The following is a 121,018-nucleotide window of genomic DNA, read 5'->3' as shown; positions in this document are numbered from 1 at the left end:
TCTGGGTTTTGATACCCCCATAAGCCAAGAGCTTAAATCATCTCTGCTTTGTCACCGTGTGTTAAGTGTGGACAGATTCAGGGTGAGACTTCAGGCATTGCTTAATCATTGTTGGTTTTAAATAGAACAGACTTTCCTGAGCCATGCATTTGGGTCCTGAAAATCCCATTCAGCATTTTTCTGCACATGGAGCATGGGAACAACCTCCAAGGATTTGGGTGCTGAAAATCCCATTCAGCATTTTGTGCACATGGATCATTGGGTACAAGCTCCAAAGGGTTTGGGTTCCTGAAAATCCCATTCAGCATTTTTGGCACATGGATCATGGGAACAACCTCCAAAGGGTTTGGGTGCTGAAAATCCCATTGGTTTTTCATAAAACAGACTTTTCTGAGCCATGCATTTGGGTCCTGAAAATCCCATTCAGCATTTTCCTGCACATGGATCATGGGAACAAACTCCAAAGGGTTTGGGTGCTGAAAATCCCATTGGTTTTTCATAAAACAGACTTTCCTGAGCCACGCAATTGGGTGCTGAAAATCCCACTCAGTGTTTTCTGCACATGGGAAAGTCTTGATATTCAGCAGCTTATTCTGAGTTCCTTTTCTCTATCACACTCCTCCTCCACACAGCCTTGGCCTTTAGGCACAGCCACCCCAGAATTCAGCCAGCTTTCCACCTGGCACTGCTGGGACACAGCAAAGGTCCAGAATTCTGACCCAGATTTCCTCATTTTTCAGTGATGCTGATCCAGTTTTCTTCATTTCTCAGTGATGCTGATCCAGATTTCCTCATTTTTCAGTGATGCTGATCCCGATTTCCTCATTTTTCAGTGATGCTGAGCACTGGAGGGATCCTGCCTTAAATATTGTGTGGAGCAGCCACAGGAGGAGGAGGAGAGGGCTCCAAATACCCCTCAAAAATCAGAATTCTTGCCACAGGTTCAGGGTCTGTCCCTGCCTGCTCCTGCTACCCTTAATTATTCTTTTTGTGCTTCATTTTCCAGTGCTAAAAATAGGGAGGGGATAAAGAGGAATCCCCCTTGGGCTTGGGTTCTATTAAGCTGTGTTTCTATTCAGAGGAGAAAATCAGAAGTGGAACTGAATTTCCTCAAAGTTAATTCCCAGAGCTGAGCACTGGAGGGATGTAGGTCACTTTGCTTTGTTCTGAGCTATAAATAAATTGGTTTTTCCCTGAAAAGTGGGAGCAGACTCATCCTGGCTGCTTTATCCAGGTCACTGCCTCTGAAGGTAACAGCAGAGGCTCCTGCTGCCACTTCCAGGCTCTGCTTTTAAGGACACATTCTCCAAAATAATTTTTTTTCATGTACTAAGTGTGCAAAACAGCACTGCAGGACATGCACTTGGATTAATTTATATTTTATTATTTTTTAAAATTTAAAATAGATACATTTATATATTTAATACATTTATATTTTCTAATGTACTATTAAATAATTTATTTATGTATACAATAATTTTTATAATATATATTTTATTATAGTCTGTATTATGTATTAGTCTATAGTATTATATATAATTATAACAATATAATAGTATATATATGATTATAATAGATAATTATATAAATATATTTTGTATAATATATATCAGTTACATATATATTATATTTCTATACAATATATATTATATAAATGTAATATATAACATGGTAATATGTAATATGTAATATGTAATAAAGGATATACAATATACTATATATTATATACTATACATTATACATTATACATTATACATTATACATTATATATTATATATTATATATTATATATTATATATTATATATACATTTATATATATATACATTAATATATTATTTTCTATTTTCTATTTTCTATTTTATAGAGATATTTTATACCTCTACAGACCCAGAAAACACATTTTGAGCAGCCTGTTTTCCCCTCAATCATCAATATATTTTTATCCCACCAACACATTTTTATCCCATGAAATATTCACCTTCAAAGAACATCACTAAGGGATCAAGTGGCTTGAGTTTTCCAGGTGTAAAATGCAAAATATTAAGGAGATTCGTTTTGGGGGGGAAAAAAAGCAATTTAAAACATTATTATTATTCTATTATTATTATTTTATTATTATTATATTTATTTTATATATTTGAATAATAACAATGACAATAAAAATAAAATAACAATAATAATAATAACAAATAAATAAATTCAATATTTTAAAATTTAAATTTTTAAAGAAATCCTCAAAGCCTGGCTGACCCTGGAGTTGCTCCCATGGCTGCCAGAAGGTGCTGAAGGAAAAATTAATGAATATTTCTGTGGAACAGCGGCATCCAGTGGGCAAAGAGCAATTCCTGCTGATTTTCTCAGAAAACCAGGACAGAGCCACAAAAAAAGAGAGGTTTCGCCCCAAAATTCAGTGCTTTGCAAACAGTCAATTTTAATTTTAATTTTAATTTTAAAAGAGAAATTAGCTTGATTTTTTTTATTTCAAACAATTAATTTTAATTTTTAATTTTGTTTTTTAAAGCGAGTTTAGCTTGAATTTTAATTATTTTCAATTTAAAAATATTTAGGTTTTCATTTTTTATTTTTTAAAGAAAGGAGGCTTGAATTTTTTGGGGTTTTTTTTAGTCATAAAACATTTTTCAGTTTTATTTTTTAAAGAGAAATTAGCTTGGAAAAAACCCCCCAACCTGACATAACTCAGAGCCTGGATGTGCGAGCTCCTGTTTAGAAAAAGTAAGTTCTAAACAAAAGTAAGTCCTGAATGATCTCAGTATCTATTAAGTGATCCTAAAACTCAAAAAATAAACCCTGAATTATCTCAGTATTTATTGAGTCCAAAACTCAAATTTAAGTCCTGAATTATCTCAATATTGAGCCCAAAACTTAAAAGTAAGTCCTGGATTATCTCAGTATTTATTGAGTGACCCCAAAACTCAAATTTAAGTCCTGAATGATCTCAGTATTTATTGAGAGACCCCAAAACTCAAAAGTAAGGCTTGAATTATCTCAGTGTTTATTATTTATTGTGCTCAGTATTTATTGAGCCCAGTATTTATAGAGCTGAAAACTCAAAAGTAAATCCTGAATTATCTCAGTGTTTATTGAGTGATCCCAAAGTCAAATTTAAGTCCTGAATTAACTCAGTATTTATTGAGTGAGCCCAAAACTCAAATTTAAGTCCTGAATGGTCTCAGTATCTATTGAATGAGCCCAAAACTCTAAGAATGGAATTTCACAATTGGTGCTGCCTGCACTCACCTGCCTCTAATTCATTTTTTAATTTAGATTAACACAAATCTGCCTGGCCAAAACCAAGTTGAGGGAGGGACCATCACTGACCACACTCCCGAATATCCCCCAGCCCTCCCTTTTCCCCCTCTGGCCAAAGGCTGAGCTGAAATGCAGCTGTGTCAGATCAATTCCCTCCCAAATTCCCATTTTTCCCCCCAGTTTGTGTGTTTATCTGGCCTGGCCAACATCATTTTTACGCAACACAGGGGACAGGGGACACCGAGTGCTGCTGCTTTTATCGAGTGCCGGTGACAAGTTTGGTTTTGGGCAGGTCCTTTGCAGCCTGCAGGCACAGAACTCGGGGTGTGACACTGCCTGAGGGATTTGCTCTCCCCAGTGTCACCCAGCCCCAGGCAGCGCTGCTGCCTCGTGTCCTCCTCCCATCAGGGCTGGGCTGGTGATGGGGTGGCACAGGGGACGGTGTGGGTGACCTTGGTGCCACGTTCCTGATGGGTGTTGGTGCTGGCAAGGTTTCACCTCATTTAATCAGGGTTTTCAAGGTGTCTCTGAGCTCATATGGGGCAAAATCAGCGGAGTTTGTGTGTCTTCACCTGACAGGAGAGCGCAAGGTATTAATGCTGGCAAGGTTTTATCTCATTTTAACAGAGTTTTTAGGCAAAATCAGTGGAGTTTGTGTGTTTTTACCTGACAGGAGAGTGCAGGGTATTAATGCTGGCAAGGTTTTGCCTCACTTTAGCAGAGTTTTCAAGGTGTTTCTGAGCTCATATGGGGCAAAGTCAGTGGAGTTTGTGTGTCTTCACCTGAGAGAAGAGTGCAGGGTATTAATGCTGGCAAAGTTTTACCTCATTTAACCAGGGTTTTCAAGGTGTCTCTGAGCTCAGAAGGGCAAAATCAGCAGAGTTTGTGTGTCTTTACCTGACAGGAGAGTGCAGGGTAATAAAGTTGGCAAGGTTTTACCTCATTTAATCAGGGTTTTCAAGGTGTTTCTGAGCTCATATGGGGCAAAATCAGCGGAGTTTGTGTGTCTTCACCTGACAGGAGAGCGCAAGGTATTAATGCTGGCAAGGTTTTATCTCATTTTAACAGAGTTTTTAGGCAAAATCAGTGGAGTTTGTGTGTCTTTACCTGACAGGAGAGTACAGGGTATTAATGCTGGTAGGGTATTAATGCTGGCAAGGTTTTACCTCATTTAATCAGAGTTTTTAGGCAAAGTCTGAGCTCAATCTGAGCTCAAAAGAGCAAAATCAGCAGAGTTTGTGTGTCTTCACCTGTCAGGAGAGTGCAGGATAATGCCGGCAAGGTTTTACCTCACTTTAGCAGAGTTTTCAAGGTGTTTCTGAGTTCATATGGGGCAAAGTCAGTGGAGTTTGTGTGTCTTTACCTGACAGGAGAGTGCAGGATAATGCTGGAAAGGTTTTACCTCACTTAACCAGAGGTTTTAGGCAAAATCAGTGTCTTCAACTGGCATGAGAGTGCAGGGTATTAATGCTGGCAAAGTTTTACCTCACTTAACCAGAGTTTTTAGGCAAAGTCAGCAGAGTCTGTGTGTCTTTACCTCACAGGAGAGTGCAGGATATTGCTGCCAAAGTTTTACCTCACTGAGGTGTCTCTGAGCTCAGCAAGGACAAAGTCAGCAGAGTTTGTGTGTCCTGCACCTGACAGGACAGAGTCACATGAACGCTGTCATCACTGTTGGCATCACAGACGTGACACAAACGCCTAAATTGCCTCTGAAGGTAATTACAAAAGGAGTAGTCCTGTGATTTAAGGTTCAAGGCCAGGCTGGATGGAGCAACCCGGCCTTGTGGAAGGTGTCCCTGTCCAAAAGGGGGCTGGAGCTGGGGGATCTTTAAGGTCGCCTCCAACCTGTCCATTCCACGATCCAGGTGTTTAAATTCACCTCTGGTGGCACTTCAGCCACCCACGATCTCGTTCCAGGCACAAGGCTGGGACAGGAGGAGTTCAAAAAGGCATGAATTCCCTTCATGGAATCACAGAACGGTTTGGGTTGGATGGGGACCTTGGAGATCACCTCTTTCCACTCCCTGCCACGGGCAGGGACACCTTCCACTGTCCGAGCTTGCTCCAAGACCTCCAACCTTCCATGATCCCAGCCTGCTCCAAGCCCTGGCATTGAACACTTCCAGGGATGGGTGATCTACACCTCCCCTGAGCGACCTCTCGCAGTGCCTCACCCCCTTCACAGGGCAGAATTCCCCCCTAATATCCAACCTAAACCCACTCTTTTAACATTTAATTCCGCTAAACCAAGCACTTGTTGGACTGAGCGATCCTAAAGACCCCAAACACGCAGCCCACGAGCATCCCTCCCTCATTCCCTCCAGCGGGCTGCGCGGCCGCTGCGCCCGGGCAAACCGGGCACTGCCCCGACCCTTCCCCTCACCCCCGAGCCGGGCCGGGCCTGGGGCTCCCCGTAGGCACCCCTTGGGCTCCCCGCGGGCTCCCGGGAGTTGTAGGCGGAGCGCCCGGAGCGGAACTACGGCTCCCGGCTGCCCGCGGGAGCGCAGGCGGGGCGGCCCCGGGGCCGAGCTGCGGCTGCGGCAGCAGCACCGCGGGGACGCGGCGGCCGCGGGGACACGGCCCGGCTCCGGTGACACGGCCCGGCTCAGGGCAGCGGGGGTTTGCTACAGCCACACCGGGAGGTACCGGGATAAGGGCGGACCCCAGCCCCGGTGCCCGGCTTCACCCGCGTTCTCCGCCCGCCCGGGCGCCGCTGTGGGCATGGAGGAGGGACGGCGGCGAGCGCAGCGCTGGGCTTGTGGCTCTGGGGATCCTCGGCTCTGCCTTGGCGCTGAGGTACGTGCCTGGCTTTCCCCGGGGTGGTCCCCTCGCGATGGGGCAGCTGGAAGGGACCGGGGTGGTTCTGGCTCCTTTACCGGGGTGGTTCTGGTCCCTTTAAACGGGATTGGGGCCGCTTTAGCCGGCGTGGTTCTGGCCCCTTTACCGGGGTGGTTCTGGCCCCTTTAAACCCGGGTGGTTCTGACAGCTGTAGCCGGGATTGAGCCCCCTTTACCGGGGTGGTTCTGGCAGCTGTAGCCGGAATTGAGCCCCCTTTACCGGGGTGGTTCTGGGAGCTTTAACCTGGGTGTTTCTGGCAGCTGTAGCCGGGATTAAGGCGCCTTTACCGGCATGGTTCTGGCCCCTTTAACCCGGGGGTTCTGGCAGCTGTAGCCAGGATTAAGGTCCATTTTCCAGGATGGTTCTGGCCCCGTCAACCGCGATTAAACCCTGCTTTAGCCGGGGTAGTTCTGGCCCCTTTAGCCGGGCTGGTTCCAGGACCTTTAGCCGGGATTGAGGCCGCTGTAGCCCGGGTGCTTCTGGCAGTTTTAGCCGGGCTGGTTCCGTCACCTTTAGCCGGGAATGAGGCCGCTTTAGCCCGGATGGTTCTGGCACCTTTAGCCGGGATTGGGGCCGGGCTGGTTCTGGCACCTTTAGCCGGGTTTGGGGCCACTTTAGCCGGGTGGTTCCGGCACCTTCAGCCGGGATTGGGGCCGCTGTAGCCCGGCTGGTTCTGGCTGCTTTAGCCCGGCTGGTTCTGACATCTTTAGCCGGGATTGAGGCCAGTTTATCGCGGGTGGTTCCGGCACCTTTAGCCGGGCTGGTTCCAGTACCTTTAGCCGGGATTTTAGCCGCTGTAGCCCGGGTGGTTCCGGCACCTTTAACCGGGATTGGGGCCCCTTTATCCCGGGTGGTTCCGGCACCTTCAGCCGGGATTTGGGCCACTTCAGCCCAGGTGGTTCTGGCCGCTGTAGCCGGGCCTGGGCCCACCCGGCCCCGCTGTGCTCCAGCCCTGTCGGTGTTTCCCTGAGCTCCGTCCTTTTCCCGGCCGGTCCCGCAGGTAAGGCCGGGCTCAGTGAGCCGGGAGCGCTCATTCCTGCCGGGAATTTCGTTTTCCCTGGAGCGTGTGGGGAAGGAAGCTCGGAGCTGAGGCACGTGTGGCTTTTTCTCTCCCGTGTTTCTGTATTTCCAGTCTGTGAATGGAGGCCACACTAAACCCAGAATAAACCCGGAGAAGTTGGTGCGGCTGCACTAAAGGCACTGGAGGTGTTTGCTCTCATTTCACTGCCCATGCTCAGCTGCAGAATTACTTTCTGAATGTCACAAATTCTGATTTCCACCTCGCTGGGAAGCAAGCGAGCCCTGGCTCACCTTCATGGAGGTCACTTGAGCTTGGCTTTACTGCTGAACCTTCTCTCTTTTTGGCTAAGAGCCTCATGACATCCTCTGCACTTCTCTGTTGCTATAGGAGGAGTGTATTTGGCTCAAATGAGATCCCATTTTCATTTCTCCTCTGTTTAGCAACTCCCTGCTTTCCTGAAACTGCTTGCTATGGAGAATGTTGCAGTTGTTCATCCTTCTAGGACCTTCCTCTGTGCTTGATTACCTGTTGAGTTTTTCATTCATGGTTTCAGGATTTGGAGGAGTGAATTGTCAAGGGATGCAGCTGCTGTAAATAACCCACATCCCCCATTTTTATGGTGGGAATGCTGCTGATAATGGAGATGTGAAAGGGGAAGCTTCCACAGCCTTGGCAGAGCTGGAGAGGTTCTTGCCCTGCTTTGAGCTTTGCTTTCTGCTCTTGAGTTGTAGGTGTCTGTGTTTGTGTCTGGAGCAGGTGATGTTTTTTTGTTCCTTTAAAAAGTTCTTTTTTGACTTACAGGGCAGTGAATGGGTGTCTCTGTGTAGTCTCAGCTCTGCCACTGGTGTATCCTCAGTACCTTGTGCCTGTTTTTCAAACTGATTTAATTCTGTGCTGGAAGGGCAGGAGTTCTTTAGGGTGCCCGCAGCGTTGTTAACAGACTGTCATTTAACAGCATCACCACAGGCTCTGTTTTATTGAAGAGTTATTTCCTTTTTAGGCTTCACAAAGGTGATTGTGTTTCCCATGCCTTCCTCTTTGCACAGCTCTGTGAGTCACTGCCATCAGAAGGAGCTTCATATCTGTGCGATACTTGGCTCAGCACAATTCTCTGCTTATTCTGATTTTGCTGTACAGCATCATATGTTTTGACATTTATTTTGAGTGCATGTTTGGAGCTCCGTGCCTGCGAAAATCCTGTGCCAGATTCGTGCATGAAGAATCTGTTATTCTCCTGCTTTGCTCTGCAATGGGCACTGCTGGGATTGTTTGGAAGAACTGGGATGCCTTTTCCACTGAAACTTTGTCAAACGTCTGGGAAACTGCAGAAAAAAACCCGTGGGAGTGCTGTGAGTGTGGTGGTTGCAGTTGTCTCCTTCCCTTTTTCTGGGGAAGAGGGATGTCCATGGCTTTTTCAGCTGCCTTGATGTGGAGTGGGTGGCTCCAGGAGCACAGGATGCTCAGAGCTGTGGCTGCTGCCTCAGAAAGGAGCTCATCCCCTGCCTGGTTTGGTTTTGCTGCTCACAGAGGCTGCTCCTGGTGGTTTCTGCGGAGTTCAGGCCTTTGAGGTCGTGTTGTCCCTGCCTGTTCCCATCAAATCTGTTTGCCCTGCTCCAGAAGTGCTCCTGGGCTCAGGCAGGATTCAGGGCTGGGCTGAATGGCAGCCCTGCTCCTGCCCTTTCCCTTCAGTTCCTGTTTTCCAGGGAGAGAATGGAGAGTCCTGTTTGAGTTCTGGCTGTTTGTCAGGGATTATAACTTGTGGCTTGTCAAGGGCGTTTTTGGAGGGGCCAGAATCGTAATGCAGTGTTCTCTCACCTTTCCATTGCTCTCCCTGGAAGCTCTGATGGGAGAGAGATCATTGAATTCTCCTTAAACAAAGAGAAAGTGCAGTCTGTTGTTTTGTGGGAGACTTGCAGAATTTAAATATTTCTTTTTCCCTCTGTACCAGTGTTTGAAATTTCCAAAAACACAGAAAAAATCCTCCAGAATTTAGTTTGGAAAATGGAATCAGTGAAGTTCCATTGATGTGCTGGCAGGATATTCAGCTGATTGATCCTGGACCTTGAGCCACGTTCCCTGATGGAATCCCAAGGGAATTTAGGGGTTGAAGCTTCCTTCCTTCCTTCCTTCAGCTGATTGATCCTAGACCTTGAGCCACGTTCCCTGATGGAATCCCAAGGGAATTTAGGGGTTGAAATTTCCTTCTTTTCCTGTGACCAGGCTGTGGACAGCAGAACTTGGAGTTGGGATGAGCTTTGTTCCTGGCTCTTCCACCAGTCCCACGTGTACCTCAGTTTCCATTTCCCATCTGCAGGGTGCTCTTGGATTCTCCAGAATCCCCAGAGCACAAAGAAAACATTTGAATCTGTGAAATGCACAGACCCGGGGGTGAACTGATGGACATTTTGCCCCTCAAACCTTACTGAGTAAGGAACCAAGAGCTCCTCCTCACTCTGTGCTGCTCCCACATGGCTGCCTGGCCAGAGGCATGTCAGCAGAGATTAGATTTGGAGCTCCTGATCTGCTTTCAGAGCACACAAAGGGCAAGTTGCAGGCTGACAGCAGGCAGGAGGGCAGTGCTGACCCTTCTGGGAGCCTCAAGGGGAATCTCAGGTTGGCAGGATGAGCTATCAAGGCTCATCAGGGATCCAGCAGGTTTTATGCTCCAGCTGCCTCGTGCCTTTGGAAAAATTGGAGGAGGAGGAGGAAGAATTGTGTTCCTAATAATCCCTTTGTGCCACCCTTTGTGCTGAGGGTCCCAGAGTTTAAACACCTGTGAGCCACACCTCTGTTTCCTCAGCCCCACTGTTCAACCCTCAGGACATCAGAGTTAATTCCTCTTGATTTTTAACTTTTTTAAACTCCTCAGAGTTTAAACACCTGTGAGCCACAGCTCTGTTTCCTCAGCCCCACTGTTCAACCCTCAGGACATCAGAGTTAATTCCTCTTGATTTTCTCACTCCTGCAGTAAATCAGGATTTTGATTTTTGAATGACTTTTGGGGGACACTGGCTGACTTTATGGACAGACAAGGCAATCATGTCATTAAACTTATGAACTTTTAAATGCTTGAACTGAGATTTTAGTGGTAAATAGGAATTGATGGCTGGTGTGAGGGAAATGCTGAGCTGAGCTTCACCAGGGCTCCACACCATCAGCTCTGGGCCAGATGGTCTCCTTGCCTCTGAGAAATATATTAGAGCAATGTCAAGGAAGAGCACAGCTGAAATCCTCTGCCAAGACAGATTTCTCACTGTTGGAATATGTTTCTGTCTGATCCTCTATTTCTAGATGATTGAAAATAGTTCTGGAAGGGATTTTGCTGAGGCCACCTAGTCCATCCTTCCCCACAAGGCATGATAAAGTGCACTGAAACCCTTCCTGATGGATCTCTGAGCTTGTTTGAGATTTTCCAGCTGCCCTGGGTGGTTGTATTTGACTTTATTAAACTGGGTTTTTTAATATTGTGGCTTTGTCACTGCTCTGGGCCCAGAAAAAAGGGATGCAGGTGGTTGATTGTTGACCTCTTAGTGCCAAGGGCCAGAAAAGTGATGGTGATTCCTGGTAGCAAATGCAGAAAAATCACTCAATCCAATAATTATTGTGGGTTTTGTTTCTTTTCCATAGAGATCTTCCATGGAAAAGTTTAAATACCATTCTCCCATTTTTTTCTATGCAAAGATCTTCATTCCAACTTAGGAAATAATTCGGGGTTTTTTTCCCTTAAACATTACCTAGTGGTTGTGTGTGTGGGCAGGGGAGTATTTGTTTTTATTGTGAAGCAATATAAATTTAACTCAAGAGATCTGCTGTTGAGGAAAAAGTGGTTTAAATGCTGAAGAATCACTCAGTGCAATAATATTGAGTTTTTGTTTCTTTCCCACAGAGATCTTCTATGGAAAAGTTGAAATACCATTCTCCCCTTTTTTTCTATGCAAATATTTTCATTCAAACTTAGCAAATAATTGTTTTTTTTTTTTTTTCTTTAAACAACATTACCTAGTGGTTGTGTGTGTGGGCAGGGAGTATTTGTTTTTATTGTAAAGCAATATAAATTTAACTCAAGAGATATGCTATTGAGGAAAAAGTGGATTCAATGCAGAAGAATTACTCAGTGCAATAATATTGAGTTTTTGTTTCTTTCCCACAGAGATCTTCTATGGAAAAGTTGAAATACCATTCTCCCCTTTTTTTCTATGCAAATATTTTCATTCAAACTTAGCAAATAATTGGGTTTTTTTTACTTAAACAACATTACCTAGTGGTTGTGTGTGTGGGCAGGGAGTATTTGTTTTTATTGTAAAGCAATATAAATTTAACTCAAGAGATCTGCTATTGAGGAAAGAGTGGATTCTCATCAGCTGCTGAGCTTTTTCAAGGCTCCAGGCTCGAATCTGCAAACTGTCAGCTCCAATTAAAGCAAATGGCTGGAGCTGTTTTTCCTCCCTCCTGGAAAGAACACAGTTCATCAAAAGCCAGAAGGAAATTTCATCATGAGCAATGAGCAATTATCCCATGGGATGGAATAAGAGAGATCCACGAGATGCCCAGTGTGAACTCTCACTTGGAATCACTTTGAGTTCTCCACTGGCCACACCAGCACTGATCTCAGCAATTTGGAGCCTGAAATTTCCCTCTCTGGTGGAGGGGATTTGTTCTTTTGTGGGGTTTGATTGATGATGTAGAAATGTGAATCTGGGAGCTGGCAGGAGTTATTCCACTTTTCTGTGTGTGGTAGGTTAACCCTGGCAGGGAGCAGGACAGGAAAGGTGAAATTAAGGAATTCCTCAGGTATAAGGATTATTTGGAGAGTCAAAGAGATTCCAAACATTCCCCTTTTCTATTTCTTCTCCCATTTTTTATTGCTGAGCACCCCAGGCTGCTCCCTCTGTGAACTTTCACTTGTAATCACTGTTAATTCTCCACTGGCCACACCAGCACTGACCTCAGCAATTTGGAGCCTGAAATTTCCCTCTCTGATAGAGGGGATTTGTGCTTTTATGGGGCTTGGTTGATGTTGCTGTGGAAATGTGAATTTTGAGCATCCCTGATCTTTCTGTGTGTGGTGGGTTAACCGTGGCAGGGAACGGGACCGGAAAGGTGAAATTAAGGAATTCCTCAGGTGGAAGGATTGCTTGGAGAGGCAAAGAGATTCCAAACATTCCCCTTTTCCATTTCTTCCCCCATTTTTTCTTGCTGAGCACCTTGGGGTGCTCCCTCTGTGAACTTTCACTTGGAATCACTTTGAATTCTCCACTGGCCACACCAGCACTGACCTCAGCAATTTGAAGCCTGAACTTGTGCTTTTGTGGGGTTTGGTTGATGCTGATGTAGAAATGCCAATTTTGAGCATCCCTGACCTTTCTGTTTCTGGCAGGCAGGGAACAGGACCGGAAAGGTGAAATTAAGGAATTCCTCAGGTGTAAGGATTGCTTGGAGAGTCAAAGAGATTGCAAACATTCCCCTTTTCCATTTCTTCCCCCAATTTTTATTTCTGAGCACTTCAGGGTGCTCCCTCCCAAATTCCTGTGCACCCTCAGCCTCAGTGGGAAAACCAGGGAAGTTTTGGATTGTTCAGCCCCAGTTTAACCCCTCTGTCAGCCCTGCTTTGGTCACAAACCCAGAGCAGGGAAGGAAATGAAGGAATCCCAGCCAAGCCCAGTGCCCTGTGCTGGTTTCTGCTGGCTTTTTAATTTTATTTGTGGTTTGTGCTGCTGTTTCCTAAAGGTGCTGTTTGCATTTCAGTGTTTGAAAGCAAATATTGACCATTGTGCAATCCAGATTCATCCCATGCTTCAGCCCTGCAGTTAGCAGGGAGCTGATTCATGAAAAACACTCTGTGTGTCTTTGCTGCTGGCTGATCCCTGTCACTTTCTGTTTAATTAATTCTCCACTCACTGCTGACAAAAAGCCCTTTTTGGTGCCCAGCTCTCAGTGACAAAGCCAGTTGGGGTTTGGTGCAGATCAGTGTTACATTTTTGGAGCAGGTTCAGATTTCTGTGCCTGTGGTCATCAAAGGGAGGTGAAATCTGAGTTAAATTGAAGGTTCAAGGCCAGCTCAGTGCAGCTTCTGTGTCCACTGCAGCTTTTGGCTCCTGCCATTCTCACACACAGTGAACCCAAAATTCAGGGTGTGCAACTTCTCTGTCACTTCTTCCACCTTTAGGTGGGAAATCATTTATTTAGATCACTTATTCTGAGGTTGATGTTCATTTTTTAGGAAACCAGAATGCTGGAATGAAGAGTTTGCACAAAGCTCCTGAATATTAATCAATTTACTGATGCTTCCTTTAGACCTACAATCTTTTAACAAGGTGAAATTAATAAATTTACAAGGTGAAATTAATGAATTTACTGGTTTTTGTCCATTTTTTAGGAAAGCAGAATGCTGGAATGAGGAGTTTGCACAAAGCTCCTGAATATTAATACATTTATTGGTGCTTCCTTTAGATCTACATCCTTTAACGAGGTGAAATTAATAAATTTATGAGGTGAAATTAATAAATTTACAAGGTGAAATTAATAAATTTACAAGGTGAGATTAGTAAATTTACTGGTTTATATCCATTTTTTAGGAAAACAGAATGCTGGAATGAGGAGTTTGCGTAAAGCTCCTAAATATTAATACACTTAATGGTGCTTCCTTTAGACCTACATCCTTTAACAAGGTGAAATTCATAAATTTACAAGGTGAAATTAGTCAATTTACTGGTTGATGTCCATTTCTTTGGATACCAGAATGCTGGAATGAAAAGTTTGCACAAAGCTCCTGAATATTAAATTTACTGGTGCTTCCTTTAGATCTACATCCTTTAACAAGGTGAAATTTATAAATTTACAAGGTGAAAGTAATAAATTTACTGGTGCTTCCTTTAGACCTACGTCCTTTAACAAGAAGAAATTAATAAATTTACAAGGTGAAATGAATAAATTTACTGGTTTATGTCGATTTTTTAGGAAAGCAGAATGCTGGAATGAGGAGTTTGCACAAAGCTCCTGAATATTAAATTTTCTTGTGCTTCCTTTAGACCTACATTCCTTTAACAAGGTGAAATGAATAAATTTACTGGTTTATGTCGATTTTTTAGGAAACCATGAAGAGTTTGCACAAAGCTCCTGAATATTAATAAATTTGTTGGTGCCTCCTTTAGACCTGCATCCTTTAACAAGTTGAAATGAATAAATTTACAAGGTGAAATTAATGAATGTACTGGTTTATGTCCATTTTTTTAGGAAACCAGAATGTGCAAACTCTTCATTCCAGCAAAGCTCCTGAATATTAAATTTACTGGTGCTTCCTTTAGACCTACATCCTTTAACAATTTGTAGAAACAGATGAAAAAACAGAGTGAGAACCACTCAAATATTACTGAAAGGCAAAGAAGCAACTCAGTGCCAGTGTAAAAATGAAATGGAAAATTCACTTTGGGCAAACCAGATCAATGGGCTGGCATTTGCAAAGGCCAAGTGTTGATTGCAGAGATAAATCCTTGCTGGGGACTGAGCCTGGCTGGTTATTTTTAGCTGTCCCTCCCTTGTGTTTCAGGATGTGCCTGTGCCTGCTCAGAGCTGGAATGACAAGATATTAAATCCCTGAGCAGAGCCTTATTAATCACCTGCTTTATTCTGTTTATGTAATACGGTTAAATATACTCTGGGAGCACGTGAGGTTTGGAAATTATTTCACCTCGCTCAGGATTTTATTTTTTATTTGATTGGTTGGTTTCATCAGTGGCAGCTGCCCCATATTTGATTTTTTAAAATTTCATCTCAGATTAATTTATCATTAAAATGGTTTCATTTATCTGCTGTTGGTATTTAAACTACAAAAGCAGCATCTGCTCCTCTCTGCCTCCCTCCCTCCCCTGTGCCAGTGATGCCATTTTGCACAATTTTAGACCAAACAAGATTCCTGATTGCACGAGAAGAAAGGAAGAAAAATGTCATTGAGGCTTTGCAGAGGAATCTCCTGGAATTCCAGGCTGGAAGGGACATTAAATCCCATCCTATTTTCCTGCTCCAACCTGGCCTTGGAAACTTCCAGGGATGGGGCAGCCCCAGCTTCTCTGCTGCAGGGTGTCAAAATCAAAAATATTGATTTTCTGTGTGTCTTGCTGCTTTTCTGCTCTGTTTTCCTCTAATATCAACTATTTTTGTGTGAATTTCAGGGTTTTGGCATGAATAATGAATATTACCAATTACCTTTCAGGTTTTTGGCATGAATAATGAATATTACCAATTACCTTGGTAATAAACTCAGCAGCTGAAAGGCTTGAGCAGAGGTATTTGATCCTGGTTGTGTTATTAAAGAACACAAAAGTGTTTATTTCTGCCTTGCAGGTAGGGAGCAATAATTGATGGTGCATTGAGCTGTGAAATTTGTGTCAGGAAAGGGGGACAACCCTACTGACCCTTATTTCTGTAGGGAAATACAGGAGTAGGGGAAAAAGTGCTAAAACCCAGCAGATTTTAATTCAATATGAGCTGGCTTAATTCAGCCAGGACACCAAAATTATGTTGATATTTTTGATGTGAGAATATGCAAAATTAAGTCATGAAATAGTGGAGAAAGTGCTAAAACCCAGCAGTTTTTAATTCAATATGAACTGGAGGACACCAAAATTGTGTTGATATTTTTGATGTGAGGATATCCAAAATTAAGTCTTGAAGTAGCAGGAAAGGTGTTAAAAGCAATCAGTTTTTAATTCAATATGAATTGGTTAATTCAGCCAGGACACCAAAATTGTGTTGATATTTTTGATGTGAGAATATGCAAAATTAAGTCCTGAAATAGTGGAGGAAGTGCTAAAACCCAGCAGTTTTTAATTCAATATGAGCTGGTTAATTCAGCCAGGACACCAAAATTATGTTGATATTTTTGATGTGAGGATATCCAAAATTAAGTCTTGAAGCTCTACAGTGGTGGTAGTTGATTAATTTACACTTTTAATGACTTGTTAAGACTTTATTTAATGGCACTGGAAGAGGTAAAGAGAATGAAAAGAGTAAGAAATGGACAATGGTGTTGTTTTCAAATTTCAGTGTAGTTATGGCTGATTTGGGGGCTGATCAGTTGGGGAAATTGGGAATTTTGGGGAAATGTGGGATTTGAAATTACCTGAGGAAGCAAATCCTGCATGGGCAAATCTCTCTGAAGTGGAGCAATTCACCTCAAGACAATTCAAACTGCAGAATATGTGTAAAGGGAAGAAAAAAAGCTCTTTTTTAATTTTTTTTTTCTTTTAAACATATCCTCTGTTTACCATGCTGTTCAAATAATGTGATCACCAGGCACTGATTTTTGTCAAAGCTGATTCCAGCACTGGCTTCTGTTTGCTGTGGGGCCGCACCAGCAGCAACCTTTGCCTCCCACCAGGTGGAAATTGGGCTGAAATATTGAAATATTGGCAGAAAGTTGCCACAATTATTGCAGCTTAAATTTTGTGGGCTGAAGGCTGAAATCCAACCAATTTCTCTTTTTTCCAATTAACTTTTAGTGGGATTTCCTAAAGCTGAGGTGCCGCTCTTTCCTGTGTCACAGCAGGCAAGGTCACAATGTTAGATGAGGATTCAGAAATCTGGATTATTCCTTCATGCTTACCTGAAATTCCCATGGGAAACTGATGTTTCCTTTCTGAATTATTTCTGGCAGCTCCACCTGGAATAATTACAGCCCAGGCAGCATCAGGGGAGGAGTATTTGCTTCAGTGAGTGAAACATTTCCACTTAGGGAAATCAATAATGCTGAGATTTGGAGCAGCTTTTCCCTCCTGTTGTGCATCTCCCCTGAGGAGGGGATGGGAGAAAATGTGTGGAAAATGGAATATTCAGGTTAGAAAGGCATCCTCAAGGGCTGCTGGTGCTTTTTGTAAAACTGACAGCTCCTTTGAAGGATTTCAGCATCACAGGGGTGCAGCTGAGCTCCAGCAGCATCCAAAATTTGTGGGAAAGTGCACAGGGAAATGTGGGTTTATTAAGGATATTCTTTGATAATTCCTGCCACAATGGGTATTCTTTGATAATTCCTGCTCTTTGTGGGGCACAAAGAATATTCTTTGATAATTCCTGCCACAGAGAATATTCTTTGATAATTCCTGCTCTCACAGAGACAGTGAGCACTGGTGCACCCCCAGCTCAGCAGTGTGACATCCACCCCCACAAAAACAAATGAAAGAGTCCCCAGGGTGACTTTTAGTGATGATGAGGAGGGAGGATGATGTGGAGTTCACCAGGACAGCTGGCTTTGATGCTGTCCTGCTGTGCCCGGTGTTTGGGTGTCACAGCACTGAGGCTGTGAGAGGCTGAGCACAGATCAGGCTCACGCTGCAAATGTGCATCTTTTTTTTTTATGGTTTTGCATCAAACCACTCCTCCACGCATTCAAAAGGGGATGTTTGGCTGGAGGATGGGTTTATTTTTAGGGTTTGGTGGTTTTCAGATGTTTTCATTGGTGGGTGGCAGCGTTGAAAGCACATCCCAGGGCTGAGCTGCTGCTGGGGCTGAGCACGTCCCCTCAGCTGGGGCAGCTCCCCACACTCTGTGTGCTGGCACTGGGGGAGCTCTGCTTGTGCCATCCCCATTTTTCATCCCTTGGCATCCTCTTGAGCCTTATTTTAAATTTTTGACAAAATCCGGGTGTTGTGGATAGCCCAGGAGGAAGATCCAGGGCCCAGAGCTGCTGCTGGGGCTGAGCACATCCCCTCAGCTGGAACAACTCCCCACACTCTGTGTGCTGGCACTGGGGGAGCTCTGCTTGTGCCATCCCCATTTTTCATCCCTTGGCATCCTCTTGAGCCTTATTTTAAAATTTTTACAAAATCTGGGTGTTGTGGATAGCTCAGGAGGAAGATCCAGGGATACCCAAGGATGCTACAGGAGATTTTTCCAGGCTCTGCACATTGAAAGCCACGTTCCTCTTCTCTGTCTTATGCTTATCCTTATCAAACAAGGATTTGAGAATCTGCTTGATTTAAGAATCTGCTTGAATTCAGGATTGAGGATGTGCTGCATCTCTGTGGTGTTCACCTCATTGTCATGGCAACAGTTGGGAGGGCTGGCCCTGTCTCACTGATCTCACTGATACTCTCCTGAATATTAATAAATTTCCTGGTGCTTCCTTCAGACCTACATCCTTTAACAAGCTGAAATTCGTAAATTTACAAGGTGAAATTAATAAATGTACTGGTTTATATCCATTTTTTAGGAAACCAGAATGCTGGAATGAAGAGTTTGCACAAAGCTCCTGAACATTAAATTTACTGGTGCTTCCTTTAGACCTACATCCTTTAACAAGGTGAAGAAATAGATGAAAAAACAGAGTGAGAACCACTCAAATATTACTGAAAGGGAAAGAAACAACTGAAATAAGTGAGAACCACTCAAATAAAGGCAGCCCTAAATCTGCTGGGTTTATTGCAGGTGGAGCAGCAGCCCTGCCCTGTTCCTGCTGTGGCTCGTGGATAAATAACAGGAAAGGACTGAAATTAATCTGACATTGACCATGTTTTTGTAAAACTACCCTTGCTTGGTGAAAACAGGCAAATGCTTCTTTCAAATTTTAAAACTTCCTGTATCCTCAAATCAAAACCAAAACTGACTTGAAGGGCAAGTGAAACTTGACAGTGCTGTAAAAAGATGAGATGCATGTGAGGAGACTTCCTGAAAAATTGACTGAAATTCACTTTTATTGCTAAAATCTTGCTGCTGGTGTTTTCTTGCTCATTTCTTTCAATTTTATTTACTGTGCTTGCTTGTTTCTGCTGCTGTTGTGTCTCTGTGTTCATTCTTGAGTTTGGAATCAAGGGCCGGTACTGGAATTTTGTAGATTCCTTGCCCGGTTCTCTTCCCTCAATATCCAAAAACTTCTTCCCTCTGGAAGAAGATTTTGGATTTTATTGCAGATATTGATGAACCTTGGAAGCTTGGTTGGTTTTTATATCACTCCCATCAGTGCTTAAACTGTGAGAATCCCATTTGTGAATGTGAAAAATGCCAATCACTTGTTTTTAAAATTTTCAAAGTTTAATAATAATGAAATGATTATAAAAATAGCAGTGTAGTTAGAGTAATAACAATTTGGACAATTTGGATTAGGACAATATGAGACAATAAAAACAAAGAGTTACAGATGTCGGGGTATCTCTTTCTGGGCAAAATAAGCCCAAAAAAGGACACAGGTTAACAGAGGATTAACCCTTAAAAACAACAGCCTGTTGCACATTCATACACCTCATTAGTGATGCATAAATTCCATTTAAATACAGGATTCTGTCTGGTCAGTGTCAACTTCTTTCTCTTAATTCTAACAGCATCTTCAGGGCTGAGTGAGGTGGGAAGAAGTATAAGAGAGCAATAAATTGTCTTTCTCTGAAAGATTTAGGTGTCCTGTGGCTGCTATCTCCCTGCAAATCCTTTCTTTCAAAAAGTATCTTACATAGCATAGTTTCTATTTTAACATTATGTTATAACATAAAAGAATAACCTGTTACATATTCATACACCTCATATATGATGCCCAAAGTCCATTTAAACACAAGATTCTCTCTGGTCAGTGTCAGCTTCTTCCTCTGAATCCTGACATTGTCTTCATGGCTGAGTGGGGCAGGAAGAAGTTTCTTCTGATAATGGAGCAATAAATTCTTTTTCTCTGAAAGATTTAGTATCTCACATAACATAGTTTCTATTTTAACATTATGTTATAACATAAAACCATATTTAATACACTACTGAAAAAATGAATACAGCATCACTGTCTGACATAACACATATAATACTCATTTGAATATTTGCCAAAAGCCAATCATAAAATACACATTTTTCACAGTGAATAAAACAGATTTATCTCAGCAAGTCAGGCTTTTTCTGCGGGCAGACCATTCTGGGTGGGAAATGTGATGTGAGGAGTGGCACTGGAGTGGCCCCCCCTGAATTTCTGCTGTTTTATTCGCAGGTGTGCTGACCATGCTGACCCCGCCCGAGACCCCTGTGCAGCAGGAGCACGTGTAGGGTTTGCTGTGCAGATCCATGGACCTGGACCCCCATGCCAGCATGCAGGTGGGGATGAGGGTTGTGCGTGGAGTGGACTGGAAGTGGGGCAGCCAGGACAGCGGCGAGGGCAACGTGGGCACCGTGGTGGAGATCGGCCGCACGGGCAGCCCCACCACGCCCGACAAGACCGTGGTGGTGCAGTGGGACCAGGGCAACAGGACCAACTACCGCACGGGCTTCCAGGGCGCCTACGACCTGCTGCTCTACGACAACGCCCAGATAGGTGAGCACAGCAGGGCACAGCCCCTGGCACTGCCGTTCCTGCCCACGGCACCCCTGTCCGTGTGCCAGCCTCTGCTCGCTGCCTGCACGGCGATGCGCTAACCCAGCAGTAATTTAGAACCTTATTTGTGCATGTCTGTGTGATTTGTAAAGAATTTAATGTAATGTTTCTCTCTGTGCAGAGGCTGTGCTGGAACAGAGCATGGGCAAGGGCACAGCCCCTGGCACTGCCATTCCTGCCCACGGCACCCCTGTCCCTGTGCCAGCCTCTGCTCGCTGCCTGCACGGCGATGCTGGGATTTGTTGGTGGCAGAATAACCCAGCAGTAATTTAGAGCCTTACTTGTACGTGTCTGTGTGATTTGTAAAGAATTTAATGTAATGTTTCTCTCTGTGCAAAGAGCACAGAGGGCAAGGGCACAGCCCCTGGGACTGCCATTCCTGCCCATGGTACCCCTGTCCGTGTGCCAGCCCTGCTCGCTGCCTGCGTGGCGATGCTGGGGTTTGTTGGTGGCTAAATAACCCTGTAATAATTTAGAACCTTATTTGTGCATGTCTGTGTGATTTGTAAAGAATTTAACGTAATGTTTCTCTCTGTGCAAAGGCTCTGCTGGAACAGGGCATGGGCAAGGGTACAGCCCCTGGCACAGTCACCTCCTGTCCCTGTCCTGTGTGATGGGACAGCGTTTAGCACCACCTGATTTCCCTCTTTGAAAAGGCTCTGCTGGAAGGGTTTGGCATTTTGAAGTGCTGGAAGGGTGATTCTAAAAACTTGATTTTCCCTGGAATTCCTGTGGACATCCAAGATCTTTTTGTAGAAGGGTTTGGCACTCTGCACTGCTGGAAGGGTGGTTATGAAAACTTGATTTTCCCTGGAATTCCCGTGGATCTCAAAGGTCTTTCTCTGGAAGGGTTTGGCACTCTGCAGTGCCGGAAGGGTGATTCTGAAATCCTGATTTTCCCTGGAATTCCTGTGGATATCAAAGGTCTTTTTCTGGAAGGCTTGGGTGCTCTGCAGTGCTGAAAGTGTGGTTGTGAAAACTTGATTTTCCCTGGAATTCCTGTGGACATCCAAGATCTTTTTCTAGAAGGGTTTGGCACTCTGCAATGCTGTAAGGGTGGTTATGAAAACTTGATTTTCCTTGGAATTCCTGTAGATCTCAAAGGTGTTTTGCTGGAAGAGTTTGGCACTCTGCAGTGAAGGGTGGTTCTAAAATCCTGATTTTCCCTGAAATTCCTGTGGATATCAAAGTTCTTTTCCTGGAAGACTTTGGCACTCTGCAGTGCTGGAAGGGTGGTTATGAAAACTTGATTTTCCCTGGAATTCCTGTGGATCTCAAAGATCCTTTTCTGCAGGGTTTGGCACTCTGCAGTGCCGGAAGGGTGATTCTAAAAACTGAATTTTCCTTGGAATTCCTGTGGACATCCAAGATCTTTTTCTGGAAGGCTTGGGCATTCTGCAGTACTGGAAGGGTGGTTATGAAATCCTGATTTTCCCTGGAATTCCTGTGGATCTCAAAGATCCTTTTCTAGAAGGGTTTGGAATTCTGCAGTGCCGGAAGGGAGGTTCTAAGATCGTGATTTTCCCCCGGAATTCCTGTGGATTTTCCCCGGAATTCCTGTGGATTTTCCCCGGAATTCCTGTGGATTTTCCCCAGAATTCCTGTGGATCTCAAAGATCCTTTTCTAGAAGGGTTTGGAATTCTGCAGTGCCGGAAGGGAGGTTCTAAGATCGTGATTTTCCCCGGAATTCCTTTGGATTTTCCCCGGAATTCCTGTGGATCTCAAAGATCCTTTTCTAGAAGGGTTTGGAATTCTGCAGTGCCGGAAGGGAGGTTCTAAGATAGTGATTTTCCCCGGAATTCCTGTGGATTTTCCCCGGAATTCCTATGGACATTAAAGGTCTTTCTCTGGAAGGCTTTGGCAATCTGCAGTACTGGAAGGGTGGTTATGAAATCCTGATATCCTGATTTTCCCCGGAATTCCTGTGGATTTTCCCCGGAATTCCTGTGGATTTTCCCCGGAATTCCTGTGCATCTCCCATTCCCTTTCCCCCCAGGTGTCCGTCACCCCAACATCATCTGTGACTGCTGCAAGAAGCACGGCATCCGCGGCATGAGGTGGAAGTGCAAGCTGTGCTTCGACTACGACCTGTGCACGCAGTGCTACATGAACAACAAGCACGACCTGGCGCACGCCTTCGAGCGCTACGAGACCGCGCACTCCCAGCCGTGAGTCATCCCTCCCTCCTTAAGAAGAATAAATAGAAATTTAATGTAATAAATATAAATTTAATATAAATATGATGTATAGTGTAGTATAGTGTAGTATAGTATAGTGTAGTATAATATGGTATGATATGATATGATATAATATGATATGATATAATATGATATGATATAATATGATATGATGTAATATAATATGGTATAATATAATATAGTATAATATAATATACTATATTATATTATATGTAATATTATATATATACACTATATAGTATAGTATAATATAATATGGTATAATATAATATGGTATAATATAATATAGTATAATATATTATAGTATACTATAATATAGTATAATATATTATAGTATAATATATTATACTATATTATATTATATATAATATTATATATATACACTATATAGTATAGTATGATATAATATGGTATAATATAATATAGTATAATATAATATAGTATAATATAATATAATATAGTATAATATAATATAATATAGTATAATATAATATAATATAATATGGTATAGTATAATATAATATAGTATGGTAGAGTATAATATAATATAGTATGGTAGAGTATAATATAGTATATATAATACTATATTATACTCTATATAATATATATAATATATATATTATATATAATATATATTATAATATAATATAGTATAATACAGTACAATACAATATAATATAATTGTTGTATATAATATAATTGTTGTATGTAATATAAACATGAGTTTATAATGAATATAGAATAATAAAATATAGAAATAAGAATAAAAAATCGAAATAAAATAAAAATATAAGAGAAAAGAAAGAGACATAAAGAGAAAAGAAAAATATAAATATTAAACAATGAATAAAATAAAAATATAAGAAAAAATAGAAATTAAATAAAACTAGAAAAATATAACAGAAAAGGAGACAAAGAGAAAAGAAAAATATAAATATTAAACAATAAATACAATAAAAATATAAGAAAAAATAGAAATAAAATAAAACTAGAAAAATATAAGAGAAAAGAAAAAGAGACATATAAAGAGAAAATAAGAGATAAGAAAAATATAAATATAAAATATAAATAAAATAAAAATCTAAGGGAAAAGGAAAATATAAAAATATAAATAAAATAAAAATCTAAGAGAAAAGGAAAGTATAAAAATAAAAATATAAAAATAGAAGAGAAATGACAAAGAGACATATAAAAAACTTTAAAACATCTACAACATAGTGGGCCAAAAAGCTAAGAAACCAAGAAACACTTAGAGTGTTTTATAATTAAAAAATAGTCAACTTCTAATTGTAATAAATTATAACATCTGTATACTCTCACCCTTCTCATAAAACTAAAAATAAAAGTTTTTAAAAATTTTAAAAGTTTTTAAAACTCTCAGTGACCCCATCCCTTAGTAAAAAATAAAAATAAAAAACCAAATTCAAAATTCCAATGTAAGTAAAAAAGATGGGTGCCCTGTGTGAGGCAAGGAGGCAGCTCTGGCTGTCAGCCCTGCCTCAGGCACTGCAGATCTTTTCAAGAACTGAAATTTCCTGCCTGTGACTCACTGGGGCCATTGCTCACATCACTCATCTCTCTTTCTTTTTTCTCTTTTTTTTTTTTTCCTTCTAAATAAAGTAGACAATAAAACCCTTGGCAGCTCCTTAGGGACAAAGGGAGAAAATCAAAGTATTTTCTTCTGGTTTTTTTTCATCTTCTAAGTAAAGTAGAGGAGAAAACCTGTGGCAGTTCCTTAAGGACAAAGGGAGGAAATCAGAGTATTTTCTTTTTTTGCCTTCTAAGTAGAAGATGGAACCTTTGGCAGTTCTCAAGGATAGGAAGAGAAAATCAGAGTATTTTCTTTTTTTTCCTTCTAACTAAAGTAGAAGATAAAACCTTTGGCAGTTCCTTCAGGACAAAGAGAGAAAATCAAAGTATTTTCTCTTTTTCCTTCTAAATAAAGTAGAAGGAAAAAAAGAAGAGAAAAAAAGAAGAGAAAATCAGAGTGTTTTCTTCTATTTCTTTTTTCTTTCTAAGTAAAGTAGACAATAAAACCTGTGGCAGTTTCTTAAGGACAAAGAGAGAAAATCAAAGTATTTTCTTTTTTTTCCTTCTAAATAAAGTAGAAGGAAAAAAAGAAGAGAAAAAAAGAAGAGAAAATCAGAGTATTTTCTTCTATTTTTTTTCTTTCTAAGTTAAGTAGAAGAGAAAACCTTTGGCAGTTCCTTAGGGACAAAGAGAGAAAATCAAAGTATTTTCTTTCTTTCTTTCCTTCTAAATAATGTAGACAATAAAACCTGTGGCAGTTCCTCAGGGACAAAGAGAGAAATTCAGAGTGTTTTCTTTTTTTCCTTCTAAATAAAGTAGAAGAGAAAAAAAGAAGAGAAAAAAAGAAAAAATAAGAGAAAATCAGAGTATTTTATTCTATTTTTTTTTCTTTCTAAGTAAAGTAGACAGTAAAACCTTTGGCAGTTCTTTAAGGATAGGAAGAGAAAATCAGAGTATTTTCTTGTTTTGCCTTCTAAGTTAAGTAGAAGAGAAAACCTTTGGCAGTTCCTTAGGGACAAAGAGAGAAAATCAGAGTATTTAAGGAGTCAGTGGTAAATGCTGGGTGGATTTTGGGTTTTGTTGAGCTCCTTTGGGTTCCTCCTTTCCCTGGCAGGATTTGGGGTCCTTTGGTCCCTCACAGATTCCTGCCGCTCTGCCAGAGCCCTGCTTGCAGCAGGTCAGTAATTCAGGATTTGGGGGATTTAATGCAGGATTTAGGGGATTTAACCCCAGGCAGGCCCTGCAGAGGTTCCAGTCAGTCTCTAAAGAGGCTTTGGTGACACCTTTACCTGCAGAGCTGTTTCAGCTCCTAAAATGACCTGAGGTTGAACTTTAGGGCATAGCAAGTGCTGATTTTTTTTTAAATTTTGCTATTTGGGGTAATCTCTTCCTGACCTCCTAATTTGTTATTTTTTATTGTTATTTTTATTTATTTTATTATTGCTTAGATCACTCATCTCTCTTTTTTCTTTTCTTTTGTTTTTCTTCTAAATAAAGTAGAAGATAAAACCTTTGGCAGTTCCTTAAGGACAAAAAGAGAAAAACAAAGTTTTTGTTATATTTATATCATCTTTATATTATATTATATATTTTTATTATATTTCTATAATAAATATAATGAATATATACTATATTATATATAATATTATATATACTATATAATATATACTATATTATACATAATATTATATATAATATACATTACATATGCTATACTATATATTATATACTATATATTATATATTAGATATTATAAATAGAATTATATATATTATACATAATACATTATATTTTATATTATATACCATTTTTATATTTATATAATAAATATAGCAAATATATACTCCATTATATATAATGCCATATATTTTATACATTATATACTATATATTATATACTATATATACTATATATGATATATTAGATATTATGTATGATATATATAATATTATATATTTTATATATTATATATATTATACATAAAATATTATACATATAATATTTCTATAATATTATTTTTATTTCTTGTTTCGTTTGGATTTTATGGCTCCTGTGGTAGAGCCTCTCATCCTTGGCTGAAAGGACGGAACTGAGTTTTACTGAAGAGCTTTTTTCAGGGCTGTTGTATCCATTTCCTGAATATTTGCTGAATAATTGGGAGATAAATCAGTGTCTGTGAGCAGAGCAGGGCAGCAAAGCAAAGCTCATCAGTTTTCTCTTAGGGCTGGAAAATTCAGGCACATTCTGGTGAGTTCTGCAAAAAAAAAAAAGGAAAAAAATCTGGATAAAGGAAAATATCTGGATAAAGACAGTTCCTGAAATATGTTTCTGTTATCAAACCTGAGATAATCTCATACAAAATGTTAATGTTGTTCTATTCCCATGCAACACCAACATTTTGCTTGGATCACCTGCTCAGGGCTGGGCTGAATTTCAGATGTGGAATAATTTACCCAGGTTATTTTCTGGCCTTTTCTCACCAATAAATCACAACCTCAGTGGTTTTTCACAAGCCTTGTTTTTTATTTTTTATTTTTTTCCTGGCAAACAATGGAGCTGGAGGAGCCAGCGAGCTGCGCAGGGAAATGTTTTGTGCAATCAAGCACAAGAAATACAAATATTTTCTCCCATTGTGCTTTATCCTGTAGTCAAAACAGAAATTGCAGTTATTTTCAGCTGTAATTCTTAAACCAGCTCTGGCTGGTGGAGTTGGAAATCAGATCCAGGAACAAGTGTGTGCTCTGATTTAGGTCTGGGCAGTTTCAATAACCCAAATTCCCATCTGTGGCTCTGGGAGCTGAGCTGATCCAGCAGCTGAGTGACAACTGCTGGGTGTTTGATTTCTGGGCAATAATATAAATAATGTAAATTATTTACACAGCAACCTCCTCAGCAGGTGGTATTTTTAACTATTTATTTTAAACTTTGTTTAAAAGAAATAGTTAATAAATAGTTTAATAATAGTTTTTTAACATTTGAGCTAAGGAATTTGGGTGAGGAATGTTTGGAATCAAATTAATTTTTTTAATATGGATTTATTTTTTTTAATCTATTAATGGATTGGTATTTTACTTTAGAGAAATTTTATTTTATGGAAAGAACCACCATAATTTGCCAGATATACTACCTTAAAAAACCCCAACCATGAGCACCAAGGTGTATTTTGATACTGGGCTTCCCTTGTGTAATTTGGATTATTCTGTTTCATTTCTAGAACAGGGATTGACATATTATATATAGACATATTCAATGACATATTTTATCTTTATCTTTGCTGGAATTACATGATCAAAACTTCAAGCAAGAGAAACTGACCCAGCTTTGGCTGGGTTTTGAGCTAATAATGAAATTTGGAAGATGATAAAATGACATTTTCACTCTGTGTGCTCAGTGGTGTTTCTGCATCCCCTCAGTGCAATATTCTGCTTTTTAATGCTCTGTGGGAACATCTCTGAGTGAAAATCTGTCTGCAGGAACCTTTTTAGTTCCCATTTTCTAGCCTTGGTCTGAAACCTTCCCTGCTGTGGCTTTTCAGAGCAGGAATTGATCCAAATTACTTTGGGGGTTACCAAAAAACCCACAGCTTTTATTGATAATGATGTGTTATAAGGCTGGTTTTGTCAATAAATATGTCCTGTCATGGAAGGAGAGGATTGAAAAGGAAAAAATCTGGGTAAAGGCAGCTCCTGAAATAGGTTTCTGTGATCCAAATTACTTTGGGGGTCACAAAAACCCACAGTTTTTACTGATAAAGATGTGTTATAAGAATATCCACATTTATGATATAAGGGTACAGCTGGTTTTGTCATGAACTTTGCCTTGTCAAGGATGGAGAGGATTGAAAAGGAAAAAATCTGAATAAAGGCAGCTCCTAAAATTGGTTTTGGGATCCAGATTACTTTGGGGTTACCAAAAAACCACTGGTAATTAATGTGTTTTAAGGATACAGCTGGTTTTGTCGTGAGCTGTGTCTTGTCAAGGAAGGAGAGGATTGCAAAGGAAAAAATCTGGGTGAAGGCAGTTCCTGAAATAGGTTTTGGGATCCAGATTACTTTGGGGGCTACAAAAACCCACAGTTTTTACTGATAAAGATGTGGATATAAGGATATCCACATGTATGGCATGTATGGTATAAGGATACAAATTATTTTGTCATGAACTGTGTCTTGTCAAGGAAGGGGAGGATTGAAAAGGGGAAAATCTGGTTAAAGGCAGTTCCTGAAATAGGTTTTGGGATCCAGATTACTTTGGGGTTACCAAACACTACTGTTAATTAATGTGTTTTAAGGTTACAGCCTGCTTTGTCAATAAATGTGCCTTGTCATGGATGGAGAGGATTGAAAAGGAAAAAATCTGGGTGAAGGCAGTTCCTGAAATAGGTTTTGGGATCCAGATTACTTTGGGGTTACCAAAAAACCACTGGTAATTAATGTGTTTTAAGGATACAGCTGGTTTTGTCATGAACAGTGCCTTGTCAAGGATGGAGAGGATTGAAAAGGGGAAAATCTGGGTGAAGGCAGTTCCTGAAATAGGTTTCTGTCATCCTGATCTCAGTCTGGTTCCTGCCTGAGCAGCCAGCAGCCATCTGTCAGAAGTGTCTCCTTTATCCTCTGCTGGAAGAGTTTCAGGAGAAGCTTTGCTGGGGGGATTAGAAAACCTGGAATTTCTTGCTTTGAGGTCACTTTTGTCTGTAGTTCTACAAGAAATTCATGATTTGGCTTTTCTGGAGGTGAATCTTTGTGTGTGCTGGCTGGGATGTGGGTTTGTGTCTCCCAGGAGCTGAAAATCTGGTTCAGGGCTATGCCTTTGTGAAGGGATGAATGTGATATTTATTTATTATCACAGGTTTATGGGCTGCCACCTTACAGGGTGACCATCCCTTCTACTTCTTGGTCCTCTTAATTGTGTTTATTTCTTCAGATAAGAACTTTGTGCATGAGAAAAATGTCACAAAACACATCGACCATGTTATGTAGAGTGGTGTGAGGGAGCTCTGGCTTGCTGCTGCAAATTTAAAAGAGTTTTTGTTTTAATTTCTCCAGATGAATCAATTTGGAGGGATTAATGTGATATTTATGGCCTGCCACCTTACAGGGTCCTCTTAATTGTGTTTCTTATGTTTATTTCTTCAGATAAGAACTTTCTGCAGCAGAAAAATCCCACTAAACACATCAGCCATGCCTGGTGTGAAGGAGCTCTGGCTTGCTGCTGCAAATTTAAACTTCTTTTTGTTTGAATTTCTCCAGATCAGTGGATTTGGATCTGCCATCCCTCTCTTTAAAGCAGGGCTCATGCTGCTGTCCCAGGTGCAGCTCAGGGATGTCAAAACCCAAATCAGCACCTCAGAGGAGCTTGAGCAGGCAGAGCATCCCCAGGGAGGGGTTCCCAGAGAGCCACAACTTCATTCTGGACAGTTCATGCTCCCGAGTGCTCTCTGGGCCCTGCAGTGATTTAATATCCTTGGAATTCGTAGGGCAGGAGTGGCTGCAGACTTGCGCTGTCATAATTAAATTTGTTATTAAAGGCAGCACCACGGTGATTAAATTTATCCCAGGGGTATTTTTGCATCACACTGGGTAACTTTGGTGGTTATGCAGTATTTGGAGCAAAACATTGAATTAGATTAAAACCTTGATAAGAATCTTTGGCTGAGGAGATTTGGTGCTTGCATCAGAATCAGGGTCAGAATTTTGGTGAGGCTGGGGAAGGAGGGCACTTCTGGCCCCAGAATTTCAGCAGGACAGGAGATGGAGTTTCTTACAATTTCCTTTTTTAAGGAAACTCAGCTTTCTAAATTGATCAGCTTTTTTTTTTTGGTCTCCATGCACAAATTTCAGAGGAGGTGGCAGGTTAATGTGAGAGGGTTGAGCTGGGGGATGACTGCTGTTACATGATAATCCAAAAAGGGAACTTCTGCTAAGAATAGAATGAGGGGTGGATATTTTGCTATTTAAACATCTTAAGCTCAGCTTGGTGCTTTATTTTACTATCACTAAGAATCTTTGCATTGAATCCCATCCCTTGTGAGAGGAGGCTTTGGAAGAGAGAATTATATTTTTATCACTTTGTCTCGGGGCTTGGCTCAGACATCTTTGATAAATTATTAGAAAAACATTGAACAAAATGCAGTGAAGACATCCAGGCTGCTTCAGAGGCTCTACCCAAATCCATGCTGGTTTTTGAAGCCAGTCTGTAGTGCCTGACAGTGCAATAAAATGAATGCTGAGCAGTGGCTCTTTATAGCTGAGCCTTTCCCTCCACTGTCATTATCTTCTTTCATAACAATATCCAGCCTTGATGGTGCTTAAAGCAGACAAAATCTCCTTCATTTTCCTCCTGCTGAGCTCCAGCCTGGCTAATTAATGAATATTAATTATTAGTGGTTATAACAGCAAGGCATAAATAGTCCCTCCCTCTTTTGAAACCCACAGGGTTGTAAACCACAGGTTAAGAAAAGTAAAAGACTTAAGCATTTGCTGGATAAGTAAACATTAAGTTCAAGCCTAAGCTTTTTATCCTCCTGAGTCCCCACCTTCCCTCTGGAGGTATTAGATGGAAAAGAAATGCTCTGAGGTCAGCCCTGCCCCAGGAAGCTTCCCCTCCCTCCCTCCCCTTGCCCTGTGCAGCAGCTGCTGAACTTGGGCTGCCCTGTCTGGGCTGGGGCTTGCCAGGAGCCTGTCTGGCTCCAGGGCATGGATTGGGGCACCTGGAAAAGGGATTGTGGCCTGAAAAGGGGTTGTGGCCTGAAAAGGGATTGTGCCTAGAAAAAGGATTGTGCCTAGAAAAAGGATTGTGCCCTGGCTGAGCAGACAAGCAGGACCCTGTGGATTTTGGTGGCTTGGAGACTGATGAGAAGGAATTTTGGATTGTACCCTGGATGAGCAGCCAGGCAGGTCCTCGTGGATTTTGGTGACTGATGAGAAGGCTTTGTGGATTGTACCTTGAAAAGGGATTGTGCCCTGGATGAGCAGCCAGACAGTCCCTGTGGATTTTGGTGGCTTTGTGGATTGTACCCTGAAAAGGGATTGTACTCTGGCTGAACAGCCAGGCAGTCCTCGTGGATTTTGGTGGCTTGGAGACTGATGAGAAGGAATTTTGGATTGTACCCTGGCTGAACAGCCAGGCAGGTTTCTGTGGATTTTGGTGGCTTTTTGGACTGTACCCTGAAAAGGGATTGTGCCCTGGGTGAGGAGCCAGGCAAGACCCATGGATTTTGGTGACAGATGAGAAGGCTCTGTGGATTGTACCTTGAAAAGGGATTGTGCCTTGTCTGATCAGCCAGACAGTCCCCATGGACTTTGGTGACTGATGAGAAGGCTTTGTGGATTTTATCCTGAAAAGGAATTTTGCCCTGGCTGATCAGCCAGACAGTCCCCGTGGATTTTGGTGGCTTTGTGGATTGTGCCCTGGATGAACAACAAGGCAGTCCCTGTGGATTTTGGTGGCTGTTTTGATTGTACCCTGAGGGAACAGCCAGACAATCCCTGTGGATTTTGGTGGCTGTTTTGATTGTACCCTGAGGGAACAGCCAGACAATCCCTGTGGATTTTGGTGGCTGTTTTGATTGTACCCTGAGGGAACAGCCAGACAATCCCTGTGGATTTTGGTGGCTGTTTTGATTGTACCCTGAGGGAACAGCCAGACAATCCCTGTGGATTTTGGTGGCTGTTTTGATTGTACCCTGAGGGAACAGCCAGACAATCCCTGTGGATTTTGGTGGCTGTTTTGATTGTACCCTGAGGGAACAGCCAGACAATCCCTGTGGATTTTGGTGCCTTGCTGGCTGATGAGAAGCCTTTGTGGCAGCCTGGGCACAGCAGAGGGGCTGCCTCTGTGACATTATGGGCATTGGGAGCTGCTTTAACAGGACATCAGACCCCCTGTTCACCATCACGTAGGTGCCTCTCTCCTTCTCCCTGCATTGGGGGGGTCTGTGCTGGGCTGGGGGTGCAGGGCAGGGCTGGGGGAGCCCGGAATGTTCCAGAATTCCACAGCCCTGCTGCTCTGAGTCTCTGCTTGCAGAATGTGCGGAGCTCCATCCCTGCCCCCTTGCAGGGCCACCCCAGAAATTCCATTACCCTGAAGTGAGGGGTGTCCTCAGCTGGAGCAGAGCTTTGGCACTTCTGTAACAACAATAAATTAATTTGTTCCTCTGGTTTTGTTTTTGCAGGGTCCTCGTGAGCCCTCGGCAGAACCTGACTCGCATCACCCTCAAAGGGACTTTCCAGGGGGCTAAAGTGGTCCGTGGGCCTGACTGGGAGTGGGGCAACCAGGATGGTAAGCTGCCTCAGGGATGGCCTGTAGAATTTGATTTTTTAAATATATTTAAAAATATATATATTGAAAATCTTTAATTTTTAGTATATTTTTATTTTATAGTTTATAGTTTAATTTATTTAATATTTAATGGCTTTATTTTCTTTTATATTTTGTATTTCCATTTTAATTTATATTTTATATTCATATTATTTTTTATTTTTACATTTTAATTTTAGTTTGTATTCTATATTTATGTTTTCTTTTTATAATTTATATTTTAAATTTTATTTTTATTTATATTTTATATTATCATATTTATTTTTTATATTTATTGTTCATATTTATATTTCTATATTTATAATTTATATTTCTATTTTATTCCTATTTATATATTTATTTTTTAAAATAGATAGCTCTTTATTTATATATGGTTTTTTAGTTGATTTTGGGGTGTAGTTCCTGTCCTGTTTCTGTAGGAATTGAAACCTGGCTGAGACTGCAGTGGGACAAAAATGGTTTTTTAAAGCTGCTTTTGGGGTGTAGTTCCTGTCCTGCTTTCTGTAGGAATTGAAACCTTCAGGCTGAGAATGTAGTGGGACAAAAATGTTTTTTTAAACTGTTTTTTGGGTGTAGTTCCTGTCCCCAGGTCAGTGACAGCAATTGCTCCAGGGCTGAGGGAGCTTTCCTGCCCCTTTGTCCCAGAGCCCTGCACACACCCTGTGATGTTTACAGCTCCTTTTCCCCCTCAGGAATTAAGTCAAAAGTTCAAAGGTTTCCAGAGTTGACTCTGCCATTTATTGCAGCTCTGGGTTCAGGGGAGGATGTGGATCCTTGCAGGGTCTGAGAGGAAATAATCAGCTTATTCTCAATACAGCTTATCCATCCTCTGGAGATCACAGCAGCATTTACATGTCTGAGACTGGTGCTGCTGACAGTGCTGCTGACCTGGGCAGGAGCAGAGAGAGGAACCCTAAATCCACCCCTCAGCTGCTCTCTGCTGGGAAAAAAGAAATTAGGAATTTAATTTCTTTAAATGGGATAACTGAATCTGAAATTAAACAGAGTTTAAATGGGATAACCCAGAATTTAACTGGATAGCTATAGCTCCAGCACTGGTTCTGGATAAATCTGGATAAATCATTTAAATATCTCCCTGGGAGTGAAAAATAAGCTGTTAAGATACACATTGCAAGAATTCTGGCTCTGGTTTTGGTGGAGCTGCCCCAGCCACAGCCATGGGCTTGTCATGAGTAGAACTGCCAGCAAAACCCAGAAACCTTTGCATTGTGCTGATAAATGAGTTCAGCTCCTTCAGATGTTGCATTTCAGGACTATGCAGATAATCAGAAGTTCCTCAGTGAGACAGATCTTGCTGTCCTTGTTTGGAGAAGTCCTGGGGAAGCGTTGGGACTTGCCCAAATTGGGAATCTGCAAACCCTGATTGCCTTCACTGTGTTGTCTCTTGGATCAGAGCACAGAGTCCCAGTGCCCAGCCAGATCCACCTCCCCACATCCATCCTCCTCTTCTGCATCCTTCAACCTCCTTGCTTGAAGAAATCCAAGTTTATTTGGTGTTCCTCCACCTGGATGGGTTTGGAGAGGTTTAAAGATCCTGGGTGGATCTTTAGCACTTGGATCTTGCACATGGGTGGGGTTGGAGAGATTTAAAGATACTGGGTGGATCTCTAACAGTTGGATCTTGGATCTTGCAGCACCTGGATGGTGCTGGGGAGAGATTTAAAGGTTCTGGGTGGATTTTTATTACTTGGATCTTGGATCTTGCAGCACATGGATGGGACTGGGGAGAGATTTAAATATTCTGGGTGGATTTTAGCACTTGGATCTGGATCTTGCAGCACTGCTGAGTATTTTTGTTGCCACAGTGTGGTGCCATGACACCACGTGTGCATTCCCCAACTAGGCCGTGCTCCTGCACACCAGGAATCCTCCACAGAATCATTCCAAAATCAACTTTAACACAGAGATTCCCTCCCAATCACCCAAAATGAGTTGTCCGTGATCCAATTTTCCTGATTTGCCCTTCTTTTCCCCTCAGGGGGTGAGGGTAAGACCGGCCGCGTGGTCGATATCCGGGGCTGGGACGTGGAGACCGGCCGCAGCGTCGCCAGCGTCACCTGGGCCGACGGAACCACCAACGTCTACAGGGTGGGCCACAAGGGAAAGGTGGACCTCAAATGCACTGTGGAGGCTTCTGGGGGCTTCTACTACAAGGAGCACCTCCCAAAATTAGGTGGGTTTGGAGACAAATCTTTGCTGGGCGAAGTCTTTGTTGAGGAGTTGTGATTCACGCGGCTGTTGGCGCTGAAGCCATTTTTAGTTTGGAAGACAAAACCACCTCCTTATTTTTCTAAATTTCCTACATAATGAGGTTTATTTGAGAGAATTTGGTTTGTGTGTGAACATCCTGCTTGATCTCAGAGTGATTCATGAAGTAGTTTGGACTTTCAGGGTTAAAACCACCAGTTGTATCCCAAGGAATGCAACCTCTGCTGGAAATGCAGGAAATTCCCTCTCTGCTGCAGAGAATCCAACTTTTCTCACTTCTGTTACATTTGTCAATCCAAAGCTTTTCATTCTTCAGGCAAGCTGGTGTTCACTGTGCTTTTAGAGAGCAAACACTCCCTTGATGGAGCCGAAAGGGGGAATGTGACCAAAGGGAGAATTTGGAGAATGGAACAGCCAAAAATTAGAAAAAAATTATGGGAAAATGGGATGTCTGAACTGGCAACTTGCTGCAATCCCCCTTTCCTCTGAAGTCCAAGAAAACTCCTTGTGTTTTTGGACTTGACGTTTTTTTTTTACCCATTTGGCTGTGGGGTTATTTTTTCTTTTAATGAGGTGCAGGAACCATCTTTGTCTCCCCTGAGGGAAAACAGGGGGGTCTGTTCTGGTGTTTGCAGCAGCACAATCAGGGTTTTTATCAGATAAAACTTATCAAGCAGACTTTTCCCAGCCCTTCTCAAACTTTTCTCTCCCTGAGCACCTTGGCAAGAGCATGAGGAGAGGGAAGGGTTGGATGAGGAGATGAATTCCAGGGGTATGGATGCATGGGATGGGTGGGAGGGTAAGGAACTCCTCAGAGAGGGGGGGAGAACTAATTTTGGGTGCTGTGTGGGCATGTCTGAACAGCACTTGTGGGTGAGTGGATTGCTAAGGACAGCTCCTGGTGTCTGCCACGGCCTGAGAGGCATTCACAGGGACAAAATAGCTCTTGTTAGAGCTGTTTTATTAATATAGTTTAATTCTATATTTTTATACATATAAAATGTAAGTTATACTAATATAATTTATATCAATAAATATAAATATATTTTTATTTTATTAATATAATAATTTATATTAATAAAATATATAGATGATATTTATGTGTATAAAATCTGCATAATTATAATTATGTAATTATACACTGTTTTGTTAATATGGTGTAATTACAATGGAATTGTAATTGTAAAATTGTAACTTGTAAAATAGAATTGTCATAGAATTTAATTATTAATTTAATTAGAGTTAAATCCTACAGATTTCTCTGCTGCCCTATAGAGTGTATAGGGCATAAAAAGGGGTTTTAATATAGTGTAATTACAATAGAATTGTAATTGTAAGATAGTAAATTGTAATATAATGTAATTATTAGTAGAATTGGAGTTAAATCCTACTGATTTCTCTGCTGCCCTATAGAATGTATAGGGCATGAAAAGGGGTTTTAATGTAGTGTAATTATAATAGAATTGTAATTGTAAATTGTAAAATAGAATTGTAATATAATGTAATTTTTAATATAATTAGAGGTAAATCCTACTGATTTCTCTGCTGCCCTATAGAGCGTATAGGGCATGGAAAGGGGTTTTAATATAGTGTTAATTACAATAGAATTGTAATTGTAAATTGTAAAATAGAATTGTAATAGAATGTAATTATTAATATAATAAGAGTTAAATCCTACTGATTTCTCTGCTGCCCTATAGAGTGTATAGGGCATGAATAGGGTTTTGCAGCATTCTGCCCCAATTAAAGTTAATTTTCAGTCATTTTAAGGCACCCAGGGTGTGTGAGTGCCCCCTTTATGCCTGTGGGTGCTGCCCTATGGAGTGTATAGGGCATGAAAACGGTTTTGCTCCATTCTGCCCAAATTAAAATTAATTTTCAGCACTTGTGAGGCACCCAGGGTGTGTGAGTGCCCCCTGCATGCCTGTGGGTGCTGTCCTTGTTCTCCCCAGGGAAACCAGCAGAGCTGCAGAGGAAGGAGAGCACAGACAGACATCCCTTCCAGCACGGGGACAAGGTGAAGTGCCTGCTGGACATCGACATCCTGCGGGAGATGCAGGAGGGCCACGGGGGCTGGAATCCCAAAATGGCTGAGGTGAGTGCCTGGCTGCAGTCCCAGCCTCTCCCTCCTTCTGCACTGCTCAGGAAATCACCAGAACATCTTTGGGTGACCTCAAGAGTTGAACTGAATCACAAATGCAGATTTTTTTAGTGATAGGACGCTGGAGTCAGAGTTATTTTTAGGTTTTGTTGGATGAAAATGGCCTCGTGGATCTTTGCAAAAGTCTTAGAAGCAAAAAAAAAAAAAATCAGTCTGGATTGTTTGTTTTTAAATGAGCCACGAGTTTTCTTTGCTGATCTGGATCCATTCCTTGTTTGGCTTCTTTTGTGCTGTGCATTACTGGTAATTAAAGTTTGTGTTTTGTCAACACTGGGCTCTGTCCTTGGCCAGGGATAAAATTTCTCAGCCCATATCAGATTTTTGGAGCTTAGTCTTGCCTTTAAATTAAAGAGCCATCAGTCTGCTGTCACCTGTTGTTTTAAAAAACCCCAGAGAGTGGAGGAATAAAGATAGAAATGGCATTTATTACTGTAAATAGCATGAATAAATACCATAAAATTTTAAGATATGTTAAATATCTATCTTGGCCTAACCTCCCCTATAGGTGAGGAGACTTTTTGAAACCAGGCTTTAAATTAATGTCAAGGCAAACTCTGTTATTTCAGTTTCAATGTGGAAAACTTTTAACTGAAATCTTTTAACTGAATTATTTTAACTTTTTTGGGTCTTTTTTTTCAGCCTGGCAGGCAGGAACTTGGCATCTTCTAATGAACTTTAACATAGCTGCCAGTGGAGCCATGAGCTTTTTTAATTCCAGCTCAGGAATTAGATTTTGGGTGTTGCTGTGTCTTTGCTGGTTATTAAATCTCTGTGCTCCTGAATTCCTGGTTTTGGGGAATGCAGGGGTAGAGAGGGATATCAAACAGAGGAACAGGAACCTCTGTCACCTCAGAAATTGGCATTTTTTTCCCTCTTTATAAACCATGAGCTGCTCAGAACCTGATCTAGAACCCTGCATCGCACAATGGGATTAATGGAAACATGCAGAATTTAGGACTCACAGGAATTTAGGGCTTGGAAATGCTGGGATAAATGGAAAAATGAAAATTTAGGTTTGGGAAATGATGGGATGAATGGGAAAAGAGAGAATTTAGGACTCACAGGAATTTAGGATTGGAAAATGTTGGGATTAACAGGAAAATGCAGAATTAGGATAGGGAAATGCTGTGATTAACAGGAAAACGCAGCATTTAGGATCGGGAAATTTGGGATTAACAGGAAAATATGGAATTTAAGACTGACAGAATTTAGGACTTGAAAATATTTGGATTAACAGGAAAATGCAGAATTTTGGACTGGGAAATGCTGGGATTATTGGGAAAATGCAGAATTTAGGACTCGCAGGAATTTAGGACTTGGAAATCCTGAGATTCACAGGAAAATCCAGAATTTAGGACTCACAGGAATTTAGGACTTGGAAATCTTGAGATTCACGGGAAAAATCCAGAATTTAGGTCTGGCAAATGCTGGGATTAATGGGAAAATGCAGAATTTAGGACTGGGAAATGCTGGGTTTGCATGAAAATCCAGAATAAAGATGTGGGAGCAGCGTGGATGGGAAATGCTGGGTGATTTAGCTTTAGACACCCTCTTTCCCCACTGGGAGAGAAGATGATTTATCAGAAGCTTTCCTCTGTTGTGTTTCTGTCCCCAGTTCATCGGGCAGACGGGGACGGTGCACAGGATCACGGACAGGGGGGACGTGAGGGTGCAGTTCAACAGTGACACCCGCTGGACCTTCCACCCCGGAGCCCTGACCAAGGTGAGTGCTGGCAATGCTGCAGCAGGTCACTGAACCTCAGAGTGTCCCCAGAGGTGCTGAAGGAACAGTCTTCTTAACACAATTGTTCTATTTTTTAACCTTTTCTATTTGCCACTCCTGAAGGTAAACTGCGTTTCTTAATTTCAGCTTCCAGTTCCTTCATCCTTCCGCAGCTGCCTTGTCCTTCTGATGAACCTTTTCTCCAATAATTTCCCTTTGATTTTTTTTTTGTTCTTCCTTGTTTTGTGTCTCCACGTTGTTCTTTTTTGCATCTTTGTCTCACTTCTCTTTGATTTCTTCCCAGTCTTTAATCCAGCCCTTCTAATTTTGTGGCTGCGTTTCTGAAGCTCACAGCTCTGGCTTTCCCCAGAGGTTTGAGGACTTTGAGAAGTGGATAATTAGAAATAGAGATAATTAGGTACAGAAGAAGCTGCTGGAAGACCACAAAATTCTGACCTGAGCAAGGTCAGAATGGTAAAAACTCCCAACACCAGTGGAAAATGCAGCGTCAGAGTGTTTTGCACAAAATCAGTCTGCTCTGAAAAGTCTCTTTTGACACTGCTCCCTTCCTAGCTCAGTGAGCAGAGGGAGCATCTGGCAAATTCCCAGCACAGATAAACCCTGCTTTGCCTTTTCTGTTTGAAACAACAAACATTGAACTTCCTTATTAGAGTGAATTAAAATCTCCAGGGCCAAGCCAGGTGTAAGGAGGAAATGACCAAGAAAATTTCCATGCTTTATCTGGTATTAATAATAAACCAAAAAAAAAGTTAGGAAACTGTTCCAAAATATTGGAACAACTGTTCCAAATTATTTCGCTACTTAAATGTGCACTTGGCTTAAAAGAGAATTGGGTTGTGTTTATTGTCTTGGTAGCTGCATTTATGTTTTGTAATTCTGTTTTTTGACTCAGTGGGTGTCTTGTTTGTTGGGATTTTTGGGAGTGGGGTGGAGGGGGCTGATCACTGTTAATTTTTTGTCTCTGTGTGTGTGTTGCTTCATCCCCCAAAAGCTTATGACTTTCTTTTTCTTGTAGCTCAACACCTTTTGGGTTGGTGATGTGGTCCGGGTGATAGATGATATGGAAACGGTGAAGCGCTTCCAACCTGGTCATGGGGAGTGGACAGATGAGATGGCACCTGTGAGTGTGCTCCAGTTCCAGGACAGTCCAGTAACCTCCTGAGCTTCCCCAAGAAGACATGGGCTTGTCCCCCACCCCAAAATTCCTGCTGGGAAGTCCCTGCCCAGCCCCTGCTGCTGGTGGCTCTCGGTGACGCCGTCGTGGCCACAGCGCCCAAACGGGACAAGGGGAAATCCAACAAAAAGGATTTGGCTGCCACCAACTCATGGGAGAGGTTTCCATCACCAAAGTCTTCTTTGGCTCTCTGGAATGAGGCAGGGAGGTGGAAAAATCAGCCCAGCATGGCTAAAATTGGGATGCAGGTTCCTCTAGGGTGTTTAAGCTCAGAGCAACCATCCCCAGTCCCAGTCTGATAAGTTCTTCTCAGGTTCCTCCAAGAGCAGTTAAAGCTCAGAGGAACCTGTTCCCAATCCCAGTCTGATCAGTTTTTCTCAGCACCTCTCTCCCAGCCATTTCCAGTGTGTCTGGAAAACCCTTCCATGGACAAGGGGGAATCCAACAAAAAGAATTTGGCTGCCACCAACTCATGGGAGAGGTTTCCATCACCAAAGTCCTTTTATCCCCTCCCTGACTCTCTGGAATCAGGCAGAAAGGTGGAAAAATCAGCCCAGCATGGCTAAAATTGGAGTGCAGGTTCCTCCAGGAGCAGTTAAAGCCCAGAGGAACCATTCCCAGTCCCAGTTTGATCAGTTCTTCTCAGGTTCCTCCAGGAACATTAAATCCCAGAGGAACCATCCCCAGTCCCAGTTTGACCAGTTTTTCTCAGCACCTCCCTCCCAGCCATTTCCAGTGTGTCTGGAAAACCCTTCCATGGCAAAGCAGTGAGAGAGAAACTGCTGAGAACCCTCTGGTGTCCTCGAAGTGGGAGCTGTCTGTGAACGTGTCACTTGTCCAGTGCTTCTTTTCACACAGCAGGAGCTGCAGCTTTACCAAAAAATAAACCCCAAAAAACCCCTGGTTTTGGGTCTAGGAATTTTTGCAAAAAATATATTATTTTTTTTCCTTACAGACCCTGGGGCACATTGGGAAGGTGATCAAGGTCTATGGGGATGGAGATCTGCGAGTGTCAGTGGGGGGACAGTCCTGGACCTTCAACCCTGCCTGCCTGACAGCCTACCAGAGGGAGGAGGAGGCCAACCTGATGACCACAGAGAGTGCCAAGGAGCCCAAAAGTGAGGGACAAACAGGGCTGGGAGATCTTTGGTGCAGCTCTTGGGGTGGTGGCAAAACCCAGGTGTTCTTACCTGGGTGGGGAAGTGAAGTTTGGCTGTGATTTACTGGGCAAGCAAAGCTGGGCCTTGGGAAAATGCAGGATTTGGGACTTGGGAAATGATGGGATTAATGGGGAAATGCAGGATTTAGGGCTAACTGGAATTTAGGACTTGGAAATGATGGGATAATGGGGAAATGGAGGATTTAGGACTTGGGAATGATGGGATTACTGGGGAAATGCAGGATTTAGGACTAACTGGAATTTAGGACTGGGAAATGCTGGGATAATGGAGAAATGGAGGATTTAGGAATGATGGCATTAATCGAGAAATGCAGGATTTAGGGCTCACAGGAATTTAGAACTTGGAAACGCTGGGATTAAAGAGAAAATACAGAATTTAGGACTCAATTGAATTTAGGACTTGGAAATTCTGGTATTAATGGGGAAATGTAGGATTTAGGACTTGGAAATGCTTGGATTAACAGGAAAATAAGAATAAAACTTGGCTGTGCCTTACAGGGCAAGCAAAACTGGGCCTTGACAGGAAAATACAGATTTTAGGACTGGGAAATGCTGGGTTTAACAGGAAAATACAGAATTTAGGCCTCAGAATTGCTAAGCACAGCTCTGCCCTAGGCCCAGCATTTGCCTCATCCCTGCTGTGTCTCAGTTCCCTGTTCCATCCTGTTTCCTGTACAAGGACACTGATTCTTGTGAAACACTCCAGGTCTGTGCCTAGAGCTGTTGTGAAATCAACAATTGTTTGGCCTAATGTGCCCTGAAATCGAGTTTGGGATCACATGGCGCATGGAGGGGATTTTTTTTGTGCTTTTCACATCTGTTCAAAATTTTTTTTGTGGCCTGACCATCTTTGTTTCCTCTGAGTGTCAGGATCATGTGGGAGAGAGCACAGACTTGCCAGGATTTCTTTTGTTTTTCTGATAGAGATCTGGAACTGTTTACTCAAATCAGACTTGAGGCAGAACTTGCAAAATTTTTTGACTTTGCACTTCTGACACCCGTGTCCCCTCAAACACTGAGAGATGTGGGGTGACAGGTGAATTTTTTTGTTTTTTCAGGTACTTTGGTGACTGTCCTGGAGAAGCTGCTGTCCCAGAGGACAGAGTCAGAGCATGCAGGGTGCCTGGTCATTTGTGCAGCCCTCAACAATGCAGCTAAAATCCGGGAGCTCCTCCAGAAATACCCAGACAAGGCAAGTTTGGAAGACAAAAATTGCTTATTTTTCCTTTGTTTCCTTTAAAACATCATCATCAAATTTTGTACTCAAGGAGGGAAAAGGATGTGAGGAAAACAATACATTTGTCAGACTTAGTGGTATCTCCCAACAGCTGGAATATTATTTTGCTGCAATTTCTGCAAGGATTGCAGTTGCTGGAAGGATTAAATTCACAAGTTAAATGTGCATATTTTATGCCTCTAGTTTGTGGCAATAAATCTGAACTGAAGCCCTCACAGCACCTTTGGCAAGCTGGTTTTTCCCAGATTTCCTTCAGTTGTAGAGTGAGGGGGAGAGGGGTTTATCTATAGGAAAACAGGAGCAGAAATCAGAGATTTGCTGGAAGAGAAAGGCAGGGCTTGTGTCTGGCTGTGCCTGTCCTTAGAGGACCTTGTAAAAATCACAATGTTGGAATCAGGAGGGAGAAAAGCTGCCCAGATCTGTGCAGTGTCTTATCTCATGTCTGACTGGAGCAGGGAGCTGGGCTGGACGCGTTGCTGGACAATTTCTGTGCTTGCAGAATTCCAAAATGTCAGGATCACATCTCAAAAACCTCCTCCAGGGAGGGGCTCAGGGTTTAGGAACAGGGCAGAAAAAATAGGAACCACCAAATCTTTCAGTATTGTGTCCTTGGAAACCATGAGGACAAAAAGAGGTTTTGTTGGGGGTGTGGTTGTGGGGCTGTGACCCAGGATCAAAAGATTTAATTCTTCTAAACCTGAAGAAGCTGATTTAGTGGTTATTTGTCTGGTATTTATTGTACTTCTTTATTTATAAACTTAAATTTAAGTTTATAAATAAATGCAAATTTATAAATAAGCTTCTGGGAATGGGAAGGAGACACAAATATCTGCAATTCTCAGATTGAGCCCAGATAGGAAAGTCCCAAGAGTAAGGAATCCATGATATGATCATGGATTTTATTAGACTTCGATTTCTATTTAATATTTATATTAATAAATTAGCTGTTATTTTTATTAGTTAGATTTTATTAGACTTCTATTTTTATTTAATATATATATTAATTTATTAGCTGTTTCTGTTAGTCTTACAGAGAGATCAGGCTGGATTTGAGGCTGACTCAGAGCAAGCTGGGATTTCTTGGCAGGGTTTTTCCAGTTTATCAGCTCTGTCTGCCTGGTGTAGATGGAAGAACAGCAGTGACCTCTAATTCCTCTTTGCCCAAAGGACTCTCCCAGCATTTTGAGCCTGTGCAGGGAAGTGCTGCCTCTCCTGTGCTCTGACTGCTGCAGGGATAAAACCTGGATTATTAACTTGTTCTCCTTGCCAATCTGCTGAGGTTTTGTGCCTCCTTCTCCTCTCCTTATCCTCCACTGCTTTCAGAAGCTGCTTTGCCTTTTTTTTGCCTCTTTTCTTCAATGCCTTTAATTCTCCCAAGCTCTCGCTGCAGCACTTGAGCCCTGAGGTGTCCCCTGCACCCCCTGAAGCACCTGCAGCAGCAGCACAGCAGGGACTTGGCACCTCCAGAGCTTTATGCAAAGCTTAATTTGATTTCCTCACCCATTTTCCTCTCAGGAAGGGAATTGTTGGCAGAGCTTTGTGCTCTCAGGCACAGAGTGATTTGGCAGCAGGGCTCTGCAATTACAGAGCTCTGTTCTCTCTAAACATGCTGCCCCTTTCCCCTTCCAGAATGTTCTGGACAAGCTCAGCTGGGCACGGACCCTGTGGCATTTCTGGGCTGTTCCAGGCACAAAAACGAGCTCATGCCCGAATTTCTGTGTCTCTGCCCTTCCCAAAGGTGGATGCCAAGAACCAGGGCAGGACTGCCCTGCAGATTGCCTCTTACCAGGGGCACCTGGAGGTGGTGAGGGCTCTGCTGCAGGCTCATGCCAACGTGGACCTGCGAGACGACGAGGGGGACACGGCGCTGCACTACGCAGCCTTTGGGTAGGACACCTCTGCCACTGACATGCTTTATGAAAACTCTTTTTGTTAAGGTTTTTTCCTCTTGAGAAGCTGAGGGGCTTCAGCTTCTCCATGTTTTGTTGTTTTAGAATGTGATTTGGAGAATTGTTTGCTTAGCATGTAAAATTGTTTTTACTTGGTGACTGCTGACAGCTAATAGTGTCGAGGCTGTGAGTAATCACAAGATTGTATTAATTTTTTTTTTATTATTATTTGCTAGCTTTTTGATGAAATTTTTTTTATTCTTTTAGTATAGTTTTAGTATATAATATATATAATAAAATAATAAATCAGCTCTCTGAGATGCAGAGTTCACATTCTCATCTCTTCCCTCATCCTGGGACCGCTGTGAACATCATCACATACCTCCCCTCCTGCTGGCCCTGATGGAAATAATAATAATAATAACAACAATAGTAATAATTATTCCAACCCTAACAAAAAAAAAACTCCAAATGAAACAAACAAACAAAAACCCCCAAAACCCCCAGGTTTTTTAACACTAAGGGGAAGCGGGGTGGGGCTGAGAGGATACAAAACCTGATTTCTAATTTCTGTTGCTTTGCAAGGAGAAAGAATTGACTGGAATGACTCAAATCTGCTTTTTTCCCTTGCTTTAAACCAGAAACCAGGCTGAAGTTGCCCGTGTGCTGCTGGCCAAGGGGGCCAGTGCAGACCTGCTGAACAACGCCAAGTGCACGGCCCTGTTCGTCGCTGTCAGCCAGGGCTTCACCGAGGTGGTGAGAGCCCTCTGTGAGCTCAACTGTGATGTCAACCTCCCAGTAAGTTTGGCATTATTGCAGGGAGGTGCTGGAGGATTTTTTGATTTTGGTTTTGTTTTCTTTCTGAGGTGGGGAGGTGCTTCTTTATGAGAAAAATTTGATTTACAGCCTCAAGAGAAGCTTAGGTTAATGTAAAAATACAATACACAGACATTAAACAGAAAAATCACAAACTTATAGTTTCTATAGTTGTTTCTATAGTTGTAAGTAAGAATATATCAAGAAGCTGTATTGATAAAATAGTGAAGAGTTTATAATGTAAAAGTGTAGTTATATAAAATAAGCTAAGAATTTAGAAGTTAAAATAGAAACATATATATATATAAAAAGGAGGTTTCCCAGGGGGTTTCCTTGGTCATTTTTAAGGCAGGCAGTGTTGGTGACTTGGACCCAGCCCATTTTAAGAGTTTATTGGTTTTATTGTGTATTATTTATTTATAGGTTTTATTGTGTTGTGTGCTGGGCCATCCCTCAGAGCTGGTCAGGAGTTCCAGCAGCTCCCAGGGGGTTTCCTTGGGGGTTTCTGGGGTTGGTAACCTGGCTTTGCTTTGCTCTCCATGTGTAGGATTCCCAGGGAGACACCCCCCTGCATTATGCCATCACCCTGGACTACAAAGTGGTGATTGAGATCCTCACTGAAGTTCCCAACATCGATTTCACTGTCCAGAACTGTCAAGGCTTCAACCTGCTCCACTATGCTGCCCTGAAAGGCAACAAGCTGTAAGTCACCTTTATTTTTTTTCCATTTTTATGCCTTTTTCAGGTGTTTATTTGTCCTGGCTGGCTGAGGAGGTGGCAGATGTGGTTCTGGGTAGTTGGTTAAATATTTTTTGGGTTTGGATAGGTTCCTTCACAGGAAGCTGCTGCCTGCTTTCCCCATCTTTCTCATGCTTCCCTAGGCTGGGAAATCTCTGTGTGTAGACAGTCTCAGATATTTGGGTCTTAGTAAAGCCTCTGGAACTCTTCCAAAAATAAATCTCCTCATTATTTTCAAAGCAAAGTGGCTTTCCCATACTTTATTAAAGATAACTGAAGGCTTTTGTTGTATTCTTATAACTCTGTGGGTTTGAGGGACTGCTCTTCATTGCTGGTGCCATGGTAAAACATGGACATTGCTGACTCCTGAGCAGGAGAGGCAGAAATTCATTCTTCCATCTTTAATAACTTCTCCAACCCTGCAGAGCCATCAAGAAGATTCTGGCCAGGGCTCGACAGCTGGTGGATTCCAAAAAGGAAGATGGATTCACTGCCCTGCACCTTGCTGCTCTCAACAACCACATGGAAGTGGCTGAAATTCTCATCAAAGAGGTAAGAAATAAAACCAAAATCAAGAAAAAGTTTGTCAAACACTTGTCAGTGAAATTGTCTGACAAATTGGTGCTTCTGTGAGGAGCAGATAACTCAGCTAAACTCAGCAAAGGTGCAGTGGGGTTTGGGAGCTGCCAGGCCCCACATTCCCATTTCTGCAGCCCCATCTCCCCTGGTGCAATTCCTGCTTTTCCAGCGTCCCACGAGGGGTAATTTTACATTATTGACTTTAAAGCATCTACAACATGGTATAACTAAAATTGATAAGCCAAAACCCACTTATTTTATTGTAATTAGGAAATAGTTGACTCCTAATTGTGATGGTGTGAATTATAACATCTGTATTGTCTCACCCTTCTCATAAGACTGAAAATAGAATAAAAGTTTTTAAAACATGTCTCAGCTGCCCCATCTCTGGGTCAGGAAAGGATTTTATTGTCTGACAAATCAGTGTGAGGAGCAGATAGCTCGGCTAAACTCAGCAAAGGTGCAGTGGGGTTTGGGAGCTGCCAGGCCCCCCATCCTGAGTTCTGCAGCCCCATCTCCCTGGTGCAATTCCTGCCCCACATTCCCTGCTGCAATTCCTGCCCCACATCTCCCTGGTGCAATTCCTGCCCCACATTCCCTGGTGCAATTCCTGCCCCATCTCCCTGTGCTGCGATTCCTGCCCCACCTCCCCTGGTTCAATTCCTGCCCCATCTCCCGGTGCTGCAATTCCTGCCCCACCTCCCCTGGTTCAATTCCTGCCCCACATTCCCTGCTGCAATTCCTGCCCCACCTCCCTGTGCTGCAATTCCTGCCCCATCTCCCTGTGCTGCAATTCCTGCCCCACATTCCCTGGTGCAATTCCTGCCCCACATCTCCCTGGTGCAATTCCTGCCCCACATCTCCCTGGTGCAATTCCTGCCCCACATCTCCCTGGTGCAATTCCTGCCCCATCTCCCCCTGCTGCAATTCCTGCCCCATCTCCCTGTGCTGCAATTCCTGCCCCACATCTCCCTGGTGCAATTCCTGCCCCATCTCCCCCTGGTGCAATTCCTGCCCCATCTCCCTGTGCTGCAATTCCTGCCCCACATTCCCTGCTGCAATTCCTGCATTTGCAGGGTCGCTGTGACGTGAACGTGAAGAACAGCAGGAAGCAGAGCCCCCTGCACCTGGCAGTGATCCAGGGCCACGTGGCCATGGTGCAGCTGCTGGTGAGCCAGGGCAGCGATGTCAACGCCGAGGATGAGGATGGTGACACCGCCATGCACATGGCCCTGGAGCGGCAGCAGCTCATGGCCCTGGCCCTGGAGAAGAGGGACGGGGAGATGGGAGCCACCCTCCTGGCCAAGGTGAGCAGGAAACCTACAGAGTGTGGTGTTTTGTGTGGTGTTTTGTGTGGTGTTTTGTGTGGTGTTTTGTGTGTTGGTTTTGTGTGTTGGTTTTGTGCGGGGGTTTTGTGCGGTGGTTTTGTGCGGTGGTTTGTGTGGCGGTTTTGTGTGGCGGTTTTGTGTGGTGGTTTGTGTGATTTTGGTGTTATATATTATATACATTATATATATTTTAATGTGTGTATATATATATTTGTTGTTATATTATAATATATTATATTGCTGTTATTATATTAGAATATATTATAATTTATGTTATATGTTATTATTGTTAGTATATTGTTACAATATATTTCATTATATATTAAGTATGTTGGTATTGTATTGTATTATATTATATTATATTGGACTATATTGGACTATATTGGACTATACAATATATGTTAGTATATATTAATTATATAGTATTTTATTATATGTTAATGATTTTAATGTTTATTATTATTATATTTCATATTACTGATAATTTCTTATGCTTTCTTTCTATTAATTTATTTTGATTTTATTTTTATTCTTATTTTATTTATTATTGTTGTTATGATTTTATTATATTTTATTATTTACTATTATGAATATATTATTATTGCTATTTTAGTTTTATTTTTATTATTGCATTATCATCGTGTTATTGTTATTATTTTATTATTGATATTTTATTTTAGTTTTATTTTTATTATTGTGTTATTGTTGATATTATTTTTATTATTGGTTATTATTTTTATTATTTTTATCATTATTGTTGTTGTTGTTATTGTTATTATTTTGATGCAAATTAGAGCAGAAGCTCAGAAGCTTGGGAATATATTTGAGTGTTTTTCTCAATTTCTTTTAGCTGCAGGCCTCTGGCTTCCTGGGGAACGTGGAGCTGAACGTTGGGACTGCCATTGCCTGCTACCTGGCACAGGAAGGAGCAGACATTAATTATGCAAATCATCGGGGAAAATCTCCTTTGGACCTCACCACAGATGGGACGATTATCCAGATCATCAAAGACTTCTCACAGAAATTCAGGTGAGCCTCAGGAAAAACCCTTGAAAACCAGAATTTCCCGCAGCCCTGGTGCCTCTGCAGCTGCTGCAGGAGGGATGGATTTGTAGAAAATTCTTAAAATGTAACAGAAAGTTCACATAGTATGCGTCTCCATGTAAATTTTGAGGTAAGAAATGTTGATTTAGAAATGTAATAGAACAGAACAGACAATTGTTGGGAGAGAAAATGAATTGGAAACAAGCTTAAAGGTTAATTTTACAAAAAAAAAGATTTAATACTTTAGAGAAATAGAACTATGCTCCTGGAGGGATGGAGAATCTCTGAGACCTCTGCAGCTGCTGCAGGAGCAATGGATTTGTAGAAAATTCTTAAACTTTAACAGAAAGTTCACATAGTATGTGAACGTAGAGTTCATATCTGTATGTAATTTTTGAGGTAAGAAATGTTGATTTAGAAATGTTATAGAATAGAATAGACGTTGAATTAGAAGCAAGTTTTAAAGGATAACTTTACCAATAAAAAGATTTATTATTTAGACAAATAGAACTATGCTCCTGGAGGGGTGGAGAGTCTCTGAGACCTCTGCAGCTGCTCCAGGGGAAATGGATTTGTAGAAAATTCTTAAACTTTAACAGAAAGTTCACATAGTATGCAAATTTCACATGTACGTAAATTTTGAGGTAAGAAATGTTGATTTTCAAATGTTATAAAATAGAACAGACAATTCTTGAGAGAGAAACTGAATCAGAAACAAGTTTTAAAGGTTAACTTTACAAGAAAAAGATTTAATACTTTAGAGAAATAGAACTGTGCTCCTGGAGGGATGGACAATCTCTGAGACCCTCTGCAGCTGCTCCAGGAGCAATGGATTTGTAGAAAATTCTTAAACTTTAACAGAAAGTTCACGTAGTATGCATCTGTATGTAAATTTTGAGGTGAGAAATGTTGATTTAGAAATGTTATTGAATAGAACAGACATTGAATTAGAAACAAGTTTTAAAGGATAACCTTACCAAGAAAAAGATTTAATACTTCAGAGAAATAGAACAATGAAAGATGAAATAAAAATTTTTAACACGCCTTTTAGTTACCCCATTTCTGAGCCAGCAAAAGGCTCAGTGTGCCATTCCCCAGTGCTGGAGCAGCCTGTGGCTCACTCTGTGCCCTCTGCAGGGATCGGCAGGTTTGCTCTGAGAGCTCCACCATCACCTGCAGCCTTCGGCGCGTGCACACCACGCCCAACACCATGACCAACCTCAGCGTGTGCGGCGTGGCCGTGCCCTCCGAGTGCCTGGTGTGCTCGGAGCTGGCCCTGCTCATCCACTTCTTCCCCTGCCAGCACAGCATCGTCTGTGAGGGTGAGTCCACACTGGTTTATTTGTTTTTCCCCCATTTTTTGGCGCAGACGCGTTTGATGAAAAATGTTTTCGTTAGGATCTTTTTCTCCTGAGAAGCTGAGAGGCCTCAGGAACAAAATGCAGACAATAATTTTATGTCTACATTATTTACATAATATAATTGAAATTATATATAATAATAAATATTATTTGTATAATATAAATATATTTATATAGTTGTATTATATAGATATATACATATATTTATATAAGTTTGTATTTATATGGTGTGTATTTACATGGTATATATTTATATTTATATAATATAGATGATATAATTATATATATAATTGTAAATATGCTGCTGTGGAATGCAACAGGTGCATCTTTGATTGGTCTCATGTAGTTGTTTTTAATTAGTGGCCAATCACAGTCAACTGGCTTGGACTGTCTGAGAGTCACGAGATTTTATTATCATTCTTTTCCTTTCCTTGCAAGCCTTCTGCTGAAATCCTTTCTTCTATTCTTTTATATATAATATATTTTATATATATAAATGTATATAATATATTCTATATTATATATTATGTATTATATATAGTGTATAATATATATAAAATATGCCTTCTGGTGAAATCCTTTCTTCTATTATTTTATATTGTATATATTTTATATATATTATATATAATATAATATATAATATAATGTATATTATATATATTTTATATGTTCTTTTATATATTATTTAATATAATATGTATATAATAAGCCTTCTGAAACACAGAGTCAACATTCTCATCTCCTCCCTAGTCCTGAGACCCCTTTGAACACCACCACTTTTTTTTCATGTTTTTTTCATGTTTTCTCCCTCCCTCTTTGCCCTGTCAGAATCCAGCCCTGCTCAGACACAGAAGCTTTTGTGCTGTTTGTGTCCTGAAGCAACCCCAGTGTGATTTCAGCCTCTCAGGCAGCCAGAGTTATCTCTGGAGAACACAGAATGTTCTGCCCACCTGCTGCTTGGGATCCAGGGGAATTCAGAGGGAAAATTCTGCCTGGCAGTGCTTGATCCCCCAGAAACCTCCTGAGGAGGATTTCCCTCTCCTCTGGCTCTCCCAGCTCCTCATTCCTCAGGATTTCAGCTGATTTAAGGGCAGCCTGCTCAGACTTGTCAGCAAGTTCATCTCACAGAGGGAGTGAGCACGGGGAGTTTGCTCTGAACTCTGTGCCAGAGCTTCATCCTCCTCCCCCAGAGCTGCAGCAGCTCCAGGGGCTCAGAGCAGGGAGGATTTAAAGCTGTTGTGTTTGATCAGATTAAATAAAACAATATTAAATAAATTGATTAAATAAATTTGATTAATTTATTTAATACTCCTTTAATGAAATTTTTTTTAATTTAATAAAAGATTAAATAAAAGAGTAAATAAAAGAGTAAGGCACAGCTCAGAAGGCAGGTAGTGACCTCATTCCATGCAGGAGCAATCCCTCAGTCACCCAGGGAAGCCTCAGGTTGTTCAAATCTCATCTTCCTGAGTCTGTTGTGTGTTTAATTGTCATCTCTCCTTGTGGCAGAGTGCTCCAGGAGGATGAAGAAGTGCATCAAATGTCAAGTGACAATAACCAAAAAGCTGAAACAAGGTATGTCCTGCTGGGCAGGGCTGTGGGGAGGGTCCTGCACAGGCTTGGTTTGAGGGGCAGCAATGATTTCCAGTCAAATAAGAGCTCATTTATTGTGGCTTTGTGTGTGTGTGTGTGCCTGTTGCATTATCCACCATTTAGAGAGGTAAAAAAAGTGGATTTTAATAGATTTTCTCAGGTATCCTAAGCCAAGCTCTAGCTGCATAAACAGGACAGGACATTTAAGGGAGCTTTGCCTGGGCCTGGCTTATTTTGTGTATTGGAAGCAGTCGGGTTTCACATGGGGTGGTTTAACAGTGAAAATGCAAACACACACAAACCACTGGGCAAGTAAAAAAGAAAAGCTTTACCCCAATGATTTTTGTTTGGTCCCTGGCTGAGGCTGAGTGCAGAGTGCAGTGTGAGTGGGCTGGTGCTGCTGGGAGGGCAGGAGGGGAGGTTAATGAGTTCCTTAAGGCTGAGCTCTGCCCACAGACAGCACGGAGGTGGAGTGCAGCCCCAGCTCGGAGTGCACGGAGCAGAGGAAGCTGATGGAGGAGCTGCAGAGCCGCTACCGGCAGATGGAGGAGAGGATCACCTGCCCCATCTGCATCGACGACCAGATCAAGCTGGTGTTCCAGTGCGGGCACGGCTCCTGCCCGGACTGCAGCACGGCGCTGACCGTGTGCCCCATCTGCCGCCAGGCCATCCGCGAGAGGATCCACATCTTCGTCTGAGGGAGGATCCGCATCTTTGTCTGAGGGAGGATCCGCATCTTCGTCTGAGGGAGGATCCGCATCTTCGTCTGAGGGAGGATCCGCATCTTCGTCTGAGGGAGGATCCACATCTTCGTCTGAGGGAGGATCCACATCTTCGTCTGAGGGAGGATCCACATCTTCATCTGAGGGAGGATTCTGCTCCTCCCTGTGCCCCATCTGCCTCCCGGCCACCCAGGGGAGGATCCACATCTTTGTCTGAGGATCTGCTCCTCCCTGTGCCCCATCTGCCTCCCGGCCACCCAGGGGAGGATCCAAGTCTTCCTCTGAGGATTCTGCTCCTCCCTGGCCCTGACTGTGCCCCATCTGCTGCCAGGCCATCCAGGAGAGGATCCACATCTCTGTCCGAGGATACTGCTCTTCCCTGTGCCCCATCTGCCCCGGAGAGGATCCACATCTTTGGCTGAGGATCTGCCCCAGGCCCGGCCCTGCCGTGCTTCCCTACCCTCCCTGCCCTCTGCAGGGGTTTGGCTCCCTTGGAAAGGGCAGGAAGCACGGGAGGGATGTGCCAGGGGAGGAGGAGGAAGAGGAAGAGGAGTCTCCTCTGGGGTGTCCCTCCCTCACCTGTGCTGCCCATCCACCATCAGCACCGGACCGAGCACGCGGCAGAGCTGGGCTGGACATGGACAGACCCTGGGCTGAACATGAACAGATCCTGGGGTGTCCCAGAGCTGAACAGATCCCTGAGATGTCCCAGAGCTGAGCTGAAGAGATTCTGGAATTCTCCAGAGCTGAGCAGATCCCTGGAATGTCCCCGAGCTGATCCTGGGATGCTCCAGAACTGAACATGAACAGATCCCTGGAATGTTCCAGGGCAGAGCTGAGCAGATCTCTGGGGTGCTCCAGAGCTGAGCAGACCCTGGAATGTTCCAGAAGCACCCAGGAGTGCTCCCAGCTCCCAGGGAGGTTCCTGGGACCAGCTGAGGGGACAGGGACAGGGAGGGGATGTCCCCAGAGCCCCCTGGGCAGGGCTGGGTCCGGAGTCCCACAGACGGAGTGTGTGCCTTAGAGAAAAAGTAGTGAACACTGATTGAGATTGGAGAAAATCTGTTACAACAAATATTTCTGACCTCTAAGTGACACTCTTCTTCTTCTTCTTCCATATTTTATTTTATTTTATTTCTTTTTTGGCAGAGCCGTGTGTTCAGAGACTCCTGAGCTTTCTATCCATAATGCCAAAGGCAGGTGTTCAATACTCCAATCAAGGTGTAAAGAAATAAACAGTAATAATTAAGATACGAGGGGGAGAAGGACAAAAAAAATTAAAAAAGGGATTTCATTTTTGTTTCTTTGTTTTGCAGCAAAACTTAATAAAATAAAAATATATATTTTCCTGAGCATTAAAAATGAATGTACAAACAGTAGCTGTATTGTTTTCCAGCTGAGTGAAGATTTATCACCCACTCAGTGATCCTGTAAAGTGAATTTTGGTGGAAGTGTGGCTGTTTGTCTGGGTGCCCAAACCTCCTGTTTGTTACATATTGGAAGCAATATTTAAACAAACAAAACAAAACAAAAATTCCAGTGTTCCTCTCCTCCCTTTGTTCGTTAGCAAAGAGGTGGAAAATCTTTTAAAGCAATGTGGAACTGTGTGGTGGTTGTGGGAATGTTGATTATTTATAACCCTGTGGTTTATTCACAAAGTTATTTCACCACTTCTTGACTTTAGAGATAATATTTATCCAGATATTCACTTGGGTTTGGTACAATTTCAATAGATTTTTTTTTTTTTTGGTGAAAATGGATAAGATTTAATCCCTAAATTATTTATTTGGCTCCTACTTAACACCCAAATAACCCAAAGGTGAATTTCAGAATCAGCTTTGGTGTAAAAATCAGAGGTGCAGATTCTCAATATTTCCTAGAAATCCAAACTGATGGGAATCCCTTTGGAACAAGCCAGAAATTTCCCCAAAACCTTTGCTGGAGAAAACGAAAGTGCTCAAAAATACAAATCTGAGCCAACTTTATCCTTTTTTTGTACTTTCTGCCTTTTTACTGTTGGATTTTTTTGCTGGTTTTTGGATTTTTTGTTGGGTTTTTTATTTCCTGCTGGTTTTTGGATCTCTTGTTGGGTTTTGGATTTTTTCCTGTTTTTTGGATTTCTTGTTGGCTTTTGGATTTTTTGCTGGTTTTTGGTCCTTTATGGTCGCACTAATCTGTGCTGCTCCCAGGATTTCAAGAGGATTGGTCCTCAAATGAATTATTAATATTAAATTAATTATAATATTTAAATTACTAATATAATATAATATAATATAATATAATATAATATAATATAACATAACATAACATAACATAATATAATATAATATAATATATAATTAAATATAATTATATATTATAAATATATATAATACTATATAGAATTATAATTTAATTTGTATTAATTATATTAAAATTATATTACATTCTAATACATCAGTAATTGTGAATACTTATAATTTATATTAATTAATACTATTGATTAATAACACATTATGATATAATATCATGTAATATAATATTATGTAATATAATATATAATTAAATATAAGTATATATTGTAAATATATATAATACTATATAGAATTAATTATAATTTAATTTAATTAATTTGTATTAATTATATTAAAATTATATCACATTCTAATACATCAGTAATTGTGAATACTTATAATTTATATTAATTAATACTATTGATTAATAATACATTATGATATAATATAATGTAATATAATATTATGTAATATAATATAATATAATATAATATAATATATAATTAAATATAAGTATATATTGTAAATATATATAATACTATATAGAATTAATTATAATTTAATTAAATTAATTTGTATTAATTATATTAAAATTATATCACAGTCTAATACATCAGTAATTGTGAATACTTATAATTTATATTAATTAATACTATTGATTAATAATACATTATGATATAATATAATGTAATATAATATTATGTAATATAATATAATATAATATATAATTAAATATAAGTATATATTGTAAATATATATAATACTATATAGAATTAATTATAATTTAATTAAATTAATTTGTATTAATTATATTAAAATTATATCACAGTCTAATACATCAGTAATTATGAATACTTATAATTTATATTAATACTATTGATTAATAATACATTGTGATATAATATAATATAATAATATAAAAATATATAGTATGATATGTATAGTGTATATATAATATAATATCACATATAACATAATGATATATTATTAATATTTATAATTTATAATTATTAATACATCCCACCAGAGAGCAGCAAAAAAAATCCCCACCCAGGGGAGCAGTTCTCAGTTCACTGTGGATTCCCTTTGTTATCTGTGTTTTGGGAAACCTTTTCCCCTGATTTCTCCCCAGATTTCTGCTCTCAGGTCGTGCCTGGGCCAGGCCAGTGCAGCATTTCAGTGAAGCAAAAATTCCTGTTCCTGTGCCAGCTGGAGCCGCTCTCAGCTCGTTTGTTCTTCACCAGAGCATGGACTTTTCTAGGAACATCAGCAGACGCTGATCACGAGGGGCTGCAGGGTAAAAAAACGGCAAAATTCTCTTTATTAGGCCCCAAACATTCCTGTCCTCCCTCCCTGGGGAGCATCCAGCACACAAAACCCTTTTTTTAGCCCATGACCCACAGAAAAATCCAATTTTTCCGTGCCATTCCCACAGGAACTGTGCAGGAATGTTGGGTTGTTGGTTTATTTTATTTTTCCCCCCAAGCTGGGGGTTCTGGGTTTATTTTCTTTTCCCCCCAGATTGGGGCTTGTTGATTTCTTATTTCCCCCCCAAGTTGTGGGTTGTTAATTTATTTTCTTTTTTCCCCCAAACTGGGTGTTGTTGATTTATTTTCTTTTTTTTTTTCCCCCAAGTTGGGGGTTGTTAATTTATTTTATTTTTTCCCCCAAGTTGGGGGTTGTTGATTTATTTTCTTTTCCCCCCAAGTTGTGTAGAGTGTGTGGTGATTATGGGAATATTGATTATTTATAACCCTGTGGTTTATTCACAAAGTTATTCCACCACTTCTTGACTTCTGGAGATAACATTTATCCAGATATTCGCTTGAGTTTGTTACAGTTTCCATAGATTTTGGCTTTTTTAATCTGAAAGTAGGAGTGAGGCTTCCAGGTGGAGTTGGGAGCTGAAGGGTGAAATCTCTGAGTGGTTTTTAAGGGAAATTTTCCTGATTCCTGTGCCATGGACCCAGAGGTTGGGTTGAGGCACCCTGGTGTTATCTTTTATACTAAAAACTACATGTACAATATTTACAATTAATTCCCAATACCTATCACCTATGTTAGACAGTGAGCTTCTACTCTAAACCAATCCCAAAGTGCCACCATCACCCAGAAGATGGAGGCCAAGAAGAAGGAGAAAGGCTGGACAAGCCCAGATTCCTCCATCTTGCCCCCTGAACCCCCATTCTAAAAACCCCAAAAATCTATTTTTCACCCTGTGTCAATTCACTATCATTCCACTGAAACTTTTTGTTTAAAGTTGCAGGTCTGCACTGGCTTGCAGATCTTCCATCTTGGGACCCCGAACCCCCATTCTAAAACCCCCAAAAATCTGTTTTTCACCCTATGATAAATTCACTATTATTCTACTTAAACTTTCATGTGGATCTTCTGTCTTGGGACCCTGACCCCCCATTCTAAAAACCTCAAAAAAATCAATTTTTCACCCCGTGATAAATTCACTATCATTCTGCTTAACCTTTCATGGCTTACAGATCTTCCATCTTGGGACCCTGATTCTAAAAACCCCAGAAATCTATTTTTCACTCCATGACAAACCATAATTCTACTTAAATCTTCTTGACTTGTAATTCTTCATATAAGTTGGTGATTGTTTTTTCTAAGGGTTAATCAAAGGCAGGGAGATCTGGGGCTCTGTGCTGGGGTCTCTGAGCCCCCAGAGGAATTTCCTGGGTTCTGACAGAGCCCAACCCAAAATTTGCACTGCAGACCCTGGGAAGGTGTGGGATCATCCCGAGGGTTCTGTGCAGATTTAGCAGAGATTTCACCAGGAGAGCTCAGCAAGGATTTCCTGAGGCTGCGTCTGGGAGTCCTGGATCCTCAGCTGACTCTCACTGCCCTAAAAACTGAGGTTTGTCTTGGCCTCAGTGCTCAGCTGGTTTCTCAGCAAATATTTGGCTTGAGCTCGAGTAATTCTGAGAGCTCTCTGCAGCCAGGCTCTGGTGGGGTTGGATGTGCTGGATTTCCCTGTGGATGGGCACGGTGGGGAGAGAAAACAAAGTGCTTTCCAAGAAATTCTGCTCTGCCTTCTGTCCCTCCCTCCTCAGGGTAACCTGACAGGGGATCCTGAAACGTCCCAGAGGGTTTGGATCAGCTCTGCAGCCAAGGTTCCCATCCAGGCAGCACAGGATAAACCAGATCATGTGCAGCACGATGGGCTCTTCCCATTCAGAATCGTCTGTGACTCATGGAAAAGTCACAGAGCTTTCCTTGGCCCTGCTCACCCTCAGTGGCTGCGTGGAGAAACGTTCAGGAGCACTGAAAATGCACTTTGCTAAAGCTCTGTGCGCTCACTCAGCTGTGCTGAGATGGATTCCACAAAAAACTTTCACTTTATGAAGGGAATTCTTGCTCCCCTCAGGCTCTGCTTGTGTGAGTCCCCAAGCTCTGCTTAAAATTTGGGCTCTTCTCTTCACAAAAATGGGTGAGGGCCACAAAAATTAGTGCCACAAAAGTGGGCGAGTGCCACAAATATGAGTGCCACAAAAATGGGTGAGTACCACAAAAATGGGTGAGTGCCACAAAAATGGGTGAGGGCCACAAAAATGGGTGAGGGCCACAAAAATGGGTGAGTGCCACAAAAATGGGTGAGTGCCACAAAAATGAGTGAGTGCCACAAAAACTGGTGCCACAAAAGTGAGTGAGTGCTACAAAAATAATGCACTAAGTGGGTGCTTGGAGGGTTTTAGGTCCTGCCAGATTTCACATGGACCTTGGGCAGATCTCACCTGCCCAGTGCTGGTTTATAAACCCAGTTTAATCCTGCCTGTCCAAGGTGCAGGAGAAAGCCCTGGCCTGGGTCAGGATTAAACTGCCCTAATTGGGATTAAACTGCCCCAAATCAGGATTAAACTGCCCTAGGTCAGGATTAAACTACCCTAATTTGGGATTCAACTGCCCTGGTCAGAATTAAACTGGCTTAATTGGGATTAAACTGCCCCAAATTTGGATTAAAGTGCCCTGGTCAGGATTAAACTGCCCCAAATTTGGATTAAAGTGCCCTGGTCAGGATTAAACTGCCTTAATTAAGATTAAACTGCCCCAAATTTGGATTAAAGTGCCCTGAGCTGCTGCAGCAGGAGGAGGGCAGGGTGTGCAGTGCATGAACTGAAATCTCCCTCCTGCTCTGCTGAGTCCTCCTGGCTCTGGGAGAGGCCCCTGAAGCTGGGACTGAAACTCAATGTCCTTCCAGCTCTGGGGTTGATAACAATATTTTTCTTTCAAGCCGGTGCTGCCTTGCTGGAGAAGAGCTCTTGGCTGGAGGTCTGGAGCCCCATTTCAAGGCAAGTTTTTCCTTCAGGATTCTCCTCTCCATCAGCATTTTTCTGTTCTCTGCAGGCTCTAAAAGAAACTGAGAATTCAGGCGTAGCTCAGTTGAGTTTCTCCCTTGGTGCTGTGATTGCAGCTCAAACCACCAACAGGGCTGAGTTTGCATCTCTGTGGAGTTCCAAATGCAAAAAAAATTGCATTTTTCAGAGCCACGCACAGGCACTGAGCTGCTGGGGAAGGAGGAACCATCCCTGGAAAGCAGCTGAGGGAGAGCTCTGGACCCTGGGGTTCTGCTCTTCCTCCCCTCTGGAATTCTGTCCATCCTTTCCTTGCTGTCCCTCCTTATCCTGTCCTTTTCCTGTGTCTGAAGCACTGCTGCAATTTTCTGCCCTTTCACTGTTGGATTTCTTGTTGGTTTTTGCATTTTTGTGGTGGTTTGTCTTGGTGAGAATTGAAAACGTTCATGGAATTGCACACCCAGACTCCCTGGCCTGATTTCTCCTGAGCTGTTTGACAGCTCCAGGCCAGCTTGAGGCTGCAAATATATGAAACTAATAAAACAGTGCATGAACTAGGGTGGAAAAAATTCCAATTCGAGCATTTTTCATTTATTAAAATTACAAGGCTTTTCTGAAACCCTTCGAATGCCTCAGATGCCCCCAAGGAATTTTTGCATGGCCTTCCCCCTGCCTGGCATTTCTGGTGGAACTGGGGAGAAAGAATTCCTGCAGAATTCTGAGAGCAGAACTGGGGTTGAGTTCACCCCACTTCAAGATGAGATAGAAAAGTGCAGCTGTCTCTGAAAACCTGAGAATTTCTGAGTGAGATTCTTCAATTCTCTCTGAAAACCTGAGAATTTCTGAGCTTTTTCAGGTGTATCTGAAAACCTGAGTATTTCTGAGTGAGGTTTTTCAACACTCTGAAAACCTGAGAATTTCTCAGTGAGCTTTTTCCACTCTCTCTGAAAACTGGAGAATTCCTGAGTGAGCTTTTTCCGCTCTCTCTGAAAACCTTAAAATTTCTGAGCGAGGTTTTTCAACTCTCTCTGAAAACCTGAGAATTTCTGAGTGAGCTTTTCCAAAAACCCTGAGTGGATCTGGAGATGCCTCAAAGAACCTCCCAGGCAAACCCTCCGAGCCTCTTTGGGACCCAAACCCAGCAGAAATTGCAGCTCCCAGCCAGGTTTGCTGCAAGAGGGGCTGCTCTTTATTTCTGTGGGAGTTTCTCATCTCCCTGAGCCCTTTCCCAAGCAGAGAGAGCCCAGCCTGCTCTCCCAGCGTCTCATTTTTCACCCAGGACAGCTGTGACAAATGACGTGGAGCATCCCCAGCGACACATTCCAAGGGGCTGATTCCTCTGCATTCCTCTTGCTGCCCTGTCCTCTGGGGTTTTTTTGTAATTTTTTTTCTCATTACACGAAGCTGAGAGCTGCAGATTCGCCCTGTGTTGCTCACAGAGTTAAAGAGAGGAGTTCATGTCCAGCCCAGCTTGTTTCACTTTGCTGCTGCTCCCGGGCCAGCCCAAATTTCAGCTGCAGTAACTCGATCCCACTTGGCAGAGCCTGAGAGAATCTTTGGCACATTGCAAAGAGGCTTAATGTAAAGTCTGCTTTTTTTTTTTTTTCCTTTTAAAAAAATCCTTTTTTTTTCCTTTTTTTTTTTTTTTTTTTTTTTTTTTAGGGCATTTTGAAACTCCTCTGGTTGTGTGCACAGCTCTGGCAGCCGCTGCTCACAAATGTGAGCTCCAGGATCACGAATGCTTTCTGTGCAGGGAATGTCTTGAGTTCCTGACCCCAAAACCTCCTCCAAAGCCCTGGAGAAGGCATGGACGGGGCTGAGCAGCTCCCTGCAGGCAGGGGAGGCTCCCCCAGCCTGGAGCACAAGAGGAGCAGGGGCTGCGGGACCTCGCTGGGGTTTCTGTGTCTGTTCCCCATCCTGGCTGTGCTGGCAGCTGTGGAATTTCCAGCTGGAGCTGCAGTGCAGGAAATTCAGGTGAGGAGGAGGAGGAGGAGGAGGAGGGATCTGAGCCTCAAATGCCTGGGAGGGGAGGAGGGGTCCAAGAGAGGTGCAGGTGTGCTCTGGTTAGAGGCTGAAACCTAAATATCTACATGTCTAAAGGTTTAAATATCTAAAGGTCTAAATGCCTAAATAGATAGACAAATGTCTAATCTAAATGGATAATTGGTAATGTGTATGTATGTGTAATAGGTCTGTGGATAAATATATCTAAATAGATAAATAGATCTATAGACAAATAGATCTAAACAGGCCTGAATAGATACAAATAGATCAAAATAGATAAATATCTTAATAGATAAATGTCTAAATGTCTAATCTAAATAGATAAATAGATACAAATAGATCTATAGACAAATGGATCTAAACAGACCTAAATAGATACAAATAGATCAAAACAGATCTAAATAGATAAATATCTCAAATGTCTAAATGTCTAATCTCAATAGATAAATAGATCTCAATAGATATAGAGACAAATAGATCAAAGTAGATAAGTATCTAAACAGATAAATGTCTAAATGTCTAATCTAAATAAATAAATAGATCTCAATAGGTCTGTGGACAAATAGATCTAAATAGATCTAAATAGATAAATATCTTAATAGATGAATGTCTAAATATCTAGTCTCAATAGATAAGTAGATCTATGGACAAATGGAAACAGATTCAACAGACTTGAATAGAAACAAATAGATCAAAATAGATAAATATCTTAATAGAGAAATGTCTAAATAATCGAAATAGATAAATAGATCTCAATAGATCTATAGACAAAGATCTAAGTAGATAAAGATCTAACTAGATTAATGTCTAAATGTCTAAATAAATAAATGGATCTTAATAGGTCTGTGGACAAACAGATCTAAATAGATCTAAAGTATCTAAACAGATAGATGTTTTAATGTCAAATATTTTAATTTAAAACGAGCAGAGCCCAGGCAGGAGGGTTGGGCTCAGCCCTGCAGCTCCTCTGATCCAGCAGTGATTGATGCTCTGCTCTGGATTTTAAGCAGAAGTCACACATTATTTTAATTTTTTCCCTTTGTCTGTTCAGCCCTAATGGCCTGAAGCTTTTATTCTCAGTAGTTATAGAAAATAAAACCATTTTTCTCCCCTGGGGCTGCAGTTTTCCCTGCAGGAGGAGGAGCCAGCAGGCTCTTCCTGGCTGGAATTGTTCTCTGCTGGTGCCCAGGGGCTGGGAGAGCTCAGGGCTCCCCCTGTGCTGGAATTTAATTATTTGCATTAAATATAACAAATAATATAGAATATAATATATAATTTACCATAAAATGTATAATACATGGTATGTATAATATAGAATATAATATATAATGTATATAATATATTATACATATATTACATTATTACATTACATTACATATTACATTTTGTATTATATTATACAATATATAATATATAATATAATATATAATATGTAATAAAATATAGTATATAGTATAATATATTATAAGAATATAACAATATATTTTATAAAATAGATAATCGCTAATATATATTATATATTATATATTATATAATATATATTATAGAATACATATTATAGAATATATATAATATATAATATATTTTATATTATATAATATATAATATATTCTATATTATATAATATATATTGTATATTATAATATATTATATAATATATATTGTATATTATAATATAGAATATACATTAGATAGAATATAAGATATCTAATGTATATTATATATATATATGAAATATATAATGTTATATAGCTATATTGTGTTTAATATATTAATATATTAGTATATAAAATATATATTGTATACCAAATATATAATGTTTTCACAAAAGAAGTGTCCTCACAAAGCTGCTGCTGGTCTCAGCTGCAGGAAAATCTGAAATTTCGCCTTGGAGGAGAGAAAAATGCTGAGATTTGGAAATGGGGCTGCCAGCCATGGGCAGGAGAAGTTTTCCAGCCTTTCAAGCCATGGAAAGTTCCTGTGTGACAGCAGGGATGTGGTTTGGCCACTGCCTTGGTGCCTCTAGAGCCCAATTTTTGATGTTTTAGCCCCAGAAAAGGGGAGGCAGAGCTGGAAAACTCCCAAAATTCCCAGATTGGGTCGCATTCATTTCCCTCCAGGTTCTAAAGGCTTTTCCAGCTGGAGCCAGATGTGTCACACTCAATTCCAGGAGGTCCTGGGCTGTCCCCTGCTTTAGAGGCACTCCAGGCTTTGGGGGCATTTCAGAGCTCCCTGCACAAAGAGTTCCCTGTTTCAGGCCCTGCTCAGATTTACTCTGGGCACTGATGGAGGAAATGAGAACTTTCCAGGCAGAGCTGCAGCACTGGCGGCGGCCAGGAGCCTCCTGAGGGCTCATCCCTGCTCTCCAAGGAGGACAGGGGCTGGTCGGGGATGGTTTGGGATGTTTTGGGCTGGTTTGGGATGGTTTGGGATGATGCAGGGATGTTTTAGGATATTTTGGGTTGGTTTGAGATGTTAATCACTGGTTTGGGCTGGTTTGGGATGTTTTGGCTGTTTTGGGATGATGCAGGGCTGGTTAGGGATGTTTTGGGATGATGCAGGGATGTTTTAGAATGTTTTGGGTTGGTTTGAGATGTTTATCTCTGGTTTGGGATGTTTTGGGCTGGTTTGGGATTTTAAGCAGATTTGGAATGTTCTGGGATGATGCAGGGCTGGTTTGGAATGGTTTGGGCTGCTTTGGGATGTTTTGGGTTGATGCAGGGATGTTTTAGAATGTTTTGGGTTGGTTTGAGATGTTTTTCTCTGGTTTGGGATGTTTTGGGCTGGTTTGGGGATGTTTTAGGATGTTTTGGGCTGGTCTCATCCCTTGGGTACCCCTCAGGCAGAGCCAGAGCTGCTCCCAGCCCCAGGTTTTGCTCCATGGAGGATTTTATTCTGCACTCTGAAGGCCCCTAGAAGAGAGGCTTTTAGAGAATAAATTGGGATTTATTAAAGGCCTTCAAGAGGTGCCCCCTGGGCAGTGAAAAACCTCAAAGGGTTTTCAGAAACCTCTGGGTTTCCAGCCCAGGGTGGGTGATGGTCACAAGTTGTTCACACAATTAAAATTTGGTCCTTTTACATATCAGGGGTTAATCCTCCAATTGCAGCTTCAGGTAATGAAGTCATTTACCCCAATTCGTCCCTGAAATTTAATTTTATACTTTTATTTATGCTTTTATTTATACTTTTCAGGGCCTGAGGCTGTGGGGTGTCCTTGGATCTCAGGCCTGGAGGAATTGTTGTGTCTGACAAAATGTGCAAGCACTGACTAAGACTTTATTATGGAATTCAGAGTGATGCAGTGCAGCATTTGAGAAATAAAGGCTAAATAAATATAAAGAATAAATATAAAGGCTAAATCTCAAGGTATCAGGTGTCCTGGAGTGCCTCCCATGTCGTGTTTTGTCTTTAAGGAAGATGTGCCAGGCCCAGCTGTGCCCAGCCCAGCCCCTGCCCAGCGCAGCCGCCGCTACACCCTGACCCCCGGGCACCTCAGGTGGGACCACTTCAACCTCACCTACAAGTAAGAACTGGAACAGCCCAGAAATCATCCTGGGGCCTGGATTTTCCTGATCTATCCAGTGCTTTTGGGTCTTGGCCCTGTGGTTTTTGTAAGAATCTGCTGCTGGGATCCTGTGGGATACAATACAACGCAATACAACACAACACAATACAAATACAATACAAATACAATACAATACAATGCAATACAATACAATACAATACAAATACAATACAAGCCTTCTGAAAACATTGATCAGATCCATAATTCCTTCATAAAATAATAAATTATCCTTCTAAGAACATGGAGTCAGATTCATTCCTTCCTGCCAGGGGCCACTTCAAAAATACCCCAGGGTGTGCTGTGTGTCCCTGCTGTGCTCTTTTATATAATAACTTTTATATTATATAATACAATAAAATAATAAATTATCCTTCTAAGAGCATGGAGTCAGATGTTCTATATTATATTCTAAGTACATGGAGTCAGATTCATCATTCCTGCCTGCCAGGGGCACCTGATAAACACCCCAGGTGTGCTGGGTGTCCCTGCTGTGTTCTTTTATATAATAACTGGAATGGAATGGAATGGAATGGAATGGAATGGAATGGAATGGAATGGAATGGAACAGAATAGAATGAAGAATAAGAGGAAGACTGAGAATTAGAATTGAAGAGAAAACAAGAATGAATGAATAGAATAGAAGAGAATAGAATAAAGAATAAGAGGAAGACTGAGAATTAGAATTGAAGAGAAAAAAAAAAGAAAGAATAGAATAGAATGAAGAATAAGAGGAACACTGAGAATTAGAATTGAAAACAAAAAAGAATAGAATAGAATAGAATAGAATAGAATAGAATAGAATAGAATAGATTAGACTAGAATAGAATAGAATAGAATGAAGAATAAGAGAAACACTGAGAATTCAAATTGAAAACAAAATAGAATAGAATAGAATAGAATAGAATAGAATAGAATAGAATAGAATAGAATAGAATAGAATAGAATGAAGAATAAAAGGAAGACTGAGAACTGGAATTGAAAACAAAAATGAATAGAATAGAATAGAATAGAATAGAATAGAATAGAATAGAATAGAATGAAGAATAAGAGAACACTGAGAATTAGGATGAGAGAGAAAAAAATAAATGAATAGAATAGAATAGAATAGAATAGAATAGAATGAAGAATAAAAGGAAGACTGAGAACTGGAATTGAAAACAAAAATGAATAGAATAGAATAGAATAGAATAGAATAGAATAGAATAGAATAGAATGAAGAATAAAAGGAAGACTGAGAACTGGAAGAGAAAACAAAAATTAATAGAATAGAATAGAATAGAATAGAATAGAATAGAATGAAGAATAAGAGGAAGACTGAGAATTAGAATTGAAAACAAAAAAGAATAGAATAGAATAGAATAGAATAGAATAGAATAGAATAGAATAGAATAGAATGAAGAATAAATGGAAGACTGAGAACTGGAAGAGAAAACAAAAATGAATAGAATAGAATAGAATAGAATAGAATAGAATAGAATAGAATAGAATGAAGAATAAAAGGAAGACTGAGAACTGGAATTGAAAACAAAAATGAATAGAATAGAATAGAATAGAATAGAATAGAATAGAATAGAATAGAATGAAGAATAAAAGGAAGACTGAGAACTGGAAGAGAAAACAAAAATGAATAGAATAGAATAGAATAGAATAGAATAGAATAGAATAGAATAGAATAGAATGAAGAATAAAAGGAAGACTGAGAATTAGAATTGAAAACAAAAAAGAATAGAATAGAATAGAATAGAATAGAATAGAATAGAATAGAATAGAATAGAATGAAGAATAAATGGAAGACTGAGAACTGGAAGAGAAAACAAAAATGAATAGAATAGAATAGAATAGAATAGAATAGAATAGAATAGAATAGAATAGAATAGAATGAAGAATAAAAGGAAGACTGAGAACTGGAATTGAAAACAAAAATGAATAGAATAGAATAGAATAGAATAGAATAGAATAGAATAGAATAGAATAGAATAGAATAGAATGAAGAATAAGAGGAAGACTGAGAATTAGAATTGAAAACAAAAAAGAATAGAATAGAATAGAATAGAATAGAATAGAATAGAATAGAATAGAATAGAATGAAGAATAAGAGGAACACTGAGAATTAGGATGAGAGAGGAAAAAATAAATGAATAGAATAGAATAGAATAGAATAGAATAGAATAGAATAGAATGAAGAATAAGAGGAAGACTGAGAACTTGAAGAGAAAACAAAAATGAATAGAATAGAATAGAATAGAATAGAATAGAATAGAATAGAATAGAATAGAATAGAATAGAATAGAATGAAGAATAAGAGAACACTGAGAATTAGGATGAGAGAGAAAAAAATAAATGAATAGAATAGAATAGAATAGAATAGAATAGAATAGAATAGAATAGAATGAAGAATAAAAGGAAGACTGAGAACTGGAAGAGAAAACAAAAATTAATAGAATAGAATAGAATAGAATAGAATAGAATAGAATAGAATAGAATGAAGAATAAGAGGAAGACTGAGAATTAGAATTGAAAACAAAAAAGAATAGAATAGAATAGAATAGAATAGAATAGAATAGAATGAAGAATAAATGGAAGACTGAGAACTGGAAGAGAAAACAAAAATGAATAGAATAGAATAGAATAGAATAGAATAGAATAGAATAGAATAGAATAGAATGAAGAATAAAAGGAAGACTGAGAACTGGAATTGAAAACAAAAATGAATAGAATAGAATAGAATAGAATAGAATAGAATAGAATAGAATAGAATGAAGAATAAGAGGAAGACTGAGAATTAGAATTGAAAACAAAAAAGAATAGAATAGAATAGAATAGAATAGAATAGAATAGAATAGAATAGAATGAAGAATAAGAGGAACACTGAGAATTAGGATGAGAGAGGAAAAAATAAATGAATAGAATAGAATAGAATAGAATGAAGAATAAGAGGAAGACTGAGAACTGGAAGAGAAAACAAAAATGAATAGAATAGAATAGAATAGAATAGAATAGAATAGAATAGAATAGAATAGAATGAAGAATAAAAGGAAGACTGAGAACTGGAATTGAAAACAAAAATGAATAGAATAGAATAGAATAGAATAGAATAGAATAGAATAATAAATTAGCCTTCTGAGGACCTGAAGCCAAATGCATCATTCCTCCCCGCTCCTGATAAAGACCCCGGCTGTGCTGTGTGTCCCTGCTGTGTAATACAATCCAATCCAATCCAATAATAAATCAGCCTTCTAAGAACATGGAGTCAGATCCATCCCGCCCTGCCCTGCTGACCCCCCTGGTGTCCGTGTGTCCTGCAGGATCCTGTCCTTCCCCCGGCACCTGCTGAGCGCCAGGGCCACGCGCCGGGGGCTGGCGGCCGCGTTCCGCATGTGGAGCGAGGTGTCCCCGTTCAGCTTCAGGGAGGTGCCCCCGGAGCTCCCCAGCGACCTCAAAATCGGTGAGTGCCCCCCGGGACCCTGCAGGGGCCAGGGGGCTGCTGGGGGGGCAATTCCAGCAATTCCAGGTGTAATGTGGGGTCTGGGAGGCAGGAGAGCCCTCCTGGGCTGGGTGGACACTTGGATAGAGTTTGGGGTTCCTTTGCCTTTAGCCAGGCAAAGAAAAAGTAATTTTGTCTGCTCAAGGAAATATTGATGTTTATATTAAATATTTTTATTAATTCTCACAATTAACGCTTGCTGGGAAGCTTCAGGCATTTGCCAGGAATGAACCCTCAAATTCTGCAGCTGGGATCCCACAGGTGGGGAAAGCCACAGGAAAATAAGGATAAGAATAAGAATAAGAATAAGAATAAAGAATAAAGAATAAGAATCCACAGGTGAGGAAAGCCACAGGAGAATGAGAGTAAGAATCTACAGGTGGGGAAAGCCACAGAACAAGGATACACATTTTCTCATGTTCTCATGGAGATTTTTTGTGGATGACATTTTTTGTTGTCATTTCTGTGGATGACAGATTTTTTGAAGTTTTTTTGCGGGGAATTTTAGGAATTGGTTGTTGGCTTGATGTGATTTTTCTGCAATTGTTTTTTGACTAATCTTTTGGGACTACCTATTTTTTTTTTTATTTAAGGGGTTATTAATTTACTGAAATGGGATTGTAAGTCTTTTAGGTCAATTTTAAGGTGGTGAGTGCTGCAGTGCTATGTCTGAGAATTGGACGAAGCGTTTTGAGAAATTTTTGAGGATTTCCCTGTCTCCCCTGACCCCCAGGGGCACAGAAAACCCTCAAGCTGCTGCTTTTCCCCACAGGTTTCTACTCCATCAACCACACAGACTGCCTGGAGTCCCTGACCCACCACTGCTTCGACGGCACCACGGGGGAGCTGGCCCACGCCTTCTTCCCTCCCCACGGGGAAATCCACTTCGATGACCACGAGTATTGGATCCTGGGCAACACCAGGTTCAGCTGGAAGAAAGGTGAGCACAGGGAGAACGTGGAGTGCCTGGGGTTTGGATTTTAGCCTGGGATTGGCCTGAGCTGGGAAAGTGGCAGTAGGAATTGTTGGGGTTTTATTGTGGGGTTGGAAGGTGTTGTTCCTCTGCCCTGAGCTCCAGCTGAGTGGTGGAAATTCCATTTCTTGCTGGAATTGTTGGAATTAGTGAAATTATTGGATAGTTCAGCCTCATCCTTCTGTTAAAATCCATGTGCTGGATGCTGCCCAGAGGCTTGAATTGGACTCCAGGCTGTGGAGGTCAAACAAGAGCCTCTTTCAGCCTGGAACCTTCCCAACCCCATTTCTTCAGCTCAGGGCTGTGGGAGCAAAGAGCAGGAGGCTGAGGAGGGTCAGTGGGTCAAACCTTGGTGCTCCAGAGCAGCTCTCCTGGAGCCTGGCACTGCTCTGGGTCCTGCTGCTGGGAATCAGAACCGCATGGAAATCACTGGCTGGGATTTTAATCCTCCTGGACTTTGGTTCCCAAGTTCTTGAACATCCAAAGGAATTGGTGGTAGCAGTTTCTCTCTTGGCTCTCACTGTGAAGGTTGGCCTTGGACAGAGTTAAAGAATAAAACAGGGATTTAGTAAAAGTCCTCAATGGATCCACGTTGGGCAGCACAAGAGCCCAGCCAGGGCTGCAGCCAAGATGAACCAAAACGGTCCCAAAAAATGGATGATGGGTCACAAAATTATCAATTTTAGTCCATTTACATATTGGAGTGAATTGTCCCATTCCAGCTTTAGCCCCTGCAGTCCCACCCTTGTTTTTCCCTCTCCAGCCCACGGTGTTTGTGCTCCTGGGCTGAGATTTGGATCATTTGTCCTTGGTGCCCAGCTGGAGCAGGAATTGTTTTGTCTCCCTGCTCTGTGCACAGAGCTCACCATCCCATAATGTGAAGCCCAGACCCACACACTAAAACAGCAGAGAATGTGAAAAACAGAAAAACCAAAACCTGAGGCATCAGTACAGAATCTGGATAATAGAAAATCCAAAACCTGAGGCATCAATTTGAGCACAGGTTGTTCATCAGTGCCATCATTGTGTGGAATCACTGCTCGGTTTTTGGGTCCAGGCTCTGAACCCAATATATAAATCTATGAGTTATGAGTTATCTCTAATTATATCTAAAGAAGAAATTGTTTTGTCTCCCTGCTCTGTGCACAGAGCTCACCATCCCCTGATGTGAAGCTCAGACCCACACACTAAAGCAGCACAAAATGAGAAAAATAGAAAAGCCAAACCTGAAACATGAGTACAGAATCTGGAAAATAGAAAAGCCAAAACCTGAGGCATCAACTTGAGCACAGGTTGTTCATCAGTGCCATCATTGTGTGGAGTCACTGCTCAGCTTTTGTTTCCAGGCTCTGCACCCAGTATATAAGTCTGTGAGTTGTAGCTCTAAGTTATATCTAAAAAAAGAATTGTTTTGTCTCCCTGCTCTGTGCACAGAGCTCACCATCCCCTGATATGAAGCTCAGACCCTCAGATTAAAGCAGCACAGAATGTGGAAAATAGAAAAACCAAAACCTGAGGCATCAGTACAGAATCTGGAAAATAGAACAGTTAAAATCTGAGACATCAGTACAGAATCTGGAAAATAGAAAAACTAAAACCTGAAACATCAGTACAGAATCTGGAAAATAGAAAAGCCAAACCTGAGTGAGGCATCAGTATAGAATCGAACAACAGAAAAGCCAAACCTGAGGCACCAGACCCTTTGCTGTGGTTTTACACCAGGCAGAGCAGTGTCTGAAGCTGCTGTGCACCACTCCCAGGTGTTTCCTCTCCTCTCCCCTCCCCAGGAGTGTGGCTCACTGACCTGGTGCACGTGGCTGCCCACGAGATCGGGCACGCGCTGGGCCTGATGCACTCGCTGAACCCCAACGCGCTCATGCACATCAACGCCACCCTGACGGGCAGGAAGAGCATTTCCCAGGACGAGGTGTGGGGGATCCACAGGCTCTACGGTGAGACACGACCTCCATCTGGGCAGGGTTTGCCCCGGGTGGCAGCTGGGTGCTGTGGAGCAGTGGTGGCGTCACATCCCAGCTCGGGCTCCTGTAGTGTGGATATTTGAAATGATGAGGATTCCATTGCTATCAGAAGGCTAATTAATGACTTTATTATGCTATATTATTCTATATTGTATTAAATTACATCTAAACTGAATCTGCCAAGCATCAACTGCCCAGAATCTGGTGACTGTCACCCTCAGTCCTGACACACACCAGGCCCTGACAGGCCAAGGAAACAAAACTCCATCACTGTGGGTAAATCTCCATATTGCATTCTACTTCTGCACAAACACAGGCACAGCAAATGAGATAAGAATATTCTTGATAAGAATTGTGCCTTGCATTTCTCTGTGAAGAGAAGTGTGGGGCTACACACTTGGCCCTGACAGGCCAAGGAAACAAAACCCCATCACTTTGGGGAAACAAAACCCCATCACTCTGGGGAAACAATCTCCATATTGCACTCCACTTTTGCACAACACAGGCACAGCAAATGATAAGAATTGGTTTCCTTTCTCTGAGGTTCAGAGAATGCAAAACCCAGAAATATTCTTGGGAAGAATTGGGCCTTGCTTTTCTCTGTGAAATGTGGTGACACTCCCCATCCCAGCTCCACCTTGCTCCTTCTGACATTTCACCTCAGGCTGGTCGTTCAGCCTCTCTAACAGCTCCTCTCCTGTTCCAGGCTGCAAGGACAGGTTATTCATGTGCCCAGGGTGGGCTAAGAAAGGATTCTGTGAGGAGCGCAGGAAGCTGATGAAGAAACACTGCCCGGCCACCTGCGACTTCTGCTACGGTACCAGGGCTGGGGAGGAGGGAAAATGCACAGGGAAGGGGTAAAAATACACAGGGAGGGGGTAAAATGCACAGGGAGAGGTAAAAATGCACAGGGAAAAGGGAAAAGTGCACAAAGAGGAGGGAAAAGTGCACAGGGAAGAGGTAAAAGTGCACAGGGAGGAGGTAAAAGTGCACAGGGAGGAGGGTAAAATACACAAGGAAGAGGTAAAATGCACAGGGAGAGGGTAAAATGCACAGGGAGAGGGTAAAATGCACAGGGAGAGGGTAAAATGCACAGGGAGAGGTAAAAATGCACAGGGAGAGGGTAAAATGCACAGGGAGGAGGTAAAAGTGAGTCTGGAACAGGCAGAATCTTCATTTCACACCAGGGATCAGTGACACCAGTGATCCAGCTCCAAGCAGCACAACAGAAATGGAGTTTTGTGTACCTGAGTGCAGATCCAGGCCTGGAATGAGGAATAATCCAATATTTATGGAGTGGAACATGAAATTCCTCCCTGGAATTCAATTCCTCTCTTTAGCTGAGCCAGGGAATAGCAGGGAGAGGGGCTGCAGGGATGGTAAAAGAGGACAAAAACATTTCCAGCACAGCTGGATGGAGCTGCTCCCAGAAAGGTGATTAATACAGGGTGTTAATTACCTTCTCCAGGCCCAGCTTGTGGATCCAGGTAAGGAACTAATGCAGGGCAAGCTGCTGCAGCTGTGGCAGATAAATTGAGTTCAGATACAAAATGCTGGAATAAAAAATATCCCTTAGGATATCCTGGATAACCACTGCCTCTTCAGCACAGAGGGGTTTTGTTTTTGGGGCCCCATTAATGAAAGATGCAATTAAATAATTACAAACCCAGATATTCCACAGGCTTTTCACACACTGGACTCTTCACATCCTCTTCCACAGCTGTGAAAGGAACAAATTGATTTTTATCACACCACGAAGTTTTTATCTTTACACATCAATCGTGTTCTTTGTCCATCCAAGAATTGCTCAGCAAGAGGAGGCACTTTGAAATTAATACTTTTAAATCTGCTTAAATGATGATTTTGTGAAAGGGTTTTGGGGTGACAAAGCTCCTGAACTGCTGCATTTCCTTCTCTCCCTGCCCAGAATTCCCATTTCCAACGGTGCCCCCCACTCTGCCCCCACCAAGGACCAAAACCAAGACGGTTTCTGAGGGCAGGAACGTCACCTTCCGCTGCGGGCAGAAAATCATCCACAAAAAAGGCAAAGTCCAGTAAGTGCTCTGGTCATCCAGGAAACCTCACATGCAGCCAAAATCCAGGAGGAAAAATCACAAAAATAGGGTGAAGGAAAATGGAGTTCATAATCTAGAGCTCAAGGAGGATAAAATCCAATTTTTTTTTTTTTTTTATATATATATATATATATATATATATATGTTATATACAGCACAAAGCTAATTCCTATTACCAAACTGAATTCCCTGGCTTGAATATTTATATTCTTTAAATTCTGCAAAATAGTTATTAAAATTTTATATATTTATATAAAAGCATAATATATATATATATATATATAAATTATATATATAAATAAAATAATATAAATACAATATACTAATATCTATAAATATAATAACAATAATGATATACTAACATAACAATTATATACTATAAATATATATGAAACAATTATCTATCCTACATATAATATAAATATATACTATATATAACAATTATCTAATATATATATTTTTATATTTATAGGTATTTATATTTTTATAATTTTATTTTTAGTATTTTAATATTTGTTAAAATTTTCTTTTTAAAATATAAATTTTTATATTCTTTATATTCTGCAAAAAAGACCTGTAAAATTTAAATTTATCTTTTCAGGTTTTAATTAGTTGGTTGTTACTGAAGTATGAACAGGTTCTGGATGTATCTAAAATTTAGGTTGGCTCAAATCCATGAGGATCCAAATTCCCATCAACTTTCAGAGACTCAAACTCCAGAATTACTCATGATTATGATTATTAATAATTATCCACCTGAAATAAAGAGTAAAACTCAGCTGTTTTGGTGAAGTCTCTACTCTACACTTATTCAGCAAAACTTATTGGTAGAAATAACTAATAATATTTCTATTAGAAATAACTAATATTCTATAATAACTATATATTCTAATATATATTCTATATATTTTTATTAGAAATAATTAATATTCATATTTACCTTCCATTCTTTTTCTTCTGCCAGCTGGTATAAAGATAAGGAACTTCTGGAATATTCCTACCCAGGGTATTTATCCCTCAATGAAGATCACATGAGCATCATTGCAAACGCAATTAATGAAGGAACTTACACTTGCATAGTGAAGAAAAAGGAAAGAATCCTCACTACTTATTCCTGGAGGATCAGACTGAAGCACTGAGCCAGCCCTGGATTCAGCTCCTGCTCCTGTTCCCAGCTGGTTTTTGGCATTTTAGATTTTATCTCCAATAGTGCAACTGAATTCTTCATCGGTGCTTTGGTACCTGGGACTGATTATGGAATATCAAACTCTTTGGAGTCCTTGGAATGATAAAGAATTTATCAACTATTTGCTGTACAGAGAATTAAAAACCTTTTTTTTGTATGAAAAGTGTCAGATGGAGCTGTGTGAGCTGCTGCAAAGCAGAGTGACCCCTGGGACAGTGGGATGGCAGGAAAAGACAAGTTTAACACTCTGAGTGTTTTCCTGCCATTTTTACAGAACAAATGACACTGCTAAGCCTTAATTTACTTTTCTTTCCCTTGTCAGGAGGATGAGGGTCACACAAACCCTGTTCTGCTCATCCCAACACGTTCAGCTCAAGCATCCACGGAACAGCTCTTACCCCAAGTGGATTCCTGTGGTTTGAGGGTTTTCTTCTTATCCCAGGAGGCATTTCTTGCTCAGAGCTTGATCCTTGAGGGGTTTGAGCTGCTCAGTTTGGTCCTTGAGGGGTCTGAGCTGCTCAATTTGGTAATTCAGGGGTCTGAGCTGCTCAATTTGGTAATTCAGGGGTCTGAGCTGCTCAGAGTTTGGTCCTTGAGGGGTCTGAGCTGCAGTTTGGCAATTAAGGGTCTGCATTGCTCAGAGTTTGGTTCTTGAGGGGTCTGAGTTGCCCAGTTTGGTGTTCTTGAAGGGTCTGTGCTGCTCAGAGGGGTAATTAAGGGGTCTGAGCTGCTCAGTTTGGTAATTAAGGGTCTGCACTGCCCAATTTGGTCCTTGAAGGGTCTGCACTGCTCAGAGTTTGGTCCTTGAAGAGTTTGAGCTGCTCATTTTGGTCCTTGAGGGGTCAGAGTTTGGTGATTAAGGGGCTGAGCTGCCCAGAGTTTGATCCTTGAGGGGTCTGCACTGCTCAGTTTGGTAATTAAGGGGTCTGAGCTGCCCAGTTTGATAATTAAGGGTCTGCACTGCTCAGTTTGGTAATTAAGGGGTCTGCACTGCTCAGAATTTGATCCTCAAGGGGTCTGAGCTGCCCAGTTTGGTGTTTAAGGGCTCTGAGCCCTGAGCCCAGTGGGATTGGGGCGATTCCCTCCCTCAGGATGGGGTGACACTGCCCCATCCAGCTGGAGAGGAGCTGGGGGCAGGGAAGCTGGGAAGGAACAGCTCCATGTCATGGCCAAACTATGCACTGGGGTCATGCTTTAATCCTGCACAGCCTCCCTGGCTTCCTGGGGAAGCTTCTGGAATCAGGAACGTTCAGCTGTTTCTCCTTCAGGCTGAGGGGAACACAGGAAAACATCCAGGCTGCTTTTCCAGCTCACCACAATGCAGCACAGCCACGTCCCAACCCCAGCAAAGCTCCCCAAAAGGGGCTGAATCTGATAAATAAAATGTTTAGGGTTGGAGTTAATCCCTGCCTGGCCTGGGGCCCAGCTGTGGCTGCAGGAAAATGTGGTGTTTTCCAGATCTCCCTGTTCCCAAAACAAAGTGACAGCTTCACAAATCAGAGGATGAGATTGCACCAGGATTCCTCCTCTCCTCTCTCCCCAGAAAGGACTGGAATGTGGCCTTGCACAACCACTGAGGCTGAGGTCTTCTCTGCATGGAAAAAGGGCAAAAAATATAAAAAACCAAACTTTCACAGAAAATAAAGTTTCAAGTCTCCATATTAAATCTTTTTGATTTATAAAACAATAGAGTAATTTGTTTTGCACCACTGTAAATACATTTACAGAACAAACAAAAAAATTCTGGTCAGGGAGTATCAAACCCAGCCCAGCCCTCTCCAAGGATACAAACCTCAGAATTGTCATTTTTCTTTTTGCCCCAAATATATTCAGACACAAACAATTTATTACTTAAAATAAAAAATAAACTCTCTTTACTGTCACCAACATCCCACTTTGCTGCATGTGAAGCAATGAAATCCTTCACACTATTAAACAATTGAAAATGTATTTTAATTCTACAAATTTACAAGGAAAAAAAAAACCAAAACAAAACAAACTCAACAAAAAAAAATAAACCAGAAACTGTTCCAGGACTGTTATTTCAAGTTGTCCTTTGTCACAGTTTGTGATGATCCTGGGTTTTCAGGTAACTCCAGTCCTCTAATGGAATGCAGCAGTTAAACTCCACATTGATTTATAAAACAAGAGCCTTGGAATCTGTGATAATCCTTGAGTTTTTTTTCACAGGGAAAAACATCTGTGCCCCTGACACAGAACAGAACTGGGGCATCAAATCCACTCACATGAATGGTGCTTTTTTCCTTTTTTGATTTTTGGGGATTTTTTCCCCTCCTTTTTTATGTTGAGTTCAAAACTTGAGGCTGAAGCCAGGTCCTGCAGCAGATGCTCCTTGGTTTGTGGTGGTCAGATGGAAACCTGTGTCCTTCAGGTCATCATCACCCTGTGAAAAATGTGAAAAGCAAGCACAGGGCACTGAGCAGGGGCTGGGCAGCTGCATTTACCCCTCCAAAAGTCTAAACAGCAAAAATAAAGTATCTCAAGATGAGAAAGAAATGTTTGATTTAGTGCCATCACAGTTAAGGTTGATGCTGGGTTATTCATAATCTTTAAATATTGCTATTTCAAAATTTGCCATTGCTAAAAGCAGTTGGAGTGTTCCTAGTTCCTGTACCCACTTTTGACTGCATGAGAAGGAAAAAACATGGGCTTTCCCTGCCAGTGCAGGTGAATCTCAGGATCCCAACCAAATCCCAGCCCCAGGGGAGGCTCTGGGGCTGTGCCACACTCACCAGCACTGACTTTGGGAAGGAAAACTGGACTTTCTCTGCCAGTCCAGGTGAATCTCAGGATCCCAACCAAAACCCAGCCCCAGAGAAGGCTCTGGAGCTCTGCCCAGCTCACAGTGACTTTGGGAAGGAAAGCTGGACTCTCCCTGGCAGTCCAGGTCAATCTCAGGATCCCACGCAAATCCCATCCCAGCTGTAGCCCTGCCCTGTGCCACACCCACACTCACAGCTGGCTATAGCCCTGTGTCACACTCACCAGCTGGCTGTAGCCCTGTGCCACACCCACACTCACAGCTGGCTGTAGCCCAGCCCTGCCCTGTGCCACACTCACCAGTGGCTGTAGCCCTGTGGCACACTCACACTCACCAGCTGGCTGTAGCCCTGTGTCACACTCACCAGTGGCTGTAGCCCTGTGTCACACTCACCAGCTGGCTGTAGCCCTGTGGCACACTCACCAGTGGCTGTAGCCCTGTGGCACACTCACACTCACCAGCTGGCTGTAGCCCTGTGTCACACTCACCAGCTGGCGGTAGCCCTGTGTCACACTCACCAGCTGGCTGTAGCCCTGTGTCACACTCACACTCACCAGCTGGCTGTAGCCCTGTGTCACACTCACCAGCTGGCGGTAGCCCTGTGTCACACTCACCAGTGGCTGTAGCCCTGTGGCACACTCACACTCACCAGCTGGCTGTAGCCCTGTGGCACACTCACACTCACCAGCTGGCTGTAGCCCTGTGTCACACTCACCAGCTGGCTGTAGCCCTGTGGCACACTCACACTCACCAGCTGGCTGTAGCCCTGTGTCACACTCACACTCACCAGTGGCTGTAGCCCTGTGTCACACTCACCAGTGGCTGTAGCCCTGTGTCACACTCACACTCACCAGCTGGCTGTAGCCCTGTGTCACACTCACCAGTGGCTGTAGCCCTGTGGCACACTCACCAGCTGGCGGTAGCCCTGTGTCACACTCACCAGTGGCTGTAGCCCTGTGGCACACTCACACTCACCAGCTGGCTGTAGCCCTGTGTCACACTCACACTCACCAGCTGGCTGTAGCCCTGTGTCACACTCACACTCACCAGCTGGCTGTAGCCCTGTGTCACACTCACCAGTGGCTGTAGCCCTGTGGCACACTCACACTCACCAGCTGGCTGTAGCCCTGTGTCACACTCACACTCACCAGCTGGCTGTAGCCCTGTGTCACACTCACACTCACCAGCTGGCTGTAGCCCTGTGTCACACTCACCAGCTGGCTGTAGCCCAGCCCTCCCTCGGGGGGCCGGGGGCTGGTGCCCCTCTTGACCCTCTGCTGCTCGCTCTTGGCCGGCCAGGTGGGGAACATGGAGGGGTCGATGGGCAGCGGGGTCTCCCTGAAGTACTCGTGCTTCAGCCCGTCCTCGGCCGTGATGCGCCGCGCCGGGTAGTACGTCAGGAAACTGCCAAGGATGCAGGAAAAGGAGATTTTAACCCCCCAAAACTGTCAGGAATGCTCTGGAGGGTTTTGTGATGTTCAGCAGAATTGTGGCTCTGGGTATTGGGGAGATTCTCTTACTGGTGTTGGGTGGAATTCTATTGATTTGGTGGAATTCCACTGGTTGGGTGGAATTCTGTGAGCAGCTATTGGTGTAATTCTATTGTTTTGGTGTCATTTTAATACAATTGTACCAATGCCCAGTAACAGAATTATTCCCAGTAACAGAATTATACCCAGTACCCAGGAATAAAATGATACTAAGCTAATACAAAATGCCCAGTAATAAAATGATACCAAGTGAATAGAATTATACCCAATGTCCTGTAATAGAATTATACCAAATCAATACAAAAATGTCCAGTAATAAAATGTACCAAATTAACAGAATTATACCCAATACCCAGTAATAAAATAATATGAAATTAATAAAAAAATGTCCAGTAATAAAATGTACCAAATGAATAGAATTATACCCAATACCCAGTAATGATACCAAACAAATCAATACCCATTAATAAAATGATACCAAAGTAATAGTATTATACCCAATACCCAGTTATAAAATTATACTAAATTAATACAAAAATGTCCAGTAATAAAATGTACCAAATTAATAATTATACTCAATACCCAGTAATAAAATTGTATGAAATTAATAAAAAAAAGTCCAGTAATAAAATGATACCAAATGAATAGAATTATACTCAATACCCAGTAATGATATCAAACAAATAGAATTATACTCAATACCCATTAATAAAATGATACCAAATGAATAGAATTATACCCAATGTCCTGTAATAGAATTTTACCAAATTAATACCCAATGTCCAGTAATAAAATGTACCAAATTAATAATTATACCCAATACCCAGTAATAAAATTATATGAAATTAATAAAAAAAAGTCCAGTAATAAAATGATACCAAATGAATAGAATTATTCCTAATACCCAGTAATAAAATTATACTTAAGTAATAGAATTATACCCAATACCCAGTAATAAAATGATACCAAATTTATAGAATTATACCAATACACTTGGATGGACAGATAAAGCTCCAAAGGGATCCAGGGTAATTCCCTCAGAATATTTACAATTTTTGTTATTTCAGAGAGATTTTAGCCATTCTGTTATTGGGTATAATTCCATTACACCCAGTACCCAGTAATAAAATGACACCAAATCAATACCCTAGGATAGAAATGTAAAGCTCCAAAGGGATCCCGGGTAATTCCATCAGAATATTTACAATTTTTGCTATTTCAAGAGAGATTTTAGCCCTTCTCCTAACACACCAGATACTCCTGTAACACAGTGTTAACCACACAACCTGGGCTTGATTTTATAAACCTTTCACAACACAGAAAATTGTTTTCCTGCCCAGGAATTCCCAGGGATCCCTGGAATTTGGCACCCACTTGTTCATGAGGTCGAAGCCCTGGTCGGAGAGCAGAGCCCCGAATCTCTTGCGCAGGTTGTTGTAGGGATACTCTGTGAAGGTCATTTTCTTCACTGCTGGCAGCTCGTTGTAACCTGGCCAGATCTTCTCACTGGGAGTGCCCAGATCCTGAAATTAAAATTAAAATATCCGTTTAATAAACTCAGAGTGCAATCCTTTATTTATTTATTCAGGAGGAGTTGGGAAGGATCCAGAGAAAACAGGCAATAAATTGTGGTCTCAGCCTGCTCAAAGTGTGGTACAGCAGATTAAAGAACTTTTTATTAAATAACTTTTTATAAAATAACTTTTTCTTGAGGCTAAATCTCTGTTAAAGAATAAGCACTACACCAATGCTCATGTTTCTAAAACCAGTTAAAATCCCAAAATATTTTAAAAATTACCTTAAAAACTTTGTTAATCTGGTCGATCTCTGACTTCCCTGGGAACAGCGGCTTCTGTGTCAGCAGCTCCCCAAAAATGCACCCCACTGACCACATGTCTATGGCTGTGGAATATTCCTGGAAAGAAGGGAAATCAAATTACACCTCAGAAAAATCAGGAAGATTTTTCACTGAGCTGTTTGGAGGGATGTTGTGGTTTCTGGGGGTTTATTTGGGGTTTTTTGAGCAGAACACACATAACCAGTCCCATACCCAAGGGCCAGGTCTTGATTATATACTCAATTATTATCTCACTGTAATTATTTTGAATTTCTAATTATGAATTATGAGCAACATCCAAGTACACAAATCTATCAGGATGAAAGGTGAAAGTCTCCACACTGATGCCTCCCTTTTCCACTCACAAACAAAGCAGCACAGCTGAAAAATCAGAATTTTTTCTGGCAGGGCTCTTGGCACTGCAGCCCTACAGAACCCTGATTTCATCCAGATTTCAATTATCAGCAGGGAACATTCTAGAATAATTCTGCTCTCAGATGTCACAGGTTTTAGACTAATTTAAAAAGGCATTTAAAATCCAGCTGCCAAAAGTGACATTTTGCCACAATCCATCAGCACTGGGCACATCAGAATTCCAAGGGACAAAACCCATCTGTCACCCACCCTCCCTCTGTGTGGGGAGGATGGAAGGGTTTGAGATGTCATTAGGAGGATAAATAAACAAATAAATAAATAAATAAATAAACAAACAGTGCAATACATAATAATATCATATTTCCATTATTAGGAAAAATATAAAATAATATATGATAAAATTATATAAGAAAAATATTATAATAGATTATATATTTAATTATATATAATAATTATAACATTTAAAATATACAATAATAATATATAATAGTATATAATAATAAATTATACAATAGTGATAATAATAACAATAAATCTATAATCTATAATATATAACCGTATAATATATCTAATAAGATAATATATAATATTTCCATTATGAGTAAAAATATATAATAATATATGATAAAATTCTATAATAAAATATTATAATAATAGATTACATACTTAATAATATATAATAATTCTATATATGAAAATATACAATAATGTAATGTATGATAATAAATTATATAATAATTTATATATTTATGGATGACAGTGATATAGGATGATAGTGATAATAATAGCGATGATAATAATGATGATAATAATAATGATGATAGAATAATCAGGATTTCCAGCTATGAATCAATATAATTCACTGCTCACACATTGATAATGATTTATAAAATCCAGCCAGGTGATTTATAAATGCAGCCTGAGGAAGAAGAGGCGCTCACCTTGGCTCCCAGCAGCAGCTCAGGAGCTCTGTACCACAGGGTCACCACCACAGGGGTGTAGGGCTTCAGGGGGGACCCATATTCCCTGGCCAAGCCAAAATCTCCAACCTGAAAGGAAAACAAACATTTCCAGCCCTGCTCATTCACCAGCAGTGCCACTGCACAGAACTTTGGGCACAGCAATAATTCTGTGTAATTCTGCAGCACAGAATTTGTCCTGATTTCCTCAATTTTTTCCAAATTCTTACCTTTAAAATGCCTGAATGACTGAGCAGCAGGTTGGAAGTTTTCAAGTCTCTGTGAAGGATCCAGTTGTCGTGGAGGTGTTTGACCCCTCGTAGTAACTGAATCATCAAAGTCTTCACTTCTCCTGCAATGATCAAAAATAAAGAAATAAATGATAAAAAAATGCATTGAAGAAAATAAAGAAATGATAAAAAATGCATTGAAGAAAATAAATCTACCTTGAATTTGTGGTTGGTTTGTTTGGAGGGCAGGAAGGGGTGGCTACTTAAAGCACAGTAGGGCCTGCACTATAAAAATGTGTCACAGAACAGCAAAATTCATTTGGGCAGCTGGAATTCATCCAAATTATGCTCAGAAATTATTCTCTCATGGGAAGTGGCCAAAATTAAAGCCCAGTGTTATTTTCCAGTTCAGCACAGGTGAAACTCCCCCAGTTTCACCCCAAACACAAACAGGATTCATCACCAGCACGAGGCTCAGCTAACACCTTCATTTGGGTCAGGTTTTGGAGAACAAACAGAAAAATGCAGGAAATGTCAGTTCCAAGGAACACAGGACATTGCAAAGCAACACATGGCAGTGCCCAGAGCCAGCAGGGCCATTTGTGCTGGCCCCTTGTGCAGCTCTGAGATCCCAGTACCTGGCAGGAAAGGCTGTTTCATGGTTTCCATCAGGCTCTTGAGGTCGTGCTCCACATAATTCATCACAATATAGATTTTATCCATGTTGCTGCCCACAACAATCTCCTGCAACACACAACCAATGAGCAAAACTTACAAATGGTGTTTAAAAAGCATCCAAAATTAATTTTAGAAATGTACTGGAAAGAGGATGGGGCTGCCATTGGTAAAATCCTTAAAAATTGTATTTTTTCTATTAAAAAACCAGCTCATTTTTTGGTAAAATATCAGATTGTGCCTTATGAGCAGCACACAACTGTTCACAGCAGCAAGATCTGCCAGGTTTGCTGATATTTTTATATTTAAAAGCCAAGAGGAATATTTCAACAAAATAAAAGACATAAAAGATTGCAGCCTTACTCTGACAGTGACAATATTCAGGTGCTGTGCTTTCAGAATTGTATTTATTTCTCTCAGAGAAGTAATGGGGAAACCTTCCTTCTCCTTTTCCATTTTCAGTCTCTTCAGAGCCACAATTTCATCTGCAAAGGAAACACATTTCCCATCACACAGTTAATAATTCACATTACCAGGTGTTGTCTCACTGATTAAATATTTAATTATCTGAGCTGTTCTGCCTTGAAAAGGAGCAGCTTGCTGGTAAAGAAATATTTTAAAATAATATTTTAAATACATTTTATTCATCACTGAAAATGTAAAATGGTGATTTCCAGCCCTAAATAAACACCCTGAGGAAGAGGAGGGCTCTGATACCCACCAGTCTTTTTGTCCTTTGCCCTGTACACCACTCCATAGGTTCCCTCCTCAATCCTGTTCAAACACTGGAATTCCTCCACGCTGCGACATCCCTGGAAATCAGAGGTACAACATTTACTCCTCCAGCATCTGGGGAAGGTTCTGCTTTTATAACAACTTCAGCAGCTTCACAGTTAAGATTTACCAGAAGAATTCAGCTATAAACCAGATGAGAAAGGTGTCTTTGGGGTTTGTTTTTCATGGAGTTTCTAAAGGAATCCTGTGTTTCAGCAGATTAATTCAATTATTTTGTTCACTTTTGCACAAAGGCAGCAACTCAGTACCTTTCAGATAATTAATTAGTAAAAATCTGAATTTTATTAATATTTCAACACTTTGCCGTTTGCTATATAAAGAATAACCAGCTTCTGTTTATGATAACAGAACTCTCATAAGGATCTATTTTCAGACAGCAGCAACAAGATAAGAGATATCAATGATATCAAAAATATTGGAGAGGGTGATTCCCTACCTGCAGGGCAGGAAGATATTTGGGAAGCTCCTGTTTCAGCTCGATGGGGGAGGAAGCTGGAGAGTCAGGAATGTACTCCCCTTCTGTCATGGCATTGGAGTGAGGGGAGCCTTCCCCCACCTCCTCCTCCTCCACCTCACTCCCTGCAGAATCCCGGTCAAACCTCGACTCTGGAACTTTAAAAGTCAGAATCAGTGGTGGAAAGAGGAGCTGTGAGGATTAAATAAACTTAATCCTTCATTTATTTAGGGAAATCAAGGTGGTGACATTGAGCACTGCGTGGCAGAGGATGGTGGAGAAGGCAAATTTCTCCTCTTGGCTTTCAGGAATTCACCTACAGCTTCCAGTGTGAATGCAGCAGGTGAGAAAAATAAATTTACACCAGAATGGAAGAGAAAATTGACCCAAGACTCTCATTCTCATTCTGGGTCTCATTCTCTGATTTTGATTCCAGTGTGAATGCAGCAGGTCAGGAAAATAAATCTTGGCACCAGAATGGAAGAGAAAATTGACCCAAGATTCTCATTCTCATTCTGGGTCTCATTCTCTGATTTTGATTCCAGTGTGAATGCAGCAGGTCAGGAAAATAAATCTTGGCACCAGAATGGAAGAGAAAATTGACCTCCACCTCACTCCCTGCAGAATCCCAGTCAAACCATGACTCTGGAACTTTAAAATTCAGAATCAGTGGTGGAAAGAGGAGCTGTGAGGATTAAATAAACTCAGCTTTAGGTAAATAAAGGCGGTGACATTGAGCACTGCATGGCAGATGGTGGAGAAGGCAAATTTCTCTTCTTGGCAAAGGTGATGCTTTCAGGAATTCACCTACAGCCTCCAGGTCAGAAAAATAAATCTTTACACCAGAATTGAAGAGAAAATTGACCCAGGATGTCTCACTCTGGGTCTCATTCTCTGATTTTGATTCCAGTGTTAATGCAGCAGGTCAGAAAAAGAAATCTTTACACCAGAATGGAAGGGAAAACTGACCCAAGATTCTCATTCTCATTCTGGGTCTCATTCTCTGATTTTGATGAGAAGACAAAAGAACACAAAATGAAACAGAGGAAACATCAGCTCATGAGACTGATTCCCTCTAAACACAAAGCTTGGAGCAGATTTCAAGCAATTTCTGAGGTTGACACAAGAATAGTATTTTGATATTTTAAATATTTGTAGAAATAGATTTATCTAGCTGCAGAAACTCAGGCAAACACTTCTTTAAACATTCAATATTTGCATTGTACCAACTGGGATGTGGTTTCCATTCTCCCGTTCCTCCTCTTCGCTCATTTCCTCCTCGCTCACCTCCTCTGCAAAACAGAACCAAGTTTGGCTGGAAAAATCCAAATTTCTGCAGCTCCCTGGGAGGAAATCCCTGCTGGAATCCTCTCCCACCTCACCAGGCCTCTGCACTGCCATGACCAAGAAATTCTGCTCACTTCCAACAGGGAACACAACTTTTACCAATTCTCTGGGAACTGGGAGGTGGGCAGGTAAATAAATTATTAATATTTCCTGATTAATTGTAATTATTTTAAAGAAAAACACCCAGCCATCAATCAGAGCCTGCTCTTGTGCCTTTACTAATTAATGACAAGAACAGCTGCACTCAGACTTCTGTACTGAACTTTGAATTATTTTCTGTTGCAAAGTCCAGAAGATTTTTCCAAATGAATGAAGATAATAACACAAAATGCCAAAGACATTTGGATTTCACCATCCCGCAAAGTGCAAATTGTGCTGTGCAGAGTTTTTGATGCCACAGAACCACCTGAACCTCTGACAGAAATGGCTCTCAGGTTTCTGCTCTGGCTTCTGAGATAAGAATTGGTATTACCTCTACCAAAAGGACAGAATGGGACTTGGACTTGGGGGTTTTCTTTTTAGTTATCTTGACCTGTGAGGTCTCAGCCTAGCCTAGACTAAGAGAAAAGGAAAATGTTCAAATAAAATAGCACAGCATGAGGGAAATAAAGAAAATCAGACAGCCCTTGGTGGAATCCTCACCTGCTGATTGCTCAGACACCTCCTCAGAATTGCTTCCTGTCTCCTCCTCCTCCTCCTCTTCCTCTCCCTCCTCCTCAGAGCCTTCACTGCTGGACTCTTCCTCCTCCTCTTCTGAGCCTGATCCAGATTCTGTCCAGGAATAATCAGGCACTTAACACTTAAAATTAATTACATCTCTACAATTAATTACAGCTCCTAAATTGCATTTCATCACCTGAGGAAGACTCTGCTGAGCTGGTTTTTCTCTCACTGTCACTGATGTCTTGCAAGTCTGACAGAGGATCCCTCTCTTCAGGTTTCTCTTCTTTTACTGCTGAAACCACAAAAATTAAAAACAAAGTGCTAATTGAGTATCATTTCCAAGCCTCTGAATTCCCTGCTTCATTTTCTGCTGGCATTAAATCAGTGCTGAATATTCAGTATTGGAAATTCACAGCACTAAAAAAATAAATAATAATAATTTCACACTCTGCTCAATGACAAACAGCTTTTCTGAATTGCAGTGGTGCAGGTTTAACAACCAAAAATATGGAATATTGACCTGATTTTTAAACATTAGGTGTTCCTAAGATGAACTAAAATAGGGGAAAAAAAAGGGAAAAAAGCACCATGGTGACAAAAATCACCAGGACAGGTCCCTACGCATTGGTTACTGCCAGAGTGCTCACTATGAAAAATCTCTGGTGGTTGATGGGGCTGGAGCTTCCCAGGCCTTGCTCTGGGTGCCTACATCTGGAATTCCAGGGATTCCATCCTGCTCTGGGTGCCTACACCTGGAATTCCACTGATTCCATCCTGCTCTGGGTGCCTACATCTGGAATTCCATCTCTACAATTAATTCCAGCTGATTCCATCCCACTTTGGGTGCCCACATTTGGAATTCCAGCTAATTCCATCCTGCTCTGGGTGCCTCCACCTAGCATTGCAGCTCATTCCATCCTGCTCTAGGTGCCTGTACCTGGAATTCCAACTCTACAATTAATTCCAGCTGATTCCATCCTCCTCTGGGTGCCTCCACCTGGAATTCCAACTCTACAATTAATTCCAGCTGATTCTATCCTCCTCTGGGTGCCTCTACCTGGAATTCCATCTCTACAATTAATTCCAGCTGATTCCATCCTGCTCTGGGTGCCTACATTTGGAATTCCATTGATTCCATCCTGCTCTGGGTGCCTCTACCTGGAATTCCAACTCTACAATGAATTCCAGCTGATTCCATCCTGCTCTGGATGCCTCCACTTCTTTTCACAGCTGCACACTGTGAAAGGAGCATTCCTCCTTCAAATAAAGGTGTTTTTATGTCACTTGTGCAAGTTCCTTACCCCCAAAACCTTCAGGTGGGATCATTTTCTGGCTTGGATAACAAAATTCACCATCTAAGCAGAACCCTGCATTCAGAATTTAATTCTGCAAGATGACAGAATCAGTGATGCTCACTGAGGTCACTTTTTAAGGTAATTTAGCTCCTAACCCCAAATCCATCTGGAGCTGGAGTAACCAATCCCTTTTTAACCTGCAAGTCAATTCAACTGCAGGATTTTAAAAATTCAGTCAGCTGCTTCTTTCACCACTGAACTAACTCATTTTGAACCTTTTCCAATTGCTACTCCTACCCCTAAATATCCCATTTATCACTTGTGCACGTCCTGCAAAACCAGCACTGCTTTAGGAAAGAGACATTGGTGAGGATTCCAGATTTACGCCGCTGGGGCTGAGCTGGACAAGACTTGAACTGAGCACCTGGGATGTTTGTTTGAGACTAAAAATGGATTGAATTTGATTTTTTTTTTACCCCAGCTGTCCCCCAAGACAGTGTAGAGTGGCAGATGCTACCTGGTTTCCTGCTCTCTCCTTGCTCAAGCTTGTCTCTCTGCTGGCGCAAAGGGCTGCGACTCCAGGGTCTCATTTTTACTTTGTCTCCATATTCTTCCCTCACTGTTCTATGGTGTGCAGAAACTAGGGAAAACAAAACCACAAGAAATTGTTACATCTGCCTAATTAGAGTTGTCCTGTCTGCCACAGCCATCTGATTGGAATGTTTTAAATTTTTTTTAACAGGGTAATAGGGAAGAATGGGAGAGGAACCTACTTAAATCAGTATTTAAGTATTAAATTTAAGTATTTAAACTTAAGTACATTATATGAAACTTAAGTATTTAAGTATTAAATCAGAATTTAACTCTTCTTTCTGGGAGAATGAAGGGTTTTGATTGATCTTAAATAAAATATGGGTTTGTACTGCTTAGAGAAAGCTGCTGCCACACTTAAAAAACAGAAGCAAGCTGCCCTGCATGTTACACAATAAAAACCCTGATTCTAAAGCATTAATGCCAGAGAAAGAAGTGGAAAATATGTAAAAGAATCAAACCAGCTGAGGTTTAGAAGGAGCTGACAGAACATTCAGAACAATAAAATCAATGAAATTAAAAGTTACACAGATTGAGCACTATCAGCATAAAGCCAAGCACAAAAAGGAGCTGTTTGGTATGAGCTGAGCAAGAAAGAGAAAGCAAAAAATATGAATTGTTCTGCTATGCTTGAATAATCTCTGTCACCTGATCACAGGAATGGGCTCTGATTTTTACCTCACAAAGCTGGGCCAGAGATCCTTGAACCAAAAATGAGCTGAGATTGCAAACACCCAACATGCAAAAAGTGCAAAACTTAAACTCTTCAGGCACCAGAAAATCCCCCCTGACTCCCAGTGCAGCATTTGCCATGCCTGGAGTACTTACATGACCTCTCCCCCTTTGCAATTTATTCCCCCAAATCCCTAAAACATTGAATTTTGATGTTTCAACCTCTATCAAACTGAGTTAGACTCAGCCAAAGAGTTCAGAACCACTGAACACAGTGGCACCTCCAGAAATCCTGTTTTTACAGAAATCACCCCCTCAGAAATCCTGTTTTTATGGAAATCTTCCCCTCAGAAACCCTGTTTTTATAGAAATCATCCCCTCAGAAATCCTGTTTTTATAGGAAATTTCCCCCTCAGAAATCCTATTTTTATAGAAATCACCCCCTCAGAAATCCTATTTTTGTAGGAAATCTCCCCTCAGAAATCCTGTTTTTATAGGAAATCACTCCCTCAGAAATCCTGTTTTGATGGAAATCTTCCCCTCAGAAATTCTGTTTTTATAGGAAATCTCCCCCTCAGAAATTCTGTTTTTATGGAAATCTCCCCCTCAGCAATCCTGTTTTTATGGAAATCTCCCCCTCCAGAAATCCTGTTTTTATAGGAAATCTCCCCTCAGAAATCCTGTTTTTATAGGAAATCACCCCCTCAGAAATCCTGTTTTTATAGGAAATCTCCCCCTCAGAAATCCTGTTTTTATAGGAAATCTCCCCCTCAGAAACCCTGTTTTTATAGAAATCATCCCCTCAGAAATTCTGTTTTTATGGAAATCTCCCCCTCAGAAATCCTGTGTTTATAGGAATCTCCAGCTCCAGAAATCCTGTTTTTAAGGAAATCTCCCCTCAGAAATCCTGTTTTTATAGGAAATCTCCCCTCAGAAATCCTGTGTTTATAGGAAATCTCCCCTCAGAAATCCTGTTTTTATAGGAAATCTCCCCTCAGAAATCCTGTTTTTAAGGAAATCTCCCCTCAGAAATCCTGTTTTTAAGGAAATCTCCCTGACAGGGAGAGGCAAGGATTCACTGACCAACTTCTCAGGATATTTAAGGCCCATATCACCATCACATCATTTTATCTCCCCAAATAAAACTTGAATTTCCTTTTCCCTCCCATGTCAGACCCTCCCCACTTTAATATTTCTTAAATTCTGGCGCTGCTTTAATAAAAAACATTTCCACCCCTCCATTCAGCAGTGTGTAAACAGGTAGGAAAGTGCTAGTAAATCTGATTAATGCAGAGGGAGTCACCTTCTCTCCTGGCTTCCCTCTCCTTCCTCCTCTCCTCAGCTCTCCTCTCCCTCTCCTTTTGCTCTCGCTGCTCCTTCTGCTGCTCCCGGATTTTCCTTTCCCTTTCTCTCTCCAGTTGCTCCAAACGATCTCTGGAAAATAATTTTTGTTATAAATTCAGCTGGTGAAGAGAAGGAAAACTGGTTAAATCTGAAAATGGGTTAAATCTGGTTAAATAATTTTTGTTTGTTATAAATTCAGCTGGTGAAGAGAAGGAAAACTGGTTTGCAGCACCAAACCACTGAACTCAATTTCCTTCTCAACACTTCCAGTCAGAAACAGGCGGAGTTTTTTAGCTGATCCTTTAAAAAACAAGTTTAAAAGACCCAGACCAGGAGTTCTCCACCCTATCAGGATTTAAGCAAAAATTCAGCCAGTCCAGTTAATTAATCCCATGATAATCCAGGTAATTAATCCCCAGTGAAAATCTGCTTTGTACTTATTTTTTAGGTTGGAAAAACCCCTAAGACCATCCAATCTTTTTATTTATTTAAAATTAATGTATCTGATTTCTTTAAAAATTAATTACTGTATATAACTATATATAATTATCTAAATTTAAATTAACTACATTAATTTAATTATATTTTCTGACCAATAACTAAATTATAACTTTTGACCAATAACCAAACACCAAGATAAAAGTGATTCCAAACCCATGATTTTAACCCCTTCTTCTATAAAATCTTTGAAAATTATTCCTTGAACTGCAAGCCTCAGTTGATTATTTTTATTTATATATTTCATTTTATTTAAAATTCATTTCATTTAAACATTAATTACTGTATATAATTATATATAATTACCTAAATTTAAATTATTAATTGCATTAATTTATTCATCTTTTCTGACCAATAACTATAAGCAATCACAGTATACCATGCAAGAGCAATGAAATCTTCACAAAGCTTCGTATTTTTATTCCAGTGGATTCCCCTGGAATACCCACAGCAATGAAGCATTTAAAAATAATTAAGTGAAGAACAAAGTGGATTTTTTTGGTTATTTCCCCATGCCCAGAGCAGGTGGGTATGGGGAGGGCAGGGATGGATGTACCTCTCCCTTCTGGAATGTTCCCTTGCCATCTCTCTCCGTTTCTGTCTCTCCCATTCTCGCCGGGCTTTATCCTGCTCCTCTCTGTGTCTCTTCCTACGCTCGTGCTCCCGTTCTTTCTCCTTCACTCTGGCGTGTTTCCCTTCAACAAACACAAATTAATTTCAATTTCCCTACAACAAACACAAATTAATTTCAATTTCCCTTCAACAAACACAAATCAACTTCAATTTCTGAGTGTTACTGCTCCAAATAATCACTGAAAGCAAAACTCGGGGGGTGAAACTGATGAGAACCATTGCCATGAGCTCTGTTGTTTCCTTAAATTTTCTTAACGCGGAAATTCCTGTTCTGAAAGGGGGTTGGAAGCCCAAAGTCTGTAAGGTTTTATATGAATATTTATATTAAAGTAAAAAATGGTTGTTATTAATGGGGATGTCTCTAGAAAAGATATTTTGGCAGGTACAAAGATCAGAGATCTTTCACTCAGTGAAGCCAGAGAGAGTATCTGTATTAAAGTAAAAAATGGTTGTTATTGACAGGAAGGGAATATTTCTAGAAAGGATATATTTTTTCCCTTGGCAGGTACAAAGATCAGAGTTCTTTCACTCAGTGAAGCCAGAAAGAGTACTTGTATTAAAGTTAAAATATGGTTCTTATTGACAATGGAAATGTCTCTGGAAATGATATTTTTTTTCCTTGGCAGGAACAAAGATCAGAGATCTTGCCCTCAGTGAAGCCAGAGAGAATCTTACCAGGCTTCAAGGAGTAAAAGTGACCTCAGAGTCCCTGTCCCAAAATGATTTCTGTCCTATTGCCATGAGCTCTGTTGTTTTCTTAAAGGGAAATTCCTGTTCTGAAAGGGGGTTGGAAGCCCAAAGTCTGTAAGGTTTTATATGAATATTTATATTAAAGCAAAAAATGGTTGTTATTAATGGGGATGTCTCTAGAAAAGATATTTTGGCAGGTACAAAGTTCAGAGATCTTTCACTCAGTGAAGCCAAAGAGAATATCTGAATTAAAACATAAAATGGTTGTTATTGACAGGAAGACAAGGGGAATATTTCTAGAAAGGATATATTTTTTCCCTTGGCAGGAACAAAGATCAGAGATCTTTCACTCAGTGAAGCCAGAAAGAGTACTTGTATTAAAGTTAAAAAATGGCTCTTATTGACAATGGAAATGTCTCTCGAACTGGTATTTTTTTTCCTTAGCAGGTACAAAGATCAGAGATCTTGCACTCAATGAAGCCAGAGAATATACTTGTATTAAAGTATAAAATGGCTGTTATTGATAGGAAGACAATGGAAATGTCTCTAGAAATGATATTTTTTTCCCTTGGCAGGAACAAAGATCAGAGATCTTGCACTCAGTGAAGCCAGAAAGAGTACTTGTATTAAAGTTAAAATATGGTTCTTATTGACAATGGAAATGTCTCTAGAAATGATATTTTTTTCCTTGGCAGGAACAAAGATCAGAGGTCTTGCCCTCAGTGAAGCCAGAGAGAATGCTTGCATTGAAGTAAAAAATGGTTGTTATTGATGGGAATATCTCTAGAAAGGATATTTTTTTTTCCTTAGCAGGTACAAAGATCAGAGATCTTGCACTCAGTGAAGCCAGAAAGAATACTTGTATTAAAGTAAGAAATGGTTGTTATTGATGGGAATGTCTCTAGAAATGATATTTTTTTCCTTGGCAGGAACATAGATCAGAGATCTTGCACTCAGTGAAGCCAAAAAGAATATACTTGTAATAAAGTAAAAAATGGCTGTTATTGATAGGAAGACAATGGGACTGTCTCTAGAAATGATATTTTTTTCCTTGGCAGGTACAAAGATCAGAGATCTTTCACTCAGTGAAGCCAGAAAGAGTACTTGTATTAAAGTTAAAATATGGTTCTTATTGACAATGGAAATGTCTCTAGAAATGATATTTTTTTCCTTGGCAGGAACAAAGATCAGAGATCTTGCACTCAGTGAAGCCAGAGAGAATCTTATCAGGCCTCAAGGAGTAAAAGTGACCTTGGTGTCCGTGTCCCAAAGTGATTTCTGTCCTCTGACCACGCTCACACCCCTGTCAGTCCCCTGAGGGCACCAAAACAGCCCAAGAAATGAACAATTTCAATTCCTCTGTCTATCCAGCTGCTGGGTTTCCCCCAGCCTGAGTTATTTGATTTATCCTATTCCCAGAATCACCTTCTGCAGAGTGGCTCCTGTGCCTGCGCTTCTCTTTCCTCTTCTCATCCTTCCTGTGATGGGTTTTCTCTTTCCTGGACATTTGCTGGGGGGGTTTGATGGCCAAGGAATCATCTTCTTCTCCCCTGGAAGGCAGGACAGGAATGAGCTCAGGGAGGGGACAGGGGAAATCCACACATTTCCTTGGCTGGAAAAGATTTCCATTTTATTTTGGGTTTCCACAATAAATCCAAGCTGGAACACAACACTTAAATTGGTTTCCTTGGTTGGAAAAGATTCCCATTTTATTTTGAGTTTCCACAATACATCTAAACTGGAACACAACACTTAAATTGGTTTCCTTGGTTGGAAAAGATTCCCATTTTATTTTGAGTTTCCACAATAAATCTAAACTGGAACACAACACTTAAATGGGTTAAATCTGGTTAAATCTGAACCAGTGCTTCACAAAAGGATTTTCACTTCTAAAATTTGATTTTCCTTTCAGATATTTGAAATCCTTTTCTCAGGATATTGAAATGATAATTTCAGGATTTTTTTCTCTTTTTATTCCCTCATTCTCACCTGTCTTCCATGGAGTCCTCCCTCCTGTAGGGTGAGTTCCTGATGGTGATTTCCATGCGATGGTCTCTCAGCTCCCCCTCCTCGAGAGAATCCCTTTTGGAATCCCTGTCATCTGACTGAGGGAACAGGGAAAAATCTGTTTATTTAAAGGGCTCAAAAGAAATAAAATTAAATATTACTGAAATCTTCCTCTGCTGGCTCAAAAATTCAGCCTGGATTGGTCACCCCTGTGAAATCACTGATTTGTGACAGCAGCACTTTGGGCTGAAGTGCTTTAATTTGACAAAATTAAACAAAATTAGATAAAATTAAACACTGAGGAGGAGTGCATTAATTATTGTGTGGTATTTTCTGCAATAATTATTTTGCACACAGCTGAACAAAACTAAATAGCAACAGAAAAGTGATTCCAAACCCAGAATTTTAACCCATTCTTCTATAAAACCTTTAAAAATTGTTCCTTGAACTGCAAGCCCCAGTGGATTATTTATTTTTTTGTATCTATATGTTCATATTTTAATTTGTTTAAAATTAATTTTTCTTTAAAATTAATTATTACATATAATTACATATAATTATCTAAATTTAAACTATTAATTACAATAATTTATCTTTTCTGACCAATAACCAAACAGCAAGATAAAATTTATTCCAAACCCACAATTTTAACCAATTCTTCTATAAAACCTTTAAAAGTTGTTCCTTGAACTGCAAGCCCCGGTTGATTATTTTTATATATGTTTATATATCTTATTTATTTAAACATTAATTATTGCCTATAATTATTTAAATCATTAACTGCATTAATTTATTTCTCTTTTCTGACCAATAACAAAATAATAACTTTTCTGACCAATAACCAAACAGCAAGATAAAATTTATTCCAAACTCACAGTTTTAATCCATTCTTCTATAAAACCTTTAAAAATTGTTCCTTGAAATGCAGGCCCCAGTTGATTATTTATTTTTATTTATTTATATATTTTTATTTTAAATTAATTTAATTTAAACATTAATCATTGTATATAATTTATATATAATTATCTACATTTAAATTATTAATTGCATTAATTTATTCATCTTTTCTGACCAATAACTATGAGCCATCACAGTATATAATGCAAGAGCAATGAAATCTTCACAAAGCTTCATATTTTTGTTAAACTTTGGAATTAGAGGCCACACAGAAAAAACTTCAGCTGATAGAGCATCAGAAAAAAATCACCAGAAAATCAGTGCACCCCATTAAAATGCAGTTTTCTGTTAATAAAGTAAATAATTCAATTAAATGAGTCCCAAAGTGCAGCTTACATTTTTCATACGTTTGATCTCTGCCTTCTCCTCTTGCTCCTTCCTTCGTTTCTTCTCCTGGAGAATCTCATCTAAAGTCTTCACCTTCCAAGAATCCTTTTCATCACCCATTTGAGTTCCAAAAAACACCCTCTGCAAAAGAAGGAGACATTGAAAACCCCCACAAATAAATCTAAATAAATCTATTTTACACCCATTTATTTAATGTTCTGTTCTTGAGTAAAGCCATGATAGAATTGATTTGTGGTGGACAAAAATGTTTGTTTTAAACCCAAAGGAAAAACTCTGTAAGAGCTCAGGGAGCTGCTGGAGGGCAAGAAAACCAATTTATGCCCATTATTTAATAATGACCCGAGGTAATAAAGCTTGGTCAAAAAGGACACAAGGAATGCAGAATTTATGGCAAAATCCTGAAATAAGGAAGAAAATAATGAAGCCAACTGTGCTGAAATCAGCAGTCACTGAGGAAAAGGTAATTCCAGCAGCACAACCACAGAGAAAGGCACTAATTAGCATGAGAATTGGAAGAATAACTAACCCACAGAAGGCAGAATATTAATTAACAAGAGCACTATGTCACTTACACATATGTATATATATATAAGTGCATATATATGTCATATATATATATATATATAAAAGTGACATAGCATATATATACATATGTATATATTACTGAGATTTATAAACAACGAAAATTTGCAAACTGGGGGTTTGATTTGTGGAAGAGCCCAAGCACCTGAGAGGAATGGTGGATTTGTCTTTCCAAACCAGCTGTGGGGCTGCTGGTGGATGAAACCAGCACTGGGAGAGGAAAGAAAGAATGGGGATTCCACTGATTGATGAATGGAAAAAGATATTTGCTTTTACAAATAAACTTTAGGTTTGCTGATAAATGAAATTGGACATTGCAAGATAAAAGAAAATATGGGGAAGAAAAACATCTAAATTCCATAAGAATTAAAAATGAAAAGGCAGGGTTATACATTAGAGGGAAATCTTTGGTATCAGGAAGTCTGAACCTCTCAAGTATCTCAGAAACACGGAAAATCCCCTAAATTCCGTAAGAATTAAAGATTAATAGGGAGGGTTGTACATTAGAGGGAAATCTCTGGTATCAGGTGTATCGGGAAGTCTGAACCTCTCAAGTACCTCAGAAATGGGGAAAGAGAGAAGGGAAATTAAGATAAAAAGGAGGCGGGGTCCTCCAAAAATTGGAGAGACCCCAAGGGATGCCCCATGGCCTCTGCCTTTATTGGAATAAAGCAAAAAGGGACTCCTCAGTTTCCTTTTCGGACATAAACGTCCCCTCAAAACCCCCGGTGTCCCTTCAGAGCCCCCAGTGTCCCCTCAGAGCCCCCGGTATCCCCTCAGAGACCGTGGTGTCCCCTCAGCGGCCCCGGTGTCCTCTCAGAGCCCCCGGTGCTCCCCTGGTGTCCGCTCAGAGCCGCTGGTGTCTCCCCAGCCCCGGGTGTCCCCTCAGAGCCCCCGGTGCCGCCCTAATGTTCCCTCAGAGCCCCGGTGTCCCTTCAGACCCGCCGCTGTCCCCCCTGTTTCCCCTCACAGCCCCGGTTTCCCCTCAGAGCCCCGCTGTCCCCCCGGTTTCCCCTCAGCGCCCCCGGCCCCGCTCACCGCCGCCGCCACCGGGGACTGCGAGCAGCCGCGCGCGGGTCACGCGTCACTTCCGCCCGCCGCCGCGCGCCGATGACGTCAGCGCCGCCTCACGGCGCCCTAATTAACGCAAATCGTTAATGAGGCGTTAATTGAGCCCCGCCCGTCAGAACGGCCGCGCTGAGGGGCGTTAATGAACCCGCGGGATGGGCCTGGGCAGCGATAAACGCGGCCAATGGAGGCACTGGGCCGCATTTAATTCCACATCAATTAGTTCAGAGTTTGATTGAATAAATTAAATTTGATTTAATAAATTAAATTTTATTGAATAAATTTAATTGAATAAATTGGATTGAATAAAGTGGATTCCAACCAAAAAGCTGCAATTCCTACATGGAAATGAGTGAGGAGGTGACACAGCCCAGAACAGCAAAGATCCCTAATTAGGATCTCTAAAATCACTAATTATCCATCCCCCATTGGAAATATGGGAATATAAAGGGAAATAATGATATATAATGGGAAATAATTATATATAATGGGAAATAACGGGATATAATGGGAATAATGAGAATTTAGAAGCACAGGGAGTGTTGTAACACCTTGCACCTGCACCTCAGTGCATCAGGAATTCACATTTAAGTAAATAAAAAATATAAAATATTTTTAATATTTTAAATTATTTAAATTATTAAAATTCACTCTGAGGGAATTAAAAATATAAAATAAATAAAATGCACAGCTCCAGTTCACAGGGCTCATCCTCATCACAGACACCTGGGTGTGGCCATGAGAAATGCAGGCACAGAAACTCTTAAAATATTCCCAAAAAATCAATTTTTCTGTCACAGGAAGAGCTGGGGTGGAAAATTCTCTACAAAGAGCAAAAAGCTCCTTGTTTACACAACGGAAAAGAAGATTTAAAAGGTTTTTGGTTTGTTTAATCTACATAAAGCAAAGGCTAAAAAGATGGCAAAGAAAAATACACAAAGGGACAAAGCTCAGCAGAGCAGGAGGGGTTAAAATCCCAATTCCAAATCCTCCCAGGGTCAAAGAAAAACAATTTAAAAAATCCCAAAATCCCAATGATTTTTAAAAAATCATTTAAAATGATGGGATTTATGTGAGAGCAGAGCAACCTAAAGCAGAAATACGACACAAAACACACTTTTGGTATTTTTTGTAGTTATACTTTCAAAAATCTCAGTGTATTTGGCAGAAAACAAATTAAAAAAAACCACAGAGCTCCACAGTCCACAGCTTTATAAAAGTGACAGGAGTACAAAAGGAAACAAAATACCACAGACATATCACATACACAAGGATGAAAAAATTGGCATTTTTCTCCCTCACATCTTTGGGGAATCTGCCCCAGGCAGCCACTGAGGTGTGGAAATGTGATTTTACAGGAATTCCAATTGTAATTTCCTGATAACCATTATTTTTACCACTATACATCCATGCTTCAACCTTCCAGAATAGTGGAAATTATTAAAATCCACTCATTTAAATTTAATTTTTGTTCCCAAAAAGTCCATGTGAATGTTTTTGTAGCTACATGTGTGCTTTATTTTTTTGTCAAAACTGACTGTTCAAAAGGAAAATGAACTTTTAATCTTTGATCTACCACAAAAAACAAATTTCCTTTAAAAAAAAAGGAAACTTAAAAGCAGCAGAAATAAAGATTTGCCTCAGTTTATGGTTAATATTCCTCCCATCTGTCACAGATGCTTCTGAGATTTCTTTATATAATCAGAAATTAGATATTTTACACACAGGTCAGACTCATAACCCTGAGTTTCTAAAAGGCAGCCTTTTGTTGCACTCTTAGAAATTATATTTTAAAAAATCAATTTCTTTCCTCATGCATAACAAAACGAAATTAAAACAACAAAATGGTTTTTTTACAGAAATACAGAGATTTGCCACCACAATTTTCAGTGGTTTTTAACCTCTAAGCAACTACAAATATTGAATTCAACACTCCATTTACACAGGGTATGTGTGTGAATATTTGCATTTCGGTTTGGTCAATAATGCAACATTTCCACATTAAATTTTTATATTTTAAACCACTACAAATCCTGGATTTGTAGGCAGCAGCTGGAGCTCACCACAGCTCACTTCTCACAGTTTGCTTCAGTAAAGTTGTTTATTTTTGGGAGAGAAAAGGGTGGGAATCCCAATTTACACAGGGTATGTGTGTGAATATTTGCATTTCCATTTTGTCAATAAATGAACAGAATGCAACATTTCCACATTGCATTTTTATATTTTAATCCACTACAAATCCTGGATTTGTAGGCAGCAGCAGGAGCTCACCACAGCTCGTTTCCCACAGTCTGCCTCAATTAAGTTGTTTATTTTTGGGACAAAAGGGTGGGAATTCCAATCCCTTTTGGAATTATGGAATGCCCTGAGTGGGAGGGGACCCACAAGGACCATCCAGTCCAACTCCTGCCCTGCAGAAAAATCAAAATCCACCCCAAAATCCCTTCTGGTGCTGTCCCGATGCTCCTGGAGCTCTGGCAGGGTTTGGGGGCCCTCAGGGCTCGAGGTGAAGCCAGAATTCCCTCCTCGGACTCTTCCATCTCTGCACCACAGCTCAGGAAATGCAGAGAACATCCAGAAACTTCCACGAGGCACCAACTGCACCCCTCTGCCAGCAGAACTCAGTGGTGGGGCCCCATTTTCACATTGTTTGGATGGGGAGGGAGACAGGAATTGTTCTAATTGTTTTCCCACAGGACACCAAAGTTCTTCCACAGCACAGGCCTGGGTGTGGTTTGGTGTGAGACACAACAATTTGGAGTCAAGGAGAGACAACAAAGGCCAAGTTTGCCACGTTCCAGGTCCTCTCTTTGGGGCATCAGGTTCCCAAGGTTTTTCTGGATCCTTCCCAGCTCCTTCCTGCTTCAAGTCCTGGGTGAGACCAGCCAGGAACTCAGAGGAATCAGAAGAACAACCACATCCAGGAGGAATTCAGGAACTCAGAGGAACAACCACATCCAGGAGGAATACAGGAACTCAGAGGAACAACCATACCCAGGAGATTTCAGGAACTCAAAGAACCAGAGAACAGCCACATCCAGGAGGAATTCAGGAACTCAGAGGAACCTGAGGAACGTCCACATCCAGGAGGATTTCAAGAACAGCCACATCCAGGAGGATTTGAGGAACTCAGAGTGGGCGATCTGAGGAAGTCAGAACAACCCCATCCAGAAGGATTTGAGGAACTCAGAGAAACTTGAGGAACAGCCACATCCAGGAGGATTTGAGGAACTCAAAGGAACATCCACATCCCGGAGGATTTCACGAACAGCCACAACAGGAGATTTCAGGAACTCAAAGAACCAGAGAAACAGTCACATCCAGGAGGATTTCAGGAACTCAGAGGAACTTGATGAACAGCCACAACCAGGAGGATTTGAGGAACTCAGAGGAACCTGAGGAACGAGCCCATCCAGGAGGATCTCCATGAAGCCACACTCGGCTGTTTATGATTAACCCATTAATCGTAGGGTGCCAGCTCCTTGGGGACGAGGGGCTCGGTGTCCTCGGTGGGCCCTGAGGGCTGTGGGGCCATGGCCAGGCTCTGCAGGGTCTCCTGCTGGTGCTGCTTGGCCTTGTTGTAGAGCAGGACGCCCACGGTGACCAGGACGGTGCCCACGGCTGACAGGCTGGTGATCTTGTTCCCAAAGACAATGATGCTGAGCCAGATGGACAGGGCGTGCTTGACAGTGCTGGCAACGCTGCGGGGACAGCGGGGACATCAGGGACAGTGAGGGGACAGCAGGGACATCAGGGGGCAGCGGGGACATCAGGGGGCAGCGGGGATGTGAGGGGACACTGGGGATGAGGGGGGCCATGAGGGGACATTGGGGATGTAAGGGGACATGAGGGGACAGCAGGGGACATGAAGGGACATTGGGGATGTGAGGGGACAGCAGGAGATGTGAGGGGACATTGAGGGGACATGAAGGGACATTGGGGATGTGAGGGCACGGCAGGGGACATTGGGGAAATGGAGGGACATGAAGGGACATTGGGGATGTGAGGGGACATCAGGGGACAGCAGGGGATGTGAGAGGACGTGAAGAGACGTGAGGGGACATGAGGGGACACTGGGGATGTGAGGGGACAGCAGGGACGTGAGGGGACGTAAGGGGACGTGGAGGATGTGAGGGGACATTGGGGATGTGAAGGGACAGCAGGGACATCAGGGGGACATGAGGGGACATTGAGGACATATGGGGACATTGGGGATGTGAGGGCACAGCAGGGGACACTGGGGATGTGAGGGCACAGCAGGGGACACTGGGGTTGTGAGGGCACAGCAGGGGACATTGGGGATGTGAGGGCACAGCAGGGGACACTGGGGATGTGAGGGCACAGCAGGGGACATTGGGGATGTGAGGGCACAGCAGGGGACACTGGGGATGTGAGGGCACAGCAGGGGACACTGGGGTTGTGAGGGCACAGCAGGGGACATTGGGGATGTGAGGGCACAGCAGGGGACACTGGGGATGTGAGGGCACAGCAGGGGACACTGGGGATGTGAGGGCACGGCAGGGGACATTGGGGATGTGAGGGCACAGCAGGGGACATTGGGGATGTGAGGGCACAACAGGGGACATTGGGGATGTGAGGGCACAGCAGGGGACATTGGGGATGTGAGGGCACAACAGGGGACATTGGGGATGTGAGGGCACAGCAGGGGACACTGGGGTTGTGAGGGCACAGCAGGGGACATTGGGGATGTGAGGGCACGGCAGGGGACATTGGGGATGTGAAGGGACGTGAGGGGACGCTGGGGATGTGAGAGGACATGAAGGGACATTGGGGACGTGAGGGGACATCAGGGATGTGAGGGGGACGTGAGGGGACGGCAGCTCTGCCACATCCTGGCTTTGATGTCAGCCTTGCCCCTAAACACCATCAAATTCCACTTCCAACCCCAACCATCCCATGATTTCCCTCACTGATTTCTTTGCAAAAACCTTAATTTTCCTTTTTTTAGCACCACCTGAAATTCTACTTCCATCCCCATCCATCTGGAATTCCCCTCATTTATCTCTTCACAAAACACCTGTTAAGAATTCCCTGGTTTTTTAAACATCACCTCAGATTTTTCCAACCCCAACCATTCTGTGATTCCCCTCATTGATTTCTTTGCAAAAACCTTAATTTTCTACTATTTTAGCACCATCTCAGATTCTGCTTCCAGCCCCAACCATCCTATGATTTACCTCATTCATTTCTTTGCAAAACACCTTTAGTTTTCCTTTTTTTTAAACACCACCTGAAACTCCACTTTTTCAAAAGGAACATAAAATAATGTTCCTGACCAAAAAATTATGAAATAATGTTCCTGACCAAAAAATTATAAAATGGTGTTTCTGGCCAAAAAAAAAATTTATAAAATAACATTCCTGAAAAGGTATATAAAATAGTGTTCCTGACAAAAAGATAGAAAATAATGCTTCCTGATCAAAAAATACAAACCAGTGCTCCTGATCAAAGAAAATTAAATAATGTTCCCGATGAAAAAATAGAAAATAAAGCTGAATTTTACCTGAAAGTGACAGGGGAGATTTTGCCCATCAGGGCATAGGCTGTGACACTCTGCAGGTGGAACAGGACTCCATCAATCAGGAGCAGAATTACAATGTCCTGGTTGTAGCTGAAGCTTCTCCCACTTTTCCCAATCACAGGCACATCCTAAATTACCAAAAAAAAAAAACCCAAAAAAAAAAGAATTTAAGTGTTTAGTTCATGAGAAAAATCTAAAAATTATTTTCACCCGACTGTTGGAAGCAGAGAGAGTTTTAAATTTAAATTTTAGCCCAATAAAACCAAAAATATACAGAATATTTAGATCCTGTAATTTTTCTCAAAAAAAAAAATTTGCTTTCAGAGTGAATATTCCTGTACACCACATGAATATTAACAAAAAAAATCAACATATATTCCAGATTTTCTTTGTAGGTCTTTATCTCAAAGCTCAAATGCACTGAGATAAAATCATGATTTGGACTCAAAAATCCTGAGATAAATTCAGGCTTTTGGGATGAACTCATGTCTATATTAAATTATTTCTTTCATAAATTTCTCTTTTTTACTGCCCCAATCTCTTGCAAACATTGGATGAATTATGTTTTTTAATTTTGATTTAAAAATCAAAATTAATTTTTCCATTTTTTTATGAGAAGGATAAAAGGTAAAAATTAAGATTAAGCTTTGTTGCATATTCTGTTCACAATTAAAAAAAAAAAATTAATTAAAAAAAACCCCCCACAAATTCATTAAAATAATGAATTCAAATTACCATGAAAAAGATCCAAGCTGGAATGAGCATAACCACAGCAGCAGCACTTGTGTAGAACTGAAGCTCTGGGGCTCTACAAAGGAGAAAAAAAAATTTAAATTAAAAAAAAAATTAAATAAGATTTTAATATAAATATTTATATTTTATTGATATTTCTATTTTTAAATATTTATTTCTGGGAGTTCTGAAACTTGCAGTGGGAGCTCAGGGGAGTTTTCTTACCCTGATAAAATAATAGAGATGATCAGATTTACACCTTGGTGCAATACAATGATAAATATTTAATTTCTTCATGCAGCCCTAATTGAACCAAACCTGAAATATTTTGAATACTTACGAAAATCTGTATTTATCTCCACTGAGTAGTTTTTTGGAAAAGACGTTTTGCAAACTAGAGAAGAAAAAAAGAAAAATTTAAAAATTAAAAAAACTTTTAAATTTTTTTTAATGTAAAAAAAAAATTAAATTTGACTTTTTAAATTAAAACATTTAGAAAATTTTAAAACCATTTAAAAATGAAACCCCACAATTTAGCTGTAATTTAATTAGGACAAATCAATTAATCAATCCTCAAGCGGGTAAATGTTTTCTACAAGTACAGGAAGGAGTTTGATGTCATGAATTTTATTGTTTAATCTCAATAATGCTGCTAGATACAAGAGCATAAGTAAGAATAATTTCTAATTTTTAGTAAGAATAATTTATTAAAAATCCATTTTCAATACCAGCATATCAATGCACTGTACACAATGAGCCGTGTTAAACAATTTCTTTCCTCTCCTAATTACATTAATTGTTTTTTCCCCCCGGAGGTGCCAGTGCTCACCAGTCCATGATGTTGGTGGACAGGGCTGCAGAGAAGCCCAGGATGTTGAAGCTGATTTCGGTGGCTGTGCACAGAGCCAGGCCCCCCATCACAGGGATCAGGGACAGATTCACCAGCAACCCTGCGGGGAGAAGGGACAAAATATTATTTGTTATTTTTATATTGGAGAGAATTTGAAATTCGCAACAGCAAGAAAAAAGGAGCACAATGAACTTCAGTTTTTTAAAGCCACAATAATTTCTTGACAGAAAAAATAACAAAAATCCCCTTCCACCAATCCCTTTTAATATTATAAATTCATTGTAGATTCTTCCAGATGCATTTATTATATTTTATATTATATATTTTATATAATATATGTTATAGATTATACCTTACATATTATATATAAAATATATATAATATTATGCACATATATATTATGCATATATATATAATAATATATAATATATATATTACATATTATATATTATAATATATATGACATATTATATATATGATATTGCATCTTTAATATATATTATATAAAATACATATTAAAATACAATAAAATAGAGTATAATAAAATATAATATATGATATTATATAATATAATGATGTAACATGATATTATAAAATATATAATATATAATATGTAATATATAATATGTTAAATATAATACAATATATAATATGCAATATATAAAATATGTAATATATAGTATGTAGTACATATAACATAACATGTAATATGTAGTAAATAATATATATGTAGCATGTAATATATAATATTTGGTATGTAATATATAATATATAATAATATATAACATAAAAGATATAATAGTATACATAATATATATAATTTATTTATACAAAATATATAATATATTTAATATATAATGAATGAATATCAAATAATGAATATTGAATAATGCCTATTGAATAATGGAAATCTATATTATATATTACATTATTATGTTATATTTATCATATTTTATTAATTTTAGTGGCCAGACTTCCACCACAGCCAATTAAGAAGAGATTAATTAACCTCCTGTCAGGCCTCACCAGTGTATTCCCCCAGAATCATGCGGGACATGATGACAGTGAAAATGGGAGCTGAGCTTTTCACAGTCTCTGCAAATGACACTGCCACATTCTTCAGGCTCACCAGCCCCAGCACCACTGTTGCAAATCTGCAGCAGGAGAAAATCACAATAAATTAATTTTTAAAACGAATTAATTAATTACTGCACCAGAAGAAATGAAAATAATGCTTCAGGAGCTACTCTCAGGCACTCGGCATAAAAAGAATTGCTCTGTGATTTCTCCTGCACCTGCAAGGTCAGATCTTTCAACTGTGGCTTAAACATTATTTATTTAAAGCAAATAAAGGCACCCCTGGGCAATGTGGAATGTCTTTGGCTGCAGAGTGCATTTCCAGAAAACAAATTTACTTTTTAACACACTCCAAGGTTCAAGTGAGCATTTTTTAAGTCACAGTTTTCAACAGGTTCAGTTAAAAAAGTGAAAATCTTCTAAAAAACAGAAAATCACCAAGGAAACTTTTTTGCAGTTATCCATCTTTAGTGTAAATTAGATATGCTCATAATTACCAGAGTTTAAACTCTGAAATTAATTGAATTTATCACTTATTTGATTTGCTTTATCAGTTTTGCAGGGCAGAGGAAACAAAACCAGGCATTTTTATTCCCTCCTCCACCACAAACTTACACAACCCCAGCACCCAGCAAATATTTACTTTTCAAAAGATAAATTTTAATAGCCTGGATGACTTTTGAGGCAAAAGGCTGATAAATATTAATGCACTAAACAAACATCAGCCTCAACAGAGAGCAGGAAGAAAGTACATGGAAATAGAAGTGAGGACTGAAAAAATGGGCCCAAAAATTGAAATCTGGGTAAAGGAACAGCAAATAAAAATAAAATTATTCTGGGATATTTCTTGATGGGGGAAGGACAGGAGAACAGAACTTTGGCTTGGAAAAGCAGAAATATTAGCAAAGATAGAGCAGGGAATGTTTTTTATTTACCTCATTAATCCAACAAAGAGCATGATCATGATGAAATTTGGGGGGTAGGAGATTCTGGTCTTGTGCTGGTACAGACAGCAGGGGACAAACATCTTGATGCAGCCAATGAAGGTGGTGGAAAGCATCTGAACAGCACCTGAAAAAGGATCAGAGAGGGGAAATCAAACAAACTGGAGCACAACAAATCAACTGTCATGGAAAAATCTCTTACACAAACATCTCTGTGGTGGTTTTGGCAGTGTGTGCTTTATATAGTCTCACTAAAGCCCTTTATTTCTATAAACCAAATGTTTATATACCTGCTTCACAGATAAAGTGTCCTTTGTTTGCCCCTTAAGAAGAAAAAACAGAACTAAAATGGCCATTGATAACAGAGATAACCAAAGGTAACTCTTACACTGCACAGTTCTGGGGAGCACCAACAATTTACTCAAAATTTGACTTTTTGTTAAACCCTCCAGCACAGAAAACTAAAAAATTACTGTGTTTTTCTTCTTAAAGCTCCTCTATGAGGAAAATTTCATCTTTCAGCAAGTGGAGGAAAGGACAGTGGCAGAAACCACTTTAAAGGCCAAAATCTCAAATCCCTCCCCACACCTTCCAAACCAAACATTTGTCACTTCAATTGAACCGTTCTCTCCCTCAGCTTTATCTGGAATTATCAGTCATAGGATGATAGGACTTTAAAGGCCAAAATCCCAAGTTCTCAGCCCCAAGATCCCTCTCTGCACCTTCCAAACCAAACATTTTTTATTTCAATTGAACCATTCTCTCCCTCAGCTTTATATGGGACAATCTGGAATTATCAATTATAGGATGATGGAAATTTAAAGGCCAAAATCCCAAGTTCCCAGCCCCAAATCCCTCCCCACACCTTCCAAACTTTTTCACTTCAGCTGAACCATTCTCTCCCTCAGTTTTATATGGGATGATCTGGGATGATCAGTCATAGGATGATGGAAATCTAAAGGCCAAAATCCCAAGTTCCCAGCCCCAAATCCCTCCCCACACCTTCCAAACCAAACATTTTTTATTTCAATTGAACCACTCTCCCCCTCAGCTTTATCTGGGATGATCAGTCATAGGATGATGGAAATCTAAAGGCCAAAATCCCAAGTTCCCAACCTCAAGATCCCTCCCCACACCTTCCAAACATTTATTTCAATTGAACCATTCTCTCCCTCAGCTTTATCTGGAATGATCAATCACAGGATGATGGAACATCCTGAGCTGGAAGGGATCACCCAGCCCAACTCATCCCTGCACAGACACCCCAAAAACCCCTCCCTGCTCCTGCCACCATTATCCAAACACTCTGGGAGTTTTTTGGGGGCTCCCATCCCATTAAATAAACCAATTTCCCCCTGGAATTCAGCAAGAGCAGGGTACCAAGCATGCTGGGCTCTCCCTCCAGCAAGGACAGGATGTATTTGTTCAGGAACAGAGTGCAGAAGCTGAAGAAAAACCACAGAGTGAGGTAGATGAGGGCGTGGGAGCTCCAGATGCCCAGGTCGGACTCGATGACCGTGGTCTCTGTGATTGTGATTTTCAGCACATTCTCCTCTGGCAGGCTGTCACTGCGAGCAATCACAAATTTCTCACTCCTGTTAGCAAAGAGGGAGCCCAGCTGGAACAGGGATTTTCCTTTTGGCTTCTCCTCCAGCTGGGGAGGGCTCGGGGCCTCCGGGGTCAGGGCGCTCGTCATGGCGAGGTGGAGAAATAAATGTTTCCAAAATATTTCCAAAATACTCTTTGTCCTTCACAAGCAAGGCTGAGAAAGCACTCGTTGAAATAAAAATGTCATGTGGTCAATGCTTCATCTCCCAGGGGCCTGCAAAACTGGGTTTGGTCCTTCAAAGAACATCCTGGAGGAACAGAAACTCCAAAGGATTCTTCATGTGGGCTGCTCCATGTTTTCTGCCTAAAGGGGGAAAAAAAAAGTGTGATGTTTTATATTCCTAATGCAGCAAATACAGCACATTTCACCTGCACTTATGGAAGATAAAGAGAGTTCTGTAATCCCTCAGGCTGGATTTTCAGCTCCTGATGTCTTCATGCCAAGATCAAGCAACAAGAACTAATCTTAGGGAGGTTTTTATTCTAAAATAACACCCACCCACCCACCAGACTTGGTGGTTTTATGTCCTTTTCCCTCTGGAGCACCTCAACACAGCCTTTCCAATTATAACTAACTCCTCTTCCAGATTCCACAGTGTCTTTGATCTCAGTCTGCCTTTAAACACTCCCCAGGAAAATCTTCCCAACCCAGCAAATCCAGGCAGGAGCCTCTGCCCTTCAGACTAATTAACCTGTAATCAACCTGAGCAAAGAGAACAATAATCAAGGGCTGTAACCCCAGTAATCCCAGAGCTACCCTGGTAAATGTATCCCCAAAAAAGTAGGGAAATATGTCCAAGAGCTTTCCAGAGTGGTTATCTATTTAATTACATGGGAATATTCCTCATTTTACCACACCTTCCAATCCAATATTAGCACTTGCAACTCATTCTTAATGCCTTTTTAACAGATTTGGCAGCAAAAGGCATTAAATGATGTGCAAGCAGAGCATTTTCCTTTTACAAATTACACAAAGCGTGGCAAGTTACAGTAGCAGAGCAGAGAACACAACAAAACCACCCTGAGAAAGAAAGAGAAATGCAAGAGTTCTAACAAAGCTACTGCACCTGCCCTGATCTTGCAAACAGTTCAATCTTCTTTAAGATTTTAAGTTTTTAATGTTATTTATTAATTATTAAATATAAATTATTAATTTATTTTATTTTTAATGTTTAATGTGGCATCTCAAATAAATCACAAAGAGGTACTGAGGAGTTCAATATCTGGTGTCAGTCTCAGTATCCTACACAGCAGCTGCTTGAAATATGAAATTTTCCATTCCTCACATTCTCTGGTTGCTACAGCCATGCACTGAAGATTCCCATGTCCTTGCCCTTATCTCTTCCCATTTTTCCAGGAATTCATGCCAGCAGCACACTGAGGAATGGGACCCTCTGAAATGATCACATTAAACCACAAACTTGTGCTGACCCAGTTTAACACAAAACTCTGAAAAAAGAGACAAGTTCTCCAAGAGAATTTGCTCACAAAAATGGATTCTTGACTCCTCCTCCTTTTCCATTATTTTTCATTAAAAAAATACCCCTCTACATTCAAAATAGTTAATTATCACAGGTTTTTTTCTGTTTATTCAAGTTAATTAAAACCACGGCCAATTAAGCACAACCAAAGCTGCACCCTCAGCAGCGCTGCGATATCAGATTTGATATCAGCTTTGATATCACTGATCCCACACACGGCACGGAGCAGAACAGCAAACAACAACAAAATTACCCCCCTAAATTACTGACCTGCTGGTTTTAATCAACTGGAAAGTCTAAATGGGCTGAAAGAGTTCTCCATCTGGAACTAATTCAGTCTTCCTCCCTCAAGGCCAACCAGCAGCTGATGTTTACCAACAGATGAAAACGTGGCAGTGCTTGGCACTTGTTTCTCTTGGATTACTCACAAAGAGCCGGCAGTGTGAGCCTCTCACCATCCTTGTATCTTCTCCAACCCTTAACTACGCTCCTAGTAGCAATTATGGTGGAAAAAATATCCACGGAGAACTTTGGAAAGCCGGCTTTTCACAAATAGAAACTAAAGCTAAGTGTGTTGCAAGGGCTGGAGAAGCTGAGGCTGATGGGACAGTGTAAAACCAAAGGTTTGTGTCCATGACCCTCCATCTGTTATGCTAAAGGTCACTCAAACACTGCTCCCATTGCACCAGAAGCACAAAATCCAGCACCCTGAGCAAGCCTCGCTCATTAACACCGCTCACTAATGGCAAGAGAGCATCCAAGATGTTACAAACACTGCAAATAGAACAGAAGAGGCTGAAAGGCTGAAACAGCTCAGCGCTTTGTGCCATCCCAGCTGTGATTCTGCTCACCCACTGCCAGAGCCCTCCCTGCGCATTCCCGACCGCGCTCCATCCCCATTATCATTCTCATCCCCGCTGCCCGCAGCTCCTGGAGCATCCCAACCTCTCTCCATCCCCATTCTCATCCCCGTTCCCATTCCCGGTGCCCGCAGCTCCCGGAGCATCCCTCACACCGCAGCGGCTTCGGAGCCCTCCCGGGAGCACCGAGACCCTTCCGAGCCATCCTTCGGGCCCGGGGGCTGCCAGCACTGCCATCCCCCTGCCGGGCCCAGCTCGGATCCTCCTCCGCCGCTCCCATCCCTCCCTCCATCCCCGGAGCCCTCAGCGCATCCCGGCCGGCACCTGCGCTCCCCGCTCGCTGCTGCCGCAGCCCCGGCGCTCCCACGGCTCCGGCAGCACCGGGCTGGGCAGCACCGAACAACGGTAGCACCAAGCTCTGGCAGCATCGGACTCCGGTAGCACCGAGCAGCGACAGAACCGGGCTGGGCAGCACCAAGCTCCGGCAGCACCGGGCAGCGGCCGCCCATCCCGTGCCGTGCCCGCAGCCCCGCGCTGCAGAGCCGGTCCGGCCGCGCACCGCCGGGCCCCGGGCTCGCCCCTTTGTCCCCGCGGCGGCGGGGAGGCCATTTTACCCAAAGCACGAGGAGACCGAGCCGAGCCGCGGGGGTTACGGGGCACTCGCTGCCGGGTACAGCCGCGCACAGCGCCTCGCCGCGGGCCGCCCCTCCATCGAGCCGGGCGGGCTGCCCAGCGCCGAGGGGACCCCCGGGGCGGAGGGGCGGGAGCGCGGCGGCCCCGCCGCCCGGGAGGAGCCCGGCAGCGCTTCCCGCCCGTGCCGGGGAAGTGACGCGGGGCGGGCCGGCCCCGGAAGCGCCGCCGGGACCCCTCCGCAGCCATGTAGGGCCCGCGGCCGCCGCCATGGACGGCAGGTACGGGCGGGCCGGGCCGGGCCGCACTACGCGCGGCGCGGGGGCGCCTCCCCGCGCTCCCCCGGAGGCGCCCGTGCTGGGGATGGGGGGTCGCGGGCCGTTCCCCCCCGCGGTGGGGGTGGTACGGCCCCTGACGGCATCGCTCTCTCTCCCACAGCGGCGCCGCGGCTGCGGCGGGGCCGAGCGTGCCCAACCTCACCCCGCGGCACCGGCAGCTCATCCCCACGCCCTGCGGCCCCGTGAGTACATCGCCGCTGCTGCGGGCGGCTTGCCGCTGTCCTTCGCGCTTTTTTGCCCCGGGGGGTGGAAAAACACGGCTTAAATCCGCTTGCGAATTCCGGTGGAGCAGGGAGGTCCGCTCGCCGATGTTCGGTCTGCTGACAGCGCTATGGAGTGTCCTGAGCTGGAAGGGAACCTCAGGATCATTGATCAGCTCCTGGCGCTGCTCAGTCACCCCAAAATCCCACCCTGGGCACCCCTGACAGCTCCTGCAGCTCTGGCAGCCTCTGTGCTCATTCCTGGGCAGTGCCAGCACCCTCTGGGGGATGAACCTTTCCCAAAATCCAACCTGAACCCCCCATGCCCAGCTCAGGGGTTCCCTGGGGTGTCCCTGTCCCACAGCAGGGATCAGAGCTGTCCCTGCAGCCCCTCAGGTCCCCTCAGTCTCCTCCAGCTGAACAAACCGAGTGTTAAATCCCTGCCAGGATTTGCTCCCCCTGAAATATTTTAATAAAAGAAGGACTTTGCCTTCCTGGGAACACTGACCCTCTATTTACAGTTTTCTGAAAGTGAAAGTGTGGGAAAATGACATTTCTGACAGGTGTGTATGTGGGCAGTGTCCATGCCGTGGGTTATAACACCATGGCCTGTGAGGCACAAAGACAGGCTGTGGGTATAACTTTATTTCATAATTAATCTCAGCCTAGATAGTCCTGGTTTATACCCAGGACTATCTAGGCTGAGATTATTTTTGAAATAAAGTTACACTTCCCCCTTCCTCAGCAGTTTGGGAGTTTCAGTTCAATAGTGGAGTTTCTCTTCCCAAAGGAAACCCTGCACTCATTTACCCCTCTTGCCTCAATGTGATTTTTAGGAACAACAATGAATTTATTCTGCGTGATGTGTTAAAGAATGTTCTCCCTTTACAGATAAAACCATGCTCAGAGCTCTCATTCCCTGTGAAGATCTACTTCTGTGTCACTATTTTGTCCCTGCTGAGTGTCATAGGGCTGACCATCGAGACCCTGGTGCGCCAGGCTGAGGAGGATTTCACCATTTCCTTCATTCAGCTGGTTGGAGCTGGTAAGAAACCCAGTTTGGGTGGAGGAAATAATGAAAATAATAATGAAAATAATAATGAAAATTACAATAATGAAAATAATAATGAAAATAATAATAATAATAATAGTGAAAATTAAAATAATGAAAATTATAATGAAAATGAAAATAATATTGAAAATAATAATGAGAATAATAGTGTTTCATTCAATTCAAATGAACAGCTAGACATAATGTTCAGTGTGGTATTCATAAAATGACCCAGCTGGTGAGTTTTCCTGCAATAGCTGAACATCCAGTATCTCTTATATAAGAAACTTGAGTTGCTGCTTAATTACAACAACATCATTATCATTATTATTGTTGTTGTTATTACTATAGTTATAATGACAGTTTGGATAATACACTGCCATTTTCATGGTGGTACTTCACAAACAATTTAAAAATCAATAATTAAAATGAGATAAAATTAAAATTAAATTAATTAAAATTAAATACATAAAATAAAATTAAATAAATTTAATATTCCTTTTATTTAATTGATTTAATTTTATCTTGTGTGTTTATGATATTTATTTATTTATAAATATTTTTATATACATGTACGTATATATTGTATATAAATATATATATACACTATATACATATTGTATAAATATATATACAATATATATTGTGTATATATTATATTGTATATATATTTATATAGACACATGTATTTATTATACATGAAATATATGTCTATAAATATATATACATATTTATATATGTATATATATTTATATAGACACGTATATTTCATGTATAATAAATTAAGTTGAATTTAAATTTAATAAATAAAATTAATTAATATAAAGTTAATGATAATAATAATAATAAGCAGTAACTAATAATAAGTAATTATTTATTTTCCTGTGTGCTGAACACAGCAGGGAGTGTTTTACTTACCTGACTGAAGCTCCTTGGTAAGAACCAAGGCCGGGGAGCCTCGGGGCCCCTCTGAGCCCTCGCTGTGGGTGCAGAACTGGGATTTTGCCCCTGTTTGAGCTGGCACTGCCGTTCCCTCTCTCTGCAGTGTTCTGTGTGTACTATGTGAGCAGGGGCATCCTGCAGGAGAACCGCCAGGAGCTCGTGGTGTTCGTGCTCTCCATCCTGCTGCTGATGCTGCGCTCCATCATCAACTTCACGCTGCTCCCTGCAGGCCAGAAAGCTCAGCTCCTGGTCAGTGCCTGCTCCTAAATCTGCTCTGCCTTCCCCCACTGCCTGGGGCTGAAACTGCAGCGTGGGGAAGGCAGCATGTCTGTGCTAACACAGATAATTAAAAAAAAAAAAAAAATTATCTATATATATGTAGATGTATATGTGTATATATATGTATATGTGTATATATATATGTATATGTATATATATATGTATATATATATGTATATGTGTACTTTTGTTTTTATTTATTTATATGTAAAAATCAAATATTATATATAAATTAAAATCTCTTAAAAATCAATTATTATATATTTTAAGTATTCTTTTAAAAATTTATTATATATTTTAATACACATGACTATATATTTTTATTACATATACTGTTATATTATTATTTTATTGCATGTACTATCATTTATACTATATATAATAGTATATATAGTATACTATATATATACTGTTTTCTATATTATAATTATGATATTTATCATATATATGTATTATATTCATATATGATGATAAAGATATGATATTCATGTAAGATATGTGATATTTTTATATATTTTTTTATTATTAGATTTTTATATATTTATTAAATTATTAGTATATTTGTTTTATTATATATATGATCTATTATTTTATATAATATTTATAGGATTGTCTTTATTGTATATTATTTATTTATTATTTCTAGCTATTATATCTCATATATAATAGAAATATTATATATTGTATATAATAGAAATATATATTGATAGAAATATATAGATAGATCTAATCGATATATATATATATATTATATATTTGAATTTATTTGGGTTTTTTTTGTATTTAAATTTTTGTATTTTAAATACAAAATTAGGTGGGTTTTTTTATTTGTTTTTTGTATTTTAGCATTTCTTATGTCTTCATGTATTTTTGTTACTGATAACAGAATCAGGCTGAGTTATCCCTACTGCACAACAAAACGTGCACAGCCACAACTGCAAATCTTCTCTGAGCTGGTCTCTGAGTTTCCTTATGGCAGAACCCAAAAATAACAGAAATATCAAAGAATTACACAAAATTTCTGTAGAATTTATCCTTCACTTCACATACCCTGCCTCAGCTTTATCACTGTGGAATGTCTGGCTGGAATAAATAAATGTAACCTAGGCTAGGCATTACCCAGTGCTCTTAAATGTGATTTATGACATTTCTGGGAGCCTGCAAGGAAAGTGATGCCACTCCAGGTTATCTTGTTTGCATTTCATAGCAGTAAAATTCATTCAAGGATTGATTTCTAGCCCTTCCTAAGGTTTGTAGTAAATTCCCACTTGCTGTGCTTCCAGGAAGTGCTTTCTTTTGATCACATATTTCTCCAAAAGCTGTGAAGTCATCCAAAAATGACTGTTCAGGAGTGGCAGCCAACAAGGGAGAGGGAGCAAAGCATCTTTGCCAATTCAGTTTATTTATAATTCTGTTTCTTTATAATTCAGTTTATTTCTCATCCAGTTAAACTCACTTTACCTGCAGCAGGCTGGGTTGGTCAGGCCAATAAGGAAAATATATCAAAGAAATTCAGGTTCCTTTTAAGATGCACAGCCAAGTCATCAGTTTAAATATTAAACAAGAACTTCAAAGGAAAGCCTGCTGTAAATGTGAAAAGTAATTTTGGGGTTTTTTTACTGCTCTAACTGTAACTTGGATTACTGTAACTCTGCTTCCTGAGCCAGAATCATTTCTATTATCAATATTTTCTATCAATGTAACCTATTGTGTTTACGAGGCAGGGAGGAGTGATGAACCTGACTCCATGTTCTCAGAGGGCTCATTTATTATTTTATGATACTATAATATATTAAACTATACTAAGAATACAGAAAGGATACTTACTGAATGATAAAAAGATAATAATGAAAACTCCTGACTCTGGAGTCCAGACACAGCTTGACCCTGACTGAGCCAAAGAGTGAAAACAACTCCCAGCAGAGCCCAATAAAACAATCACCTGTGGGTAAATAATCCCCAAACACATTCCAAGGGAGCACACACAGGAGAAGCAAATGAGATAAGAATTTGTTTTCCTTTTTCTCTGAAGCTTCTCAGGAGAAAAACCCTGGGTAAAGGGATTTTCCCAGAAAACATGAATGTGACAGTGACCCTGAAGGATGTTTTGCCATTTGAGCCATCCTTAAAGCAGGAATTTTCTTGTTAAAACTGTGCTTTTAAAACACATCAGTTTGGGGTTTGGGGAGGAACCTGGTGCTGATCAGATGCATCAAATCCAGTCCTAAATTGAGCGTTAATTCCAGCAGGGTGGATACAAAGAGACACAAACCTGTGTTTGTTGGAATTCTGCGAGTCCAGCATTGAGAACAACCCCTGTCCCCAGTGGGGAAGGGAACTCAGAGGAGTCTCTGTGAAGGTTTTGTTCCAGCAGGAAGCTCAGAGGAGTCTCTGTGAAGGTTTTGCTGCTCCTGTGTGTTCCCAGCTGGGTTCCAGGTGTCAGCCCCTGGTGTTTCCTCCCCCAGGCCCGTTTTGTGCTGATCCTGCTGGTGGGATCCTTCGATGTCATCTGTGCCCTGGTCCTGATGCAGAGCCAGTCCATGATGGCATTCAGGGTGGGGGGAGCCCTGGAGAGCCTCCAGGCCCAGTACTTCATGCTCAACCTCTGCTTCTCCATGCTCACCTTTGATCTGCAGGCACAGGTACAGAAATTCCCTTTTTTCCTTCTTCCTGATGATATCTTGGGCTGGCTGAGCTGAATTAGTCCTTTCCAAAATCAACCCTCTCTCTTACCTTTATTACATTGTGGTGGTGTTCACAGAGGATGAGGGAGGAGATGAGGATCTGACCCCATGTTTCAGAAGGCTGATTTATTATTTTATGATAAATATTATATTAAAACTACACTAAAAGAATAGAAGAAAGGATTTCATCAGAAGGCTCCCTAAGAATAAAATAAGAAAGAATTATAAAGTTCTGTGGCTCAGACAATGTCTCTCAGCTGACTCTGATTGGCCATTAATTAGAAATAATTAACATAGGCTAATCAAAGATTTACTTGTTGCATTCCACAGCAGCAGATAATTATTGTTTACATTTTGTTCTTGAGGGCTTTCAGCTTCTCAGGAGGAAAAATCTTAAGGAAAGGATTTTTCAGAAAATATCATGGCTACATTATATTAACTTAAACACATAGAGCTACTACCATTATTATCATAGCTTAGCTAAAATCCATGAAAATAAATCAAAATGTATTTCATCATTGTCCTGCACAAAAGGAGCTGATTTTGGGGAGGTTTATCCATTAAACAATTGCATCCAGGAGCTCCAACACCCCTGAAGTGAGCAAGGCTGTTCCTGCCCATCTCAGCCTCCAGGCTCCTGCATTGAGGAAATGATTCTGGAGTGGGAGAGGGGAACTTGACCAGCAGGGCAGTGAGACAGAAAATGAAATTACAGCTGGGGGAAGTGAGCCCAAGAGCTGTTACCTCTGTAAGCACCCCTCATCCTTATTTCCTGCAGCTTTACTTTGCTCTATCATACAGGGAATGACCTCTGTCCTTGCCTGAGGAATAATTCAGCTTTCAGACCCAGGGGATTTTGTGGCAGATATTTTTTTTCCCAAGAATGATTCCATGCAATGTTTCCTCCCCCAGCTGTGCCTGTGCATCCTCCTGATCAACCTGCACGAGGTCACCCTGCTGCACAACATCATCTCAGCCACGGGCGTGGTCTGGGGCTGCCTCAAGGTCACCGTGGGCATCACTGCAGTGAGTGGCACCTGCAGGGGACACCAGGGACACACAGCCCCTGGCACTGCCCAGGGAAGGGAGCCAGCATGGAGAGAAGCAGAGCAGCAGCAGTATTGAAGCCAGGTTTTGTCTAAATCCCCAGCTGAGCACAGGGAGTGAAACAGTCACCTCATCATTGGGCCATTCTGAGGGATGTTTTTAGTCTCAGTCCTTGATCACTTCAGTGAAATCTGGAGGATCACACTGGCTTCAGTATTTCTGCCTCTCTGCCAAGGCTGGGTGAACTGGGAGTTCTCCAGGCCTTAAATCCTTAGGAACGCACACCAAAAATATGAGGGGTCCTTTGTTGGGGCATCTCCTTCAAAGCTCAGGGACAGTTTCCAGGTTAACCTAAAGATTGGTGAACTTGAAATGGCATTTTGAACCTCCTCTGAAATCTTGAGCTTCTCTTCCAAGAGTGATTGCAGAATGAGGGCCAAAGTACATCAGATAAGTGAGGTTTTTATTACCAGGAAGGAGTTGAGGGGTTTTTGGGGGTGGATGTTGGTTTAGGCTCCTGGGCTGTTTGCTTTATCATTCACACAAATTCCTGACAGCTGAAATACAGCTCCCTATGTGTTTTAATGGCTTTCTTGCTAAAATTGTGCTTTTAAAACACATCACTTTTGGGTTTGGGGGGAACCTGGGGGGATCAGATGCATCAAACCCAATCCTGACACTGGCACAGTCACTGCTCCCACCCCCAGAGGCTCAGCTGCTTTTCCTTCCTTTGCTCAGACCTGCCCTCCCAGCCCAGGGCTGCTGCAGTCCCTTTCTTCCTTCCCAAGCCCCTGGGGGAATTGTGAAATGAAATTCTCCTGGCACTTCAATCCTCTTGCTTCTCCCACATTTCCCTCCTCAGTGACTGCACTTCTGTGTGGCAAAAAGAAAAGTGGAGAAAAAGCCTCAGGGAGCTTTCAGTCTGTTACCTGTGAAAACATCCAGCTGCTAGAGGAAATCTGAGTGTGCCCAGAGAGAAAGGGCAGGGAAAACAGAGCCTGAATTTCCTGCTAAAAAACTCAGAGGGAGAAGGGAATTGGAGAGCAAAGCTAAAATTCAGAACTCAGCTTAGCCAGCACTTGGAATGCAATGAAAAATCAATTATATGTAGCTTTTTTAGAATAAATAGCACCTTAAAAAAGCTGTATCTCACCTTATTTTGCAGATTTTAAAAGAGCTGAAACCCCTGGTGTGGGTGTTCCTGATCCAGAATGTGCCTGAGGTGGTTTATCTCATCTACCTGCTCTACACGGTAAGGGCAGCAGGGCTGGGGGGGTCTCACCCTCATCCTCCTCAGGGCCAGGGTGTTGCTTTGCCCTTCCTGCAGCTCCTGCTGGATTTCAGGAGAGCAGAGCCCATCCTGCCTGGCCAGGATCAGCTTTGCAGCACATGGACAAAGTCAGGTTGCTCCTGAACTGATCAGAGGGAGGCTCTGGGAGTCCCTGCAAAGAATGATGAGGGAAAGATGAAACAAATTCTTGTTCAAGATACAGAACTCCTCAGAAATACCTCCCCTCCTTCACACAAGCCTCAGGTGGTGCCAGAGCATTTGACCAGGGCTCAGTTGTATTTTAAAGAATTTCTTAGGCAGCACCCACAGCTGTGGATCCTGCTGTAGCCAAAACAAGGCAGTGCAAGCCCAACAAAGTCCAGTTTGGGGCAGGTTTTTGGCTCTGTCACACTGATAAAACTTTTATCAATGAGCACCTCCCACCAGATGTGAGAGAGGAGAGCCAGGGGCAGCCAGGCTGGGCAGGGCTGGAATGCTGAGAGTGCCAGTGCTGCAAATCCTTCCCACCCAAACACCCAGGGATCATCAGCCCCCCACAGCCTCATTTGTCACATGCAGCTCCCCATTATTCCAGGCTGTTTGAGCTGGCACAGCCCAGCAGGACTCCACACTGTCTGTACACCATGAAATCACAAAACTCAGCTGGTTCCAAAGTCACCTGTTGGGTTTTTCTTTTGTCTTTTCCCCCAATTCCTACCTGGTGACTCCTCGCAGAAATGCAGTTGCAGGTTGTAGCTCCAAGGCTTTGTGGTGATGGTTTGGTGTCTCCTTTTTCCTGCAGGTGATCAGGGAGTGGGGCAAAGGCAATTCTTACACCCTGGAAGCTGCTTTCATCACTGGCTCCTGCATTTCTGTCACAATCAAATCTGTTCTGCTCTGGGCTCTGCTTCACGTCTACCGCAGCTTCGGGCAGGGGCTGAGGGAGAGAAGTGAGTACCCAAAAATGCCCTGGGGAGGTGGAGCCTGTTCTGTCCCAGTCACAGAGAAATCCTTAACAGATCCCAAATCAAGCAGCTCTGCAGCCCCAGAGTGACCAGGCTGCCAAAGCTCAGAAGTTGGGTGGGACAGATTTGGCTTTTCCCTGGCAAAGCTGATGCCAACCTGAGCAAGAACTGCTGCTGTCCAAAAAAATCCCACCTGTGTGGGCAAATCTCTGCTTGCAAATTTCTGTCACACACAGTAAAGGGCCACTGATGTGGCACAGCCCAAAGCTCCTGTCCCCAGGGTCTCTGAGCCCTGCAGTGCTGCTGACTGAGCTCCCTCTCTCTTCCCACAGTGTTTTCCTCCTATGGAAGGATCGACTCCTGAGCCCTCCCTGTGCAGCTCCCACAGAGTGAAGCCACCCAGGAGCTCCTGCCCTGCCCTCAGGGTGGCCACCAATGTCCCTGTGCCAGGATGAAGCAGGGACAGGAAGGTGTCACTCATCTCTTGGAGCAATGCAGGTGGGACAGAGCTTAAAGCAAAACCTGTTTGGGAAATTCCCAGCTGGGACCAAGCACCTTTCACTGCTTTTCCTGCTGCTCTGGAAGCACAGGGGGTCACACCTGCAGGGGGGTCACACACAGGGGGTCACACCTGCATGTGAGCTGCTCCTTTCAGTGCTTTTTGCCTGGGCAGACACAAACATCACGAAGGAAATTTGCACACCCACCCTCTGTACCTGAATTCAGAAGGGGATTGTGCTGCCCAGCTTGGATCTGCTGCAGAGCAGCTCAGCCCTAATGGTTTGGTGACAGTGGTGTCCCCTCTCTAAGGCTTCTTTTCCTCCTCTGGCTTCAGAATATTTCCATTATTTTTTGTTAACCCCAGCTACACATGGAAAATGCTCCCTGTAACCTCAGCCCTCCCTCAGTGTAACCAAGGTGCCATTTCACACCAGGGGGACTGTTACAATTAAGCCTTTAATATTGTAATTTAAAAGTTTGGTATTTTATTGACTGGAACCTTTAACTACTGGCTATTTTGTAATAAAGCATAAGCACAGTTTGTGTTTGGATAATTATTTCCCATGGAACAGCACCAATTCAATGGGAAATCCCTTCCAAAACTCAATAGGGAAGAGGTTGGGACTGGAATTCCTGGGTGCTGTGGACATTGGCACTACACTTCTCCTCAGACACTGCAAAAAGTAATTAAAATTAAAATTTTATCACAGCTTATTAGGGAGGTTTACAAGGTTTCTATAAAATTGCTGTAATTTTTTCTCCTCATCCTGACCATCTAAATCACCACCTCTATTACAAATATGTATTTTTCTCATCTTGCTCTCCTAAACTTGAATCAAATCTCCTTTACCTGCAGCCCCAGGGAGGCATTTAGAGGTTAATGTGTGACAGAGCAGCAGCTGCCTCTGACTTCACCCCACAAGTGGCAGTGGCAGCAGGGATTGGTGCTGGAAGAATTAAACATTTAAACATAACAAAACCTTTGCAGTCCTTCCCTCAGCCAAGCCCAGCAGGAAACCCTTTCCAAGGTTCCTGGTAAAACAAAAACTTCAAACCAGCTCCTTTACCTGCACAAGGAATCTCCTTGTCAAACAAAAACTCCATTTGAAGGCAGCTCCTCACATCCCTCTCAGCTGCTGGAATGAGTTACACATTAATTATGAAATCAAAAAACTCATTAATCTCAATTCCATGGGAGAAATGCCCAGAACTTCATCAGAAGTGATGAAATGTACCTGAGGAATTTAAACGTCGTTTGCAAGTACAAGTGTGCCACAGGCATTTCAACCCCATTTTTAACCCTAAACTTCCTGGATATCAATTAGCAGATTGTTTGACCAGCTTATCTGACCCTTATCTATTTCACCCTTAACTATTTCTTTCCTCATATTTCTATTATTGGCCCTTTAAAACAGAATTTAATGCAGCCCAGCTGGTTGTACACAAGATTTGTTTCAAGCTGCACAGCAAATCCAGCAATTATTTTGAGACTTTTGAGGAAAACCTGATATCAAACATTCCAAAAAGCCCTGGGTGTATTCCCACAAAGAGATCCCACTGTCCCCTGAGAAATGTC

At 41.3% G+C, this 121,018-nt stretch overlaps 5 protein-coding genes across 12 annotated transcripts; 3 read left to right on the top strand and 2 right to left on the bottom strand.

Moving 5' to 3' along the window:
• The first annotated feature begins 5,811 nt into the window (after positions 1–5,811).
• MIB2 (MIB E3 ubiquitin protein ligase 2) lies at positions 5,812–52,398 on the top strand. Of its 2 annotated transcripts, XM_054292085.1 has the most exons (19): positions 5,812–6,070; positions 20,083–20,403; positions 22,461–22,632; positions 32,363–32,469; positions 34,508–34,702; positions 36,690–36,832; positions 38,514–38,621; positions 39,658–39,762; positions 40,772–40,934; positions 42,055–42,188; positions 43,972–44,120; positions 44,764–44,920; positions 45,486–45,640; positions 46,102–46,228; positions 47,332–47,562; positions 48,434–48,612; positions 49,765–49,949; positions 51,498–51,563; positions 52,038–52,398. In XM_054292085.1, exons 2-19 carry the CDS (start codon positions 20,157–20,159, stop codon positions 52,277–52,279), a joined length of 2,865 nt encoding a protein of 954 aa, XP_054148060.1. In that variant the 5' UTR covers positions 5,812–6,070; positions 20,083–20,156; the 3' UTR covers positions 52,280–52,398. The 2 variants fall into 2 exon arrangements, with proteins under 2 accessions (XP_054148060.1, XP_054148061.1); XM_054292086.1 differs by lacking the exon at positions 39,658–39,762.
• Positions 52,399–60,556: 8,158 nt separating this feature from the next.
• On the top strand, positions 60,557–74,318 carry MMP23B (matrix metallopeptidase 23B). The gene is made up of 8 exons (XM_054291997.1): positions 60,557–60,857; positions 64,301–64,410; positions 67,758–67,897; positions 68,709–68,876; positions 70,697–70,861; positions 71,595–71,705; positions 72,816–72,942; positions 73,928–74,318. Exons 1-8 carry the CDS (start codon positions 60,690–60,692, stop codon positions 74,100–74,102), a joined length of 1,164 nt encoding a protein of 387 aa, XP_054147972.1. The 5' UTR covers positions 60,557–60,689; the 3' UTR covers positions 74,103–74,318.
• A 1,472-nt stretch (positions 74,319–75,790) lies between these two features.
• LOC128947657 (cyclin-dependent kinase 11B) lies at positions 75,791–96,499 on the bottom strand. Of its 7 annotated transcripts, none has more exons than XM_054292007.1 (20): positions 96,412–96,499; positions 94,780–94,911; positions 93,469–93,584; positions 92,905–93,029; positions 90,713–90,851; positions 89,618–89,748; positions 87,569–87,691; positions 85,950–86,048; positions 85,736–85,864; positions 84,973–85,038; positions 83,729–83,904; positions 83,219–83,309; positions 82,861–82,982; positions 82,461–82,566; positions 81,823–81,944; positions 81,575–81,682; positions 80,220–80,336; positions 79,796–79,944; positions 78,146–78,335; positions 75,791–76,553 (listed from the first exon to the last, which is right to left on the bottom strand). In XM_054292007.1, the coding sequence occupies exons 2-20, from the start codon at positions 94,888–94,890 to the stop codon at positions 76,461–76,463; spliced, it is 2,313 nt and encodes a 770-aa protein (XP_054147982.1). In that variant the 5' UTR covers positions 94,891–94,911; positions 96,412–96,499; the 3' UTR covers positions 75,791–76,460. The 7 variants fall into 7 exon arrangements, with proteins under 7 accessions (XP_054147982.1, XP_054147984.1, XP_054147983.1 ...); XM_054292009.1 differs by having other exon boundaries at positions 83,729–83,898; XM_054292008.1 differs by having other exon boundaries at positions 85,950–86,045.
• Positions 96,500–99,752: 3,253 nt separating this feature from the next.
• On the bottom strand, positions 99,753–110,253 carry SLC35E2B (solute carrier family 35 member E2B). Its single transcript, XM_054291911.1, has 9 exons — positions 110,150–110,253; positions 106,967–107,498; positions 105,578–105,713; positions 104,592–104,719; positions 103,545–103,665; positions 103,056–103,109; positions 102,719–102,791; positions 101,966–102,111; positions 99,753–100,142 (listed from the first exon to the last, which is right to left on the bottom strand). Exons 2-9 carry the CDS (start codon positions 107,280–107,282, stop codon positions 99,902–99,904), a joined length of 1,215 nt encoding a protein of 404 aa, XP_054147886.1. The 5' UTR covers positions 107,283–107,498; positions 110,150–110,253; the 3' UTR covers positions 99,753–99,901.
• Positions 110,254–110,388: 135 nt separating this feature from the next.
• On the top strand, positions 110,389–119,362 carry LOC128947642 (uncharacterized). The gene is made up of 9 exons (XM_054291987.1): positions 110,389–110,446; positions 110,604–110,685; positions 111,595–111,748; positions 112,800–112,945; positions 115,441–115,617; positions 116,572–116,685; positions 117,872–117,958; positions 118,779–118,926; positions 119,274–119,362. The coding sequence occupies exons 1-9, from the start codon at positions 110,436–110,438 to the stop codon at positions 119,303–119,305; spliced, it is 951 nt and encodes a 316-aa protein (XP_054147962.1). The 5' UTR covers positions 110,389–110,435; the 3' UTR covers positions 119,306–119,362.
• Positions 119,363–121,018: the final 1,656 nt, after the last annotated feature.

Source organism: Melozone crissalis, unplaced genomic scaffold (genome assembly GCF_028551555.1).
Source record: "Melozone crissalis strain CALT ecotype California unplaced genomic scaffold, PUWL_Pcris_2 ptg000107l_1, whole genome shotgun sequence".
NCBI classification, from domain to species: Eukaryota; Metazoa; Chordata; class Aves; order Passeriformes; family Passerellidae; genus Melozone; species Melozone crissalis.
The sequence above is the reverse complement of the archived record's forward strand: the minus strand, read 5'-3'. Positions and strand labels throughout refer to the sequence as shown.

Bases quoted from the DNA above. Each gene is read 5' to 3' on its own strand.
- LOC128947642 (XM_054291987.1), top strand. The intron at 112,946-115,440 runs GTCAGTGCCTGC...TTCCTCCCCCAG, and splicing joins GCCAGAAAGCTCAGCTCCTG to GCCCGTTTTGTGCTGATCCT. The intron at 118,927-119,273 runs GTGAGTACCCAA...CTCTTCCCACAG, and splicing joins GCAGGGGCTGAGGGAGAGAA to TGTTTTCCTCCTATGGAAGG.
- SLC35E2B (XM_054291911.1), bottom strand. From the start codon at position 107,282: ATGACGAGCGCCCTGACCCCGGAGGCCCCGAGCCCTCCCCAGCTGGAG. The intron at 105,714-106,966 runs GTACCCTGCTCT...ATCCTTTTTCAG, and splicing joins GGGAGAGCCCAGCATGCTTG to GTGCTGTTCAGATGCTTTCC. The intron at 104,720-105,577 runs GTAAATAAAAAA...CTCCTGCTGCAG, and splicing joins CTCTTTGTTGGATTAATGAG to ATTTGCAACAGTGGTGCTGG.
- MIB2 (XM_054292085.1), top strand. From the start codon at position 20,157: ATGGACCTGGACCCCCATGCCAGCATGCAGGTGGGGATGAGGGTTGTG. The intron at 20,404-22,460 runs GTGAGCACAGCA...CTTTCCCCCCAG, and splicing joins CTACGACAACGCCCAGATAG to GTGTCCGTCACCCCAACATC. The intron at 44,921-45,485 runs GTAAGTTTGGCA...CTCCATGTGTAG, and splicing joins ACTGTGATGTCAACCTCCCA to GATTCCCAGGGAGACACCCC.
- LOC128947657 (XM_054292007.1), bottom strand. From the start codon at position 94,890: ATGGGTGATGAAAAGGATTCTTGGAAGGTGAAGACTTTAGATGAGATT. The intron at 90,852-92,904 runs GTGATTCTGGGA...TGTTTGTTGAAG, and splicing joins CAGGAGCCACTCTGCAGAAG to GGAAACACGCCAGAGTGAAG. The intron at 85,865-85,949 runs GTGATGAAATGC...ATTCCTGGACAG, and splicing joins CTCAGCAGAGTCTTCCTCAG to AATCTGGATCAGGCTCAGAA.
- MMP23B (XM_054291997.1), top strand. From the start codon at position 60,690: ATGGACGGGGCTGAGCAGCTCCCTGCAGGCAGGGGAGGCTCCCCCAGC. The intron at 67,898-68,708 runs GTGAGTGCCCCC...TTTTCCCCACAG, and splicing joins CCCCAGCGACCTCAAAATCG to GTTTCTACTCCATCAACCAC. The intron at 70,862-71,594 runs GTGAGACACGAC...CTCCTGTTCCAG, and splicing joins GGGGATCCACAGGCTCTACG to GCTGCAAGGACAGGTTATTC.